Raw genomic sequence first — 107,446 nt, 5'->3', positions numbered from 1 at the left:
CCCTGGGATCATGACTTAAGCTGAAGGCAGATGCTTAACGACTGAGCCACCCAGGCACCCTATTCTATGAACATTCTTATACATGATTTTTAGAGACACAAGTGCTCATTTCAGTTGGGTATGTACCTAAGAAATGGAATTGCTGGATCATGGGTTTTTCTTATACTTAGCTTTGGTAATGCTGCCAATTTTCTGAAATCGTGGTATCAAGTTACACTCCCACCAAGAGTGTCTGAGAATTCCAGTTCCTGCATATTCCTGCCAAAACGTGGTATCGTCAGTCCTTTCAAATTTAGCTTATCTGGGGGATGTAGTGCTATGTAATTTGTATTCCCTTGATAATTAATGAAGTCAAATACCTTTTCATATACTTATTGGCCATCTGGATAGCTCATTCAAATCTTTGTGAAGTACCTGTTCTTATCTTTGGCCCATTTAAAAAGATTACATTGTCTATCTTTTTGTTACTAGTTTTGGCGTTTCTTTCTAATTTTAGGTAAGATTTGCTTTGACAGATATCGCAATAATCTTTTGGTCTGTGGCATGCCTTTTCACTCACGTAATAGTATGTTTTGGTGAATATGTTAATTTTAATGAAGTTTAATTTACTAATGTATTTTTTATGGTTAGTGATTTTCTTTAATAGACTTTACTTTTTAGAGCGGTTTTAGGTTCAAAGCAAAACTGAGCAGGAGGCGCAGAGATTTCGCGTAGACCCTGTACCCTCACACCCATTATTGTAGCCTCTCTCTGTTATCAACACTCCTCACCAGAGGAATACGTTTGTTACAATCAATGAACCTACATCAACACGTCACTATCCATCAAAGTTCATAGTTTACACTAGGGTTCACTCTTGGGCTTGCACATTCTACAGATTTGGACAAATTTGTAATGACTTGTATTTACCATTATAGTAACCTACAGAGTAGTCTTACTGTCCTAAAAATCCTCTGTGTTCTGCCTGTCCATCCCCCTCTCCCCTGATAATCCCTGGCAACCACTGCTCTTTTTACTGTCTCTATAGTTTTGCCTTTTCCAGAATGTCTTATAGTTGGGATCACACAGTATGTAGCCTTTTCAGATTGGCTTCTTTCACTCAATATACACATTTAATTTCTTCCATGTCTTTTCATGGCTGATAGCTCATTTCTTTTTAGTATTGAATAATTTTACATTGTAGGGATGTACCACAGCTTGTTTTATCTGTTCACTACTGAAGGACGTCTTGGCTGCTTCCAAGTTTTGGCAATGATACTGTTATTGAATAATAGTATTCAGTTTATTGTATAACTGAATAAAGCTGTCATAAACATCCATGTACAGGTTTTTGTATGGACATCAGTTTTAAACTCCTTTGGGTAAATCACTGTATGATAAGAGTATGTTTAGTTTTGTAAACTGCCAAACTAGATTGCAAAGTGGGTGTTTTGCATTCCCCCAGTGACAAATAGGAACTCTCTTTCCTAGTGCTCCACATCCTAACCAGCATTTGGTTTTGTCAGTGTTCTGGATTTTGGCCATTCTTTTTTTTTTTTAAAGATTTTATTTATTTATTTGAGAGAGAGAGAATGAGAGAGAGAGAGCATGAGAGGGGGGAGGGTCAGAGGGAGAAGCAGACTCCCTGCTGAGCAGGGAGCCCGATGCGGGACTCGATCCCGGGACTCCAGGATCATGACCCGAGCCGAAGGCAGTTGCTTAACCAACTGAGCCACCCAGGCACCCCTGGATTTTGGCCATTCTAGTAGGTATGTAGTGCTATCTTGTTTTAATTTTCTTTTCCCTGTGACTTATGATGTGAAGCATCTTTTCATATGCTAATTTGCCATCTGTATATCTTCAGTAAGGTGTCTGTCAAGGTTTTTGGCTCATTTTAAAATCAGATTTGTTGTTTTCTTATTGTTGAGTCTTTTTTAAAAAAAGATTTTATTTATTTATTTGAGAGAGAGAGTGAGCGAGAGAGAGAAAGGACAAGCAGGGGGAGTGGCAGAGGGAGAAGCAGGCTCCCCTCTGAGCAGGGAGCCCGATGCAGGGCTGAATCCCAGGACCCTGGGATCATGACGTGCGTGAGCCAAAAGCAGACGCTTAACCGACTAAGCCACATAGACACCCCTTATTGTTGAGTCTTAAGAGTTCTTTGTATATTTTGGACAATAGACCAATATCAGATGTGTTTTGCAATTATTTTTCTCCCAGCCTGTGGCTTGTCTTTCCATTCTCTTGACATTGATTTTTGCAGAGCGGAAGTTTCTAATTGTAATGAAGTCCAGTTTATCCATTGTTTCTTTCATGGATTGTGCCTTTGGTGTTGTATAAAAACTCATCGCCGTACCCAAGGTCTTCTAGGTTTTCTCCTGTGTTACCTTCTAGGAGTTTTGGAGTTCTGCCTTTTACATTTAGGTCTGTGATCCAGTTTGAGTTAGTTTGGTGAAGGGTTTAAGGTCTGTGTCTGGACTTCGTGCTTCTGCATGTGGATGTCCAGTTGTTCCAGCACCACTGGTTGAAAAGATGGTCTTTGCTCTATTGTATCACCTTCGCTTCTCTGTGAAAGATCAATTGACTGTATTTATGTGGATCTGTTTCTGGGCTCTCCATTGCGTTCCATTGATCTATTTGTCTATTCCTTAGTCCGTATCACACGGTCCTGATCACTGCTGTAGCTTTAGAGCTCCTTTGTCACCTGTCCCATATGACCATATGTTCATGTCTGTTTGTGGACTCTATTTTTGTTCCATTGGTCTGCTAATCTATTCTTGTGCCAATACCTTCCTATCTTAGTTGCTCTGGCTCTAAAATAAGTTTTGATATCTGGTAGTGTAAGTCATCCGGTTTTATTATTCTATTTCAAGATTGCCTGGGTTTTTCTATTCTTTGATTTTTTTCATATACATTTTATAATCACCTTGTCAATATCTTTAAAAAATGCTGTGATTTTAATTGAGATTCCACTGACTTTATAAATGAAATTAGGGAGATCTGACATCTTCAAATACTGAGTTGTCCATCCATGAACATGATATATTCCTCCATTTTGGGGGGTATTCTTTAATTTTTTCAGCAGTGTTTTATGTTTCACATTTTCAGTGTAGAGGTCTTGTACTTCTTTTATTAGATTTATTCCTAGGCATTCTTTTTTTTTTTTGGTTTTGGTTCTATTGCAAATGCTGTTTTTAAAAGTTTACTTTCTAATCATTTGTTTTCAGTATATGGAATGCAATCATTTTTTGTTTTTATTTATTTTAATTATTGTAAAATATACATAACAAAATTTACCATTTTAACCATTTTTAGGTGCACGGTGTAAGGGGTGTTAAATACATTCACATTGCAAACATGCAATTGATTTCTCTTGGTAACAGCTCTATTGAGATAGAATTCAAACACCATACTATTCACCGTTTAAAGTGGGCAAATTCAGTGGCTTTTAGTATATTCACAGAGATGTGCAGCCATCAGCACAACCAATTTTAGAACATTTTCATCCCCCCAATAAAGCACCCCGTACCCGTTAGCTATCATTTCTCAGTGCTCCCCAGCCCCCAGCCCCTGGCAACCGCTAATCTGCTTTCTGTCCATCTATTCCCTTCTCAAATTGCAGGGGTTTGACAGGTTTAAAAGAATGGCTGGAGCTTCATCTCTCCTTGTGGGTAATGCTTTAAGAGTTCCTGTAGATAGATGTCTTACCTGCTACTGGACTCTGTCAGTCTGTAAGATACTTGCATTCTTTTCTTTGCTTCTCTGCTCAGTTCTTAGCTTTCTATTTCTTTTCCGTTTCTTATTCATGAAACAAAGAAGTGCGTTTCTAATGTCTGTCACTCTCCCTCTCTGAAAGTTGAGGTAACAAACCCACTCTTCCTTGTTAGTGGGTTCTTCTAACCCCAACATAATGTCCTTCTTGATGGCGTGCCTTTCCCTGGTTCATTCAGCTGCCGCTTGAAAACACTGATGTTTTCTCCATTCCTATTCTCCAGTCTTTCCTTCTCTCATGCAACAATTTTTTTCCATGCAATTGATTTTTAAAATCAGTTCTATTTTTAAAAATATTTTATTTATTTATTGGGGGGAGAGAGAGAGAGAGAGAAAGCACGAGTAGGGGAGAGAGGCGGAGGGAGAGGGAGAAGCAGGCTCCCTGCTGAGCAGGGAGCCCCATGCGGGACTCCCATCCCAGGACCCCGGGATCATGGCCTGAGCCAAAGGCAGACGCTTAACTGACTGAGCCACCCAGGCGCCCCTGGGTTCTATTGAGGTATAATTCACATGTGCTTGAATTCACCAATTTTAAGTACATAGTTTAATAAGTTTGATAAATGTATATCGCCATGCAACAGTGAAGGTGTCAGCTGGACTGACAATTAAGATATAGAATATTTCCATCATCCCCCAAAGTTATGCCCCTCTACAGGTAACCCCAAGCAGCCCTCCTCCTAGGCCCTTGGCATCCACTAATCTGTTTTCTCTGACTATAGTTTTGCCTTTTTAAGAATTTCACAAAAAGGAATTATACAGTAGGTATCTTTTATGTCTGGCTTCTGTCACTTAGCATAATGCTTTTCATATTTACCTATGTTGTGTGTATCGGTAATTTGTTCTTTCTTTAAAAAATTACTGAATAGTATCCACTGTATGGATATACCACAGTTGATCTGTTCACCAGTTGAGGGACATTTAGGTTGTTTCCAGTTTGTGGCTACTAGGAATGAAGTTGCTAGGACATTCTTGTACAACTCTTTGTTTGGAAATATTTTTTCATTCCTCTTGTATATATACCTAGGAGCAGGATTGCTAGGCTAGATGGTAAATATATGTTTGACTATAAAGAACTGCTCACCTGTTTTCTAAATGGGGCTATGCCAATTTGTATTTCCACCAGCAATGTAGGAGAGTTACATTCGCTCTGCATCCCTGCCACACTGACTAATCTTCTAGCCATTCTAGTGGGTAGGCAGTAAAATACCATTGTGGTTTTAATTTGCATTCTTTTGATGAATAATGATGTTAAGCATCTTTTGTGTACTTATTTGTCATTTTGTATACCTTCTTTGGTAAAGTGTCTGTTCAGATCTTTTATCTATCTTAAAAAATCAGATTGTCTTATTGATTTGTGAGTGGGAGTGTGTGTGTGTGTGTATCACGCTGTGGGAAGCTGGATGAATAATGGCCCTCTAAAGATGTTTATGTCCTAATCTCCAGAATCTATGAATATGTTACCTTGGATCTTGAGATGGGGAAATTATCCTGGTGGGTCCAATGTAATCACAAGGGTCTTTATAAGATGGAAGTAGGAGTGTCAGCATCACAGGTAGAGATGGAAGCAGAAGTTGACGTGCTGTGGGGCTGCAAGCCAAGGAATACAAGCAGCCTCGAAAAACTGGAAAAGACGAGGAAACAGATTCTCCCTGGAGCCTCCAGGAGGAAAGCAGCCCAGCTGACACCTTGATTTTAGCCCAGTGAGACTGATTTTAGGCTGTGTTTTTTTTGTTTTGTTTTTGTTTTTTTTGTTGGTTGTCAAATGATCCTTTATTGAAACGTTTTCCTTTGTAGTTAACTAGCGGGGCATTCCACCGCACCACCGTTGACGTCATCTATGATGTCATGAGGGTGGCGGCCATCAACATTGCAGCCCACAGACTGGGCAGGCCCCAGGATTTCTTTAATGGTTCCAGAGAGTTCTCTGGCTAAAGATTGGTGTCGCATCTGTCGGGCAATATTGAAAATCTCATCAAAAGTGATATTTCCACTGTGCTTAATGTTTTTCTGCTTCTTTCTGTCCCTTGGCGGTTTCCTTGAGGGCTTTGATCATCAGGGCAGAGGCAGAAGGTACCACTTCAATCTGGGCCTGTCTGTTCTGAATGGTCAGTTTCACCGTCATCCTCAGACCCTTCCAATCACTGGTTGCCTTGATGAAGTCATCACCAAACTCTTTTGGAGACAGACCCAGGGGGCCGATCTTGAGGGCCAGGGCAGACGTGGCACCGACTTCGCCACCGGTGCACCTCAGGTCCACGACTTTGACCTCGTCAGGGTTGAACTTAGGCGGCGTGGCGGAGGTGGCTGGTGTCGGATGAACCCGGATTCAGGACGACCGAAAAAAGTTGCACCTTTTCCTCCCCGAGCCAAAAGCCAAAAGTGATTTTAGGCTGTTAACCTCTAACTGTAAGATAATCGATTTGTAGGGCACCTGGGTGGCTCAGTCGGTTAAGCATCGGCCTTTGGCTCAGATCATGATCCCGGGGTCCTGGGATCGAGTCCCACACCGGGCTCCCTGCTCAGCAGGAAGTCTGCTTCTGCCCCTCCTCCCCCTGCTCGTGCTCTCTCTCAAATAAGTAAATAAAATCTTAAAAGATTCTAAAAAAAAAAAAAAAATTGATCTGTATTGTTTTAAGTCACCAAGTTTGCAGTAATTTGTTAGAATAGAGGTGTGCCAGCACTCAGGGTTTATGGAATGATTCTAAGCCTTTTTTCTCTGCTTGTAAGTCAGTCTTGTTTTTGGTTCTACCGTATTGTTCTGAGTGGAGGAAGCAGGGTGTTCAGGAGGTGAGAACAGTACAAGAAAGCCGACCCAAAGTGGACATGAGCATCTGCTGCGCAGAGCGGACGGGTCTCAGATGGAGTAGAGTGTGTTGGAGAGTGGGACATGAGGTTATGTGGTGCAAGCAGAGGAATTTGGCCTTGAGAACCCACTCAGCTTGGGGCGTTTGAGTGGTTCGCTGGAAGTATGGGGCAGGGGCAGCGGGACTGGGATGAAACAGGCAATGGGGAGAAAAGACTTTCCCAGTCTCTCTCACTCCGTCTGGGGGGAAGGTGAACCAGGCATGCTTGTGACTATTATTTTAAAACAGCATTGCAGAGTTCTGCGAACCAAACGGATCCTGTTCATGAGGGATGGGGGCTCTGGGAGGTCACAGCCATCTCATCTGTCTGGGACCCTCTGGCTCTCCAGATTGCCCAGCATGCCCCCCCCCCCCCCCCCCCCCCCCCCCCCCCCCCGCGTCAATCTTCTTCTGAAATGGCGCGGGCCTTACTGAGGACGTTCAGAAGCAGTGCTGTCTGCCTGGCCCACCCTTCACTGTAGCCCAGCAGCATTTCAATATACCAGCAGGGCCATGGGGTTTCTTGGAGGGCGGCCTTCTGCAAAGGAGCCAAAACATACCGGCTGTGATCTCAAAAGCTATGCACCTTTGTCTTCTCTACTTCTCTGGCTCTGGTGGCGCGGCCGTCACACCGCATCTACCCAGCCCTGGGGACCAAGACTTCCATCCCTGGAACCCAGCATACCTCCAGACCCCTGGCCAAGGAATTTTCCATTCTCTTTTCTACTTCTACCTAGCCTAGGGCAGTTCAAATGCAACCTCCTCCAGGAAGCCTTCCCTGATAGCTCCACCTAAATAATACTTATTTTCTACCCTGCACATTTTCAGTGCCCAGTGATTGTCTGTGTACTATTTCATTTATATTATGTGGTCCTCTAATCATTCTGAAAAGGCAAGTGCGGATGGATGCCTTGTCTTCCAGTGAGATGGCATGCTTCTTTTTTTTTTTCTTTTTTTTTAGATTTTATTTATTTATTTGATAGAGACACAGCGAGAGAGGGAACACAATCAGGGGGAGTGGGAGAGAGAGAAGCAGGCTTCCCGCTGAGCGGGGAGCCCGATGTGGGGCTCGATCCCAGGACCCTGAGACCATGACCTGAGCCGAAGGCAGACGCTTAACAACTGAGCCACCCAGGCGCCCCGAGATGGCATGCTTCTTGAGGACAGGGAGCAACCTTTCTTCATTTGTGCCACATCTCACCAAATATATTGTAAACCACTTGGGGACAGGTGCTGGTCTACACGAAGACAGTGTTTATGATGCCATTCCAAAAGTTGTTCAGTAAACTCTTCAGGGGTAGGATGACTGGACTGGAACTAAATAAGAGGTGAGGAGGACTTCTTTGGGAGCCCAGAAGAGAACATTTGTTTATTGAAAAAGGCATTTCCTTTCTAGTGGTATCAATTCCTAAATTTAGGGCAAACCTATCAGCCAGCACTAGTATTTTACACTGTCAAAAATTGGGCTTCTGGTCCCTAGTCCCTTTTTTCCTTGTGTGTGTGTGTGTGTGTGTGTGTGTGTGTGTACTCTCCTTTCAATATTTTACAGACAGTAGAAGTTTAGTGAGTATCTTGTATGATAAACATTAAGGACTCCAAGATGAGTAATAGGTGATGTTTCTCTGCAGGTGGGCGATCTTAGCTGCTCTGAGTCTTTACCTGTCTGGTGCATGTCACAAACCTCCATCTCCAGCCCCAAGCTCCTTCCCCAAGTCCATTTCTCATGTTAGGTGTTAGGCAATTTCCCACATGTCAAAATACAGACAATAAGACTGCAGCCCCAAGAGGAGAGAGGTAATGATTCTCCTTGCCGAGAGCCACCCTCCCCTGCCATGATGTCACATGGCTTGTTGAAGCTGTGGAAGGAGTGAGGGGTGGGGGATCCTAATTCGTGGTTGGATTTTGGCAGAAAGCTGAGACACCCAGAACACTAGAGACCACCTCCTACCAGTGGGAAGCTGAGTTAAAATCAAGAGAAACTAGTGGTTAAATTCAGTCTTCCCATGCACAAGAAAAAAAGCACATTTTATAACATCAGAGGAAAAAATTAATGATCACCTACTAAAATGAATGAAAGTAGCAGGAGTAGTAACAACAACAAGGACAACAGGACAGAGTGGGAAACAAATACGGTATAATTTGGAGAGTTTATACTTAGTGTGGGGGGACAGACCCACTCTAAGGATATGCCCTCCTTTGGTAGCACTGACTTGGCTTCTGCATCCTAGCTTGCATGGACATGGGAACTGTGTGGGAGCTGATAAAGGTGTTTCACCAAGCCCTCAATCCAATCCAGTCTCCATCCTCCCCTTTTGCAGCTTCCCCTTCCTCCAAAAAAAAAATTTTTTTTTTTGGCAAGGTGGGGTGGTGTCTGTGGTTAGGACAATGCCTCACATTGCCAGGAGAGGGCAGCAGATCATCCCCCCGACCCCCACCCGCACCACCCAGGTGTAACCTCGGCGCTTCCTAGGATTCCAGCCAGTGGTTACTGAGTGCCCACTACATGCCAGGCTCTGTGCTGGGCACTGGGGATGCAAAGCTGACTAAGATATGGTCCGTGCTCTGGAGGAGCCCATGGTTTAAATGAGTGAGACAGCCATGGAAATGCATACAGTGCCAAACGGGGTGAGGTGCTAAGGCAGAAGGCTCCTTGGGGGACTGCTGTGTCTCAAGGAGGGGTGGGGACAATAGGGGCATTAAAAAGCACCTCAGAGGGGCGCCTGGGTGGCTCAGTTGTTAGGCATCTGTGTTCGGCTCAGGTCATGATCCCAGGGTCCTGGGATAGAGCCCCGCATCCGCCTCCCTGCTCAGCAGAGAGTCTGCTTCGCCCTCTCCCACTCCCCCTGCTTTTGTTCCTGCTCTCACTATCTCTCTCTCTGTCAAATAAATAAATAAAATCTTAAAAAAAAGAAAAATAAAAAGCACCTCAGAATTCTGAGGAGATGCTTGAACTGGGTCTTGAAAGATGATGGGTCTGCAGCCAATTAAACTGACTCTGCTCTTTCCCCATGGGGGCCCAGTGTGCAATGGCTGCAAACAGGAGCCTCCTTGGTAGTGTATGCAGCCTGTTGCCCTAAAGATTGCCCTAAGGGACCTTGGAGACAGCCCTTTCCAGTGGACATTGATGTCTGACCTCATGTTATCTCTAATCTAGGCTCCAGACAGGTATGCAGGGTGCCTTTGGAAAACCCCAGGGCACAGTAGTCAGGGTCCATATTGGCCAAGTCATCGTGTCCATCCATACCAAGCTGCAGAACAAGGAGCATTGTGATTGAGGCCCTATGAAGGGCCAAGGTCAAGTTCCCTGGCCACCAGAAGATCCACATTTCCAAGAAGTAGGGCTTTACTAAGTTTAATGCAGAGGAATTTGAAGACATGGTAGCTGAATAGCGGCTCATCCCAGATGGCTGTGGGTCAAATACATCCCTAATTGTGGTCCCTTGGACAAATGGCAGGCTCTGCACTCGTGAGAACCTCGGCACTGTGCCCTCCCTATTCATGCCCACCAATAAATCCTATTTCCTGTCAAAACAAAACAAGACAAAAAAAAAAAAAAAAGATGATGGGGTTTTTTTGCAGTGTACACAGACAGGAAAGACATCCCAGGCAGGGAAACCAGGGTGAGCATGACACTCACTATGGGCAAAAGTTGCTAGGGAGGGGGCAGGCCAAGAGCCTCGGGAAGTTGATGCATCATGGAGTGCGATCCTTGGCTGCCATGCTGAAGACTAGAGCCATGAAGGAAATGAGAAGCCATCATAGGGGTTTAATTAGGCGAATAACACACTCAGATCTGCACTTTAAAGAAGTTCGTTCTAGCTGTGTGGAGAGATACCATAGGGATGTAGAAAGGGCAGACCTTAAGATTTACTTAAAACAGGTAGGGTGTGAGGTGATGGTGGTCTGAACAAAGATGGAAGCAGTGGGGGTGGGAAGGAGGGCTGGGCATGAGGTTTGGTCTCTGATTAGATGGAGTGGGATGAGGGCAGAGGTCTCCCAGGTTTCTGGCTTCGGTGGTAGGGGTGAGTGCTGGTGGCAGCTGATAGGTGAACAGAAGGGAGGAAGAGAGATCTGGCAAGAAAGAGTATGTGTCGTTGCCAAATACGGGGCATCATGTCCAGCTCTGCATTTTGTTCCTGCCATACTCCCCCAGTCTAGACTCTTACCACTTCTCACTGGTTCTGTGACAGAGACTTCCTGTTGGGTCTCACCGTGTTTAGTCTCTCTCACTGTTGGAAGAGCTTCTGACTTCTTTCACTTAATACATGTTTATGGACAGCCCATTATGTGCAGGCACCGGGATAAGTTCCTTCCCCCACAGAGCTTATGGCCTAGCGGGAATGGGGATGAAGGATGAGACAGATAAGCTGATAGTTGCAATACAGTGTGAAAAATGCTTTCATAGGTGAGAACATTCGGTGGGTGGGATGTATAACCTGGACAGCAGCAGTATGGGCCAGAGGACCAAGGGAGATTTCCTGGAGCAATGACACTGAGGCTCAACTGGATGAGTAGAGGCTTGCCCAATGCAGGAGTGGGTGGCAATGGGGCTGGGGATGGGGAGAGAGTGTTTAAACAAGGCAGTGCAGTGTCTGACCCTGAGTTTCTCCTGTGCAGCACAGGAGAAAACAAGCAGGCTCCACTGGAGAGTAGACAGGAGAAATCATGTTGTTGGGTTTCCACCAAGGAAATGAGATGAAAAGGACATTCAATGAAGAGGATAGAGGGAAGTTTTTGTAGTGCAGAGACTTTTCCGAAGGCCTTGGGGAGAAGTTGGAAGGGGAAGAGGCAGAGGGATAGTTTGGGGGAGGAAGCACAGAGCAAATACGGCAACTCATTCATTTGTTCATTTTATTTAATAAGCAGGTCCTGGGGACCTAATCCAGGTCAGAAATACAGTAATGAGCAAGATGAGCAAGTTTCCCAATCTCATGGAACTTACCTTTTTGTGGGAGGAAAGATACAATAAATAAGATAATTTCAGATAGTAGGAAGTGCTATGAAGAATGGGAAATGGGATGTAATAGAGAGTGCCTGGGGGAGCTTAGTTTCTATTGTGGAAAATTTTAATCATATGTAGAAGTCAAGAAAATAGCGTAATGAACTTTCCTGTACCCATCACCAAATGCACTAATGAGTTACTACCAGGTAGACAAAGTCATGTGGGCCATGGCTCTTGGTCTAAATAACATGCTTTTAGGTGTGATTAATTGAAATGGAATATAAAAGTTAAAAACAATGTTTGAAGGTTATCTGTCAACCATGGTTACAAGCACTCTATATAATTATTTATTACTCTCTACGAAGTCATGAAGTAGATTTTTAGAAAAACTTTCTATGGTGGAAAATTTTAATCATATGCAGAAGTCAAGAAAATAGTGTAATGAGCCTTCCTATACCCATCACCAAATGCACTATTTATTAACTCATAGCCAATCTTGTTTCACATATACTTCCACCCATTTCTCCCTCTCCCTTATTATTTTGAAGCAAATCCCAGACATATAATTTCATTCATAAATATTCAATATATATCTGTAAAAGAAAAGATCTCTTTAAAAAAACATAAACACAATACCATTATCACACCAACCACCCACACAATTATTCTTTAATATCATCAAATATTCTGCTATCTCCAAATTTACAATTATTTCATATTTTTTTTACAGTGTGTTTGTTTGGACCAGGATCCAAATAAAGTCCTACTTTATGATTGTTTGATTTGTTTCTTAGCTTTTTTGAACTTTGATATCCCCTTTCATCTCTTTTTTTCTCCCTTGAGATTTACTTATTGAAGGAACAAGTCTGTTTTCCCATATTTTGTATTTTGCTAACTATAGCCTCATGAATTGTTTAACATGTTCCTCTGTTCTTTGTATATACTGTAAAGTAGTAGTTTGTTCTGGAGGCTTGATCAGATTCAGATTAGAGATGGGGGTGGGCAACAGAGATTATGCTAGGTTCTTCCATCAGGAGGAGCTATGTCATTTCTGGTTCTCTTTTTTTTTTTAGTGATGTTAGCACCCATTAATTAATTATGAATTGAAAAATGGTGGTATTATTATATCATTGCTGCTTCTTTTATTAGCTGGCATACTTCTATAAAGAGATACTGCCACTTATAAACTGTTTTTGTTACCCAGTGGTACAATTTATATAGAAAAGCCTGAATAATTGCTTGATTTGTTCTATTTATTTACCATTTTTCAAAATAATGTGTTTTTTTTAATACCCTTCAAAGCTGACCACTCTTTTCCCCTTTAAGAATCATTATGAACTCAGGCATGTAAATTAATATATTTGATATGTTCGATAGATTTCAATATATTATAATTATTACCTTTTGATATATTTCAATATATTTGATATATTTCAATATATTGTAATTATTATCTTCATTAGTGTTTAAAATGTCTCATCTTTGGCCAGAAGGGGTTCTTTAAATTGGCTCTTGAGACTTGTTGACATTATCCTAATAATCTTTGATAGATTCCTTGCTCTTCAGGGTGGCAGTATGTTCCAGGCTCATCTTACACACTTTTGTTCCCAGACCTGGAATCAACAATTTCTCCAAGAAGTCCTAGTTTCTTTTAGTGGGAAATGGTATTTGGAGACCACAGTCTTGGTGCTAGTGATAGACATATTTCTTTTTAAACTATTTTTAAAAATTGAGGCGCCTGGGTGGCTCAGTCAGTTAAGCATCTGACGTCAGCTCAGGTCATGATCCCGGGGTCCTAGGATGGAGCTCCACATTGGTCTGCTCAGCGAGGAGTTTGCTTCTCCTTCTCCCTCTGCCCCTCCCCCCACTCATGCTCTCTCTCTCTCTCTCTTTCTCTCTCTCTCTCTCTCAAATAAATAAAATCTAAAAAGAATACTTAAAAAAATTAACAGCTTTACCAAAGTATAATTTAAATACCATAAAATTCACCAATTTTAAGTGTACGATTCAATGATTTTTAGCATATTTACAGAATTTTGCAACCATCACCAAAATCTAATTTTAGAACATTTCTATCACCCCAAAAGAACTTCATGCTTACTAGAGTCCCTCCTCATTCTTACTCCCAGCCCTAGACAACCACTAATCTACTTTCTGTCTCTATGTATCTGCCTATCCTGGACATATGTTATAAATGGAATCATGCAGTGTGTATTCCTTTATGTTTTACTTCTTTCATGGAGCATAAGACAGCATGTCTCAGTACTTCCTTTTTATTGTTGAATATTATTCCATTGCATAGAAATACCACACTTTGTTTATCAATTCATCAGTTGATGGGCATTTGAATTATTTTCACCTCTTGGCTCTTGTGGATAGTGCTTCTATGAACATTTATGCACAAGTCTTTGTGAAGACATATGTTTTCATTTTCCCTGGGGAGATACTCAAAGTAAAATTTCTTGCTTTATGATAATTCTATATTTAACATTTTAAGAAATTGTCATATTATTTTCCAAAAAAGTGGTTGTGCCATTTTACATTTCCACCAGCAATGTATGAGGACTTCTATTTCTCCACATTCTCACCAACACTTGTTATTTGTCTTATTGACTATAGTTATTCTAGTGAGTATGAAGTAGTATCTCATTGTGGTTTTGATTTGCATTTTCTAGTGCCTAATGATGTTGAGTAGTTATTAATGTGCTTATTGGTCATTAATATGTCTTCTTTGGAGAAATGTGTGTTCGGATACTTTGCCCATTTTTAAATTGAGTTATTGGTGCTTATTACTGAATTTTAAGAGTTCTTCAGGATATAAGTCGCATATATCTATATGACTTGTAAATATGTTCTCCAATTCTGTGGGTTGTCTTTTCACTTTCTTGACTGTGTCTTTCGAAGTGCCAAAGTTTTTAATTTGTCATTTTATTTTTTCCTTGTGCTTTTGCTTTTTGCCCAACATTAGACTACAAAAATTTACTCTTATGTTTTCCCCTAAGTTTTTGTTCTAACATGTAGGCCTGTAATCCATTTGAGCTAATTTTTGTGTATAGTGTGAGGTAGGGGCCCAAATTAATTTTTTTTTCCCTTCAGGTTATCCAATTGCCCCAGCATCATTTGTTGAAAAGACGATTTCTTTCCCATTGAATTTTCTTGGTACCTTTTTTTTTTTTAAAGATTTTATTTATTGGGGCGCCTGGGTGGCTCAGTTGTTAAGCGTCTGCCTTCAGCTCGGGTCGTGATCCCAGGGTCCTGGGATCGAGCCCCACGTTGGGCTCCCCGCTCTGCGGAAGGCCTGCTTCTCCCTCTCCCACTCCCCCTGCTTGTGTTCCCTCTCTTGCTGTGTCTCTCTGTCAAATAAATAAATAAAAAGTCTTTAAAAAAAAAAAATTAAAAAAAAAAAAAAGACTAGTGACCCAGGCGCCCCTTCTTGGTACCTTTGAAAAAAATCAATTGACTATAAAAGTAAGGGTTTATTTCTGGACTTTCAATTATATTCCATCAACCTGTATGTCTGTCTTAATGACAGTACTACACTGTCTTGATTATCTTTGTAGTAGTTTGAAATCAGGAAGTGTAAGTCCTCCAACCTTTCTTTTTTAGAATTGTTTTGGGATTCTTTGCATTTCCATATGAATTTTACAATTAGCTTACCAATTTCCACAAAAAAGACAGAAGGGATTTTTGTAGGGATTGTGTTGAATCTGTAGACCAATTAGGGGAGCCTCTCCATCTTAATTATGTTTAGTCTTCTGATCCATGAATGTGGGTTGTCTTTCTATTTGTTTAAGTCTTCTTTAGTTTCTTTCAGCAATGTTTTATACTTTTCATTGTACAAGTCTTAAACCCGTTTTGTTCAGTTTATTCCTAAGTATTTTATTCTTTTTGATCTTATTGTGAATGGGATAATTTTCTTAATTTCATTTTTATGTTGTTCATTGCTAGTGTATAGAAGTACAGCTGATTTTTATATATTGATTTTGTGAATTTGCTGAACTCCTTTATTAATTCTAGCTTTTTTTTTTAGTGGATTTCTTCAGATTTTCTGTATACAAGATCATGTAATTTGTGGATAAGATAGTTTTATTTCTTCCTTTCCAATCTGGATGCCTCTTATACCTTTGTTGCCTGATACTCTGGCTAGAATATTCAGTACATTGTTGAATAGAATTGCTGATCATGTACATCCTTGTCTTGTTCCCAATCTTAGGGGGAAAGCTCTTGGTCTTTCACTATTAAATATGCTAGCTGTAGGCTTTCACAGATACTTTTTATCATATTGAGGAAGTAACTTCCTATTCCTAGTTTGTTGAGGATTTTTTTTCATGAATGGGTACATATTATCTTTATCCAGTTTTACAAATAAGGAAACTAGCACTCTATTTATAGATAATGTGACTCCAAAAACCAAGTTCTTTTTTTTTTTTTTTAAAGTAATCTCTACGCCCAACATAGGACTCAAACTCACAACCCTGAGATCAAGAGTCATAAGCTCTACCAACTGAACCAGCCAGGTGCCCAAAGACCAAACTCTTTTTTATATATATATATATATCATCAGTATTTATTCCAGAGGTAGAGTGCTAATATTTTTATATTCCTGGTACATACTTTCTTTTCTTTAATTAACATGTAAGGTATTATTTGTTTCAGGGGTATAGGTCTGTGATTCATCAGTCTTACACAACACCCAGCGCTCACTATGTACCCTCCCCAATGTCCATCACCCAGCCATCCCAACCCCCCACCCCCTCCTCTCCAGCAACCCTCAATTTGTTTCCTAAGATTAAGAGTCTCTTATGGTGGGCGGAGCAAGATGGCGGAGGAGTAGGAGATCTGGATTTCGTCTGGTCCCAGGAATTCAGCTGGATGGGGATCAAACCATTCTGAACACCTGCAAGCTCAACAGGAGATCGAAGAAAAGAATAGCAACAACTCTCTGAACAGAAAAGCGACCACTTTCTGGAAGGTAGGACGTGCGGAGAAGTGAATCCGAGGCGATATTCGGGAGGATAGATGGCGGGGGAGGGGGCCTCCGTCGGCCGCTTCTGGCAAGTGATAGAGCCGTGGAGCACAAAATCGGAACTTTTAGAAGTCTGCTCCGCTGAGGGACGTCGCTCCAGTGGCTAAGCGGGGGGTGGAACCCTCGTGGGACAGTGTGGTCTCAGTACCCTCGGGGTCACAGAAAGACCAGGGGTGCCTGAGTGTGGCAGAGCTCCCAGGTATCGGAGCAGGGAAGCCGGCTGCAGAGACAGAGCCCAGGTGCGGGCTCTCAGCTCGGGGTTGCCATAAACCGTGTTCCGCAGCACAGTCGGGCCACTGCTCCTCCAGCAGGGACCCAACAAGCGGCAGATCTGGGGGGACTCCCCTTCCTCCCCCAGGAGGAGCAGCACGGGAGCGCACTGCAGGGATCTGCTGGGTTTGGAGACTCCACATGGGGTCAGGTGCCAGAGACAAAAACGCTCGGTCACAGGCCAGCTGAGCACGGAGTGCGGCCAGAGACCAGGGAGACGGGAGTGATTGACTGCTTTTCTCTGGGGGCGCACTGAGGAGTGGGGCCCCGAGTTTTCGGCTCCTCCAGGGCGGAGCTTGGGAAGCCGCCATTTTCACTTTTGGCCTCCAAAGCTGTACGGAAAGCTTGCAGGGAACAAAAGCTCCCGAGAGCAAACCCGAGCAGATTACTTAGCCCGGACCGGCAAGGGCTGGGCAATTCCGCCTCCGGCAAAGACATTTGGTAACCACGGCAATAGGCCCTTCCCCCAGAAGATCAGCAAGAACAGCCAGCCAAGACCAAGTTTACCGATCAATGAGAACGGCAGAACTCCAGCGCTAGGGGAATAATGCACATAGAATCCATGGCTTTTTTTACCATGATTCTTTACTCTTTCAAAGTTAATTTTTTTTTAATTGTCTTTTTTTTAAAATTTTTCTTTTTCCCTTTTTCAACCAACATCTTATCAATCCCTTTTTTAAAAAAATTTTTATTTTTCATTTTTAGACTCATTCTATCCCTTCATAGTAGTTACCCTTATTATTGGCATATATATATAAGTTGTTCTCTCTTTAAAATTTTGAGATAAAGTTTCTTTTAACAGATCAAAATATACCCTAAATCTCTAGTGTATGGCTTTGTTCTAGTCTCCTGCCTGATCACATTCTCTCCCCCCCTTTTTTTTTAAATCCTCTTCTTTCTTTTTTCAAACAACTTCTTATATTATCAATTCCTTTTATAAAATTTTTAATAATTTTCATCTTTACAGTCATATTCCATTCCTTCATCATATCAACCCTTATTTTTGTACATATATAAGTTTTTCTTTCCTTAAAATTTTGGGAGGCACTTTCTTCTAACAGACCAAAGTACACCCAAAATCTAGTGTGTGGCACTGATCTATGCACCAGCCTGATCATATTTGATCATATTCTGTTTTTTTGTGTTTTGTTCTGTTTTTGTTTGTTTTTATCTTTTTCTTTTTTTTTTCTTTTTCTTTTCTCTTTCTTTCCCTTTCTTTTCCCCTGGCTTCAGGTCTTTTCTGATTTGTTTAGAGTATATTTTCTGGGGATGTTGTTACCCTGTTAGCATTTTGTTCTCTCATTCATCTCTTCTCCTCTGGACAAAATGACAAGATGGAAAAAATCACCTCAACAAAAAGAACAAGAGGTAGTACCAACTGCCAGGGACCTACTCAATACGGACATTAGTATGATGTCAGACCTAGAGTTCAGAATCATGATTTTAAAGATACTAGCTGGGCTTGAAAAAAGCATGGAAGTTATTAGAGAAACCCTTTCTGGAGAAATAAAAGAACTAAAATCTAATCAAGTCAAAATCAAAAAGGCTATTAATGAGGTGCAGTCAAAAATGGGGGTGCTAACTGCTAGGATAAATGAGGCAGAAGAGAGAATCAGTGATATAGAAGACCAAATGATGGAAAATAAAGAAGCTGAGAAAAAGAGAGGTAAACAACTACTGGATCACGAGGGCAGAATTCGAGAGATAAGCGATACCATAAGACGAAACAACATTAGAATAATTGGGATCCCAGAAGAAGAAGAAAGGGGGGGGGCAGAAGGTATATTGGAGCAAATTATAGCAGAGAACTTCCCTAATTTGGGGAAGGAAACAGCCATCAAAATCCAGGAGGCACAGAGAACCCCTCTCAAAATCAATAAAAATAGGTCAACACCCTGACATCTAATAGTAAAACTTACAAGTCTCAGAGACAAAGAGAAAATACTGAAAGCAGCTCGGGAGAAGAGATATGTAACCTACAATGGTAGAAACATTAGATTGGCAACAGACCTATCCACAGAGACCTGGCAGGCCAGAAAGGACTGGCATGATATATTCAGAGCACTAAATGAGAAAAATATGCAGCCAAGAATACTATATCCAGCTAGGCTGTCATTGAAAATAGAAGGAGAGATAAAAAGCTTCCAGGACAAACAAAAACTTAAAGGAATTTGCAAACACGAAACCAGCCCTACAAGAAATATTGAAAGGGGTCCTCTAAGCAAAGAGAGAGCCTAAAAGTAACATACACTGGAAAGGAACAAAGACAATACACAGTAACAGTCATCTTACAGGCAGTACAATGGCACTAAATTCATATCTTTCAATAGTTACCCTGAATGTAAATGGGCTAAATGCCCCAATCAAAAGACACAGGGTATCCGATTGGATAAAAAAACAAGACCCATCGATATGCTGTCTGCAAGAGACTCGTTTTAGACCCAAAGACACCTCCAGATTGAAAGTGAGGGAATGGAAAAACCATTTACCATGCTAATGGACACCAAAAGAAAGCTGGGATGGCAATCCTTATATCAGGCAAATTAGATTTTAAACCAAAGACTGTAATAAGAGATGAGGAAGGACGCTATATCCTACTTAAAGGGTCTATCCAACAAGAAGATCTAACAATTGTAAATATCTATGCCCCTAACATGGGAGCAGCCAATCATATAAGCCAATTAATAACAAAAGCAAAGAAACACATTGACAACAATACAATAATAGTGGGGGACTTTAACACCCCCCTCACTGAAATGGACAGATCATCTAAGCAAAAGATCAACAAGGAAATAAAGACTTTAAATGACACACTGGACCAAATGGACTTCACAGACATATTCAGAACATTCCATCCCAAAGCAACGGAATACACATTCTTCTCTGGTGCCCATGGAACATCCTCCAGAATAGATCACATCCTAGGTCACAAATCAGGTCTCAACCAGTACCAAAAGACTGGGATTATTCCCTGCATGTTTTCAGACCACAATGCTTTGAAACTAGAACTCAATCACAAGAGGAAAGTCGCAAAGAACTCAAATACATGGAGGCTAAAGAGCATCCTACTAAAGAATGAATGGGTCAACCAGGAAATTAAAGAAGAATTAAAAAAATTCATGGGAACCAATGAAAATGAAAACACAACTGTTCAAAATCTTTGGGATGCAGCAAAGGCAGTCCTAAGAGGAAAGTATATAGCAATACAAGCCTTTCTCAAGAAACAAGAAAGGTCTCAAAAACACAACCTAACCCTACACCTAAAGGAGCTGGAGAAAGAACAGCAAATAAAGCCTAAACCCAGCAGGAGAAGAAAATAATAAACATCAGAGCAGAAATCAATGAAATAGAAACCAAAAGAACAGTAGAACAGATCAATGAAACTAGGAGCTGGTTCTTTGAAAGAATTAACAAGATTGATAAACCACTGGCCAGACTTATCAAAAAGAAAAGAGAAAGGACCCAAATCAATAAAATCATGAATGAAAGAGGAGAGATCACAACCAACACCAAAGAAATACAAAGAATTATAAGAACATATTATGAGCAACTATATGCCAGCAAATTAGATAACCTGGAAGAAATGGATGCATTCCTAGAGATGTATCAACTACCAAAACTGAACCAGGAAGAAACAGAACACCTGAACGGACCTATAACCACTAAGGAAATTGAAGCAGTCATCAAAAATCTCCCAAGAAACAAAAGCCCAGGGCCAGATGGCTTCCCAGGGGAATTCTACCAAACATTTAAAGAAGAATTAATACCTATTCTTCTGAAACTGTTCCAAAAAATAGAAATGGAAGGAAAACTTCCAAACTCGTTTTATGAGGCCAATACCTTGATCCCCAAACCAGACAAAGACCCCATCAAAAAGGAGAATTACAGACCAATATCCTTGATGAACATGGATGCAAAAATTCTCACCAAAATACTAGCCAATAGTATCCAACAGTACATTAAAAGGATAATTCACCACGACCAAGTGGGATTTATCCCTGGGCTGCAAGGTTGGTTCAACACCCGCAAATCAATCAATGTGATACAATACATTAACAAAAGAAAGAACAAGAACCATATCATTCTCTCAATAGATGCAGAAAAAGCATTTGACAAAGTACAGCATCCTTTCTTGATCAAAACTCTTCAGAGTATAGGGATAGAGGGTACATACCTCAATATCATAAAAGCCATCTATGAAAAACCTACAGCGAATATCATTCTCAACGGGGAAAAACTGAGAGCTTTCCCCCTAAGGTCAGGAACGCGGCAGGGATGTCCACTATCACCACTGCTATTCAACATAGTATTAGAAGTCCTAGCCACAGCAATCAGACAACAAAAAGAAATCAAAGGCATCCAAATTGGCAAAGAAGAAGTCAAACTCTCACTCTTTGCAAATGATATGATACTTTATGTGGAAAACCCAAAAGACTCCACCCCAAAACTGCTAGAACTCATACAGGAATTCAGTAAAGTGGCAGGATATAAAATCAATGCACAGAAATCAGTGGCATTCCTATACACCAACAACAAGACAGAAGAAAGAGAAATTAAGGAGTCGATCCCATTTACAATTGCACCCAAAACCATAAGATAACCAGGAATAAATCTAACCAAAGAGGCAAAGGATCTGTACTCAGAAAACTATAAAATACTCATGAAAGAAATTGAGGTAGACACAAAGAAATGGAAAAACGTTCCTTGCTCATGGATTGGAAGAACAAATATTGTGAAGATGTCAATGCTACCTAGAGCAATCTACACATTCAATGCAATCCCCATCAAAATACCATCCACTTTTTTCAAAGAAATGGAACAAATAATCGTAAAATTTGTATGGAACCAGAAAAGACCCCGAATAGCCAGGGGAATGTTGAAAAAGAAAAGCAAAGCTGGTGGCATCACAGTTCCGGACTTCAAGCTCTATTACAAAGCTGTCATCATCAAGACAGTATGGTACTGGCATAAAAACAGACACATCGATCAGTGGCACAGAATAGAGAGCCCAGAAATGGACCCTCAACTCTATGGTCAGCTAATCTTCGACAAAGCAGGAAAGAATGTCCAATGGAAAAAAGACAGTCTCTTCAACAAATGGTGTTGGGAAAATTGGACAGCCACGTGCAGAAGAATGAAACTAAACCATTTCCTTACACCACACACAAAAATAGACTCCAAATGGTTGAAAGACCTAAATGTGAGACAGGAGTCCATCAAAATCCTAAAGGACAACACAGGCAGCAACCTCTTCGACCTCAGCCGCAGCAGCTTCTTCCTAGAAACATCACCAAAGGCAAGGGAAGCAAGCAAAAATGAACTCTTGAGACTTCATCAAGATAAAAAGCTTTTGCACAGCAAAAGAAACAGCCAACAAAACCAGAAGACAACCGACAGAATGGGAGAAGATATTTGCAAATGACATACCAGATAAAGGGCTAGTATCCAAAATCTATCAAGAACTTATCAAACTCAACCCCCAAAGAACAAATAATCCAATCAAGAAATGGGCAGAAGACATGAACAGACATTTTTCCAAAGAAGACATCCAAATGGCCAACAGACACATGAAAAAGTGCTCAACATCACTCGGCATCAGGGAAATCCAAATCAAAACCTCAATGAGATACCACCTCACACCAGTCAGAATGGCTAAAATTAACAAGTCAGGAAACGATAGATGTTGATGGGGATGCGGAGAAAGGGGAACCCTCCTACACTGTTGGTGGGAATGCAAGCTGGTGCAACCACTCTGGAAAACAGTATGGAGGTTCCTCAAAAAGTTGAAAATAGAGGTACCATATGATCCAGCAATTGCACTACTGGGTATTTACCCCAAAGATACAAATGTAGGGATCCGAAGGGGTACATGCACCCCAATGTTTATAGCAGCAATGTCCACAATAGCCAAACTGTGGAAAGAGCCAAGATGTCCATCGACAGATGAATGGATGAAGAAGGTGTGGTATATATATACAATGGAATATTATGCAGCCATCAAAAGGAATGAGATCTTGCCATTTGCAATGACGTGGATGGAACTGGAGGGTGTTATGCTGAGCTAAATAAGTCAATCAGAGAAAGACATGTATCATATGACCTCACTGTTATGAGGAATTTTTAATCTCAGGAAACAAACTGAGGGTTGCTGGAGTGGTGGGGGGTGGAACAGATGGGGTGGCTGGGTGATAGACATTGGGGAGGGTATGTGCTATGGTGAGCGGTGTGAATTGTACAAGACTGTTGAATCACAGACCTGTACCTCTGAAACAAATAATGCAATATAGGTTAAGAAAAAAAAGAAGAAGAAGAAGATAGCAGGAGGGGAAGAATGAAGGGGGAGAAATCGGAGGGGGAGACGAACCATGAGAGATGATGGAGTCTGAAAAACAAACTGAGGGTTCTAGAGGGGAGGGGGGTGGGAGGATGGATTAGCCTGGTGATGGGTATTAAAGAGGGCACATTCTGCATGGAGCACTGGGTGTTATGCACAAACAATGAATCATGGAACACTACATCAAAAACTAATAATGTAAGGTATGGTGATTAACATAACAATAAAAAATTTTTAAAAAGGTCTCTTATGGTTTGTCTCCCTCTCTGGTTTTGTCTTGTTTCATTTTTTTCCTCTCTTCTTCTATGATCCTCTGCCTTGTTTCTTAAATTCTGCATATCTGTGAGATCGTATGATAATTGTCCAAAGACCAAACTCTTAATCACTGGGCTATCTCTATAGCATACTCTTCCACTTAATTATTTTCACTCAGCCTCCTCCTCTGTATTCTTACCTTCTGCTCACTTTGTTAATGTTGATCTTCTTCAGGATTCTTGGCCCTTTGCACTTGTTTATTCTCTCCTGAGGCAAAAGAATGGCTTTGACCATTACCTCTAAGCTACAAAATCTATATCTTCAGTTCTCCTTAAACTCTAGTATATCCTAATGCTTCCAAGTCTTATCCACTTGGATATCTAAAGAAATCTCAAACCCCTCATGTTCCTAAAATTTCCCATTATCCCCTGTCCTCTCACATGGGTTCCTCTTTCTATATTTTCAACATCAAATGCTTCTTTCATTTACCTTATTCAAGTCTGAACCTGGGAGTGATCCCACATGCCTGCTTTTCCTTGGCCTCTTCTCTCACCTCTTCTAATCAGTTGCCAAGTTCTGCCTATTTTAACCTCCAAAGTATCTTTGTAATCTGTCCTTGTCTCTACATCTCCAGTGCTACTACCTCAGGTCAGGTGACTGTTATTTCTCACTCCTGCCTGCAGTCTTGTCCTCCTCAAGTCCACCTTCCACATCACAGAGTGATTTCTCTAAATCACAGATCCTCTGATATGTAAGCCTTTCAAACACTCCCTGTTGCCACAGCATGGCAACAAGGCCTTTCTTCCTCAGTTGCATTTTGTACGCTTCCACCAAATATTGAACTCACAAATGCACTTAAAGATATCAATTTTAATAGCTACGTGACACTTCCATCATTTGAAGACATTTGACTGGTTCTATGTGTACGTCCCTTGACATATCTCATGCCCTGTCTCATGCCTAAGTGCTTTTTGTATACCCTGTTTCTTTGTTTGAGAGGTTCCTTCTCCCTCCACATCATCCCCTCTACCCCTTTTCATCCTGAAAAACCACACTCACCAGCCCATTCTCTCTGAAACCTTCTCTAACTCTTACAGAGTTAATTAAATGCTCTCATCTCTATTTTTTTAGAACATTGTTCATGCCTATAATATTGTATATATTGCCCTATATTATAACTGTCATATGTTCTTTACTCTCAAAGTTCTTTTTTTTTTTTCTTTTAAGATTTTATTTATTTATCTGACAGAGAGAGACACAGCGAGAGAGGAAACACAAGCAGGGGGAGTGGGAGAGGGAGAAGCAGGCTTTCCGTGGAGCAGGGAGCCCGATGCGGGGCTGGATCCCAGGACCCTGGGATCGTGACCTGAGCCTAAGGCAGATGCTTAACGACTTACCCACCCAGGCACCCCTCACTCTAAGTTCTTTGAGGTCAGCAATCATGTTAGATTTATCTCGAATACCCTCACAACACCCATCATATAGACAATGCTAAAAAAAATTTGCTGATGTCACTTGAATTAGGCTTTTTTCTATAAACCTCCTTGCTTTTAATAAACCATTTTCTAAATCATCAGTTTACACTTTTAAAAGAACATACTTATTATAACATTTTTTGGATGACAAAAGTAACATATGTTTATTTTAAACTGCATGGAACTTATAGAGAAGTCCTTAGGAGAAAATAAAAATTCCTTATAAATCTACCATCGGGATATGTTACCACTTTGATGTATATTCTTCCAGTTTTTTCTGTGCATTTGTATGTGTGTGTGTATATAGAAACATATGTATATTCTGGTTATATGTATATATATAATATATAGTTGGATATATATAAAACAATATTATACACACTTTTTGTAACTTGTTTTTTTTAACTTAATGTATATGAATATTTTGTCATGTCATTAAATATTATTTTACAAAATTAATTTTAATGACTGCACATATATATGAACTGTAATGTATCTGTGTCTTGTTGAGTGTCAAGAGAATTTTGAATTTTTATTTATAGATAAATAATGCCATGGTAAATATGCTTATATATAAACCCTGTGCACACCTTTGATTCAACATAACAAGTTTAAAAAATATAATTCATTCACTCATTTATTTTCTCAGCACATTTATTGAATAGCTACTATGCAGCAGGTATTTTAAAGAAGAAGTTATAATAAAGCCATTTCTCTCCAGGAGTCATATTTGGGGGAGGGGAAGCTCTATTCCACCTTAGGTTCTTTAGAATAGGAGCTGGTGGGTTAGTTCCAGGGTAAGCATTCTAGGTTTGGTTGCTAAGATGTGATTATTTCTCAACAATTGGATCATATTCCCAGGAGACACTTCCTCTGTGTCATCTTAACTGCTTCCTCATAGTGCTGTTGTCTGGTATCGGTGAGAAGGATAGAAACAGGGACTGGAGCAGGGTCAGACCCAGAGAGGAGGTGTGTCTGAACATGAGAAATGAAGTAGGACAGTGGCTGTGTAAGAGTAGCAAAGGGTTGGATTCAAGGGGCATTTAATAAGTAAAATCCTCTGTCCTGGCAGGGCTGTGGGTGGTGTGGGAGAGAAGTTAAAGATGACCAAGACTCAAGAACTGCCCAGAGATAGGGATTAATTTAGGGATGGAGAGAAGATAATATGTTCGATGTTGGATGTATTGAGTTTTAAGTAGTACAAGAAATGAAGAAGTCTAAAATATCGAAATAAGGTTTTGCAACTCAACATCTGGAGAGAGATTTTTAAAAAAATTTTATTATGTTATGTTAATCACCATACGTTACATCATTAGTTCTTGATGTAGTGTTCCATGATTCATTGTTTGCATATAACACCCAGTGCTCCATTCAATACGTGCCCTCTTTAATACCCACCACTAGGCTAACCCATGCCCCCACCCCCCTCCCCTCTACAACCCTCAGTTTGTTTCTCAGAGTCCATAGTCTCTCATGGTTCGTCTCCCCCTCCGATTCCCACCCCCCTTCATCTTTCCCTTCCTACTATCTTCTTTTTCTTCTTCTTTTTTTTTTTTTAACATATAATGTATTATTTGTTTCAGAGGTACAGGTCTGTGATTATAGAGTATACATATCTTAAGCTTCTAGTAGATAATACCAAATTGTTTTCCAAAGTGGCTGTATTATTTTATATCCCACGAGTAGTATATGAAAATCTCTATTGTTCCACACTAGTTGTTGTAAACCTTTTAAGTTTAAGCCATTCTGGTGGGTGTGTTGCAATATACTTCTGTGGTTTTAATTTTTACTTCCCTAATTCCTAGTTAGATTGAGCCAAACCTTTAAATGTGTTTATGGGCCATTTGGATATACTCTTTTATAAATTCCTTTTAAGTCTCTTACCCATTTTTCTTCGTGTTTTTCTTTGATTTGCAGGGGATTATTATATATTTTGGATACAGATACTTTGTTGATTTTATGTGTGATATGTATTTTTTTTGCACTCTGAGCTTTGCCATTTTTACTCACCTAACGGTGTCTTTTGATAACTGGTGAATCTTAATTTCTCTCCTAACATTTTATTTTGAAAAAAATACCAAACCTGTAGAAAATATTATTCATTTGATGATGAGGAGGAGAAAGAAGATGGCAACAATGATTATCATTACTATTACTTTGTTTAAGTCTTTAAGAGGCTGTTTTACAAAATTAATCTCCTCTGAAGTAATTTCCTGTTCCAGTTGTTGATTTTGTTGGGTTATCTTTCATAGCATTAGATTTCTACATGTCTTTGGGAATTTGGACTTGTTCATTTTAAGTAATATCTATTTCTCTTCCTACCCCTCTTTCTCCCCTTCTGTTTAATACACTTCCTTTCTAGTTGCTTTTTGGTTGTCTCATTTCCTACCCCTAACCTGAACTAATGTCCAGGACCTGGTCTTAAAATGACAACAAAGAGCACTTCTGCTACAGAGATATGGGATCCTGTGGATTCAGGTAGAGTGCCAACAGTTTCTAATTGAGAATAATAATAATCAATATTGGCTGAGTTATTACTATATGCCAGGCACTATTCTACGTACATTATTTCATATAATGTTCCTAACAAGTCTATGAGTTAGATAGTACTACAACTACTACTGCTACTATCACACAATGATGATCATTTTACAAATGAGTAAAGTAAGTAAAGCATGTTAAATAATGTCTTTAGTAAAGACAAACCAGAACATTTAAACCAATCAGTCAATCAATCTATTATCTGCTGGTAGTAGATAGACTGAACTCAGACTAAATCAGTTTTCAGGGTTTTTTTCTATCACTATTAACCAAGACTATGGGTATATGTCACTGGAGTATAAGTTTTGTAGTTTATTAGTAATCAATTTTTCATAGTCTTATGGACAAGCACTCCCCTACTCCAAATCTCTATCCAACTTTCACCCATAGAAGGCAGTTTATGATCTCAAGGGGAAAGATGTGATCCAAAGGGCAGGCTGAAGTCTTGAAAATTGACACCTAATAGCAGATATCTTGTTTTTTTTGACTCTCATGTAAATTTTTTAAAAAGATTTATTTCTTTATTTTAGGGACAGAGAGTGAGAGCAAGTGGGGGGAAGGGCCAGAGGGAGGGAGAGAATCCTGAAGCAGACTCCCCACCCGGGCTCAATCCCAGGACCTTGAGATCATGACCTGAGCCATCCAGGCGCCCCTCTCATGTTAACTTTTAATATACTTATTTTACATATGAAGAAATAGAGTCTCCAGGAGTTGAGTAAATTGCCTAAGGATATATTGTTAGTGGGAGGCAGACTCTGAGTCAGGACCCAAACTTGTGTCTTCTGATTCTTAATATTCTTTGCATGTTTTGTTTTACCATGATACTCACCTCTGATGAAATACCCACCTATAGCAAGAGAAAAACAGTTCCCCCACTTTACCCTCCTTATTTCTTATGGAGATGTATATAATTATGATAGGTTCCTCAGAGATCACTGACGGGAACCGGGAATGGGATATCTCAAGAAAGAACATTGAGGACATTATGGAGGCACTCCAAATTGCTGATCAGGTGAGGACATCTCAGACATTTTACTGGCTCCAATCAGCATAGGACCATCCCCATCAAGGTAGCTGGTTGGGTACATACCTGTTGTGCCAGGAGAGGAAGAAAAATTTCCAATCAGCAGAGCACTACTTGGTCCAGTTCATTCATAGCTCCAGGTCTGATTCCCATGTCCCTAGTCTGACCTATATACCTTCTGCATATACCCCTGATCCAGCTTTAATCCTCTTCCTGGATTCACTCCTCTTCCGTTCTCTACCAGGGATCCTTATTCTCTTTATTATCTTTACTCTTCAACCTTCCTTTCTTCCTGAGTCCCCTCTCTCCTATAGTTGTCAACAGATAATGTCTTACAAACTCTCAAGTTGCTGGAAGTTAAAATCCTAAATAACAAGATGGCAACTCCACTATGCCAGAAGGTGACAGATATCATCGTTGACTACCTGAGGACAATGGTGAGGAGCCTGTGCCTCTGGGCTGGGGGCTCTGGGGAAAGAAAGCAACCCAGGTCTGAGCCCAGGAGTTCTTTCTGTTGGATGATGATACTTGGAAACTAATTGGGATCTGGGATATGAGTATCTCATTTCTAAACAGTTTGCTAGAATCCGTATCTAGTACTCTGAGCATATCTCAAGAACTGTGACCTAGACAGAATTGGAAGCTACAGTAGTGAAGTGAAGTGGTGAGGCAGGAGAAGTGAGATGGAAAGAGGGGGGAAGGACTTGGGCTATTGGGCTCAAAATCTGACCTGGTTTTCAGATTGTGTCCTGGTATACTATAGGCAGTCACCTTTGTTACTGCAATTCATCTCACTCTATTTAGTAAGCTATTTAAATCCACCTACCCGTGTGCTAGCCCATCTTTAGACTGAATGTTCATGATGTCTACCTATCCATCTATCTTACACTTACTTTCCTGACACTGGGTTAATCTGGTTTCTTATTTTCTTGGTTAACTACCTACCTATGAATTATCTTTCTTCTGGTTTACCTGCCTTCCTTGACATGCCTGTCTTCTGATCAAGACTCCTGACCTGCCAGAGACTTCCAAAGTTGCTTCCATAATCTACCCACCTTCCTGATGATTCACTTTCTGCTGTAGGGGAATTTCTGTGCTCTGAAATCTTCAATCCCCACTCCCGCCCTAACACAGAGACTTGGCAGATTTCTTGTCTACCTGTTCTTTGTATACTCTAGGAAGCTCTCGCCCTCCATCACTGGGAAGGTATATATTGAATGGGGTGGTAGGTGAGTTCTTGCCTTCTAGATAGAGGAGAATCACTTATGGACCAAAGCTGATTCTCAGGAGCTATGGGATTCATCTTGGGGATTAGCCTTAAAACAGTTAATCTTTCTCTTTCCAGAAGCCAGAGGGAGAACTGGAGGAGTTGTGTACTGCGGTCCTAATGGCTCTGGGGTTCCAGTCTCCAGGAATAGCCATCTTCAAGCTGTGTGACAGATGGCACAACAATCTACCGCCAAATTGCCTCCTGGCTGAGTGGGGAGACTCATCCACTGCCAGGGTATAGTCTGAGTTAGTCTAAGAGGACAGGGGCAGCAGAGGTGGAGACATTGTATGTGCTCTAGATTAGCTTTATACTCCTGATTTCTCTCATTGGACATCTCCACTTAGTTCAGTCATGGGTGTGTATGTGTAGGTGGGAGGGGGACAAACTAAGATCCCTATTGGGTTGCTGGGAATTCAGGAGGGAGTTCCTGGAGACCTAGAATGGCATAGTAGGACATACTAGGGCATGGGAGACCCACAGAGCTAGAAAGAAGACTCAAGGTGGAGAGAGAAGGCAGAGTAGAAAGCCTCCATTCAACAGTGGTGGGGAGGGGCAAGGAGGAAGCAAGGAGTGCTTTACTTAAGGGAACCTGCAGTGTTGAATTTGATTAGAGGCTTGGAAGGTAATAGAGTAGCAGGATGAGGCAGAAAATCACCATACAATCTCTGCCCTAGTGGCTGCTGGTGATGGTGGTGGCTCTCTTACCCACTCTGCTCCCCTCCCCCTATCACAAAGTGTGAAAAAACAATCAAGTCACTGGGCTAGTGACAGTGACCTGCCTTTTCTTTACTACTTGGAGCTGGGGGCAAAGAGTCTGGGGGGAGTAAGTTTGCCTTCTGGGCATTAGGTTCAAAATGACAAGGCATGACACAGCAAGCTCAGGGGACACAGCAACAGAAGTTGGAAACATGTCTCTTGATCTAATCAGGGCAAATCTTTTCACATCCACCTCAGACAGCATAGCTCTTTATTTCCTAAGGGTCCTTGGAAGAGAGTGTTCATGTGTACCTTGTACTAATACCCTGCATTTGTATGCTGTGCTAACATCCATTACTGAGCTTAATCTTCTCAGCATCCCGGTGCAGTGGTCACATCAGGAACTGTACTCTCATTTAACAGTTGAAGAAACTGAAACTCAGATAAATTTAGTAACTTGTTCCGGGTTGCCCAGACTCTGGAGGCAGAACTAGGATCAGAACCCAGGCCTCCTGGACTCCAGTCTATAAAGTTTCCTACCCTAAGGCTAGGATGCTCCCTTCCCTGGGATAGGGATGTCTTTCTTGTACTCTCCCTCTTAGGTGCAGCTTCCTACATTGGTGTTACATGAGAATATATCCCATGCCTTCTGAGGATGGCCCAAACGGAGGATGACATGTTGGCAATATGTCATGGTAAGGGTCAAGAGGGTCTGGGGAAGACTCTGTTGGAATCACGGAGGGAGGAAAGAAGGGCAAATAAAGACACTGGGTGGGTCCCTCTGACTAGGGATCCCAGAAGGCTGGGGAGGGATAGGAAATGGTTGAGAGCAGGCCAGGTGTGAGCAGCTACTCTTCTCCCTCTGACTTCTTGGCCTGGACTGGAGCAAGGACCAAGCTTGATAGGGATGTTGTGGGTGTTGATAGCCTCAACCACTTTCCCTTCCTCTGCTGGGTGGACCAGGTGTGCTCACAAAGAAAAGATAGTTGGGGTGGTGGTAAATAGGTTGGTGTTTCCCAGCACAGGACCCTGGAAACATTTAGGGTTGGGGATGAGAGGACTGTGTCCATATGTGTATATGTTTCCCTTTGTGGGAAGGGAAAGGTGATGGGTAGCTCAAACTCCCTGCATCCCTCACAGTGCTCAAAGGATTGGTCATCAGTGCCCGGAAACATCTGGATCTGGGCATTACAGATGATGAAATAATATACATTACACAAGAGGAAGTGTCCTCCAAGGCTTATCTCACCCTCAGGCTTCTCTCCAATCATTGGTCCCGGAAGAGCAACAACAAGGTGAGAGTTGGAGATAGTGGGGTTGGATGGATGGCTGAATGAGTAAGTCTTGAGCCAAAGATGGCATGTCTGTCTACTTACTGGTGGAAGGATAACTTAAATGGCTCTTCCAAAAGAGCAGAGTGACTTTCCTTAGGCTCCTCTTCCCATTCTCCGGAAAAGGGTACTATCAGAAAACTCCACTGTTCAGCCACATATTTGTTAAATATGCAGTTAAGCAACTTAAATTTACTGATTACTAGCATTAGCCAGGCACTGTGCTAGGCCCTGGGGATACAAAGATGAATAAGGAAAAGCCCCGAAGGGATTGTCTTGTCTTCATCCTTGGCTGAGGCAAGTTTGTTTTGTCTCCTTGGGCACAGGTGACAGAGCAAGCTCTGGTGATAATTGGCCACCTCTTCTTCCTCATGCCACCATCCGAACTCAAGAACAAAGTGAAGCAGTTAACCCGATGGTTAATGACTTTGATAGCTGTAAAAGTGACACCTTTCTACATTTCCCAGGTGATTGGAATGGGGTGAGAAGATAATTTAACTAGTTTATTCTTTCCACATTTGTTGAGTAGTTAATGCTACGGCTAGCAAAGCATGGCCCACATGCCAAATCCAGCCCGAAGCTTGTTTTGGTAAAATAAGGTTTTGTTGGAATTGCACCATGCACATTTGTTGAATTCATCTAACACTTTGAATCTCTCTGACTTTCCTGTCTCTGACCTCTAGACCCAGATTTAAATGGCTCATGAGAGTAGATCAAGCCCACCTGGATAATCTGTTTTAAGGTCAACTAGTGTAGGACCTTAGTTACGTCTGCAAAATCCCTTCCTATCAACACCTAGATTACTGCTTGATTGAATAACTGGGAAAAGGGGCCTGGAATTTGGGAGGCCATCACAGAATTCTGCCTAACTTAGAATTGTTATACCAATGTTAGGTATTTTTAGGAACAGAGGACCCAGAACTGGAACCCCAAATTTCTGATTGTTGTTTCAGTCCTTCTTCCATTTCAATGGCCTTCCGCAAACCAAGTTCCCTCCAATTTTTGATGGGTATTTCACAAAAATGTGTTATTTAGCAAAATGGGTGGGAAATACTGAGTTAAAATTAATATCTTAAATGTAGGACTTCTCAGGAACCTTCAATATGTAGGCTAGTCTTGTCCTCCAAGAAGCAAATACCAACATGGTATTCGAGGTGCAGGAGATTTATTGGAGGAACATCTGTGAGGGAAAACAGGGAGGGAGCCAGAGGAGGCTGGGAGCCATCAGACTGTGTTGTATGTCTGACCCTTGATAAGGAGAAGAGGAAAGAGGGAAGGAAGGGAAGGAAGGAAAAAGTGAGGAAGGTCTTAGATTACAGTGTAGTTCTAATAAAGTTTCAGTATGGCCAACAGGGAGGCACTGAACCAAAGTCACCCATCAGAAAATGTGCCTGCCTTAGTGGACTTGCCATATTCATTCATTGGCTGGGAGAAACCTGTGGGAATCTGGCTTCAGTTTCAACACAGTGATGGATTTTAGAGCATGACAGCTGGAGATGCTGGTTAATTATGCACCTCAGAATAGGCATCTGAGGGGGCACCTGGGTGGCTCAGTCGTTAAGTGTCTGCCTTCGGCTCAGGTCATGAATCCCAGGGTCCTGGGATTGAGCCCCACATCAGGCTCCCTGCTTGGCAGGAAGCCCGCTTCTCCCTCTCCCACTCCCCCTGTTTGTGTTCCCTCTCTCACTGTGTTTCTCTCTGTCAAATAAATAAAATCTTTAAAAAAAAAAATAGGCATCTGAGAGGCATATTTTTCAGGGTTGGTAAATATGCTAATGTGCCTTTGTGAATTTCCAAGATGAGGATTTTTTTTTTTTTTTTTTTTTTGAGTGCAACAATTACTAGCATCGAGTTTCCAGGGACTACAGTTTGCAGTCTACCATTACACTACCACCTCAAATGCATTTTCCTTGTTATATAAAGAGATGACCTTTCTCACATATGTACTCTGAGTTTTGCCCATTAGTGGACCACCCACACAATCTCTTGTTTAATCTCGCTCCTGGCACATGTCTGAATGTTGCCTAGGGTAGGGTCTATGAATTTGGAACAAAGGTTTGCTCTGCGTAGTCAATTAGCCAGTTGGAGGATGAAATTTGTTTCCCAACTACTAGTCCGAAGATTGTTCAGGTGGATATTCCACCCCACATCTTGGCTGACAGTGGAAATGTTTTGACTACTCCCTTTCCCCTTCTCCTTCCTCCTCCTCTCTCACTCCAGGACATGGTGATTGAGAATCAAGATATTTATCAGTCTGTAGTATAATTTTGTTTGGACATCAACCAGCACTAACCAGCTCTATTTAAGCAAACTGGCCCTAATGGGAATCCATCAAGTAGACCAAAGGAGAGGAAATGTTGAATATCCAAAATCCAGTGGAGGGATTTCTGCTTCTGGTAAAGATGGAGTAACTGAGGTCAGATTTACCCTCTTGCCTGAAACAACTAAAAAGCTGGACAAAATATATGAAATAATGGTTTTTAAAACACTGGACATCAGGCAACAAAGAACAGTGATTCCTGAGAGGCAGGAAAGAAATGAGGTGAGGCCTATTATTGCCCCAGCTAATTTTCTTGAGAAAATTAGGTCCAGGTCATGGCATAGGGAAAGAAAACCCAGGAAGAATCTAGTGGACTTTCTGAGTGGACAAGATGCCAGTGAGAATCCAGGGAGACCAAGGCAGCTAGAGTTTACAGAGCAGAATATTAAACAGTGCATACATATGAGGAAACTGTCTCAGGTAAGGAAAAGAACAAAGAATTGAGAGAACTGTAGCCAGAACTCACACAGGGCCAGGAATAGTGCCTGTTCCACCAACCAGCCTGAAAACTTTGTAATTCACAGGCATTGGGTAGAGTATGGAGAAGGTGGGGCAAAATTAAGAACAGGCTGAATGCTGTTCTGGTCTAACAAATCTTAAAAGCAAGACACCCCAAAATCAAACTATTTTCAAGTAACTGCATCCCAGAAGAAATTCAAGAATATAAGAATACAGAAATATCCAGCACTCAATAAGGTAAATTCACAATGAGTGGCATTAAATAAAAAATCACCAGGCATGCAAAGATGCAAGAAACTATGATGTATAATAGGGAGAAAAATCAATCAAAACTGACCCAGAACTCACACAGATGTTAGAAATAGCAGACAAGGACACTAAAACAGGTATTATGACTGTATTCTCTAGGTTTGAAAGCTAGATTGGAAAAGAAAAGATTGATTAACTTGAAGACATAGCAATAAAAACTATACAAAATGAAACACTGAGTTAAAAAGATAAAGTAGAAGGAGGAGAAGGACAGAGAGGAGGAGGAGGAGGAGGAAGCTTCAGTGAGGTATGGACAACTTCAAGCAGCCTAATTTATGTGCAGTTGGAGTCCCACCAAAAAGGGGAAAGACAGAAAATTTGAAGAAATAGTGTTTGAAAATTTTCCAAATCTGAAGAAAGTAATAAAGTCACAGTTCCAAGGCACTAAGTGAACCCCAAACACAAGAAATATTAAGAAAACCATACCAAACCATACCATAATCAAATTTCTCAAAACCAGTGAAAAAGAAAATCTTAAATGCAGAAAGTAAAAACAAAAAACAAACCAAACCACACAATAAGAACAACATATTTCATACGGAGGAATAAAGATAAGGATAATAGCATATTTCTCATTGGAAACAATGCAAGTGATAACATAGTAGAATTCAAGGTACTGAAAGAAAAACACTATATCTGGGGCGCCTGGGTGGCTCAGTCGTTAAGCGTCTGCCTTCGGCTCAGGTCATGATTCCAGGTCCTGGGATCGAGCCCCGCATCAGGCTCTCTGCTCAGCAGAGAGCTTGCTTCTCCCTCTCCCACTCCCCCTGCTTGTATTCCCTCTCTCGCTGTGTCTCTCTGTGTCAAATAAATAAACAAAATCTTAAAAAAAAAAAAAGAAAAACCCTATATCCTAGAATTCTGTGCTTAGTGGTAATATCTTTTGGAATGAGTGAAAAAAATATTTTCACACATAAAAAAACTGAAAGAATTCATCACCAGTAGACCCATATTATAAGAAATGTTAAAGGAAGTCCTTCAGGCAGAAGGAAAATGATACCAGATGGAAATATGGATTTATACAAAAGAATGAAGAAAATCAGAAACAGTAACTGTGTGAGTAAATATATTTTTTCTTATTTAAAAAATCTCTTTAAAAGGTAACTATTTAAACAAATATAACAATGTAGTGTGGAGTTTGTTACATGTAGAAGTAAAATATATGACAACAATAGCACAAAGTATAAGTATACCTATACTTAGTGGACATAAAGTAGTATAATATCACTTGAAGATTGACTGGGATAAGTTAAAAATGTATGCTATAGGGACGCCTAGGTGGCTCAATCGGTTAAGTGTCTACCTTCAGCTCAGGTCATGATCTCAGAGTCCTGAGATTGAGTCCCGCCTTAGGCTCCTTGCTCAGTGGGGAGCCTGCTTCTCCCTCTGCCTGCTGTTACCTCTGCTTGTGTGCTCTCTCTCTCTCTGACAAATAAATAAAATCTTTAAAAAAAAGTATGTTATAAACCCTGTAGCAACCACTAAAATAACAAAGAGTTACAGCTAACAGGCCAACAAAGGATATAAAATGGAATTATAAAAAATATTCAACTAATTTAAAAGAAGACAGAGATAGAGGGACAAGAGAACAAAGAATTGGGACTAGTAGGAAACAAGTAGCAAGATGGTAATTTAAGCCTAACTATAATAAACAAACAAACAAACAAACAAATAATCATATTAGATGTAAATGGTCTAAATACCCCAATTAAAGGCAGAGATTGTCAGATGGATTAAAAAAGCAAGACCCACCTATATACTACCTATAGGAAATGCACTTAAAGATAAAGATACAAATAGGTTAAAAATAAAAGGATAAATAAAAATATGCAGGCATACCTTGGAGATATTGCGCGTTTGGTTCTAGACTACTGCAATAAAATGAATATTGCAATAAAGCAAGTAAAAGGAATTTTTTGGTTTCCCAGTGCAAATAAAAGTTATATTTATACTATACTGTAGTATAGTGTGCAATAATATTTATCTGTAAGTACTTTAAAAATACTTTATTGCTAAAAAAATACTAACCATCATTGGAGCCTTTAGTGAGTTATAATCACTGATCACAGCACCATTGCAAATACAATAATAGTGAAAAAATTTCAAATATTACAAGAACTACAAAATGCGACACAGAAACAAAGTGAACAAATGCTGTTGGGAAAATGGTGCAGACAAACTTGCTTGATATAGGGTTGCCACAAACCTTAAATTTATAAAAAAAAAAAATACCATCAGTGGGGCAGAATAAAGGGGAGCAATAAAACAAGGTATGCATGTACCATGTTAACATTTATGGAAAAAAAAGCAGTGTTTGCCGTATTCATATCAGATAAAGTAGATTGCAGAGCAAAGAATATCAAGTATAAAAAATGTCATTTCATAATGATGGAATTCTAAATGTTTATGTACCTCTTGTTATGTGTCTGTTACTATAACAGAGCTTCAACAATATATAAAGCAAAAACTAACAGAACTGCACAGAGAAATAGAAAAATCCAGAATTACACTCAGAGATTTCAACATCCCTCTTTCAACAATTGATAAAACAAGTAGATGATCAGAAAGTGTATATAAGATCTGAGCACTATCAAACAACTTGACCCAATTGGCACACAGATTGGAAAGGAAGTACAATTGTCTTTATTCACAAGCAACATGATCATCTGTATAAAAATATGAAATACTTAAGAATAAATCTGAAAAAAGTAGGTAATACTTGTACACTGGACACTACTAATCATTGCTAAGGGAAATTAAAGAAGACTTAAGTAAATGGAAACATATGCAGATGGACCAGAAGATTCAATATTGATAAGATACCAATTCTTCCCAAGCTGATCTAGATTCATTGCAATCCTTTTTTTTTAAGTCTCATTTTTAAGTAATCTCTACACTCAATATGAGGCTTGTACTCACAACCCCGGGATCAAGAGTCTCCCATGTTCCACTGACTGATCCAGCCAGGTGCCCCAGATTCATTGCAATCCTAATCAAAATCCTAGCAGTCTTGTGGCACCTGGGTGGGTCAGTCAGTTAATCACCCCCACATTTTGCTCCACGCTGGGTGTGGAGCCTACTTAAAAAAAAAAAAAAAAAAGAACCTAGCAGGTTTTATTTAATAGGAATTGACAAGCTGATTCTAAAACTCACATGGAAATGCAAAAGACCCAATACACCAAAACAGTTTAGAGAAAGAATGACGACTTATAAAACTACAACAATGGAGACTGTAGTACTGGTATTAAGACAGATGAACGGATAAATGGAACTGAATAGAGAGTCCAGAAATAGACCGACATTTTTACTGTCAATTGATTTTTTGGCAAAGGTGAAAAGGCAATTCCTTGGAGAAAGGATAGTCTCTTCAACAAATGGTGCTGGAACATTTGGGTATCTATACACAAAAAGATAAACTTAAATCTATACCTCATACCATGTACAAAAATTAACTCAAAATGGCTCATACTTAAATGTAAACCCTAAAACTATCAAAGTTCTAGATGAAAACAGGAAAAATTTATGTGAACTTGAGTTAGGCAAAGATGTCTTAGCTACAACACCAGAAACATGATCTATAAAAGAACAAAGGAATAAAGTGGACTTCATCAAAGTGAGTAACTTCTGTTCTTTGAAAGGTACTGTTAGAATGAAAAGACAGGCCTCAGACTGGAAGAAAATAATTGCAAATCACATACACATCCAGAATATATAAAGAACTCTCAAAACCCAATAAAAACAATTTAAAAAGTGGACCAAAAAAATTGAATAGCTGCTTCACCAAAGCAGATATGAGGATGGCAAGTCAGCACAGGCAAAGTTGCTCAACATTGCATAGACGTGAGGGAATTTAAAATCACCATGAGATGCCACTACACATCTGTTAGAATGTGAACTGGCAAACTACTTTGGAAAACAGTTTGGCGGTTTCTTAAAAAGGAAGTGACAGGTCTATAATGACAGAAAGCAGATAAGTGTTTGCCTGGGGAAAGGAAAGGTGCTGGGAAGGAGGAATTACAAAGACACAAGAGGAAACTTGAGGTGTACTGGGTATGTTCAGTATGTTAATTGTGGTGGTTTCATGAGTGTATACATTTATCAAAACTTGTTAAATTGTACACTTTAAATATATACAGTTTTTTGTATGTCAATTAGATATCAATAAACCCGTTTTAAGAAAATCAAATGGAATGTTTACACATGTGAAAACTAAGGTTATTTGTAGAACTCTCATATACCAGTGATAAGAAGAACCCACAAAATAATAGAATCCACCAGGTAGAGAGTAGAAATATAGGCTTTTAGACTTAGTTTTCAGAATTTTGAAAGTCATAGAACCATAGAACCAGTTCTTGCTTTGGCTATGATTAATTTACCCTGCACCTTTGAAGTCAGCCAATACTTGAAATGTTGAATTGCCCTGAAGATTTCTGTGGAATAATGAGATTATTTGAAAGTAAGTGTAGCTTACTGGGCAAGGTGGAAGGGCAGGTCATGGCTGTATTTAGCTATGAAAGAACTAGACCCTGAGCCTTTTTTGGAAAGGTCCAGGAGGGCAGTGTGAAACTATGATGACTTGGCCCATCCTTGAAGAGAAGATGTGAGGACAGAAGATTTCTCCTGAGGCTGTGGAAATTCTGGGCTAACTTATGCTTACTTTGTCCTTATGCACACAGTGTATCTGCCAACTTATGAATGCTCTGGCTCTTAGTGGCTGTGGAGGTATAAACTTGGAATCCCAGCTGGAAAATATTATAAGTATACTGTTCAATCAGGTGAGTGCTGTGGGACTAGAAGCATCCTGGGCTTGCTTTTTCTCTCTTCTTTGGAGGTGATGGCTATTGCAGCCCAGGTCACAACCTCCATAAATGCAGGTGTCTTTCACATGGTGACCTTAGCCATACAGATCTCAGGTTTCCCTGGAACAGGTAAATGCCCAGATTCTGGGCATAGACTCGGATATTCTCCATGAGGTAAATTGGGTACATTCTGTGTGTTTCTTGAAGGTCACAGACCTTTGTTGCTCCCCCTAATTTCTGGTTAAAGGGCAGGAAGTTCAAAACACTCCATCATGTCTGTGGGAAGTGTCAGGCCCTCTGTGTTGCAGCCTAGAGTAGGAAGAAGATAATTGAACATTTTGCAAAAAGGTGTTAACTTCTGTATGTTTAATTTGCTTGCCACTGGGGGCTGGGAATGTAGATTCCTGGGTTTTATTTTCCTATTCTCCTTTATTACTAAACACCACACTTTCCATGGATGCGTGCCTTGGTTCCTCCATCCACACCCATGGCCCCTAGTTTCAGTCCTCCCAGGCCTGATGGCCTTGGTCTCCCCACAGCTGAATGAAACAGTCAAGGACTCAGATCCTCACTCTGCATGGAACCACAGCCTTGCCCTGAAGGCTTTCTACATCCAGAGTAAGTTAACACAGTTCCCTAACCCCAGGTATTTGTGTGGGTGGGCAGTCAGAATAACTTTTGTGTCTCCCTGGACCGGAGCAGGGACCTAGGTTCCCATAAGGGTCTTCCATCCTTCTAGACAAGATGCAAAGTAATCCATGTGAGCTTTGCTTGAAATTCAAGGAATCTTGAGGGGCAAAGACATAGCTCCACTCCCTTCACCTGAAGTTGGCTTCCCTTTCTCCTTCAATGAATCCCAGCTTAGAAAGGTGATCTTGTCATTACAACACTGATGATCATGCGAGGTGTGCTAACCTATGGGAGGGCACATGGTGGGGCAGTGGAGGGAAAGGGCCCAGCTCAGGGAAAGCATCTAGCCACATGCTTGGCACATGGGGCTAGATGCTTTTCCTCCTTCTTTTCTCCAACCTAAAGGACCCTAATTTATCTGGTTCATGGCATCATGGTTTGCTATAAGCATGATTTATTTCTACTTACCACTCGCTAGTTAAACATACCGTGATTCCCTTGTATTTGCACCCTTCTGATAGCCAAGTTATACAATGATCAGATGGTATTCTTAATACAAAAGAACATGCAAGCCAGTGATCCAGACAAGATAGTATCAGCCCTTCAAGTTTTCATGGATGTGTTCCAGGAAGGTGAGTGGGAATTGGCCTGGTGTTGGGGATATTCTTTCCTATGAGAGCTCTTTTCTCTGGAAGACAGTCCCATGTGTAAGTTAAAGGCACAGTTTTAAACTTAATGTAAACTCAAAGTAAACTCAATAGGTTTAAATCTGGGCAGATTGCTTTTAGTCTGTGCCTCTGTTTCCTCACCTTAAAGTGGTGGTAATATTAGTACCTACCTTTAGGGTTTTTTTAGTGAAGATTAGATGAGAAAATATATGTGAGGTGCTTAGACCATTTCCCAATATGCAGTCAGTTTTATAGTCGTTTAGTCTGTGATTATTATCTTGGGGAATAAGCTTCAACTCCAATCAAGTGTTTGCCAAACCTTCGCTGTATGTCTAGCACAGTGCAAGGCACTGCAAATAGACTCTTAAATAAGACATAGTCCCCGCTCTCAAAGAGTTCACTATTGAGTTGGGATTATAAGGCTGTCCAGACAGTGAAACAATGCAAGATAATATGTGAAAAGTTGTTTAAATGTGAGCATGATTATGTGCAATAGGAATACGGAGAAGGGGTCATTCGGGAGATGGGTTGGGCTCTGTGTAGGAGATGTACTGAGAGCAGGGAAGGAGATTGTAATGGTGAGTTAGGAGAGGGAATTCACATAAAGAAGAGCAGTTGTCATAGTTTTAAAGGTTGAGATGTATGGGGCGGGGGGTACTGTTTTGACCGGGGAGGTGGGCAATCATAGGAGACTGGAAAGAGCTGGGACTCCAATGCCAGCTTGAGGAAAAGTTTTCCGTCACTCTTCAGTCTGGTTTGAAGCAGAGGGATGGTGGAGATAATCTTTGGGAGCTCTATCTGGCCCTTGAAGACCAGCACAGTACCTGGAATTCCTCCCACCTGTCTGTCTTCTTGTGCCTCCCAATACAACAGAGGAGGAGGAAGGAAACTGATCCCCAGCTGCATGTCTGTCTTTTCTCCAGCACCCCAGACACAGCAACTAAAGAATGAAGTGATGCATTCAGTCATAATCATGATTCAGGAGGATCTCAAACCAGTGAGCAGAAAGGCTGAATGTTTGGGCTGGGAGGGCAATTGCTTTCTTGAGACCTTGAAGTTGTGTAAAATGGAGAGGGGAGGCTGTTCATGGATGAGGAGAGAGGTAAGGCACCCCCTTACCAAGACCCTCCTGGCCTCAGACTCTGCCCATGGGTTACATTTGGGCTCTTCAGAGCCTGAGAAGGATTTGAGAAGTGAACAGGTGGTTCCTACCTATTTTCTTAGCCTTGTCAGTGGGGACACAGAGCTCTAAAGAATGCTAATTCTGCCCCCTAAAAATTCAGTTTATTTGGGGAGAGAAGACCTCAAACATCATATCTAGCATAGGGTCTGAGAAGCCATATTTTTAACAAGCTCTGCCAGGATTGGAGGCAGCAGAGACTGCTCCCAGCTCTGAATCATGCAGGACAGGGAGCAGAAGAGCAGCAGTTTAGGGTGCCAGGTGGACAACAATGGCACCATCCCTAAAAACAAAGTCCTAAATCTTCAGAAGGTTGATGGAGAGACTGGGATCTTGAGGGCTGGACCCTCAGGACTTATGGGATTCATTCCTGTCTTTCCCTATGAAGGCCAGAACATGGGACTTTTCCTGGGCTCTGATTTCTCCCTACCCAACACTTCTGTCAATTTCTTATCTTATATAAGGTGTGGGCAAGCTAAGTGCTTACAGTTCTTCAGGAGAATGGTAGGAACTTAAATGGGCTAGAACTTCAGGGTGGAGTAGGGTGGTCAGGTTCAGTGGCTGGTTGTCTGTCATCACCTGGAGACCAGGGAAGAGTCACACTGGGCTTGACGTTGGGAGATCTGAGTCCCTTGAAGACACCCCTCACCTGCTCTGGTCCTCTGTGTTCTCACCTGGAACATGAAGTGTCATACTGATGTGTCTTCCTATCTTGTCATGTGATGGTCTGTGACCCCCCCCCCCCCCACAGGTGCGGAAGGCCCTCCTGAACTTCATTGAGATGCTGGGCCAGCATGACTACTTGGCCATGCCCCAGGGGAACGTCATCATCAACTATGTCATCAAGCTCAGTGAGTCTGCCTGCTCAGTGAGCAGGGGCCAGGCAGGGAGGGGACCAAGGGTGGGAGCAAAAGAAGGGCAGGTTTGGGAGTAGAAGGGAAAGAAGAAGAGGGCATGGTTGGCACAGTGGGAAGGGGCTTTGGTGTCTAAAATTCTGAGCAGTGAGCCAGGGGAGGCCTTGAACCAGAAGACTCAGTTAGCATTGGTTTCAGATTTAAATCTTTTCCTTTCTTATTCCAGAATGAAGAGGACATCCAACTAATGTGTTCCAAAATCCTACAGATGGTACAAGCAGCTAGGGTCAAAGAGACTTCTTCATCTCCTCCTCCCCTGGCTGCCCAGATCACTACCCTGACCCCCAGATTGCATTCTCTCTGCCTACTCCCTACCCCCCACTCCATCTAACCTAACCCCTTGTACTGTCCCTTCCACCATCCCCACCTCTATCTGTTCCCACTTGAGTGCCTGAGGCTCCTCTGAGAAATGGCTCAGTGGAGCAGAGGATCACTGGATTGTAAACCTGGAGGCCTGAGACTGGGTCCTGCTCAGCCAGTTTTTGGCTAGAAAATCTAGAGTAAATTACTCTCCAGGCTACAGTTTCTCCTGTAAAAAAGTGGGTGGTTATCCACCCTCCCTGCTCTTAGCAACCTCCAAGGATTCCTGGAGACTCCTACGAGTTGTTATGTGGGTCAGAGTTGAGTCAGGGGCCATGGGAAGAAAAGGACAGCTGTGATTTACTCTTCTTCCCAGAGACCCCTTCTCCCTCCCAATAAGCTGTCTCCTGACTGCTAACATGTCTTCTGCCCCTGGAATGTTCCCCAGTGAAGGCAATTACAAGTCACACAATTCCAAATTTCAAGAAGCCCCTCTATTTAATCAAGTCCTTCCTGCTGTAATTTTAATCAGGACCTTGGTTATGGTTTACCAACATGCAGTGGAAAGGGGGAGAGGGCGAAAGGGAAGGGGAACTATGAATGGGATGGGGGTCTGTGTATACAGGTCTCAAATGCCCCTCCAAGAAAGGAAGACAAAGCCATAGGGTTGAAGAACTTATGATTGGGGCTGATTTGGAGCTTGACATCGAATCCCTTGCCACATCTTCTGCCAGGTGTCCTTGCCCAAACTGATCACCTTGGCGTGACAGCCCAGCAACACCTTGGCCTTCGTGCTGCTGAGTAAGACAGCCACAAACATGGCTCTGAAGGCCCGGTCCCTGGGCAGGTCCCCTACCTTAGCAGCTTTCACCTCAGCCGTAAGTACACGGGACGGGGCAGGGGGCAGATTGTGGAGAGGGGGCAGCTGTGAAAGCACAGGCTGCCCCAGGCAGGAGGGTAGGGTGGGACAGGGACTGAGACTCCAAAGGGGTCATGGGTGTGGGGAGAGGGTGCAGATCTGCTGTTGGGGGGGGCGCGGCTGTGAGCCTGGGCCAGGACGTAAGAGGAAGACAAAGGGTTAGGACAGCAGCTTGATGCCATTTGGCTCTTCATATGAATGAAAAGGGGATTCTTCTGGAAGAGAGGCAACCCCCCACACAGATCCTTCTTGCCTTTATTCCTCGTCTTAAAACACTGGAGTAGAGATGTGAGAACTTTGTTGTTAATTACAAAGTAATGTGTACACAGACATTCCTGACCCTTAGTTCTTCCTTTGCCCTGACTCTGAGCCTCACTCTGTACTCACCCCACCCCTGACCGCTAGTTCCAGAGGGAGTCAGAATTGAGGTGAGGATATCTGTTCGGCACATTACTTGGGGTGTGTGTGTGTTTGTGTGTTTGGAAAATAAGCATTCTTTGTTACGGTTTAAAAGGAGGAAAGTTAGCAAATGACTTTCCCAGTGTTGAGACTTCTGATTATAATCAATGTGAACAATAGACATTTAAAAGATGGACTTAGGGTTTTCAAATATGAAAAGCTACATTTAATAAAATGTGTACAACTTCTCAGAATAGTGGGAGATGCTTTCAAGGTATAAACTAATAGAATGCACTCATGAGTAGTGATCATTTACCATGTTTTGGCTGGACAATGCCTTTCTTCCCTAGTCTGTCTATTTAATTTTTTTTTTATTGTGGTATAGGTGACATACAATGTTATATTAATTTCAGGTGGGGGCACCTGGGTGGCTCAGTCAGTTAAGTGTCTGCCTTTGGCCCAGTTCATGATTCTCAGGATCCTGGGATTGAGCCCCTCATTGGGCTCCCTGCTCAGCAGGAAGCCTGTTTCTCCCTCTCCCACTCCCCCTGCTTGTGTTCCCTCTCTCGCTGTCTCTCTCTCTGCCATAAATAAATAAATAATCTTTAAAAAAAAAACAACAACACAAAATGTCGCAATCCCCATGGCAATGGCACCAATAATTGCTCTCCACTTTGCTTTTTCTCCTCCCTTGAAGAATGGATAGTGGGCTGCTGGTGGGAGAGGGGCCTGAAGGTTGGGCATCCTGGAGCTGGCACTGACTCTGTCCTCTTTTATCCTCTCTTTAACTTAGCTACCCAGTTCATCTCCCCACAGAAACTCCTGACCCATCTTGTGGTAAGTGATAAATGTACAGGATGAATACTATCCATCCATCCATCCATCCATCCATCCCCACATTCCACAAATAGTTGAGTACTACTCTATTCCAGGCATTGTGCTGGGCATGGAATAAGGGGTAGGGCCAAAGATCACAGGTGCTTTGGGGAGAGGTGATCAAACAGCTTGGAGGAGGGAACTGGGAGCATAGTTCTGGGAGCTGAAGATGGGGAAGGGGTAAGGGTTGGGGAAGGCCTGGCCTGTCTCCTATGTGGCCTTATAGTGAGCTGTTCTCTGTTGATCTTGGACAAGTCCACATGCCTTTTTGGATCTAATTTTTTCAGCAAGAATGTTTTGAGTTTCTCTATGTACCCAGACATTATGTTCTAGACATTATGAACACTTGGAAAGACAAGGTATGGAACTGCCCTTGAAGTGTTCATAGTCTTAGTGGGAAGGACGAGCCTGGGAATAACCACCCATAATGTAGTGTGATAAATGTTAGTAGAGGAATACACAAGTTGCAATGGGATCTTAGAAGAACAAGGGGCTGACTTGGTCTCCAGGAATCAGAGGAGGCAACGTTTTGAGAGCATCTTGCAGAACATGTAGGAGTTCACAGGTGGAAAAGAATGGGAAAGGGCTAAGCTTCAGCTCTACCATTCTATGGGTTTGTTCTGATTTTCTTCCTTCTCTTCCCTTAAATCCTTTCTCTGCCTCCTGCTTGCTTCTCGTGTTTCTCAGATATTTTCCCTGAAGCCCTATAGAGAAAAGGAGTTTGGTGTAAGCTCTCTAGGGCTACTACATGCCCTGCATCCTATCACCTCCTTGGACCCTGTTATCAACTCGAATGTGGGCCAGCTGTGGATGAAGAAGATCCCCCAGATGTTGCAGATACTGGATGGTGAGGGTTTGGCTGTGAGGTGGGAAGAATGGAGCTGGGGCATTGGGGCAGACTCCAGAAGAGATGAAGTCCCGAGGTGCAGGATGGATCTTCCTTGGGGTGAGGAGAACCGGGACCAGTCTCTGTCTTTCTGAGATGCGGTTTGGATAGGCCTGCTTATTTGGACCATGTTCTGCACTGAGCAGATATGCAGCCCAGAGTTCTGTGACTCCAGAGTTCCCAGAACTCTCCTTCTTGTGGGCAGAGGTTCAGGAAAGAGTGTGGGCTTTGGAACCAGAGACCCAGGTTTGTATCCTTGCTCTAACACTTGCCAGCTGGGTATGTTTGACCTTTGAAAAGTCGTACATTTCCTGGAGCCTCTGAAAAGAAGGGGGAACAATTATCTTGTAGGATCATGATGAAAATTAAATGAGAGGATGGGCACAAAGCCCTTAGAATAGCGTTCAAATGTTGGTTCTTTTTCCCTGGCCAGGGCCTTCTGGTCGGGCAGGCCCCTATACTCTCTTCTTTCCTAGATCACACTGAGGAGAACCTGGATCAGGAGGAGTGGGAGGACAGGCTGCTTCAGGTACGCACTCTAAGAGACATACCTTTCTCCACACTTGCCTTCCTTCCCCTCTTCAGGATCCTGAGAGAGAAGAGGCCCCACACCCCCTGAGACTGAGAAATGATTGAGGGACCTCCCTACTCAAGAGAACCTCTTTGACTCCAGGATTGGAATGTGCACTATATGCTTGGGAGCAGAGGGGAGAGCTATTTACTTGGCTGGTTGGGGTTGGTCAGAAAAGCTTTCTCAAAGGTGGTCCACCATCTCAGTTCACTTAGGACTGTCCTGGTTTTAGCTCTAAAAGTCCAGCATACTAGGAAATGCCTCAGTCCTGGCAAACTGGGAAGATCAGTCACTCTACAGATGAATGATTAAGTCTGGAAAGATGAGTAATCTGCCAGCTAAGCAGTAATTTGCCAGCTAAGCAGAGAAGCCGGTGCCTTAGGTCAGGTTTCATAGAAGCAGAGCCTAAGGTGGGGGTCCTTGTCAAGTGATTTGGCAAGAAAGTGCTCTCAGGAGAAGCTGTGATCAAGTAAAAGGAACAGGGTAGAAAGAGGAGAGGCTAAGCAAGGATGTGGGGAGACCTGGATGGAAACTACACCGCAGAGTCTATCCTGCTAAGAGACAAGTGAGGGGGGCTTTTGTATCTCCCCACCCCTCCACCTCTCTGTCACTGGTGCCAGGCTTCTATGGTTGGTATGGGGCAGGGATGGGAGAGAGAAGAATGTAACTCTCAGGCACCTACAGGCAAAGAGACCCAAAAAGGCTTACAGGTGGGAACTGCTCACAATGGTGCCTGCAACCAGGGAAGGGAAGGAAACTTCGGCTCTGGACAAGGCTTGAAGAGCATCTGCTAGAGGAAGAAAAGGTGCCCATCTAGAGGGGGCTCTGGGGGAAAGGTGACACATTCATTGAACATCTGGTATACCCTGTTTGTCTACTGTGTCAGGCACTCTGTAAGCATTGGAGTAGATCAATGAACAAGACATACACACAATGACCAAGACATACAATGAACAAGACATAAAGCTCCTGAGCTTTATTCTCATTGGAGAGGAGAGGTTGGGGAGAGTTAAGAACTAACCAAACAAACACATAAACAAGATGACTAGTGATTGTGAGGAAGCTTTGAATCAAAGAAGCAGGATGGTGAGCTAGAGAGGAATTTAGGAGGTCAGGGAAGGCTCACTGAGACATGATCAGAAAGATGAGAGTGAGACAGCATTTTGAAGAGTGCAGAGAAGATTCCAGACAGGGGAAATGGGAAATATAGAAACCCTGAGGTAGGAAAGTGTTGAGTACATAAATACAGATATTACAAGGTAGACAGGGTAATGAATAGCAAGCAAGGATAAAGGCTACAGAAATTCAGAAGAGGGAGAGATATAGATTACTTTTTTGATTATGCTATTTTAATTTTTAAATTATGCAAATTTAAGGAACTGGGTTTTTTTTATTATTTTTTTAAAGATTTTATTTATTTATTTGAGGGAGAGAGAATGAGAGAGAGCACATGAGAGGGGTTAGGGTCAGAGGGAGAAGCAGACTCCCTGCCGAGCAGGGAGCCTGATGCGGGACTCGATCCAGGGACTCCAGGATCATGACCTGAGCTGAAGGCCGTCGCTTAACCAACTGAGCCACCCAGGCGCCCTGTTTTTATTTTTTTTCAAGTGAAGCTTTGTTATTAAAATTTATTTTTGTGTTTGTTTTTTTTTTAACTTATTGTTTATTCAAGTATAACCAACATACAGCATTATATTAGTTTCAGATGTACAATATGGTGACTCAACAATTTTTTACATTTCTCAGTGCTCATCAAAATAAGTGTACTCTTAAGTCCCCCTACCCATCTTCCCTCTGGCAACCACCAGTTTATTCTCTGTATTTAAGAGTCTGTTTTTTTGTTGGTCTCTTTTTTCTCTGTTCATTTGTTTCATTTCTGAAATTCCACATATGAGTGAAATCATATCGTATTTGTCTTTCTATATTTCACTTAGCGTTATACCCTCTATATCCATCCATGCAGTTGCAGATGGCAAGATTTCATTCTTTTCATGGCTGAATAATATTGCATTCCACATCTTTATCCATTCATCTATCAATGGACTGGGTTGCTTCCATTTCTTGGCTATTGTAAATAATTCTGCAATAAGCATCAGGGTGCATATATCTTTTTGAATTAGTGTTTTCATTTTCTTTGTGTAAATACCCAGTAGTGAAATGGCTGGACGATGTGGTTAGTCTATCTTTAATTTTTTGAGGAACGTCTGTACTGTTTTCCACAGTGGCTGCCCCTGTTTGCATTCCCACCAACAGGACACAAGGGTTCCTTTTTCTCTCCATTCCCACAAACTCTTGTTATTTCTTGTTTTTTTTTTTTATTTTTTTAGCCATTTTGACAGGTGTAAAATGATATCTCATTGTGGTTTTGATTTGCATTTTCCTGACAATTAGTGATGTTGAGCATCTTTTCATGTGTCTACTAGCCATCTATATGTCTTCTTTGGAAAGATGTCTATTCAGGTCCTTTGACCATTTTTTAATTGGATTATTTGCTTTTTTGGTGTTGAGTTGTATACATTTTTTATATATTTTAGATATTAGCTCCTTGTCAAATATATCATTTGCAAATATCTTCTCCCATTCAATAGGTTGCATTTTTGTTTTGTTGATGCTTTCCTTCACTGTGCAGAAGCTTTTTATTTTGGTGCAGTCCCAATAGTTTAATTTTGCTTTTGTTTCCCTTGTCTGAGGAGACATATCTAAAAAAATGTTTCTATGGCTGATGTCAAAGAAATTACTGCCTATGTTTTCTTTTAGGAATTTTATGGTTCCAAATGAATACATTTATGTCTTCAATCCACTTTGAGTTTAGTTTTGTGTATGGTGGTAAGAAAATCGTTTAGTTTCCTTCTTTTACATGTGGCTATCCAGTTTTCCCAACATCATTTGTTGAAAAGACTGTCTTTTTTCCCATTGTATATTCTTGCCGCCTTTGTCTTAGATTAATTGACCATAAAATCGTGGGTTTGTTTCTGGACTCTCTATTCTGTTCCATTGATTTATGTGTCTGTTTTTGTGCCAGTACCATACTGTTTTGATTACTACAGCTTTGTAGTAAAGTTTGAAATCTGGGATTGCTTTGTTCTTCTTTTTCATGATTGCTTTGGCGATTCAGGTTTTTTGTTTGTTTGCTTTTTTGGTTTGTTTGTTTCTTGTGATTCCACAAATTTTAAGATTATTCTAGTTCTGTGAAAAATGCTGTTGGTGTTTTGATGGGGGTTCCATTAAGTTTGTAGATTGCTTTGAGTAGTATGAACATTTTAACAATATTGGTTGTTCCAATCCATGAGCATGGAATATCTTTCCATTTGTTTGTGTCATTATCCCGATATCAAAGTCAGATAAAGGCATTATAAAAAAAGAAAACCACAGGCCAATATCTCTGATGAACATAGATGCAAAAATGCTCAGCAAAATATTAGCAACCAGAATCTAAAATCATTCACCATGATCAAGTGGGATTTATTCCAGGGATGTGAGGGTGGTTCAATATTCACAAATTCATCAACATGATACATCACATCAATAAGAGAAAGGATAAAAACCATATGATCATCTCAATAGATGAAGACAAAGCATTTGACAAAGTACAATATCCATTCATGATAAAAACTCTCAACAAAGTAAGTTTAGAGAGAACATACCTCAACATAAGAAAAGCTATATATGAAAAACCCACAGCTAACATCATACTCAATGGTGGAAAACTGAGAGCTTTTCCCCTAAGATCAAAAACAAGATAAGGATGTCCACTCTCACCACTTTTATTCAACATAGTACTGGAAATCCTAGCCACAGCGATCAGACAAGAAAAAGAAATAAAACCCATCCAAGTTGGCAAGGAAGAAGTAAAACTTTCACTATTTGCAGATGACATGATATTATATACAGAATATCCTAAAACTCCACCAAACTGATAAATGAATTCAGTAAAGGATACAACAAGAATATACAGAAATCTGTTGCATTTCTTTACACTTAATGAAGCATCAGAAAGAGAAATTAAGAAAATAATCTCATTTACAATTGCACCAAAAATCATAAAATACCTAGGGATAAACTTAACCAAGAAGGTGAAAGATCTGTGCTCTGAAAACTGTAAAACATTGATGTAAGGAACTTTTTATTTTCTAGCTGGAAATGGGAAGTATGTGGATCAGGGAAAGTTCCTAAAGGGATGATCCATACCCTAAGATGCCAAGAAATTAGAAATACAGCTTTCTCTTACCTCTAGCTTCAGCCCCTGCTCTATAGGATTACTGCCTTATCCAGATGCCCCCCAGAGAACAGGAGGGCCAGAGTGGAGGTTGGGGCAGTGGGGAAGGGTGCTGGCTGACAGTTTCAAAACCAGTTTGGGTAATGGCTATTCCCCAAGCTACCCTAACTTCATTCCAAGTTATGTATGACCCTGCCCTTTCACCTCTCCTAGGCTTTTCTATATAAATTCTTCGGATTTACCCTGCGGACCTCAAGGAATATGAAACTGGTGAAGATGATGCTCTCCTCCATCCTACAAGCTATCCACAAAGATCTGCAGGAGAGGGAGGTGAGGTGGAGGAACTGGCAAAGGGGAAACATTTTTCCTTTAAGAGGCAGGGTGATGAAGTAGTTAAAAGCTAAGACCTGGCAAGCTAGACAACCTGTTGGAATCCTAGGTCTGCCACTTTCTGTGTGCCCTTGGGCAAGTTATTTACTATTATTATTTTATTTTCTGACTCATTTCAGGAAGTTGCAATCATGATGCACATTTATCCCTAAATACTTCAGGGTGTACTACCTAAAAATAATGATATTCCCTTACATAATCAAAGCACAGTGATCAAAATTAGGAAGTTAACATTGCTACAGTACTATTACCTAATTTATAGACCTGATCTGAAAATGGCCAATTGTCCTACCAATGTTTTTTTTAGAGCAAAAGAAAAACATTTTTTTTCTCCGGTCTGGGATCTAATTTAGAATCAAATAGTATGTTTAGTTATCATTTAGCTTTAATATTTTTAATCTGGAACAGTTCCTCAGTTTCTATTTTTCATGATCTTGACATTTAAAAATGTATGGACCATTGATTTTGTAGAATGTAGCTCATTTTTTGTTTGTCTCATATTTCTTCATGATTACGTTTAGATTATGTATTTTTGGTGGGAATACTATGGAACCTGTGTGTCATAGGATGGTTTTCAGGATTAAAAATATAAAAGCTCCTAGAACAATGCCTGGCACACAAGCACTCTCTAAGTGTTGCTTACTGGTAGAATTGGTGGCCGTGCTCTCAGGCATCCCCTCTCCAATGCCCCTTCCCGGCCAGATTCTCAGAGCATCCATCACCATCATGACTATCATCAGTTATTTACCAAGCCCAAGATGCAAACAGTATCATTGAGGAGACAAACATATATAGGAAGAAAACAGCTGGCTCCACAGAATAGCCTTACTAAAGGCAACATGAATGGTCACAGAGACATATAGTGGCTGTTGGGGTTGGGGGTGAGGACTTGGGCTAGTTGGGTCTAGATTAGGAGGGAAGTGGGTATTCCCTCTTGACATAATATTCCAAGATAAGAATTTTTGGGACCATGTCTACAGAACAGTCAGTGGCATAGTGGGACTGGAATACAGGGTTCTTTGACAGGGAGGTGAAAGTGACCTGTCTGCCAACACCTGGGGACAGATTGGATACAGAGATAAAGATTAAGAGGGCAGAGGATGTTCAGGATAGTTCCTGGGTTTCTGGCATGCTGGGAGGTGGTATCCTTCACTGAGATCAGGAATGCAGGACATAATGGGGAAGAAGATGATGCATTCAGTTTTGATGGGGAGAGTTTAGGGTGCTCCTGGTAGGGAGCCAGGTGGAGAGGCTCAGTATCCATGTAGATCTGGAACTCAGATCTGGGCTGCATGGCTGCATTTGGGAACAATTATATTTTCCCTGTCTGTAAAATGGGGTTGATAATATTTACCTTAAAGCTTTAGCATGAGGATCAGTGAGATAGCATGTGTAAGGCTGGTACAAACTAAGCATTAAATATTCTGATGATGTCAGTGATGAAGATGATGATGATGATGATGATCAGGATGAGTGGAAGCCAAGGCTAAGGGATGGCATGGGAAGAGGGACAGACTAGAACCCTCTTCTGATATTCAACTAGTCCCTGCTTTCTTTCTCTTTTTTTTTTTTTTAAAGATTGATTGATTGACTTGTCAGAGAGAGAGCACAAGCAGGGGAAGCAGCAGGCAGAGGGAGAGGGAGAAGCAGACTCCCCGCTGAGCAGGAACCCGATGCGGGACTCGATATCAGGACCCTGGGGCCATGACCTGAGCCGAAGGCAAATGCTTAGCGGGCTGAGCCACCCAGGCGCCCCGAGTCCCTGCTTTCTAACTAGACAAAATTTTCCCTTCATCTACTTGGAGGCCAAAAGCCTACAAGTCCCATTAATACTTCATCCTTTCTAGAGGATCTGTTCCCTGGAACAACTGTAACTGTCCCTAGGTCCCCAGCACTCTGCCTCCTCTGCTGCAGTCTTAATGGCAGCCCATCCTGCACAAACAAGCCAGTTGACAGACAGCTGGCACCTGCCTGTCTGTGTTATATGTTCTTTTTGCTCTGTGCCGATATCCGGGTTGAGTAAGCTCTAGGAAGAGGCTTGGCTGACATTTAAGTCAAAGCGGCCTCCTATGAGGCAGAGGGATTTAAGTTAAAGACTGTTCCTGGCAAGAACTATAGAATCCCCAAGTTTCCCTTGCTCTTAGCCCCCACTCAGTCATCTCTTCCCACCGACAGCATTTTTCACTTAGTTGTCCTGCCACTATGTCCCACAAGACACATGCAGGGACTCCCTCCTTTCTCTCTCCCCAACTCTAGACAGGTCCCCTTTGCACCTGCCCATTTTGGTCAGTTTACCACTGTTTCCTGTTCTCCTGGGTTAAGAATATTGGCATTCTCTGTATGTCTTCTCTCTTTTCCGTTTCCTCTGATTATCCATCCAATCCTGTTGATAATGTGCCTTGGTTTTGTTCTTCCCTCCTGTTCCCTCCTCACAACCCTTCTCTGAACTTCTAGTGCATATAAGTATTCTCTATTCTGCAGTGTTAGATTTGATACTCCTAAGATTTTGCAAATCTGTGACTCTAATTTTTCACAATCTGGGATAATTTGCTTCTTTTTTCCCCCCATGCATTAAGCACCAAACAAATCTCTACTGAATTCATAGATGAATTCATATACATATGCAATGTCCCCACAGTTCACAAGCATTGTGCAGGGCGTGGTTCTCCTCTGGTCCATGATACTCAGGAAAGGCTTTTCTGGATGTTGTCAATTAGTATGAAAAATACAAAAATCAGACTCTTTAATTTTGACAAGCCCTGTGCCTCTTTATCTATCTATCTATTTATCTATCTATCTATCATCTATCATCTATCATCTAATCTATCTATCTGTCTTTTAGAGTTTTTTTTTCATTATAAGTGTGCTCGTTAATCCCCATCCCCTATTTCCCCCATCCCCCCACCCACTTCCCCTCTGGTAGTTATGAGTTTGTTCTCTATAGTTAAGAGTCTGTTTCTTGTAATTTGCTCCTTGAATTACTTCTTGCAAGGATGTTTGGTTCTCCATCTGGATTTTAAGTTGTTCAAGTCAGAGGAACCAAATTTTCCTTCCATTTCTTTTCTTTCCCTTTTCTCTCCCTTCTTCTCTCTAAATCCCGGGGTTTGGGAGAGCATAAAGGTGCCTGGATAACTCTTAGCTGTGGCGTGAGGTTGAGGCTATCCCCATTACAGGGCATTGCTGTGGCACTCAGTATTGTGTCCATGAAACATCTGAAGATAGTCCTGGACCAACTGCAAGTGTATAGTGCTATCCTCACTGACAAGGGCTCATCATTCATCCTCAAGCTAACGAAGGTGATGGCATTCCTGGGAACTCTGCCACCCTCCCACACAAAACCTTCTGAGGCATCCCCATCACTCAGACTCCCCACTTCTCTGAGGCCTTGTGACTCACCTATAAAGCTTCTATTTCCCTCTGACCAACTGTGGGGAAGTTTCATCCTCTTCTCCCTTTCCCATGTTCCCTTATGCCCATGCTTCAGGCCCTGGTATCATCAGCGGCATCCCCTTCCTCCCAGCTGTCCACCATTCCACAACCCCATCTTCCCTTCCAGGCCATCTAGCCAATCCATTCCTCCCTGAACCTCCATTCCCCCATCAGGCAAGGAGGATAAGATGAAGAGAAGGCAAGTTTCCCCCTTCCTCTTACAGGAACATCAGCAAAGGGAATGGGGGCTGGTCTGTAACATCATCTACTTAAGCTATAGCAAGATTATTTTAGCGAGCAAGGGAGACATCTTCACGCACTTAGATAACATCCTGGCCGTGGGCCTGCAACACTACCGCAACTGCATTGTAGAAAAGGTACTTCCTGCTTACTCTCCTTCTCCAGTGTCCCATCCCTGCCTTCTTTACCCTTCCCCTCCATGAAAATGATGCCTGGCCTTGAATGGAACAAGGGGGTAGGGCTATTACAGTTGCTTCAGGGGAGGTAAGGTGGGGGGGGTCCCTAAATAATTTTTCTACCTTTGTCATTTGTCCAGAGCATGTGCCCCTAGGGTAGGAGAAGAAGACTTTCCCAAATCCTGTTCATTTACCATCCAACTAGACGTCCTTTGGGAGAACTTATTTGGTAAAAAGACAACTTGAGAGATAAGGAAACTAGCTAGATCTATCCTAATTTAAGAGTAAATATGAGGTGGGAACTCCAGAACCAGGTTGGTAAGAGGGGTGGCCCCTTCCCCCATAAAGATGCCACAGGCTTTGCTTCCCTAAGCTGTCCTCAGAGGGAAGTTGCAAGATCTCAGCCTAGAGAAAGCTATAGAAGCCTTAGCTTTTCATCTCCCAGATTTTGTGTAGGTAGTTTTCCCTTGCCCCAGGATCATTCCTACGTTGGAAATCTCTGAGCATACTGGTTGGTTCAGGATAAGAACCTGAAGCTGGAGTACCTGGACGCCCTGACCAAGCTAACAAACATCCTGAGCAGCCACCCCATGTCCTTTCAATTCAAGTTCCCTCAGAAGCTAGAAATTGTAACCTTCATGGTGCTAAGTACAACTCAGGAGGTTGGAGGTGGAAATGCACAGAGGAGGGAGGATGGGTCTTCATGGAAGCCATTGGCAGTGCTCCTGGCCTTGGCCTGGAGGATAAAAGTCCAGATTTTCCAGTGTCCTTTTCCTACCTTTTCCTTTTTCCATCCTCAAGGTGGGTGTGAGTACTGTGGGGAAGGTATGGTTGGGAGTAGGACAGAAGTGCTGTCCTTGAGAGTTTTTGGAAATTCTAGGTTCCGGTTTCTTATGAATACAGTCTGGGGTAGGAGGAGGGGGAGGAAGACAAAAAAAAATATGTTCACATCCTCTTTGTCTCTGGGGTGGGGGGTGGGGTGGGTGTATTACAGGAGTTAATCAGGGAGGAGCCATTGAGTTCCATCTCCAGCTCCATTAGGCTGAGGGCAATGAACATCATCAGTGACTTCAGGTAATGATGTTCCAGCTACTCTGTCTTCCTTGCTCTGACTGGATTTCAGTTCTTTATATCCTAGTCTGTCCCCACCTCACTTTCTGCCTCTGCTTCTAGGAATAGGGGGCCCCAGGCAGTAGTAGACATCTACTGGACAATGTCTGCCACCTCCTTTAACCAAGATTTTTTAGATGGGATTTTTGGAGCACCTGGCAGAGACCACCTCTCCCATTTTCACAGGCACTTGCTGTTGCTTCTGGTCCAGGCTTTCTTCTGCTTTCAGGGCTGTCCCTGACTAAATACCTACATATCTATCACTGACCATTTCCCCCATTCCCTCAAAATATCTGGGCAGCCAAAAAGTAATGTATAATCTCAAAACATCAGTACCCTTTCCTCTAATAGTTCCTCTTTCCCTTTGTCCCTTTCTTTCCATTTTCCTGGCATTTTAAAACTTTGCTAGTTTCCTCCTTTTCTTCTTTTGTTACTTTTTCTTCTGGTAACTTCTTATTACCACCTGTCCCTCTGTCTCCACCATCTCTCTCTGTACCTTCCTCAGCTGTTATTCCTGGCCATTACTGTCTTGTTACATATTTGCTACTTCCTCCTGGATCTTAGGAAGCTCCGTCCCCTCATAGAAGTAGAAGAAAGAACAGAGCTACTCCGAACGTGCTGTAAGAGTGTGCTCTGCCTGCCACCTACAGAAATTTTGCAGAAGGAGGCATCCAGTTCCCAGGAGGCCCACACCACTGTGGTAATTAACTCTTTGATGTTTGTCTCTTTGTATTCAGTTTTTACTTTGGAGAGGATGAGAAGTATAGGTTTGGCAGTTACAGGTAAGGCTCTTCCACCTTCGTTGATAAAAATACAATCATTTGAAGAGGTTACTAGGTCATATAGTCTGAATGCAACTCATGAGATGTACTTCCTTCTTGAGAGCATGCATTGATTACTGCTGTCACACTTTAATATTCTGACCCAGAGGTGAACACACAGTTCTTTAATTTTTAACTCTTGTACAACTGAAACCAGACTGAAAGGTTCAACATGATTTTACTAAAGGCCCATGGGTAAATAAGTTTAGAGAGTCCCAGGGGCAAGGGAGCTGAATCCATTTCCCACAGGGCCTATAGTGTTTCCTTGAGGGAAGGAAGAATGATTCACTTTTCTAATTTGCATTTGTATGTATAATTCTTAGGAATTCTTTCATGTTCTCTGATTACTCCTTTATCTTGATTGGTTGTTCTTGTTTTATTGATGCCACAATCTCCTGATTTTTTGAGGATATTAATAAGAATTTTAAAAAATAAAAGTTTCTATTTACTGAATTAGTTTTTTTTTTAGGGTCAGTTGGTCTGTTTGTTTATTTGGGCCTTTTCATCAGCTGTCTGATGGTCCTTCTTTGTCAGTTCATATTTATTTATGTTATGAAGGAAGGACTGGTACATACAGAGAAGGCTGAGGTGGGTTTCCTCTGGTTGTATCCCCATGAGGCCTTCCTCAATGTAGGTCTGGTTAGGGAGGGAAGGTATTTTGACAGGATTTGCCCATGTTTGGGGCAAACTGGGAACTCCCAGTCCACTAGGACAAACTGCACATCAGGCAGACATTTGTGCTCTGCTGAAAACAACAGAGGAATTTGTTTAAGTTAATAGCAGGCAAATGGCACTTGAAATGTTAGGTGGAAACTTGTGGAGCAGAATTTCTCAAGGAAAGCTTCCTGGGAGAGCTAGAGCACGGAGCTAAGTTTAGAAGGAGGGATGGGGCCGACATCTCAGCAACTCTTTGAGTTCTCTCTTCTCCCCTCAGGATTTGTTCAGGGAGACCCTGCAATCCCTTCTAAGGCTAATGGAGACACTTACTGTTGAGATGCCCTCTCGGATCCGGCACTGCTTGGAGGTCAGTGGGAAGGAGCCCCTGAAATTGGTATATTGGTTTCCTAGGGCTGCTGTAACAAAGTGTCACAACTGAGTGGCTTCAAACAACAGAAATATATTCTCTCACAGTTGTGAATGCTGGAAGTCCAAAATCAAGGTGTCAGCAGGGTTGGTTCCTACTGGAAGCTCTGAAGGAGAATCTGTTCCATGCATCTCTCCTAGCCTCTGGTGATTCCTGGCAGCCCATGGTGTCCCTTGGTTTATAGACATACCATTTCACATATGAGTGAAATCATGTGGTATTTGTCTTTGGCTGAATTATTTTGCTTAGTATTATATGCTCTAGATCCATCCATGGTGTTACAAATAGCAAGATTTCATTCTTTTTTTACAGCTGAATAATATTTCACTTTGTGTGTGTGTGTGTGTCTGTGTGTATGTGTGTTTATCTCATATTTTCTTTATCCATTCATCTATCAGTGGACACTTGGGCTGCTTCCATAATTTGGCTATTGTAAATAATGCTGCAATAAATATAGGGTGCATATAACCTTTCAAATTAGTGTTTTTATATTTTTGGGGTAAATACCCAGTAGTGTGATTACTGGATCATAGGGGAGTTCTATTTTTAATTTTTTTGAGGAACCTTCATGCTGTTTTCTACAGTGGCTGCACAGTTTGCATTCCCACCAACTGTACTCAAGGGTTCCTTTTGTTCTACATCCTCACCAACACTTTGTTGTGTCTTATCTTTTTTTTTTATTATGTTATGTTAATCACCATACATTACATCATTAGTTTTTGATGTAGTGTTCCATGATTCATTGTTTGCGTGTAACAGCCAGTGCTCCATGCAGTATGTGCCCTCTTTAATACCCATCACCAGGCTAACCCATCCCCCCACCCCCCTCCCCTCTAGAACCCTCAGTTTGTTTCTCAGAGTCCATAGTCTCTCATGGTTCATCTCCCCCTCCGATATCCCCCCCTTCATTTTTCCCTTCCTTCTATCTTCTTCTTCTTCTTTTTTTTTTTTTTAACATATAATGTATTATTTGTTTCAGAGCTACAGGTCTGTGATTCAACAGTCTTACACAATTCACAGCGCTCACCATAGCACATACCCTCCCCAATGTCTATCACCCAGCCACCCCATCTCTCCCACCCCCCACCACTCCAGCAACCCTCAGTTTGTTTCCTGAGATTAAGAATTCTCCTATCAGCGAGGTCATATGATACATGTCTTTCTCTGATTGACTTATTTCGCCCAGCATAATACCCTCCAGTTCCATCCACGTCGTTGCAAATGGCAAGATTTCATTCCTTTTGATGGCTGCATAATATCCTGTTGTGTATATATACCACATCTTCTTTATCCATTCATCTGTTGATGGACATCTTGGCTCTTTCCATAGTTTGGCTATTGTGGACATTGCTGATATAAACATCGGGGTGCACGTACCCCTTCAGATCACTACATTTGTATCTTTGGGGTAAATACCCAGTAGTGCAATCGCTAGGTCGTAGGGTAGCTCTATTTTCAACTTTTTGAAAGTCCATACTGTTTTCCAGAGTGGCTGCACCAGCTTGCATTCCCACCAACAGTGTAGGAGGGTTCCCCTTTCTCCGCATCCCTGCCAACATCTGTCGTTTCCTGACTTATTAATTTTATCTTTTTAATTTTCGTTATTCTGACAGGTGTGAGGTGATATCTCATTGTACTTTTAATTTGCATTTCCCTGATGATGAGTGATTTTAGCATCTTTTTGTGTTTCTGTTAGCCATATGAATGTTTTCTTTGGCGAAATGTCTGTTCATGTCTTTTGCCCATTTTTAATTGGATTATTTGTTTTTGTGTGTGTCATGTTGTGTAAGTTCTTTATAAATTTTGGATATTAACCCTTTATGGGATATGTCATTTGCATGTATCTTCTCCCATTCACAGGTTGCCTTTTAGTTTTGTTGATTGTTTCCTTTGCTGTGCAGAAGTTTGTTTTTTGTTTTTGTTTTTGTTTGTTTTGTTTTGTTTTGTTGATGTAGTTCCAATAGTTTAATTCTGCTTTTGTGTCCCTTGCCTCAGGAGACATATCTAGAAAAATATTGTTATGGCTGATGTCAGAAACATTACTGCTTGTGCTCTCTTCTAGGATTTTTATGGTTTCAGGTCTCACATTTAGGTCCTTAATCCATTTTGAGTTTATTTTTGTATGTGGTGTAAGAAAGTGGTCCAGTTTCATTCTTTTGCATGTACCTGTCCAGTTTTCCCAACACCATTTGTTGAAGAGACTATCTTTGCCCCATTGAATATTCTTGCTTCCTTTGTCAAAGATTAATTGACTGTATAATCATTGGTTTATTTCTGGGCTTTCTATTTTGTTCTCTTGATCTATTTGTCTATTTTTGGGCCAGTACCATACTGTTTTGATAACTACAGCTTTGCAGTATAACTTGAAATCTAGAATTATAATACTTCAACCTTTTTCTTTTTTAAGTTTGCTTTGGCTATTCAGGGTCTCTTGTGGTTCCATACAAATTTTAGGTTCCTTTGTTTTAGTTCTGTGAAAAATGCTGGTGGCATTTTGATAGGGATTACATTAAATCTGGAGATTGCTTTGGGTAGTATGGACATTTTAACAATATTGGTTTTACCAATCCATGAGCATGAATATCTTTCCACTTGTTTGTGTTATTTCAATTTCTTTCATCAATGTTTTATAGTTTTCAGAGTACAGATCTTTCACCTCCTTGGTTAAGTTTATTTCTAGGTATTTTATTATTTTTTGGTACAATTATAAATTGAATTGTTTTCTTAATTTCTCTTTCCGATGCTTCATTATTAGTGTATAGAAATGCAACAGATTTCTGTACATTGATTTTGTATCCTGCAATCTTACTGAATGCATTTATCAGTTCTAGTAGTTTTTGTTTTGTTTTGTTTTTTGTAGAGTCTTTTGGGTTTTCTATATATAGTATCATGTCATCTGCAAATAGTGAAAGTTTTACTTCTTCTTTACCACTTTGGATGACTTTTATTCTTTTTTCTTGTCTGATTGGTGTGATTATGACTTCCAGTGGTATGTTGAATAAAAGTGGTGAGGGCGAACATGCTTGTCTTATTCCTGACCTTAGGGGAAAAGCTCTGTTTTTCACCATTGAGTATGATATTAGCTATGGGTTTTTCATATATGGTCTTTATTATATTGACACATATTCTCTCTAAACCTGCTTTGTGGAGGGCTTTTATCATGAGTGGATATTGTACTTTGTCAAATGCTTTGTCTGCCTCTGTTGAGATGATCATACGGTTTTTATTCTCTCCTTGTTGATATGATATATCATGTTGATCAATTTGCAAATTTTGAACCACTCTTGCATCCAAAAATAAATCCCACTTGATTGTGGTGAATGGTTTTTTAAATGTATTGTTGGATTCAGTTTGCTAATATTTGTTGAGGATCTTTACATCTATGTTCAGAGATTTGGGCCTGTAGTTCTCTTTTTTTGTAGTGTCCTTACCTGGTTTTGGTATTAGGGTAATGCTGGCCTCATGGAATCAATTTGGAAGTTTTCCTTCCTCTTCTACTTTTTGAAATAGTTTCTTTAAATGTTTGGTAGAATTCACCTGTGAAGCCATCTGGTCCTGGACTTTCATCTATTGGGAGTTTTTGTTTGTTTGTTTGTTTTGTTTTTGTGTGTGTCATGTTGTATAAGTTCTTTATTAATTTTGTTTTTACTGGTACAGTATCATTGCTAGTATTTGGTCTGTCCAAATTTTCTATTTCTTCCCAATTCAGTTTTAGGAGGTTATGTTTCTAGGAATTTACCCATTTCTTCTAGGTTGTCCCAATTTGTTGGCATATAATTTTTCATAATATTCTTTTACAATCCTTTGTATTTCTGTGGTGTTGGTTGTTATTTCTCCTCTTTCACTTCTGATTTTGTTTATTTGAGTCCTCTCTCTTTAAAAAAAATTTTTTTTATGAGTCTGTTTAAAGGTTTATCAATTTTGTTAATCTTGTCAAAACTAGCTCCTGGTTTCATTAATCTGTTCTGCTGTCTTTTGTTTCTATTTCATTGATTTCTACTCTAATCTTTATTATTTCCTTCCCTCTACTGGTTTTGGGTTTTGTTTGTTCTTCTTTTTCTAACTTCTTTAGGTGTAAGTTTAGGTTGTTTATTTTAGATTTTTCTTGCTTCTTGAGGTGGGTCTGTATTGCTGTAAATTTCCCTCTTAAAATAGCTTTTGCTGCATCCCAAAGATTTTGAACCATTGTGTTTTCATTTCCATTTGTTTCACTGTGTTTTCTGATTTCTTCTTTGATTTCTTGGTTGACCCACTCATTGTTTAGTAGCATGTTATTTTTTAAAAAATATTTTATTTATTTATTTGAGAGAGAGAGCACAAGCAAGGGGGAGAGGAAGAAATAGGTTCCCCACTGAGCAGGGAGCCCGAGGTGGGGCTCAATCCCAGGACCCTGGGATCATGACCTGAGCAGAAGGCAGATGCTTAACCAACTGAGCCACCTAGGCACCCCTAGTAGCATGTTATTTAACCTCCATGTATTTGTGCTCTTTCTAGATTTTTTACTTGAGGTTGATTTCTAGTTTCATAGCATTGTGGTCAGAAAAGATACATGGGGGTTGCCTGGGTGGCTCAGTCGGTTGTGCATCTGCCTTATCCCAGGGTCCTGGGACTGAGCCCTGTGTCAGGCTCTCTGCTCAGTGGAGAGCCTGTTTTTCCCCTCTCCCTCTGCCCTTCCCACTGCTTGTGCTCTCTCTCTCTCTCTCTCTTTCAGATAAATAAATAAAATCTTTTTAAAAAAAGATGCATGGTATGACTTCAATCTTTTTTAATTTGTTGATTCTTATTTTTTCTTTAAGATTTTATTTATTTATTTATTTATTTATTTATTTATTTATTTGACAGAGAGAGAGAGACAGTGAGAGATGGAACACAAACAGGGGGTGTGGGAGAGGGAGAAGCAGGCCTCCCACCGAGCAGGGAGCCCGAAACAGGGCTTGATCCCAGAACCCCGGGATCATGACCCGAGCTGAAGGCAGACACTTAACGACTGAGCCACCTAGGTGCCCCTAATTTGTTGATTCTTGTTTTGTGGCCTAATGTTACCTGTTCTAGGGAATGTCATGTGCACTTGAAAAGAGTGCATATTCTGCTGTTTTAGGATAGAATGTTCTGAATATATCTATTAAATCCATCTGGTCCAATGTGTCATTCAAAGCCACTGTTTCCTTGTTGATTTTGGGTTTTGATGATCTGTTCATTGATGTAAGTGGGGTGTTAAAATTCCCTACTATTATTGTATTTCTAGTGATTGTTTTATGTATTTGGGTGCTCCCATGTTGGGTGCATAAATATTTACAATTGTTATATCCTCTTGTTGGATTGTCCTCTTTATGATTATAAAGTGTCCTTCTTTGCCTCTTGTTATACAGTCTTTGTTTTAAAGTCTATTTTGTGCAATATAAGTATTGCTACTCTGGCTTTCTTCTCACATCCACTTGCATGATAAATGTTTCTCCATCCCTTCATTTTCAATCTGCATGTGTCTTTAGGTCTGAAATGAGTCTCTTGTAGGCAGCAAATAGGTGGGTCTTATTTTTTAACCATTCCATCAGCCTATGTCTTTGATTGGAGCATTTAGTCCATTTACAAAGTAATTATTGATCATTATGTACTTATTGTCATTTTATTACTTATTTTATGGTTGATTTTGTAGTTCTTCTCTGTTCCTTTCTGCTTTTGCTTACTTCTCTCACAATAAGTTGGTTTTCTTTCATGATATACTTATATTCCTTTATCCTTATTTTTGCATATCTACTACTGGTTTTGATTTGTGTTTACCATTAGGTTTGTATATAACATCTTCTGCATAGAGCAGTCTATATTAAGTTGATGGTCGCTTAAGTTTGAACTTCCCTACCATGTTTTAGGTATATGGTGTCATACTTAACATCCTTTTATTTTGTGAGTCCCTAGACTGATTTTTACAGATATACCTTTTCTTTTTCATATATTCTTATTTTTACTGCTTCTGTGTTTCCTACTTTTTTTGCTCTTACTTATGGTCTTTCCTTTCTACTCAAAGAGTCTCCTTTAACATTTCTTGTAGGGCTGGTTTAGGGGTCATGAATTCTTTTAACATTTATTTGTCTGGGAAACTATCTCTCCTTCTATTCTGAATGTTAACCTTGCTAGATAGAGTATTCTTGGCTGCAGATTTTTTCCTTTCAGCATTTTTGAGTCTATCATGCCACTCTCTTCTGGCCTGCAAAGTTTCAGCTAAAAAATCCACCATTAGCCTTATGGGATTTCCCTTTTACATAACTTTTCTTTTCTATTGCTGTTTTTAAAATTCTCTCTTTATCACTACTTTTGCCATTTTAATTACTGTGTATCTTGGTGTGGACCTCCTTGGATTGATTTTGATTTGTGCCTCCTAGATCTGGATTTCTGTTTCCTTCCTCAGATTTGGTAAGTTTTCAGTTATTATTTATTCAAATAAATTTTCTGCCCTCTTTTCTCTCTCCTTCTGAGATCACTATAATGCAAATCTTATTACCCTTGATGTTGTCACCGAGATCCCTTTGTCTATTTTCATTTTGTATCATTTACTTTTCTCTCACCTGGTTGTCTTGATTACTTTTCATTAGTCTGTCCTCCAAGTCACTGATTTGTTCTTCTGCTTCCTCTAGTCTGCTATTTATTCCATCTAGTGTATTTTTAATTTCATCTATTGTGTTCTTCATCTCTAATTCATTCTTTTTTATTTCTTTGTTAAGGGTCTCACTGATGTCTTCCACTCTTTTCTCAAGTCTATCTTTATGAGCATTGCTTTAAATTCTCTATCAGGCATATTACTTATCTCCATTTCACTTTGGTCTCTTGCTGTGATTATTTCCTGTTCTTTCATTTGGGACATATTTCTCTGTCTCCTCATTTTGTGTAACTTGCTATGTCTGTTTCTCTGTGTTAGGAAAGTCAGCTATGTCCCCTGCTCTTGAAAGTAGTGGCCTTATGAAGAAGAGGTCCTGTAGTGTGCTGTAGTGCCCTGTAGTCTCCCCTGTTCACCAGAATCTGGTGCTTCAGAGGCATCTCCTGTGTGTGATGTGTGCACCCTGCTGTTGTGGCTGAGTTTCTTTTGCATTCAATCCAGTCATCTGCAATGGCAGATGCGTATTTGCCTGTTGTGGGTAGGGTTTGGTCCCTGTGAGGTTAGTAAATCAGTCTGGGGCCACCTTGGGTTTGAGTTGAATCAGACCAGGCATTTGTCAGACATGCAATAGCACCAAATTTCAAGGTACTTTCCCTGTGTTGCCCCTAAGAAGTTTTTGTTGACGAGCAGGGCCTGTAGTCAGACCAGCTGCCTGCCCCAACCCACTCCTGGGACAGCAGTTTAACTGGTGTGTGTGGTTATCTTTCCCTCTTCCCAGGGCAGAAGTCACTTTGGAGTGGTGCTGGCCCCTGACTTAGCTGCTTGTACACTGCCAGGTTTGAGCACCACTTTGTTTTTGTTGTTGTTGTTGTTGTTTTTAATTTTTTAAATTTTATTATGTTATGTTAGTCACCATACAATACATCATTAATTTTTGATGTGGTGATCCACGATCCATTGTTTTTGTATAACACCCAATGCTCCATGAAGTACGTGCCCTCCTTAATACCCATCACTGGGCTAACCAACCCCCCCTCCCCCACCTAAAACCCTGTTTGTTTCTCAGAGTCCATAGTCTCTCATGGTTCATCTCTCCCTCCGATTCCCCCCCCCTTCATTTTTCCCTTCCCTCTCCTAATGTCCTCCATGTTATTCCTTATGTTCCACAAATAAGTGAGACCATATGATAATTGACTTTCTCTGCTTGACTTATTTCACTTAGCATAATCTCCTCCAGTCCCATCCATGTTGATGCAAAAGTTGGGTATTCATCCTTTCTGATGGCTGAGTAATATACCATTGTATGTATGGACCACATCTTCTTTATCCATTCATCTGTTGAAGGGCATCTCGGCTCTTTCCACAGTTTGGCTATTGCGGACATTGCTGCTATGAACATTGGGGTGCATATGGCCTTCTTTTCACTATATCTATGTCTTTGGGGTAAATACCCAGGAGTGTAATTGCTGGGTCATAGGGTAGCTCTATTTTAAAATTTTTGAGGCACCTCCACACTGTTTTCCAAAGTGGCTGTACCAACTTGCATTCCAACCAACAGTGTAGGAGGGTTCCCCTTTCTCCACAACCTTTCCAACATTTGTTGTTTCTTTCCTTGTCCATTTTTGCCATTCTAACTTGTGTAAGGTGGTATCTTAATGTGGTTTTGATTTGAATTTCCCTGATGGCTAATGATGATGAACATTTTTTCATATGTCTATTAGCCATTTGTATGTCTTCTTCAGAGAAGTGTCTTTTCATGTCTTCTGCCCATTTTTTGACTTGATTATTTGTTTTTTGGGTGTTGAGTTTGAGAAATTCTTTATAGATCTTGGATACCAGCCCTTTATCTGTAGTGTCATTTGCAAATACCTTCTCCCATTCTGTGGGTTGCCTCTTTGTTTTGTTGACTGTTTCCTTTGCTGTGCAGAAGCTTTTTATCTTGATGAAGTCCCAAAAGTTCATTTTTGCTTTTGTTTCACTAGCTTTTGGAGATGTATCTTGAAAGAAGTTGCTGTGGCCGATGTCAAAGAGGTTACTGCCTATATTCTCCTCTAGGATTTTGATGGATTCCTGTCTCACACTGAGGTCTTTCATCCATTTTGAGTTTATCTTTGTGAATGGTGTTAGAGAATGGTCGAGTTTCATTCTTCTGCATGTGGCTGTCCAATTTTCCCAGCACCATTTATTGAAGAGACTTTTTTTTTTTCCATTGCATGTTTTTTCCTGCTTTGTCAAAGATTATTTGACCATGGAGTTGAGGGTCCATATCTGGGTTCTCTATTCTGTTCCATTGGTCTATATGTCTGTTTTTGTGCCAGTACCATGCTGTCTTCCTGATTAAAACTCTTCAGAGTATAGGGATAGAGGGAACATTCCTCAAGTTCATAAAATCCATCTATGAAAAACCCACAGCGAATATCATCCTCAATGGGGAAAAGCTGAGAGACTTTCCCTTAAGATCAGGAACACGTCAAGGATGCCCACTCTTGCCACTATGGTTCAACATAGTACTAGAAGTCCTAGCAACAGCAGTCTGACAAGAAAAATAAAAAGTATTCAAATTGGCAAAGAAGAAGTCAAACTCTCTCTTTTCACAGACAACATGATACATTATGTGGAAAACCCAAAAGACTCGACCCCCAAATTACTAGAACTCATACAGCAATTCAGTAATGTGGCAGGATACAAAATCAATGCACAGAAATCAGTTGCTTTCTTATACATTAATAATGCAACTGTAGAAAGAGAAATTAGAGAAACCATTCCATTTACAATAGCATCAAAAACCATAAGATACCTCAGAATAAACCTAACCAAAGAGGTAAAGGATCTATACTCTAGGAACTACAGAACACTCATGAAAGAAATTGAAGAAGACACAAAAAGATGGAAAAACATTCCATGCTCATGGATCGGAAGAATAAATATTGTTAAAATGTCTATGCTACCCAGAGCAATCTATACCTTCAATGCCATCCCGATCAAAATTCCAATGACATTTTTCAAAGTGCTGGAACAAACAGTCCTAAAATTTGTATGGAATCAGAAAGGACCCCGAATCACCAAGGAAATGTTGAAAAAGAAAAACAAAGCTGGGGGCATCACATTGCCTGATTTGAAGCTATATTGAGCACCACTTTGCATGGGCTCAGGCCAAGAGTATATTGGAGGAGGTGGATCTTCAATGTGCTCAGGGGCAGGAAGTGCAGGGTTAGCAAGGTTTATGAGCTGGTCCGCTGGGGGAGGGGACCCACAGCACAGGGACTGGGGCATGCCTGGCTGGAGAGAATGGATCTGCAGACTTGGATGGGGAGGGGGCAGGATGTGTGGCATTAGCAAGTTAGATAGGGAGGGGTGCCGCACTGGTTCCCGCAGAAGGCTGTGTGTTTATGCTGGGGGTCAGGGGTGAGAAATGGCACCTGTCCACTTCTTTGTTCCTGGAGGAGCTTCCCAACAATCTCTGTCCTTCTAGGACATACTCTGAGATTAGTAAACTCTCCCTCCCAAATGCCCCAGGCATTTTTCAAACTGCTGGACTGTTTGTTGTGCTGTCTCTTTAAGAGCACCCTTCCAGCTCTCCCAAAGCCAAGCCCCGCTGATGTTTAAAATTCTAGGTCTCAAGTCTCCTGGTTGTAAGAACTGAGGAAATTTGACCCCTCTGGTTTTCAAAGCCAAACGTTATGGGGATTTGTCTTCCTTGTGTGGGCTTTCTGGTGTGATAGTCTGTTTCTCTCCCCTCTCTGTCCATGAATCCCTCCTTCCAGTGGACAGTCCCCCAGGTTTGTTTAGCTCCCCACCATATCTCTCCCTTTCCTACTCTCTTTGATGTGGCCTCTTCTCTGCATTTAGTTGTGGAGTTTGTTCTGACAGGCTTTGGGTCATTTTCTGGGTTGTTTACACTGATGAGAGGGTTATCCAATTGTATTCATGGGATGAGGTGAGCCATCTTCCCAGGAATCCTCTAAAATACACCTCTGGGAAGAAGGGAAATGAGGACCATGGCCATTGGGAAGTGAGGAGATGCTTGGAGTATAGGGGTCAGGTCACCTACACCTCCTCCCACAGTGGAGACAGTGCAGCAGTCCTGTGTACCAGCCGCTTCATCCACCCCTTTCTCTTTTTTAATATAAACATTTAGTTTTATAAATTTTCCTCTAAGTACTACTTGAGCTGCATCCTATACATTTTAAGATGTTGTTCTTGGGGTGCCTGGGTGGCTCAGTCGTTAAGCGACTGCCTTCGGCTCAGGTCATGATCTCGGGGTCCTGGGATCGAGCCCCGCATCGGGCTCCCTGCTCTGCGGGAAGCCTGCTTCTCCCTCTCCCACTCCCCCTGCTTGTGTTCCCTCTCTCGCTTTCTCTCTCTCTGTCAAATAAATAAATAAAATCCTTAAAAAATAATAATAATAAAATAAAAAAAAAAAGATGTTGTTCTTTCAGTATCATTCAGTTCAAAATATTTTTTAATTTCTCTTGTGACTTCCTCTTTGGCCAATGGATTATTTAGAAGTGTGCTGTTTAATTTCCAAATGTTTGGAGAATTTTCTATTCTCTTATAGTTATTGATTTCTGATCTAATTCCTTTATGGTCCAAGAACATACTTTTTATTGTTTCAATGTTTTTTTGTTTTCTTTTGTTTTGTTTCAATGTTTTTTTATTTTTTAAAATTTTTTGGTGTCTTTTTTCCCCCTTATCAACTTTATTGAGCAATAATTTTATACAATTAAATGAATCTATTTAATTGGATGAGTTTCGACAGTTTTATATCCTGGCAAAACCACAATCGCACTGAAGATACAGAACAATCCCATTACTCTCAAAAGATTCCCTCTGCCACTTTTTCCTTTATACTATTTTTTTATTGCAATAAAATATACCTAATTATTTCAATGTTTTTTTAGACAGAAAACTTCCCCCCCAGCAACATTTTGCTTATTTATTACCTAATTAATATCACAAGAAACAGTAATTTGAGTTCACATATTGCAAAGTACAGATCATGCCCCAGGGTTCAGTCATAGGTGTTGCTAAACTTTGCTAATTACACATTTCTATAATAAGGTCATTCATGCAAGATGTATTCCTTAGAATGCGCCCTGTTGGAACTTTGGAGAAGTGTATTATGGAAACATTTGTTAGTAGCCATAAAATTGCTTAAGGATACCTGGCATTCACTTAGCTTCTTCCATTTTGGTATTGTTAGTACATTACATATAAATCAGAATGAGTCTACTTCATTTTAGTGTAAATTCCCCTCTCCATTCCACCAATAGAGTTTTTGTTCACAATCATGCAGCGTAGCTATAGACTAATTTTATAGTACTTAGCAACTCAAAGAGATTAATAAATATCAATTTGCTTGATAAGTTTGAAAGGCAAAGTATCCTTTTTATTATATCCCACAGGGTCTCTCTCCTTTGAAGTTTCCAAATGGTGCTTTTCTGATTGGAACATAGTATTTCTGTGAGGCTGATTTCAATTTTTGTTAAAGTTTTTATTTAAATTTCAGTTATTTAACATACAGTGTAATATTAGTTTCAGGTGTACAATATAGTGATTCAACAATTCCATACATCACCTGGTGCTCATCACAGCAAGTGCCCTCCTTAATCCCCATCAACTATGTCACCCATCCACCCACCCTTTCCCCTCTGGTAACCATCAGTGTGTTTCTTGTTTGTCTCCCTCTCTCCCCCCACTCCTTTGTTCATTTGTTTTGTTTTTAAATTTCGCATATAAAAAAATTAAAATTAAAAGAACTCCACATATAAGTGAAATCATACGGTATTTGTCTTTCTCTGACTGACTTATTTCACTTAGCATAATACTCTCTAGCTCCATTCATGTCATTGCAAATAATAAGATTTCATTTATAAGAGAAAAGATGAAAACCATCTGATCATCTCAATAGATGCATAAAAAGCACATGACAAAGCACAACATCCATTCATGATAAAAACCCTCAACAAAGTAGGTTTAGAGAGAACATACCTCAACATAATAAAAGCCATATATGAAAACCCACAGCTAACATCATACTCAATGGTGGAAAACTGTGAGCTTTTCCTTTAAGATCAGGAACAAGACAAGGATATCTACTCTTACCACATTTATTCAACATAGTATTGGAAGTCCTAGCCACAGCAATCAGACAGGAAAAATAAGTAAAAGGCATCCAAATTGGTAAGGAAGAAGTAAAGCTTTCAAAAAAAAAAAGAAGTAAAGCTTTCACTATTTGCAGATGACATGATACTATATATAGAAAACCCTAAAAAACCCTAAAGATTCCATTAAAGAAAACCCTACTAGAACAGATAAATGAATTCAGTAAAGTTATAGGATGCAAAATTAATATTCAGAAATCTGTTGCATTTTTATACACTAATAATGAAGTAGCGGGAAGAGAAATTAAGAAAACAATCTCATTTACAATTGCACCAAAAATAATAAAATACCTAGGAATCAACCAATGAAGTGAAAGACTTGTACTCTGAAAACTATAAAACACTGATGAAAGAAAGTAATTTCATTTCTTGATGTCATTAAACAATCAGACATTCCAACTGATTGGTTTGTCTCTTAATTCTCTTAATCTATAGATTGCCCTTCCATCATTTTTTCCTTGAAATTTATTTGTTGAAGAAACCTAGACATTTGTTCTCTACATTTTCCACATTCTGGATTGTGCTGATTACAACCTTTAGGGGCCACGTAACAAATTCCTCTGTACAAATCTTTCCTATAAATTGCTAGATCTAGACTATGTTAGATCCTAATTTTAATTATTAGATCTAGATCATGAATCTGATCAATTTTTGGCAAGATTACTTCAGAAGTAGTCTTATCTTCTTCCACCAAGAAGCACATGATGTCTAGTTGTCCTCTTGTGGTGTTCAGAACTTTTTTTAAATTAACATATAATGTATTATTTGTTTCAGGGGTACAGGTCTGTGATTCATCAGTCTTACACAATACACAGCACTTACCATAACACATACCCTCCCCAACGTCCATCACCCAGCCACCCCATCCCTCCCACCCCCCTCCATTCCAGCAACCCTCAGTTTGTTTCCTGAGATTAAGAGTCTCTTATGGTTTGTCTCCATCTCTGGTTTCATCTTGTTTCAATTTTTCCTCTCTTCCCCTATGATCCTCTGCCTTGTTTCTCAAAGCCTACGTATCAGTGAGATTATATGATAATTGTCTTTCTCAGATTGACTTATTTCCCTTAGCATAATACCCTCTAGTTCCATCCACATCGTTGCAAATGGCAAGATTTCAATTTCTGATGGCTGCATAATATTCCATTGTGTATATATACCACATCTTCTTTATCCATTCATCTGTTGATGGACATCTGGGCTCTTTCCATAGTTTGGCTATTGTGGACATTGCTGCTATAAACATTGGGGTGCACGTGCCCCTTCAGATTACTACATTTGTATCTTTGGGGTAAATACCCAGTAGTGCAATTGCTAGGTTGTAGGGTAGCTTATTTTCAACTTTTTGAGGAACTGCCATACTGTTTTCTAGAGTGGCTGCACCAGCCTGCATTCCCACCAACAGTGTAGGAGGGTTCCCCTTTCTCCGCATCCCCGCCAACATCTGTTGTTTCCTGACTTGTTAATTTTAGCCATTCTGACTGGTGTGAAGTGGTATCTCATTGTGGTCTTGATTTGTATTTCCCTGATGCCGAGTGATGTTGAGCACTTTTTCTTGTGTCTGTTGGCCATTTGGGTGTCTTCTTTGCAGAAGAAATGTCTATTCATGTCTTCTGCCCATTTCTTGATTGGATTATTTGTTCTTTGGGTGTTGAGTTTGATAAGTTCTTGATAGATTTTGGATACTAGCCCTTTATCTGATATGTCATTTGAAAATATCTTCTCCCAGTCTGTTGGTTGTCTTTTGGTTTTGTTAACTGTTTCCTTCGCTGTGCAAAACGTTTTTATCTTGATGAAGTCCAAATAGTTCATTTTTGCCCTTGTTTCCTATGTCTTTGGCGATGTTTCTAGGAAGAAGCTGCTGCAGCTGAGGTCGAAGAGGTTGCTGCCTGTGTTCTCTTCAAGGATTTTGATGGATTAGTGTCTCACCTTTAGATCTTTCATCCATTTTGAGTCTATTTTTGTGTATGGTGTAAGGAAATGGTCCAGTTTCATTCTTCTGCATGTGGCTGTCCAATTTTCCCAACACCATTTGTTGAAGAGACTGTCCTTTTTCCATTGGACATTCTTTCCTGCTTTGTTAAAGATTAGTTGACCATAGAGTTGAGGTTCCATTTCTTAGTTCTCTATTCTGTTCCATTGATCTATGTGTCTGTTTTTGTGCCAGTACCATACTGTCTTGATGATGACATCTTTGTAATAGAGCCTGAAGTCCGGAATTGTGATGCCGCCAGCTTTGGTTTTCTTTTTCAACATTCCTCTGGCTATTCGAGGTCTTTTCTGGTTCCACACAAATTTTAGGATTATTTGTTCCATTTCTGTGAAAAAAGTTGGAGGAATGAAGGCTTCTGCTGTCAAACTCATATATAACCAGCCTGTAGGCAAAAGAAGTCCTATTCTCAGAAGTCTTGTCCTGATCCTTTGCAGAAGTCAGGTTCGGGTTACATTTCTACCCTCTGGAATGCAGCTGAACAGACCCTCACCCCTCACCTCATTCTCTTCTTCCTTTAGCTTCTGGACACCTGGCTGAATTCCCAGAAGGACAATGAGAGGGAATGGGCCATGTGGTGTGCTGCCCGTATTCTTGGCTTCACTGCAAAAATGAACAACTTCGGAGTGAGTGGAAGCCTGTCCTGGAGCCTGGGCCCTCATCCCTACCCTTACCCCAAACTTCATCACATATTACCTAGCCTCAATTATTCATCCTATCTTCTATTTCCTTGGCCCCATCCTCTATTTTCTCTTGTGCATCCCACCATCTCTCTTTTCTCCCTTAGTCTTTTTCCCTACCCACCAATTCAATTCTGTTTCACTTGGTTCAGTTTGATTCCACTCATCTCAACAAGCAGTTACTGAATACTCACCTTGTGCCAAGCACCATGCTAGGTGTTACAGTGGTTACATAGATGACCAAGACAGTTTCCTGTCTTCATGGATCTTTATAGTCCACTGGGGAGAGAGGCATGCATAGAACAAACTTAAATAGGAGGTGATAATGAACGTAAAAACCAAATATAGTAGGAATAAAAGATCAAAACCAAATGAAGTACAAGTGAAGGGAAAGCGTCATAGAGGAGGGGACATTTGAGCTGGGCTTGAAGAATGAGTGCAGTGTCAAGAGGCAAAGAAGAGGGACAGTGTAAAGTCATTCCAAAACTATGATCCCACCAGTTTTTAATAGCTACAACTCACCTGTCTAATTCCATTCCCATTAACCTCATCTAGCCTCACCTCTCATATCTGTCATGCATCTCCTCCTCCTCTCTTCTTGCCTTGACTCAGGCTAAGATATTGGCTGGGGTAACTTGTGACTTCCAGCTCTCCTCCACAGATGGACATCGAGTTTACTTGGTTGGGGCGTTTGGTAAGCCTGCTGGCCATACGCTGCCAGGACCCAATGGACAATATCTGCTTCCTGTCTGCACAGGCTGTCTACAACCTCTACTGTATCCTCCTGCTGCAAAAGCGTAGGGAGAATCTCCTCTTTTCACTTCTGCTCCGGCCTCCCACCTAGGTTTGGTCATTCCCCCACACACTGTCCTGGAAGAGTGACATCTAAGAAGTTATCTGAGCATTTTACTTCCGATGAGGAACCTGCTCCTAGACCTCTACTACATATACCCTCCTGGGACAAAATAGCTACTCAGAAAACAGTTCTTTTGAATTAGTTTCTCCTCCTCCGGCTGAGTCCTATACTCTGACCCCACTCTGTCTCTGCTCTAAGGCAGGCAACATGGGGGGTTCCTTTGACGTTAGCTCTCACCATTCCTTATCTTACTGCCCATTTCTCTACTCCCTTCCCCATGGGATATACATTACCTCAAGCTGACTTAGTTCAGTGGATGGTTTGGGTTGGGCAGATGGGAAAGAGGGCAACCTAAGACACCTTCTGAGTGTCTGAGGGGTAGGGTCGGGTGTCTTTGTTTCAGAGATGGGAAGGAAAAAACAGGGCTTATGGGAAGAAGAGGGCAAGACTGAAGTCTATAGCACCAACGTGTTCTATAACAACATCTCTGAGATTGCCAAGGTGAGAGGGCAGGGCCAGAGACAAAGTGGGAAGAGCCTAGGACTCTCACCTACATCATATCATAGACTCCTGGGGTGGGACTCCTTTATCCCATCTTCTTTTCCATTCCATTGCTGCATGTGAACTTTTTCCTTGGGGAACTTTTTCCACATGCTATCACATGCTTCCCCTTAAGCATCATGGGTCCTAATTCTGCTTTCTTACCTGTCCGCTCAGAAGCATTTTCTTCATGCTAATGATGCCTTGTGAGCAATGTGTAGATTCAGCCCATGTCTCAAAGATATGTCACTAAGGATCTTGGTCTCAGGCCTTCTCTCCCAGCACTCTGCCTCTGCAGCCTCTGACCTATGAGCCCCTCAGTGCATCTGAGGTCAGTGTTTTCTCCCTCCCATCCCCAAAGACTCTGTTCCCAGTGAAAGGGTCTTCTAGGAGCTAGGCAGACAGCACAGGCCTAGGACAAAAGCACATCATATTCCCGAGAGAGGCTCTCTCCACCTACCCTAACTAGGAAGGATGGTACAGGCTATCTCAAGCAGGAGGCCCCAGGTGCAGGCAGCCTGATGCCACCCTGTTGCAGGCATTTGCAGAGTACTTCACCCAGATGCAGCTCACCACCCTGGTGCTGACGGCCATGGAGGGCCTAACCGACAGCAGGGCCAAGGTGTCTCTGGCAGCAACCCAGCTGATGAGTGCTGTCATGAAAGAGCGGGGCCGAGACATGATAAAGGTAGTGTGGTGCTGTGGTGGGAGCTCTGCCCTGTACACCAGGAGCCTGGGCTCTCTCCTGGCTCTCTTCCTAACCAGCTGAAGAGTCTTGGGAAGTCCCCCTCCTCTAGAAGCCTTAATTCACTCACTTCTAAAGTGCAGGTTTGGACAAGATTTTCTCTGTGGTCCCACTGAGCTCTGAGATCTATAATCCTGAGCTCAGAACTGCAGTGCCTTCTATCTGAGGGGCTGGTTCCTCAGTTAACAACAGCCACATGCAGGAGGATAAGCAGCTGCAGGGCCTAGTAGCTAGAGCACAAGGAAGCATTGTAGGAGGGGTTCACCTTGATTGCCAGGGGTGTTAGGGGGCTTAGATTTCTGTGAAGGGTAAGGCTATGGATTGTAAACCAGCAAACTCATGGAATGACTGACCTTTGAGTAAATTTTCTTTCGGGATAACATATAAAAATCCACATTTATCACTGAAAAAAAAATTTTAAATGAGGCCACATAGGGCAACTCTTTGGGTGGCCACTGTGTCTTTTATATGTGGCATGGGCTCTCCAGACCTTCCTCTCTCTGAATCCCCTGACACCCGTGCCTTCATTCATTTATGTGACTTGCCTGGTCTAAGTTCCAGAAATGGAGGTGTGTTCTAGAGGTATTAGAATAAAATGGACTTCCCAGAGACCCGTATATCAGGAATCTGAGGGCCAAATGAGAGTCCTATGGTACTCCCACATCCAATGCCCACTGTCCCTGCAGTTTCATGGGTCAAAAGTTGATTTCAGTGGGGAGAGGAAGCCCTGAAGTATCTCCAGGGTTTTTGCCTTCCTTCCTGGAGTCTCACGTGTCTCCCGAGTAAGCTTGGAGCAACTCTCTGAACTTTGGGCTGTGGGCAGGCCTTTGTTATAGTGGGCCTCAGTGAGCTGCTGGAGTTCTTTTTGTGATCCCTGCTGGTCTGGCCTCTGGCATGCTAGAACTCTGCCTTGAGAAGAGTCACTGGCAGGAGTGCAAGTAGCCCCTTGAGTCTGGGAGTTGGTAGATAGGGAGGAGGAGGGAAGGAAGCAGGGAAACAATCACTGAGACTCTTGTAGCTCTTCCCTTTAGATTGAAGAAATTGTGGAGGGGATTCTGGAATGGCTCAACTCACAGCTGGAGCCCAACGCGAAGGAGGAGACCCTGCGGGCCATGTGCTTGCTGGCTGGCAACAACACCCACAACGTCGTGCCCTTGCTTCTCAACAAGGCCCTGCCTTGGGATAGGTACCTCTCCCATGGCCCGGGAACCCATTCTCCAGCCCAATAAACCCTCCCCTCCCTCAGCCCGAGCCTAGCCCAAAAATCACCGCACATGGATGCTTTCCCTTTGACACGATTCAAACTTCATCTCTGTGTTCTCTGGCCAAGTCTAGGCCCTGAGACCTGGCCCTTCATGGGCCCGAGACCAGACTATTCCTAGGAACTTGGTCACCCGGGCCCATGACACAGCTGTCCCTGGGTCCTGCAGAACCAATCTGGCCCTGTGGAAGGCCTTTGGCACCCAGCGAGAGACCACAATCAGCGTCCTGCAGCTGCTCATAGGCATCCTGGAACAACTCCACTCCACGGAGGAAACTAAGGAGATGGCCTTCCAGCCTGTGGCAGTCAGCATGGGGGCAGGGGGAGCCTAGGACTTACTGTTCTTGGACTTAGGGGCAGAGCTGAAGGTCAAGGGCCACAGGGTAGGAGTAGGTCTTAGAGAGGAGCAATCACTAATACCGTACATTCGAGGGGCACCTGGGTGGCTCAGTTGGTTGAGCGTCCGACTTTTGATTTCAGCTCAGGTCCTGGTCTCAGGGTTGTGGGATCCAGCCCCCTGTTGGGCTGCGTGCTCTGTGGGGAGTCTGCTTGAGATTCTCTCTCTTTCTCTCCCTCTCCCTCTGCCCCTCCTCCAGCTCATGCTTTCTCTTTCTCTAAAATAAATAGATAAATCTTAAAAAAAATACTATACTTTCGATTTAACCTCCTTTTTCCACCTATATATCTAAGAACTGAGTGATGTAGAGAGAACAGGGATTGATCCCATTTTATGGACAAGGAAACTGATGTTTAGAGCTAAGCCGCTTTCTCTGTCTCCTGATTCTGGGGCTGGCGCTCCAGGGCTTGGGGGGGTGGCATGAGGGTTGGAGGCGGAAGAGGTTTGGTTGCCAGGGGTAGACAAAGTAGTCCCCAAATAATTTTCTGCTAAAAAGTTAGAGTTGCTTCCCATTCTGTTTTTAATGTCAGGGGAGTGAAGAGAAAGCAGATTGCATGTGTGCAGTCTCATTTCCCTAAGGAAGAGTGGTGGGCTTTCAGTCTGGGTGCTTCTTACAAGCCTGAGTCAGAGTGAGCTGTGCCCTTTGGGCAATGATGGGGAGGGCAGGGTGGGACTCAGTGTATGGGGCCATGGGACCATCTTATGTCTTCCTCCACTGTCTCCCAGGTGACATGTGCTCTGTGTGAGATGCTGTCAGGGTCCCTGTGCCAGGAGGCCATCCAGGAGTTCTATCCCCGGCTCTTACTGGCTATACTATGTCATCTCTGCTGGGTGATTGAGCAAAATGTCCCCCAGAAGATGGTGGTCTTTAGCAAGGAGGGGGGCCCAGGCAGCAAGAGCAAGCCCTTTGACCCCACTAGGTAAGCTTAACCCTCTCATGATGGATGGCTGGGACTAGTCCATTCCAGAGGGCCCTGGACGACCCATATGCTAGAATATTCTCACGTATTTTCAAGCTTCTCATTTCTCTTATTGTACGCACGCTTCGGCTGATTCATTCAACACTTCATGTCCATGTTCATAACTGTACACAAAGAGATTCAACTAGATGGTAGGTGACAGGGCAAGCCCACACCTATGTCATTCGCTCCATGCAGTTGTGGCCGTTCGAATCTCATTGACCTCCGGCTTGGCTTTGTCACTAGCTCTGCCATCTTGCACAAGTCACAACTGGGATTCTGTTTTCTCATCTTGAAAATGGGGGTTGGACTCCTAAATATGTGGTTGTCACACTTTTTTCTTAAACCTCAGGACATTCTACTCAAATGAAGTCTTATGTAAAATGAAAAGAAATCAAACCAATAAGCAGAGACATTCTGATTAGATGGGTGTGGAGGTGAAAAGATATCCTAACCCCATTCTGTGCCCCGGAGAGCAAAACTGGAAAACCACAGCACTGAGATCTCTCTAGAGTCTCCTTTATAGGACCCTGTGGTTGAATGAGGGCCAGGGTTTGAAGGAGTAGATGGGCAATCTGAGTTGGGTTTCACAGAGCCACAGATTTTTGTCAGCAGGAAAGCAGAACACAGCTACCAGAGCAGGAAACTGTCTCCTGGCTTCCCAGCACAGGATACAAATGAGGGCATAATGCCTTGTCCATCCTTTTGTCCCTTTCTGTTCACAAACCCAATGGTGGTGACCTTCAGTTGTGCCCTGGAGGTAGTGAAGTTGGTGTTCTTGGCTGCTGCATATGACGGAGTGGTGGTCTATGCAAATCAGCATCACTGCTGGGACCTTCTGTCCTGCCCCAAGTTTTACTACATAGGGATCATGGACCTGACAAGGTGAGGCTATTTCCCCAATAACCCTGGCACCACTCTAGTCCCCAGACCCCAATTTCCCAAGTCCCAGCCTTCAACTGTCCCTTCCCGACCTCCCAGCCCTCTGGTCTCCTGATTCCTCAGCCCTCACGTCTTCCCTGTTCCATGCACACTGGTCCCTTGCCACCTTCCCTGCAGCAACTGTTGGCTTCTTGTGTCCCACCCCAGTGGCATTGTGAAGAACTCTGAACCTGCCATCCTGCACCACATCCTCAACCTCGTCAGGAACTTCCTCTATAGTTCCAACTCTCATCGGAAGATCCTGGCCAGGACCTTCTATGCACAGGTGAAGCCTGGGGAAAGGTCCACAGCCTGACCCATTCATTTCCTGGGCTGAGGAACATTTAACAAAAATGTTAAATAACTAGTCCCAAAAAGAGGAAAGAATAAGATTGAGCCATTTAAAGTGGGGTTCCCTTCTCTGGCACTTCAGGTGCCTGGTTAAAGGAGGCAGGAAAACCTGAGGAGGGGGCCAGTAGCTCAACCTCCAGAATGATCCATGGATCCTAGCATCTGACTCAAAATTCAAACCTTATCAGCATTATCCTCTATCCTCCTATCAGGATAACCCCCTTAGTCTCCACCCCATGTGTATAGATCTGCCACTGCTCTCAACTGGACATACTCCTTACCTGAGTTTGGGACCTGAGGGAGGACTGAGGTGGGTACTGGGTACTCATAACATTTTCTCCATCCATAGCTGTAGTCTCCTCATACCCACAGCTCCTCTGGCACAGATCAGTGGCTTAGACTCTGGGGCAAGACTTTTTGAGCAATCTGATCAAGTGGGTCAAAGAGCCCAACCTCATTATGAAGGAAGTTGGGCTTCGTGGCATCAGTAACCTTGGCACTGCACCCAGGACAAGTAAGAGTGGGGAGGACCAAATGGGAATCAAGTGTGAGTCCTTGAAACATTTAATTTACCTCCCTTGGGTCTCTTAGTTATCTTGGGTTTAGCACGTTCCCCAACATCTCATCCTAGGGCAGCACAACATCTGGTTTGTAGACTTACATAGACTGGTCATCAGGCCTCCCAAACCCCGTGAGCACCAGCCTTCTACTTCCTGGGCACATCCAGCTCCTGGATTGCCCATGTCTGTTTCTCTTAGACACCATCTGTTTTCCCAAAACCCTGTTCCCAGAGTGTTGCATGATCCCCAGGTGGTGAGTGATCTCTGCCTTCTTCCAAACAGTCAGAATCTCTGAAGGGCCAGGTTCCATTCTTGCGAGACTTCCTGAAGAATGAAGCGCGAGTGACAGTGCAAGCAGTAAAGAGCCTACGGAACATCATCTGTCATGGGAAGGGAGACCAAGGTGGTGTTTTGCAGCATTTCCAAGCAACTGCGTCCACTCATCAATGATGTATGGGCCTGGATCCCTAGGATTAGTTGGGAACAGCATGGGCTGGGGCTGATGAGGAATCCTGGAAACTGAGCTGAGAGTACTGGGGCAGGGCTATGGGATTATGGTGGAAGGCTGAAGTCATAGAGGGGCAGCCAAGAGGAGACTTGGCTACTTGAAGCCATGCATAGGATTGTCCCCAGTGCATTCCCTATTGCAGACAGACCTAGCACACACTCATCTACCTATTCTCTCACCAGGAGCCACTGAAGGAAAAAAAGTGACACGCTGCTATGAAATTGGTTCTGGAGTGAAGAGTGGGGAGACCACTCACAACTCTACCCTCTTCCCAGACAACACAGGGACCCCAGAATGCTAGCAATCTTGTCGAAAGGACCCAAAGGCTCAGGAATCTGAACTGCCCAGAGCAATACTAATCCACCCCATGTCTTAGCCTCCCTACAGATCATAGAATTTTAGAGCCAAAAGAGACTTGACAGCAGACATGCATGCTTTCAATGCCCCTCCCTATTCTGGCATCTATAACTCTTTAATTTTCGAACTTTGGATTTGAATTAGTTTTGTATTGGTCTCATCTCTTCTGTGAGCCTGGACGCTCCATGATGGCAGGGTCAATGTCTGATTCATCTTTTTTTTTTTTAAGATTTTATTTATTTATTTGAGGTGCAGGAGGGGCAGAGGGAAAGAGAGAATCTCAGGCAGACTCCCCTCTGAGCGTGGAGCCAGATGTGAGGCTTGATCTCATGACCCTGAGATCATGACCTAAGCCGAAACCAAGAATCAGATGCTTAACAAACTGAGCTGCCCAGGCACCCCCTGATTCATCCATTTTTATATGTTTTAAAATTCACCATGTATACTTAACAAAGCTTAAAGATAATATCTTTATCCTCCACCCAAACAATATAAGGACCACAGAATGCTTTAATTCTGGGGTGCCTGGGTGGCTTAATCCATTGAGTGTCCAACTCTTGGTTTCAGTCCGGTCATGATCTCAGCATCATGGGATCATGTCCTGTGTCTGGCTCCATGCTCAGTGGGGATTCTGCGTGAGATTCTCTCTCTCTCCCTCTCCCCCTGTTCTTCCCCCCACCACCCTCATGCTCTCTCTCTCTTTAAGATAAATAAATCTTTTTTAAAAAGAATGATTTGGGGCGCCTGGGTGGCTCAGTAGTTAAGCGTCTGTCTTTGGCTCAGGTCATGATCCCAGGGTCCTGGGATCGAGCCCCACATCGGGCTCCCTGCCTGGTGGGAAGCCTGCTTCTCCCTCTCCCACTCCCCCTGCTTGTGTTCCCTCTCTCGCTGTGTCTCTCTCTGTCAAATAAATAAATAAACTCTTTAAAAAAAAAAAAGAATGATTTAACTATGATGATATCCTCCCATATTATAGATTAACATTGTCTAAGATTTTAGTTCCACAGTCTTTTAAAATCCCTGGATTTGGTCTTTATGTCATCATTACCAGCATCATTGTTGTTATTGTTTTGTATGGTCAATACTTCCTTCTATTTATAAATGTGGACAAACATCCTTGCCTTCCTTTTCTTCTCACAGGTCTCTCTTCCCTTTTGGATATATATTTTTTCTTCTTCCTTTGTGTTTTCTTCCTCAAGGGTCTGTTAATAGGAAACACTCTCAGTCTTTGTCTGGAAATGTCTTTATTTTGCCTCACATGTGTCTTTAGCTTTAAGTAGTTTAGAAGGTGTTGGCATGGATTACTTTGGGCTTCGCCTGGTTGGGATTCTCTGAGTTTCTTGAAATTTCTGTTTATGTTTTGCGCCAAACTTGGAAAGTTTTCAGCCATTATTTCTTCCAAGTTTTTTCAGCACTATACTTTCTCCTCTCCTTTTAAGAATCTGATGGCACAAATGTTTAGGCTTTTTGTTATTGTCCCGTAGGTCCCAAGATTTTGTTCATTTTCAATCACTTTTTCTTTTTTTGTTCAGACTGGATACTTTTTATTGCTCTGTCTTCAAGTTCACTGATTCTTTCCTCTGACATCTGTTTTGTCAATAAATGTACCCAGTCTTGTATTTCTCAGTTCTCAAGTTTCTTTTTGATATATTGTTCTTTGCTGAAAATTTTTATTCCTGTATTTATTTCAAGAGTGTTCATTGTTGTTTTTTTGAGCATTTTGTGTAATAACTGCTTTGGGTCTTTGCATGCTGAGTAATTTTGTATTGTATCATGGACGTTACGAATATTAAGTTATATGACTCTGGCTGCCACTTAAATCCTATGGAGAATGTTGATATTATTGTGTTAGCAGAAATTGACCTGTTTAACTTCAGGCTGCAAGTTCTGACTAGCCTTCTGTGTGTGGGGGCTGTGATTTCAATGTCAGTTTTGAATTCATAGCCTTTGCTATTCTGAGTTTATGCCACCCACCCATACCAGCCTGGGATCTGAACCATTGTCTTTCCTGTAGTTCAGTTTTCAAAGTCTACAGTATGTGGTTTAGGGTCAGATCTATGCATGGAGTGAGCACAGGAGTTCATAAACAACTTTATAGGGTCACGTTCCCTAGCTCCTCCCTCTCTGTGACTTCCCTGGTTTTACAGTTCTTTGGGGTTCCCTTTTTCCAGTTGTCTTGCAAAAAAGCTGGTGCTTTAGTTACTCTGCAATGTCAGGCACTTTTGTGACTGTGCCCACAACTGGGCCAAGTGACATGAGGGCAGAGGAAATAAAGCAATGGGAGTTTGTCCATTCTCTTGGGCCCTCAGCTCCTTCAAATGAAGAGTGAGGTTCCCCTCCCTTAGAGTTTTAGCTCCTATAGACTCCCATGGGGCTTGTTTTGGAACTGTGATATGAGAGAATAGAAAGAAGAAAAAAGAAATGAGGGATTTCCCCACTCTCTTTGAGCATTTTGATTCCCCTTTCTGGCTCTTTGAGCATCAAGCAGAAGGCTTCTCTTAGAGCTGTCTGTCTGTCCATGATGCTTGCTTCTCAGCTTCTGGTTGCCTTGTGAAGCAGGCTAGGGAGACCAGCAGGTATGAACAGATGTGACCCTAGGTTATTGAGACCAGTGGCATCTGCCTGCCCGCACAGTAGCTGGAGGGTCAGCAACTTCTTCATCTTTGGCCTCTGGAGATCTTACTTTCTTAAAGCTCAGCTATGCATTAAAGAAAAGTATTTTGTATATTTTATCTAGCATTTAAAGGTATTTATAGTGGGAAAGTTGTCAGGTTATCTTTTCTTCCATATTGCTAGAATGAAAAGTTGATTTATGGTCTAATCAAGAAATAGTAAATTGTCATCATCTACACAATGACAACCTGGCAGAATGAAAAGAACACTGACCCAAAGGCCATAGGATCTGGGTTCCCAGTGCTGCTTTACCACTCACCTACTCATAGGAACTTACTTAGGCAAAGCTCAGTAGTTTTATCATTTGTAAAATATTATTCTATTATTTTGTTGGTGTATCCTCTTTTCTCTCTTCTCTCTGTTCTATTCTTTGGAATTTCTTTAGATTCATTCTCTGTGTTTCTTAATTTTTGTTTTTTATTTCCCACCTCTTTGTCTACCTTGGAAGAATTTCTGGACTGATTCTCCTCTTACTTTAGCTGTGGTTATTCTGCTATTCAACCCACCTATTGAATTTTTATTTATTTATTTTTGTTTTTTTTATGAAGCAGGTCCTCTTTATTTTTTTCTTCTGGTTGATGGTGTGATATCTGAATAGCTATTACATTATTCTATAGGGACACTGCCTTACCTTTGCCTGTATTTATTTGTTTGCTTATTTATTTAGAATTTCAAAGTTTGGATTTCCAAGTGCTTTAAAAATGTCCTCAATAACTTGTTTTACATAATCTTCCTGAGGATTCAATTATAGTTTCTCCAAAGTTTTGTTTTGATTATATTATTAATTGTGGCCTTGGATATTGCAGGGTTTTTTGTTTGTTTGTTTCTCTTGTGGTGCTGATTTTCCTAAACGTTTGGTGAGTCTTGGCAGTGAGTTCTGGAAATTTTGCACTACTGACTCTTGGACGGCCCTCTGTGAAAGTAATACCTATTACTGCAGTCAGACTTCAGTAATTGTGGGGCAGTGGCCAGAGATACGTGGTCCGTTGGATGTGCCAATAGCCAGTCTTTTGACTATAAGGCTCCCTGCTCTTCCTGGGTATTCCCAGACACCCAGGGCACCATCTCATCTCTCTGGTCTATAAAGCACACTCCCTGCTCTGTTGGGTGGTATGTTCCCTTGCTGCTTGCTCTTTAGTAAGGAGGATATTGGGAGGGCAGGGTGCAAGGAGAAGGTGGAAGGAGATTGTATGCCTGAACGATAGCCTTCCAAATGACTACCATGTCTGTTGCCCAGCATCTCCTTCTGCTCCCTGTATTCATAGCTGTTAAGCTTGGAATGTTCCCAGAACACACCCACCTCCTCCAGCAGTCTGTTCTTGCCCACTCTTTAGGCTGTGGTTTCAACGTCAATTCCAATCCTGTCTGCTGTTTGTTTTTCAGGGATACTCTAGTTCTCTATGGGGGGATCCCATCAACTATTTCAGATTCATAATGGATTTAAAAAAAACTATATCTCTACTATTTCTTTCAGGGATTTGGGGCAGGAAGGGATAACTGAAGTAATACTCAATCATTGATCTTGAGCTGATCTTCCTGTGATACTTTTGAATTAACATACTAACATTGAATTATCTCTCTGTTTGGCTATTATGTTCACTGGGCAAAAAATAATAATGTGTACATCCAATTTGTTAAAATGTCTGCTTCCTAAATCCTACAAGTGCAGGGACTATCTGTTTGTCCCACCCTGTCTCTGTTATTTGGCACTATGCCAGCTCATGATAGCTACTCAGTAAACATTTGTTAAATTAATATATAATATACTCTTGAAGCGTATAATTTAGCTGTTTATGATCATTGTTAATTAATATAAACCAATATAGATTAAGTAATTTTATTCACAGCATAACTAGGATAACTATATGTATTTTTAAAAATACATACATATATTTTAAAGCTAAATCCATAGGAGAGAATTAAGTTACAAGCTATAGATATGGTCCAGGGCAGATCTGAAACTATGGTCTTGGTTTCCCTAGCTCTCTGCCTTTACAAAGGGACTTATTAGCTCTGCAGCTCTAAAGAGAATTACTCAGATACATAAACCATGATGCCTTTGCATTATGTAACATAATGCCATCAGTGTACTTTGGATATGGAAGTGAGATGTGGGAGTATGGAAACCAGGCCAGCCAGGGCGAGAGTGAAACCACAGCCGCCTTAGCTCCATTTTGCTCTGTATGGCAGGAGAGGGACCAGGTGAAGATCTCAGCCACCTCTGCCCTGGGCTACATGTTGCATCAAGTTGACAAATACAAGCCTGGACTCTCCACCCGAAGAGAGATCTACACTTTTCTAGTCCCACTGCTGCTTAGCATTCTGGATAACAACACCAAGGTAGTCAAGGTACTGGTGACCTCTGTCCTGCCAAGCTCAGCCTGATTCATCCCTCTTTCTGCTAGAGCATAGCCTTTGGCTCTTTTTCATGAGCCCAGCCTTGGCTGTACATTTTATATCCACCTCTTTGTGTCATCCTCCAGGCTGGCTCTGAGCACTTATACCCTCTTTTGGGTGCCATTGATCTTATCCTGATATGGTTCTGCTCCCTAAAGCTATTTATGTCCCATGTCATGAATAAGGTCCCATATTTCACCTGGTCCCAGCTACGTACCCTCAACCAAGCCCCTTGGGGGCTAGCTTCGTGATCTTCCACTTAGCCTCCTGGCCTGGCTCTGTAGAGCTGTAGGAGTGAGGCTTTGGGAATTCCCTTCTCTCCATCCTGTAGGCCTGTGGAGGTGCCCTGACTGAGTGGACCAATGTGATTGGCTGGTCATCACTCACACAGATATTCCGGCATACCACCCTCAGCAATCACATCCAGGTATTGGAAGAAACGTGCAAGTACCTGGTGAGTGAGAGTCCCTGAGAAGCCAGGCCACAATACTCATGTTAGGGACTCAAAGGTAGGCTGAGAGGCTAAATAGGGGAGGGCTGACAGAAGGTACATTCTTTCTACTCCTTAATTCTCATTCTCCATCATCAGCAAACTCTGAGAATGCACTTTCGGGGTGCCAGTCCCTCATTCTTCATATCTGATTCTCTTAGCTGTATCCCAGTTTCTGCTTTCAGAGGCGAGGAAGGTCATGTGAGGGTAGTAGATGGCAATGGGACAGAGGTTTTCTGGTTACAGCTGGTAGAAAAAGATGTAGGCAGGAGTCACTGGGCTTTTGGTCATGGTGTTAAGGTCCTACTTCCTATGAAGTTGAGAACAGGGCAGATCAGGAATCCTTGTGGAAAAGTAAATATTTAAGGGCTAAGCAAGTAGGTTAGGAACCAACATTAGTAATTTTAATACAATGGATTTTGATGTTTATTATCTTCCATAGGGAGAGCACTTTACAGTTTACAAAGCACTTCTATATCCATTATCCCATTGGAGCCTTACAATTATGTGAAAGAGGTTGGGCAGGTTTTATTTCAACTGTTACAGATGAAAAAAGTGAGGCCAGTGTCAGGGCCAGCATTCAATCCTGGGTCTCCTGGCTCCACATCAGTTGTTTCTTCCCTTATGTTGGTATGAAGGAGCAAAATTCTCTCTATGAACTTCCTGCTAAGTCTGCCCTGTTGCTGGGATGGGGGTGTCTGCAGCTATAAGTTCGAGCACCTTCAGCTGGCTGAAGACAGAACAGTGCTGCTTGTGGACAGGGTGAGAGGGTTAGGAGCGTTCCCAGGGCCCCCCAGCCCCAGCTCCTGGTCAGCACCACCCCTCTTTGGCTTCACAGGTGAGCACAAGCAAAATACAGCTGGTGGGGGACTTACGGTCCCAGAGCTTTGGCTTCCTGAAGAGCCCTCAGTCCTTCCTACGGGCAGCTGCCATCAACTTCATAGGTAAGGTGCTTCCTCCTGGCGACCCCTCCCTCTTCTCTTCAGCAGGGGAGTCCTCCTTGACCTTCGGCAAGGGCTAAGCCAGAACGATGGTCCCGTGAAGCGGGTCACCTCCTTCCCTAGCCTGATCTGATTAGAGAGGCTGTCCTGTGACCAGGCTCAAAGTCCCTGTTAGAAAGGCTGGAGGAGGAAGAAAAGGCCATGTGCCTTTGCCCCGCGCTGTGAGGGTCCACCCACACTGTCTACACTCTGCAGAGTGCAGAAGAGAACCATATTCGTTTGAAAGGGGAAAAACTCTTCCTTCCACGGGAACCCTGTGGATTTTCAAAAATATTTTTTGTTTTAAACTAGAATCGTAGTACCGTATGTGTTAATGTTAGAAAATCTAAAAAAATCAGATTGGCAAAAAAGAAGAAAATACATAATGCCAGAAATTCTAGCATTTGGAGTTAACCACTGTTAACATTCTAGAATTTTCCCCTAAGAATACACTCACACTTCATGTATGGTATGGAAACCAGGCCAGCCAGGGCGAGAGTGAAACCACAGCCGCCTTAGCTCCATTTTGCTCTGTATGGCAGGAGAGGGACCAGGTGAAGATCTCGGCCAATGAAATGGCTATGTGTGGCCATTTTCATTTCAAAACATGAAGCCATTTTCAAAACATGAAGTTTGGTGTACCGTTGTTTTCCCTTGCTGTGTCACAAATACATACCATTACGTGCCCTTCAGCATTGCTTTTCACTGCTGTGTAATATTAATTCCATTTATGGGTCGGTTTATGGAACTATTTAACCCGTCCGTATTTTTGAATATTGAGACTGTGTCATTTTTTGTTTTTTGTTTTTTAAGTAGGCCACCTCATCTTTTGTTTTTATAAGCCGGGACACCGTGATTAAATCTCTACATGCCATCATGATTATTTTAAGATCAATTTCTTAGTAAGTAGAATTGCTAGGCCCAAAGGGTATGCAAAATTTTAAGGATTTTGGTGCTTTAACTGCCCTCTAAAAAGTTTGAATCGTGGGGTGCCTGGATGGCAGAGTCGGTTGAGCATCCAACTCTTGGTTTCAGCTCAGATCTGATCTCAGGGTCGTGAGATCGAGCCCCACGCCAGACTCCATGCTCAGCATGGAATCTGCTTGTGTTTCTCTCTCCCTCTCCCTCTGTCCCTCTCCCCTGAGTGCCTCTCTCTCTCTCTGAAATAAATAAAATAAATCTTAAAAAAAAAAAAGTTTGAATCGTTTTCCATTGTTACCAGTACTGCAGGCAAGTATCCATTTTGCAAATATTTGCCAACTCTGGGTAATATTTTAAAAATCATTACCAATATGATAGGCAAAAAGAGTTGCTGTTGTTCTGAGGAACATTCTTTTTATCAGAAGTGAGGTGAAATATTCTTTTCCTGTTTATTGGCAATGCATATTTTATTTTTGCAAATTAATTGCCTCATACCCTTTGTCTATTTTTCTACTGGTGTGGGAACCCCATGGAGTTTGACACCCTGGGTTCCTGTCCTACCTGTCACCTGCCAACAACATTTTTCTGGGTCACCGCTGCTCTGAGCGTTGTTCTTCCACTAGAACGCCAACACGTAGGCTACAAGGCATCTCATAGAAACATTTCTTGCTAGAACTGGTTTTCAAGCTTCCTTGTTTGCTACAGAGGGGGTAAGGGTGGCCCAAAGGTCCAGGAATTCTGGAATGACTGCATCTGTCCTGTCTTTAGAATTAATAGCTAAGAAGCTAAACATGAGTCAAATACATGAGGATGATGTTGGAGCTGTTACAGAATCGTGAGTCCGAGCCTTGTCCCTGAGCTCTGGGTGACACAAGACAATGGGGCAAGACAGAAAGCCGGGGGGGGGGGTGGGCGTCTCCTTAAGGCCATATTTTGTTATTTCAAATAAAGTATATTTTTACTATTATAAATGTTATATATAAAAGTAGAAAATGGGGCACCTGCCTTGCTCAGTCGGAGGAACATGTGACTCTTGATCTTGGGGTCGTGAGTTTGAGCCCCATGTTGGGTGTAGAGATCACTTAAAAAAATAAAATCTTGAAAGACTAAATAAATAAAAGTAGAAAATTGAGCTAAGTAGGAGGAAGAAAACGAGTTATCCATTGTCATGCTAGTTAGGGAAAAACACAGCTAACAAAAATGTTCTAGTCACTCAACATTTATCATGTGCCGTCAGCTGCTAGCTACAGCAGTATTCAAGGGAGAAACACCCTGTCCCTGAAGAACTTGTAGTTTTATGTTCTTTTTTATTGCAGTAAAATATTTTAAAATTAATTTATATTTACAGAAGAAATACATGAGTATAGTCTGTTTACAAAAAAATAGAAACATTATTGATAAAGATGAAGTTTTTGTTTTTGTTTTTAGGGTAAAGTTCTATTCACCCCCAAGTCTGGCTCCTCTCCCCTTTCCCCTGTCTGTTTGCTGTAGTCCTGCATTCTTTTGCTGTACACATAGAATATATATGTTATATACTATATAATTTATGATATATACCATATAGATAGATGCATAGATATACGCAACTTGCTTTTTTCCCCACTCAGTATGTTGGTACATACAGATCTGCTACAATCTTATAACCCTTGGTAGATTGTTATTTAAATCATTTCCAGTTTTTTGCTATTCAAACAATGCTACCATGAACATTTTTATATTCATCTCTTTGTATATAGGTGTAAGTATTTCTTCAGGCTAGTTACAAGAAAGTAGACTTTTAAAAAATTTTTTATTTAAATACAATTCAATTAATGTATAGTGTCTTATTAGTTTCAGAGGTAGAATTTAGTGATTCATCAATTGCATATAACACCCAGTGCTCATTACATCATGTGCCCTCCTTAATGTCCATCACCCAGTTACCCCATCCCTCCACCCACCTCCCCTCCAGCAACCCTCAGTTTGTTTCCTAGAGTTAGGAGTTTCTTATGGTTTGTCTCCCTCTCTGTTTTCGTCTTATTTTATTTTTCCTTCCCTTCCTCTATGTTCATCTGTTTTGTCTCTTAAATTCCACATATGAGTGAAATCATATGGTATTTGTCCAGAAAGTAGACTTTTTTCATACCTATTGAGCTTAACAGGGTTTAAAGTGAAACGACATTTTAACCCTTCCCTCCAGTGTTGACACGAATTCTAATCACCACCCCTCCCACTTTATAGGCTTTTGTTAGTGATTATTTTAGTTTTTTTTAACCTAGAATTTAGATACTATGATTATTGTTGTTACTTTATACAAACAGTGTAGATTTATGTGCAGTGTTATATGCTCCCCATTCCTTGTTGTATCCCTGACCATCCTTCATTTTTTTCATCCTGAAGTACACTTTTTAGAAGTTTCTTTAGTGCCAGTATCTTCATGTTATGCTCTCTTGCTTTTTGTTTGTTTGTAGTGACTGTTTCTTACCTCCATTCTTGCAAGGTAGCTTTACTAGTGACACAATCCTTTTTTTTTTTTTAAGAGTAATCAGTACACCCAACGTAGGACTCGAACCCGCAACCCTGAGATCAAGAGTCGCACGTTCCCCTGACTGAGCCAGCCAGGGGCCCCTACTAGTGACACAATTCTAGACCAACAGTTTCTTTCCCAGCACTTCGAAGATACCATACTATTGTCTTCTGGTTTTCTTTGTTGCTAAAAGAAGCCTGCTGTCATTCTAATTTTTGTTCCATTGCAGGTAATCTAGCCCTTTTCTCTGGCTGTTTTAAGATTTTTCTTTTAGTTTTTAGCATTCTTTAAAAGTCCAGAAAATAGTATAATATCCCCCCACCCCCCAGCTTCAAAAAGTATCAACTCATGGTTATCTTGTTTTCTCTATTTCTCTACCTGCACCCCTCCCTGCAGATTATTCTGAACCAAACCTCAGACTTCATATTATTCATCTATAAATATTTTAGTATATATTTCTAAATGATACTCTTTTTAATATTAAAACATTTAGGGGTGCCTGGCTGGCTCAGTCAGTAGAGCATGCAACTCTTGATCTGGGATTGTGAGTTTGAGCCCCATATTAGGTGGCGAGATTACTTAAAAAAAAAATGAACTTAAAAAAATTAAATTAAATTAAAACATTAATAATGTTTTAATAATAGACATATTTTGGAGTACAATGCAAATTATGCATGAATTTTTAAGATAAAAGAGATTCTAAGCATTTGTAGACTATATGGGACTTGAGGTAACTCATCCAGACCCCGGAGGTTACCCACTTATTCTCTTCTGCCTCTGAAGTTAGGTGTACTTCAGAGAAGCATTTCCTCATCCTGAACTAATTTCGGAGGCCGAGTCATTTGTCCAAGATCACAGAAGCGAATTACTGGGCGAGCCAAGAGCTCAACTTTCCACTTCAGGGATCTTTGCACTAACTCATGCTCACTCCGTTGTCCTTTAATTTGACCAAAGTCCGAGAAAGAGAGAATGGGAATCTGGGGTGTGGCAGAAGAAGAGCCGATATTCCCAAAGCATATCAGAAGAGAAATTTTACCTCACCTTCAAAACCCTTTGGTCCCTAAAATAGCCGAACAGCCACACCTGTGTTTGCTATCGCAGGTACTTCTGCCCTTGCTCGCAATTAAATGAGTTTCTTAATTATTGAAAACCTACTGGGTACCAGGTACTCTTCTAAGCACTGGGATACTGCAGCAAACGAAACTGATGTTGTCTGTTCGCACCCCCCCCCCCCCCAGCGGAGGAGGGGAGGGGCCGTAACCAAGTACATATATGTGAACAGGCACTATAGAGAAAGTAAGGCAAGGCCAGGGGCCAGAGGGTCAGAGGGCAGGGCAGGGGTGCCCCTCTGAGAACGGGTGCTGGAGCAGAGACCCAGGGGCAGTGAGGGCGTGAACCGCCTGATACCTGACGGAAGAGCACTTGGCATGTTAAGGAAGAACAAGAAGTCATTGTGATTGGCGTGGAGTGAGCAAAAGGAAGAGCAGGAGATGAGCAGGGAGGAGCGCAGTGTGGCCAGAATCATACTGTGCTTTTCGGCCGCGGTGAAGATTGAGGATTTTGCTGTGGGTGGTAGGGGTACTTGGGGAAACACAGTTCATAACTCCTCTAAGGGGGTGGGAAGGGTTTAGGGTGTCTGTGATAGGTGGTGGGTAGGCGATTCACTCAAGCGCCCGATAGAAATGATGTTTGAATTATTTGTTCTTCACGATCTTCCCTGCCACAGTTTGCTTCCTTTGATCGAGAGATAAGATAGAGGGAATGTTGGCTTTTATAGCCCTGCCCCTGGGTGCCAGTGCTTTTGTATAAAAGAATGGGCGTGTATGTCTGTGCCCCAGCTGTGCTGCTCGTGCTGTTCTGGTGCTGCATATGCTTGTCCTCGGGAACTTGCCCTCCGGTTGGAGCCCACTTCATATTCTGGCACCTGCTTCAAGCTGATATTCTGGATACGCTGCCTTTGAAGGCATGGTGGCATCATACTTCAGAGGACATGCCCAGCAGACATCTGGAGATAGACACGTTCTCGTTTCCTGTATGATTTATTACAGCTCTTTATCTTGAGAAGAAAAAGTGGTGAAGTCAATGACTTTTAAGGGTCCTTTCTTCCAAGTCAGTGTGTAATGAAGAGCATGGACTCCAGTGTCAGCCAGCCGGGTCTGAAATACTAGCTCTCTCCGTAATGAGCCATGTGAACTTGGGCACGTTACTGCCTCTGTGCTTCAGTTTCTTCATCTGTATCATGAGCATAATAGTGCTGCCTTTAAACATTGTTTAAGTATCAGAGACAAATGCGTGTAAAGCATGACGCTCTGCTTAGCACAGAGGTGTCCCACAAAACCTTTGTGTTGAGTTGACGCAGGCTTCTGGGCTAAGATGGGGCAAGGTGCTGGCAGTGGCAGGTAAGGAGTGTGCTTGGACCTCTGGTCGAGGAGGAATGAGTTTGTTAGCCGCTGTTGACGGTAGCCGTGCTCTCTCCCGCCCTCCAGTGACTAGGTAGTAGCATCTGTGCCCTCAGGGCTCTAACCCTGGCTTCTGACCCCGGCATTTTGTACCTGTGCTGCCTTCTCCTCATTTTTTACAACTGAAGTCTCTACAGGGCAGTGGGCCCCTATCCCCAGCAACTGGAGAATTTCAGCGGAAGTATTTTAGAATGAAAACCCTAGACTCCTCAGTATACCAGAGAATTCATCTTGCCTTCCTCATCCCACCCAGTCTCCAGGAAAGACTGCCTACATTACCGACACAGGAGGGACTTTTTCCCAAGGAGAGTAATTCCAGTTAAGTCTACAGCCATTCCAGTGCCTAACAAGCCTTGTGGTCAAGAAATGGTTCTTCACAGGATTTATATATCTGCTGTGTAGCTGAAGCCGAGTTCTTTCTCCTGTTCTAAGTATAAATGAGATCAACATGAAGCTGTAGACTTTGATGGGCTTGAAGGCCCTTTTGAGCCAAGATTCTTCCTGTTCTCTTTATCCTTTGGGTGCTAAGCAATTTAGCACCCTCTGTTCCCACCCGAATCTAAGCCCCTGGCCGCCCTTCCCTAACTGGACCGCTCTAACAACCCCCACATCTGCTGCTTCTCTCTACTTCTCTACACAGCAGCCAGATTCTCTTTGAAACATGTACACTGAATCATGTCACCCCTGGCTTAAAATCCTTCAGTGGCCTTCCACTGCTCTTCGGGTCGAAGTCTGGTCCCTTACGCTTGGCCCCAAGGCCCTGACTGGGCCAGCTTCTGACTCTCTCCACCCAGAGCCTGTGGCACCTCCCCTCTCACTAGAAGCTACAGCCACACTGGTTACTTTCTACACTGAGTAGGTGCCGCCTCCCTGACCTTTGGGAATGCTTCTGCCCTTGCTCTTCACGTGGCTTCTTGCCTCTTAGTTCACGTGTCACCTTCTCAGAGAGGCATTCCCTGACCCGCCTATCTAAAGAGGTCTTTCCTGGTTATTCACTGTCATTACGCTGTTAAATTCTTTGTACTTCATTTATGTTTCCTTGTTTGTTTTTGTCTTTCCTCCACTAGAACGTTAAGTTCTTGAGGGTAGGGAACCTTTCTTGTTCACCCCTGCATCCCCAGCACCTAGCGTAGTGGTCCGTAATAGCTGTCAAATGAATCAGTGCTGATTGTTTCTAATGGTGAAAAACTGCAGACAACCTAATTATTCACTAGTAGAGACTTCATCAAAGAGATTATGATAGAATCATGTGATTGGATATTACCTTATATAGAGGAATATTTTATGGGATGAAAAAATGTAAATCTTATTTTTGTAAAAAGAAGTGTCCATATTTGGTATTAAAAAAATACCACAGAGGCGCCTGGCTGGCTCAGTCAGTAGAGCATGAGACTCTTGATCTCAGCGTCATGAGTTCAAGCCCCACGTGGGGCATAGAGATGACTTAAAAATATATATATACTGCAAGGATAGGTACGGAAATATTAACAGTATTGTCTCAGGGGGGCGGATAAGTGATTTTTCTTTCTTTCCTTTTAGAAAAATGATGTCTATGTAAACATTTTTCTAGAGTAAAACAGGTATTACTTTTACAGTGACAAAAATTATTCTAAATGAAGTTATATAATAATAACCTGGTGTGTGGGGTGGAAAATAAAGGGGTTTGGGTAGATAGTCCTTGGAGATCGAGTCTGAGTTGACCTCCTTTCTGATTTCACTATTGGAAGTCTGAGGAACGATCCTGTGGAGTCTATCCAGGCTTTGGTCAATACTACTCTGAAAAAAATTGATGAATATGTTAACCCCGGGTCTGTCTCTACTTCCAGGATGAGCCAGCTGAGCAATAACATCTTCAAAGTCACTGGCATGAAAACCCCCAAAAGAAAGAAGCGACTGTTTAAGAGTGTCAAATGGGAAAGAGATGATAATGATGACAGTCAGAAAGAGAAAATCTGGAAGTGGCTTCAAAGCCCTCTAAATTCATTGTGCAACCAGTCCAATAGGAGGGTGAAAAATGCTCCACTCGTAGTAGGCAATTCAGAGAAACAGTCAATACGGTCACAGGTCCCGACATCTGAAAGTCCACCTGTAGAAGCTGGGCCTGCCGCCAAATAAGTTGCTCCTAATTGCTCTGGGACTAAAGCCTTTTCCATTTGTTTGTCCAAATGTCAGTACTTTGCTTCCCAGTAGCTCTCCTACCATAGTCCAACTGGATGGGCTACTTTGGATTACACCCAAGGAGGCATTTTGGATCTTAGAAGACACAGTATGTTTCTGGTCCTTTCTCTCCCTAGGGGATTGTTGGCTATCAGCATACGCATTTGTCAATAAAACTTATTTTCTCATCCTAAGACAAGATGACTTTCATCTTAGTTTTGGGGGATTGGGGAGAAACCCGAATGAGAGGGACAGCTCTGGAAGTATCTCCTTCAACTTTCAGGTAAAGTTTCAAATGATAAGAGGGAGGAAGAGTAGGGTGGCAGAACAGCGTGGCACCTAGTGTCCAATCAATTGTTTTCACCTCCACACACGTTGGATGAAATTCCTAGGCCTGACACACTGCAGGGCACATTCAGATTTCAGGTTGGAGAAGAAAGAGGTGGGCTGTGGGTGTAAACTTTGGGGTGGCAATAACTCCAGCCCGATCTCTCTCACTTAAGAAAGAGCATTTGGATTGTGATGGAGTGACATTCTTGTTGGGATAACTTGGAGTCCATTCTAACTTAAAAAAATTTTTTTTAAAGATTTATTTATTTATTTAAGAGAGAGAGAGAGAGAGCAGGGGGAGGGGCAGAAAGAGAGGGAGAGAGAATCCTGAAGCAGATTCCCTGCTGAGCACGGAGCCTGACGCAGGGCTCGATCCCATGACCCCAAGATCATGACCCAAGCTGAAATCAAGAGTCAGATGCTCAACTGAATGAGCCACCCAGAAGCCCTGAGGACAATAATTTTTTTTTTTCAAAGGCCCTGACATTTAGGCTATTGGAACTCAGTTCTGAGAAGTTTGAAAGATGTGGAAAGAGGGGCACCTGGGCGGCTCAGTTGGTTAAGCCTCTGACTCTTGATCTCAGCCCAGGTCTTGATCTCAGGGTCATGAGTTCAGGCCCCACGTTGGGTTCCATGCTGGGCGTGGAGCCTACTTATAAACAAAAAACAATAGGTTGGAAAAAAAAATAAAGATGCGGAAAGACCAAAGAACTAGTTCCCACTTTGGTCAAATTGATTAATTTGACTTCTTTGAAGTTAACCATGATCAGAATGGTTTTGATTGCTTCTAAATTTTATGAACTTTTTAAAAATTTTATGAACTTTTATATAAAGTCCTTCTAAAACTGTTTTCCTCATATTTAAAAATGAGAATATTTAAACTTACTTTATAGGCTTTATGGAATGAATGAGATAGCCATGTACTTGGTATAGGTATAGAAATAAGTGCTTAATCAATGGCTGTCATTATTACCTGAGTATGATGGTTAATTTTGTGTGTCAGTGGGGTTGGGCCATAGTGCCCGCATATTTGGTTAAACTTTATTCTGGATGTTTCTATGAGGATGCCTTTGGATGAGATTGACATTGTAATTGTAAGTAAGTAAATCAGATTGCCCTCTATAATGTGGGTGGGCCTCATCCAATCAGTTGAAGACCTGAATAGAATAAAAAACTGACCTCCCGAGAGCAAGAGGGAATTCTGCCAGCAGATGACCTTTGGACTTGAACTGCAACATGAGCTCTTCCCTGTGTCTCCAGCCTGATGGTCCACTCTGCAGATTTTGGACTTGCTGGCCTCCATAATTGGCAATTCCTTAAATCTATCTCTTTCTTCCTTGCTCTTTCTTCACACACACACACACACACACACACACACATCCTATTGGTTCTGTTTCTCTGGAGAATCCTGACTAATACACCAGGTATAAGGCAGCATCCTCTGAGTCAATAGAAAAGTGTCAATACTTGGGGATGACAAAGGTGGAGTTGGTGGGAGTTGGTGGGAAAGCTAAACTTTAAAGATTTAGCTTCTGAACCAAAGCACTGAGACTTCCAGTGCTTTGTATATTGGCATGTGCCCCATTGGCCTTCAGCCTAGCTTTATGCTCTTTGACTTTCTGAATTTTATTTCAATTTCCTTTGAACTTGGACTTCTCAGGATACCCCCAACCCTGTCATGATCTCTAATTCTTGCCACCACTCCCTGGCTGCACATTCTGTGTGAAGACAGCTGCCCCATCTGTATCCAGGTGTTCGTAGGGCCCCTAGTCTTGTATTTGGGGGGACCTTGACCAAATCAGCTACCCGGCAGAGGAAGCTGGTCAACGGCAGAGGGAGAGGTTGCACTCTCACTTGGTCCTAGTGTTAGCATCCTGTCTTCCTTTGCACAGTGCCCCCCTCCTGCCTTCCAGCACGCATCCCTCCCTTGTTCCTCTCCTCCCCTCCAGACTCCTTGAATGGGTGCAGTACTTCTGCTCCTCCAACCTTCTCATCATTTAGGCTTTTCTTAACCCTTGCAAAGTGATTTTGTTCCAACTACTGTACTAACTCTCCCTCCTCAAGTTGCCAGTGGATTTTTTTCTACTTATTGTTCTCCTTGACCTTGCTGTACCCAATATTTTTGGTCATTTTCTCTTTTGCCTTCGTGATGACCCTAATTTGCCCTCTACTGCTCTAGTCAATCAATTTCTCACTTCCTTCCCCCCACATGGGGCCATTTCTTTTTTTTTTTTTTTTTTAAAGATTTTATTTATTTATTTGACAGAGAGAGACACAGCAAGAGAGGGAACACAAGCAGGGGGAGTGGGAGAGGGAGAAGCAGGCATCCTGCAGAGCAGGGAGCCCGATGCGGGGCTCGATCCCAGGACGCTGGGATCATGACCTGAGCCGAAGGCAGACGCTTAACGACTGAGCCACCCAGGCGGATGGGGCCATTTCTTAAAGGTTATTCCCTGATTTTATCCTCTTTTAAAAAAAAATGTGTTCGGGCGCCTAGGTGGCTCAGTCGTTAAGCGTCTGCCTTCGGCTCAGGTCATGATCCCAGAGTCCTGGGATCGAGCCCCGCATCGGGCTCCCTGCTCTGTGGGAAGCCTGCTTCTCCCTCTCCCACTCCCCCTGCTTGTGTTCCTTTCTTGCTGTGTCTCTCTCTGTCAAATAAATAAATAAAATCTTTAAAAAAATTGTGTTAAAATATATATAACATAAGATTAACTGATTAACTATTTTTAAGTATACAGTTTAGTGATAAGTGCATTTACTTTGTTGTGCAACTGATGTCCAGAACTCCCTTCTTCTCACAACACTGAAACTCTCTACCCATTAAACAACAATTCCCAATTTCCCATTCAACTCAGGCCCTGATAACTTCCATTCTACTTTCTGTCTCTATGAATTTGCTACTCTGGGTACATCATGTAAGTGGAATCATACAGTATTTGTCTTTTTGTGACTGGCTTATTTCACTTATCACAATGTGATAGTTGGTTTTTTGTGTCAATTTGAAGTGGGCCATGGTGTCCAAATATTTGGTCAAACATTATTCTGGATGTTTCTGTGAAGATGGTTTGTTGTTGTTGTTTTTTAATAGATTTTAATTAATTAATTAATTAATTTATTTATTTATTTTAGAGAGAGAGAGCGTGTGTGTGTGGGGGGGAGGAGCAGAGGGGGGAGGAAGAGGGAGGGGGAAAGACTCTTAAGCAGACGGCACAGAGCCTGACTCGGGGCTTGATCTCACGACCCTGAGATCATGACCTGAGCTGAAACCAAGAGTCGGACGTTTAACTGACTAAGCCACCTAGGCGCCCTGTGAAGGTGGTTTTTAGATGAGATGGACATTGAAATGAGTGGATTCTGAGTAGAGCAGATTATTCTCCATAATGTGGGTTGGCTGCATTTAATCAGGTGAAGGCCTTTAACAGAACAAGAGGAGATTCCTCAGAGCAAGAAGAGATTGTGCCAGCCCACAGCCTTTGTACTGGAGTCTCCAGCCTGCCTGCTGGCTTACCTCATCAGATTTTGGCCTTGCCAAACCTCCACTATGTGAGCCAATTCCTTAAAATAAATCTCTCTCTATACACATCCTGTTGAACCTGTTTCTCTGGATAACCCTGACTATCCATGTTGTAACATATGTCAGAATGTCCTTTCATTTTAAGGCTCGAAGATATTCCATTGTATATAAATGTCACATTTTGTTTATTCATTCATCTGTTGATGGACACTTGGGTCCCTTCCACCTTTTGGCTATTGTGAATAATGTGGCCATAAACATGTGTGTACAAATACCTATTCAAGTCCCTGCATTCACTGCTTTTGGGTAGATACCCAGAAGTGGAATTGCTGGATCATACGGTAATTTTATTTTTAATTGTCTGGGGAACCATCATACTGTTTTCCGTAGTAGCTACACCATTTTACAGTCCCACCAGCAGTGTGCAAACGTTCCAATTTCTCCACATCCTTACTAACCCTCGTTATTTTCTGTGTGTTCTCACAGTTACCATCCTAATGCGTGTAAGGTGGTATCTCATTGCGGTTTTGGTTTGCATTTCCCTAGTGATGAGTGATGTGAGGGATGTTGAGCATCTTATCATGTGCTTGTTGGCCATTTGGGTCATGTGAATAGCTTTGTTCAGATGCTTTGCCAATTTTTTAATTGGGCTGTTTTTGTTGTTGCTGTTGTTGCCTACAACTCAACAGTAGGAGATATTTACATATTCTAAATATTAGCCCTTTATCAGATATAGGATTTGCAGGTGTTTTCTCCCATTCTGTAGGCAACTTTTTCACTCTGTTGATTGTGTCTTTTGAGGCACAGAAGTTTTAAAGTTTATTGTTGTCCGATTTATCCATTTTTACTTTTGCTCCCTGTGCTTTTGGAATCCTATCCGAGAAATCATTGCCAAATCCAAATCCCCTATGTTTTCTTTTAAGAGTTTTATACTTTTAGGGGCGCCTGGGTGGCTCAGTCATTAAGCGTCTGTCTTCAGCTCAGGTCATGATCCCAGAGTCCTGGGATCGAGCCCCGCATCGGGCTCCCTGCTCCGCGGGAAGCCTGTTTCTTCCTCTCCCACTCCCCCTACTTGTGTTCCTTCTCTTGCTGTGTCTCTCTCTGTCAAATAAATAAATAAAATCTTTAAAAAAAAAAAAGAGTTTTATACTTTTAGCTTTTACATTTAAATCCATTTTGGGTTAATTTTTTTTAAGTGGGCTCCATGCCCATCATGGAACCCAGTGTGGAGCTTGAACTCAGGACCCTGAGATCAAGACCTGAGCTGATATCAAGAGTTGGTGACTCAACTGACTGAGCCACCCAGGCACCCCTGGGCTAATTTTTATATATGGTATAAGGTAAGGATCCAACTTCATTTTTTGTATGTCGATGCCTCCCCCCCCCTTTTTTAAACTGTTCACACCTTCAGAAATTTTATAACTCACTGTGGCTTTAGTTCTTTTACCCAGAGGTGATCAAATCCATATACCTAGCCTCTACCTCTTTCCTGAACTCTAGTCCTCCATTTTCAAACAATGTTTCATGGAAACATTGAGGGGGGGCAGCCTATAAATCCAGTCCAACAAATGAGATCGACCTATTTTTTTTTTAAGATTTTATTTATTTAAGAGAGAGCGACAGAGAGAGTGCGCACTTGTGTGTTGGGGGAGGGGCAGAGGGAGAGGGAGAAGCAGACTCCCCGCTCAGCAGGGAGCCCACACAGGGCTTGATCTCAGGACCCCGAGATCATGACCTGAGCCAAAGGCAGACACTCAACTGACTGAGCCACCCAGGCTCCCCTAAGATTGACCTATTATGTGAGGAAACAGAATGTATCCCATGCCCACTAGAGTGTGGCTTAATGAGGAAAAGTTATATACCTAGATATACATTGGACATAGTAATCAAAGACATTAGGGCTCAGAGAAATGTTACTATGGTGCATCTTGCACTCTTCCAGGGAGAGGCACATGGAGTTTTGGGGATGGGAGCGATCTGGTCTCTGGAGGTTTTCTCTCTCTCTCTCTTTTTTTTAAGTAGCCTCCACACCCAACGTGGAGCCCAACACAGGGCTTGAACTCATGACCCTGAGATCAAGACCTGAACTGAGATCAAGAGTCAGAGACTTAATGGACTGAGCCCCCCAGGTGCCCCTGAAGGCTTTCTCTTATATGACAGGCACATTTCATGGAGTTTCCCAGTGCCTAGGTGATATGTCACACTCAAATTCCTATGTTTTCCTTGTTCTGATTGTATGCTTACCAAGCAATCGTCCAATTCACATTGGCTTCCCAAATAGGACGAGATCAATTATTCTACTTACTGGAAATGGCTCCTTTATAAATGAATCCATTGACAAGGGTGTAAATATAGTGATCATGCATTTGTATGATGTAAACTTTCTGAGTTTACTAAGATAATTCAGCTTCTGGACTGATGCTCAGTTGGTATTTATTGAATGAATGAATATGATGGCCAGGCTATACCCTGGAAAAAGATGCCTTTGAGAGGCCCTGGTCCTGCTTGTAACATGGCATGTAACTAATGTGTACCCCATCAAACTGCATAACTTCAAATATCTCAAAGATAGAATATTCCCATCCCCCTCTTCAAAATACATTATCCCTCCTGACCTCCTTATTTCTGCTCTTCCAATTGCCAAAGGCCTAAATCTCAAAATTTGATTCACAGTTAGGACCCAACTTTACTTATTATTAGATTTTATTTATTTATTGTTAGATTTATATATATATCGCAGCTGTATCTAAAAGGGATCTAAGAAAACCTATAATAAAAGCATAGGATTACTAAAACCAAACCCAATTCATATTAGTACTTACCTTTGTTGAGCTTTTATAATATGGCATGCCAGGAGCTAAGCCCTCAATGTTACCAAGATGAATCTCGTTTATCTCAGAAGAATCCTGTAAGGTTGGTCCTGCTATTATCTCCATTTTATAGCTGAGAAAACTGAGGCCCAGAGGCCTTAAACAGCTTGCCAGGGTCACTGAGACTGTTAACAGTGGATCTGAATCCAGATGGTCTGACTACTAGAGCGTGTACTTAAAATTATCGAGAAGTAATGAGAACAGAAAAATAAGTATCAAAAAACACTGGCCAATCGGGGGCGCCTGGGTGGCTCAATTGGTGTGTCTGACTTTTGGTTTCAACTCAGGTCATGATCTCCTGAGTCGTGAGATCAAGCTCTTCGCTCAGCAGGAAGTCTGCTTGAGATTCTCTGTCTCTCTCTGCCCCTCCCCCTACTTGCGTGTGTGGGCACTCGAGTGCGCCCGCTCGCTCTCTCTCTTTCTAAAATAAATAAATAAAAAACAAAAAAACCACTGGCCAATGAAAAACTAAAACAATGCACATTGAGTTTTGAGATTATTAGCAGCAGAGGCAAAGAGGAATATATAATGGGCTTAAGTAGCTCTTGATGTGGAGAACAAAGGCAAAAGGAAATATAGATACTATTAAATTTCCTTCTAACTTGCCCCCCACTGACAAATACTTGAGACAGGCAGAATTTGACGTTCCTCCAGCAACTCCCAACTTTCTTAATGTTAATGCCTTGCTAGAGGGAAAAACCACCTTAGCTTGACAATAGCTAGGCCTCCAGGATCCTGCAAATCTTCTTTAACATATGAAAATCCTTTTGGAGACTTCCTTTGTCTCTACCTCCCTCCCCATTTAAAAGTATATAATCCATTGCTCCTCAGAACTCCAGGGCAGCTTTTCTGCCCACTGGTCCTGTCCCCGTGCTTTAATAAAACCACCTTTTTTGCACCGAAACCGTCTCAAGAATCCTCTCGTGACCCTTTGCTCCTGGACCCCAACATCCAATCACACCAGCTCTCACTGTTGAGTTACAGAAAGCATATTTGTACATGAGTGGAAAGTTTTTTCTCCCTGGCCTTGAGTTTAGCAAGGAATTTGTTCAGAAGGTCTTTGAGTTAATTCAATGAATGGCATCATCTGAGGCTGTTTAATAAGAAATGCAGAGGTGCTCCCCATAGGTCTAACAGTCCTGATTTTACCCTTGGGACAAAGCCCAGGGTCTAATGTTAGGAGTGTGGATCTTATAGGATGATGCCTGGAACAGGGATGAGAAGAGGATAGAGGGTCACCTGCAGGTTTATAGGCTCATAGGAACTGCCTCTACCCTTTCCATTCCTATTGCTGCCACTCTTGAAGTCCGCGTCCCTATTGCATGGTCGGGTTTACTGCACAACCTGGCTTGTTCGCTTGCTTCTGGTCTCTCCGCTCCAAAACATCCTTTGAGACAGAGAAACTGAGGGACTTCATAAAAAATCTGCTTTCTGCTTCTTCTCCTGCTTCTATCTTTGCTAGGACCTGCACCCGCACTTTACCCATGCCTCATAGTGCAAATAATGTATGTCCTCCTTTGGAAGGGAATTAATGATTTCTTTCGAATAATTAACATCTAAGGAAGGACCAGGTGCGCATGACCGGAAGAAGTCATCCCATGTGTGTTCCAGACCATGGGCACTAGACATCTTGACACTAAGACCCCCTGGCTCCAAGGAATAACACCTGGGCCCTCATCTTTGTTCTAACTGGTTCCTGGATGCCTGAGAGGATACATACCCCAGACCACCCTCCTCAATAAAAACCCCAGACCCTAAACATAGACAAGACTCTCTTCTTTCCTTTCTGAGTCTCCCAGACACTCTGTATCTGCACTCTTTCAATACCTCCAATAAACTCGGCTTTTACCTTCTGCTTGGCTCACATTTGATTTCTATCCTGCATGCAGCCAGGGGCCCTCCTGGCTGGTCCAGTGGGACCCCCCTCTGAGTCCCAGGACCTGGTCTGTTGGCATCACTTTCACATTGCTTCTGGCTTAATATTTCCAAGACGTTGCTTTTTCAATTTCGCCCCTCTGTTCAAAAACATTTCAGTGACTTGCAAATTGCTTAAAAAGGAAACCACAGGCCTAAAATGCTGTCACGTAGGCCAAATCAATAAACCAAGTATCAACACCTAACCTAACTGCAGTTTGAACCCCCAGGAATGTAACCTTTAACCAGTCAACAGGGAATTTGCTGGTCAATGACCAGGAAATTTACTGATAGACCCCTTCTGCTCCCTTTGGGGTGGAGTCCGGGGGGCAACCTTGCCAAAACAATTCATTCCTCGCTAACAAATTCCTTTCTTCCTTTTTAATGCCTTCTTTGTCTTTAAAAACCTTTCTTTTGTTTAACTCAGTGGAACTCCTCTCTGCTTCCTAGATGGGATGCGTGAATTGTTTAAAAAAGCCAATTAGATCTTCAAATTTACTTGGTTGAATTTTGTTTTGTTTTTAACAAGTATGAAGTCTAATGTATTATCTTGCTTTTTAAAGTCTTCTGCAACCAGACCCTGACTTACCTTCATGTCTTCCCCTCTCCTATTCCTTAAATGGTGTTTCTGAAATCAGAGGCTTCAATACCCTAGGAGTGTGTGTGTGTGTGTGTGTGTGTGTGTGTGTGGCAAGGAGGGAGAGGGAACTTTGATGCAATAGGGCCAAAACGTAGTGAACATTATCTCTAAGTGTCAAGTTTACCAGATGACAGTTACTCTAAAGTTTTTTGTTTGTTTGTTTTTTTGTTTTTTTGTTTTGTCTAAAACATGCTATAGGGGTGCCTGGGTGGCTCAGTCGTTAACCGTCTGCCTTTGGCTTGGGTCATGATCCCAGGATCCTGGGATCGAGTCCTGAGTCAGGCTCCCTGTCCGTGGGAAGCCTGCTTCTCCCTCTCCCACTCCCCCTGCTTGTGTTCCCTCTCTCGCTGTCTCTCTCCGTATCAAAAAATAAATCTTAAAAAAAAAAACAAAAAAAACCCAACAAAAAACATGCTATAGAGTAGAGTGCAACATTACATCAACTTTAAAGCTAAAACCAAGGCATCACAGAGCTTTTCGGGATTTTGGTGGGCCACACTTCAAGACCCTATTACTTTCTTATCGTCTTCAAACTACCCGTCACTGGTAGTCATAAGTACTCATAAAAAACTGACCCCGGAATTGATGTGGGAAACGAAGAAGGAAAATTATTAAATTTCCTTACTACCTACAGCCCACTGACAAGTCCTTGAAACAGGTAGAGTGACATTCCTCTAGGGACTCAACTGCCTCAATGTTGACACTTTGCTAAGGTCAAAAGACAATCCTAGCTGCCCCCCGCCCCCGGATCCTGTAAGCCTTCTTTAACATATAAAAATTCTTTTTGAAACTTTCTTTATCTCTACCCCCCCAAGATACGTGTTGGCAATCATCCCCCAAGAATATGGCCCACCGATATCCATCTGAAGGGTCTTATGACTAAGGTTTTATTAGACGGTAATAAATGGCCTTTTCCCAACAATAGCCAGTCCCCTCAAGGTCCTGGAAACCTTGCTTCCAAAATTCTTTAGAGACTTACACTATCCCTAGCCCCCTCCCAATTTGAAAGTCTATAATGGGCCACTCTTCATGACCCCGGTGCAGCTCTCTGCCCATGGGTCCTGTCCCCGTGCTTTAATAAAACCACCTTTTTGCACCAAAGACGTCTCAAGAATTCTTTCTTGGCCATCGGCTTCGAACTCTAATGTTCCTTCCAAAATCAGAATCACCTTTTGTAAACTCCCACTTTTATGCAGTTTTTAACTTTTATGCTTTTTTTTTTTTTTGATTTTATTTATTTATCTGAGAGAGAGAATGGGAGACAGAGAGCATGAGAGGGGAAGGGTCAGAGGGAGAAGCAGACCCCCCGCTGAGCAGGGAGCCCGATGTGGGACTCGATCCCAGGACTCCAGAATCATGAACTGAGCCGAAGGCAGTCGCTCAACCAACTGAGCCACCCAGGCGCCCTAACTTTTATGCTTTTATGAGGTTTTTAACACTGGTTCCTCTCCCTGAAAGCCTTTCCTTCAAATTCCAGCAAACTGTCCCTAACATCCCTTGATCCTGCTGGGAAATCACACCAATTACCTATGTCATTCCAGGGGGAGCACTTAGTATAAAATGCCTCCTTTATCATTTCTTTCTATCTATCTATCATCTATCTATCTATCTATCTATCTATCTATCTATCTATTTATTTATTTATTTGACAGAAAGAGAGACAGCGAGAGAGGGAACACAAGCAGGGGGAGTGGGAAAGGGAGAAGCAGGCTTCCTGCTGAGCAGGGAGCCCAATGCGGGGCTCAATCCCAGGACCCTGAGATCATGACCTGAGCCGAAGGCAGTCGCTTAACCAACTGAGCCACCCAGGCGCCCCTCCTTTATCATTTCTTAGAATCATTCTGTGATATTGTGGCAATAAATATATATTTGGTATTTGTCCCCATTCCTAGCACAGAACTCCTAAAATCCTTGGAATTTCCTGAGATCGATGGAGGTGTGTTATGTTAATGTAGTGATTTTTGGAAGGCCCCTAGGTAACCTAAGGATGGGGGGTTGGTTGCCAGAGGAGCCAACCAAGAGATTAGAAGGTGGGACACCCCCCAGCCTTCCTGGGAAGGGAAAAGGCCAGGAGATAGAGTTCAATCACCAATGGCTAATGATTTAATCAATCATGCCTGAGTAATGAAACTTCCATAAAACCCCAAAAGTAGGGGGTTCAGAGATCTTCTATGTCAGTGAATGCATGCAGGTCCTGGGAGAGTGGCATAGCTAGAGAAGGCATGGAAGCTTCCCACGTAACCCTATGCATCTTTTTCATCTGTCCCTGA

General features: G+C 42.0%; 2 protein-coding genes, 1 non-coding gene and 1 pseudogene across 3 annotated transcripts; 3 read left to right on the top strand and 1 right to left on the bottom strand.

Moving 5' to 3' along the window:
- Window positions 1-5,090: 5,090 nt before the first annotated feature.
- Window positions 5,091-23,711, bottom strand: LOC116623522 (annotated as a pseudogene).
- Window positions 9,565-9,697, top strand: LOC116623707. Its single transcript, XR_004297741.1, has one exon. It is a non-coding gene; the product is annotated as a small nucleolar RNA SNORA70 (small nucleolar RNA).
- Window positions 23,712-45,287: 21,576 nt separating the features above from the next.
- LOC116623496 lies at window positions 45,288-88,915 on the top strand. Its single transcript, XM_032390697.1, has 11 exons — window positions 45,288-45,488; window positions 46,215-46,374; window positions 46,890-46,942; window positions 51,414-51,530; window positions 56,430-56,509; window positions 57,110-57,245; window positions 58,301-58,390; window positions 73,712-73,816; window positions 86,189-86,347; window positions 86,727-86,849; window positions 87,724-88,915. The coding sequence occupies exons 2-11, from the start codon at window positions 46,338-46,340 to the stop codon at window positions 87,904-87,906; spliced, it is 1,083 nt and encodes a 360-aa protein (XP_032246588.1). The 5' UTR covers window positions 45,288-45,488; window positions 46,215-46,337; the 3' UTR covers window positions 87,907-88,915.
- Window positions 78,412-81,326, top strand: LOC116623498 (maestro heat-like repeat-containing protein family member 7). Its single transcript, XM_032390701.1, has 4 exons — window positions 78,412-78,589; window positions 79,376-79,513; window positions 79,718-79,835; window positions 80,743-81,326. Exons 1-4 carry the CDS (start codon window positions 78,417-78,419, stop codon window positions 80,908-80,910), a joined length of 597 nt encoding a protein of 198 aa, XP_032246592.1. The 5' UTR covers window positions 78,412-78,416; the 3' UTR covers window positions 80,911-81,326.
- Window positions 88,916-107,446: the final 18,531 nt, after the last annotated feature.

This window comes from Phoca vitulina, unplaced genomic scaffold (genome assembly GCF_004348235.1).
Source record: "Phoca vitulina isolate PV1807 unplaced genomic scaffold, GSC_HSeal_1.0 scaffold59, whole genome shotgun sequence".
Taxonomy (NCBI): domain Eukaryota; kingdom Metazoa; phylum Chordata; class Mammalia; order Carnivora; family Phocidae; genus Phoca; species Phoca vitulina.
Note: the sequence above shows the minus strand (reverse complement) of the source record. Positions and strands in the feature narration are given on the sequence as shown.

Excerpts from the sequence above, each read along its gene's own strand:
- LOC116623498 (XM_032390701.1), top strand. The coding sequence starts at position 78,417 with ATGCTGTCAGGGTCCCTGTGCCAGGAGGCCATCCAGGAGTTCTATCCC. Across the intron at positions 79,514-79,717 it reads GGGATCATGGACCTGACAAG|TGGCATTGTGAAGAACTCTG; the intron begins GTGAGGCTATTT and ends GTCCCACCCCAG. Across the intron at positions 79,836-80,742 it reads CCAGGACCTTCTATGCACAG|TCAGAATCTCTGAAGGGCCA; the intron begins GTGAAGCCTGGG and ends TCTTCCAAACAG.
- LOC116623496 (XM_032390697.1), top strand. The coding sequence starts at position 46,338 with ATGAAGAAGATCCCCCAGATGTTGCAGATACTGGATG. Across the intron at positions 46,943-51,413 it reads GGGAGGACAGGCTGCTTCAG|GCTTTTCTATATAAATTCTT; the intron begins GTACGCACTCTA and ends CACCTCTCCTAG. Across the intron at positions 56,510-57,109 it reads AACATCATCAGTGACTTCAG|GAAGCTCCGTCCCCTCATAG; the intron begins GTAATGATGTTC and ends CCTGGATCTTAG.